This window comes from Limanda limanda, chromosome 5 (assembly GCF_963576545.1).
Source record: "Limanda limanda chromosome 5, fLimLim1.1, whole genome shotgun sequence".
Lineage (NCBI taxonomy): Eukaryota > Metazoa > Chordata > Actinopteri > Pleuronectiformes > Pleuronectidae > Limanda > Limanda limanda.
In genome coordinates, this window is record NC_083640.1 from 4,411,159 (window position 1) to 4,555,337 (window position 144,179).

At 39.3% G+C, this 144,179-nt stretch overlaps 6 protein-coding genes across 7 annotated transcripts; 1 reads left to right on the forward strand and 5 right to left on the reverse strand.

Moving 5' to 3' along the window:
• Positions 1–8,227: 8,227 nt before the first annotated feature.
• mxd1 (MAX dimerization protein 1) lies at positions 8,228–27,216 on the reverse strand. The gene is made up of 6 exons (XM_061072060.1): positions 26,373–27,216; positions 25,611–25,710; positions 17,495–17,524; positions 13,499–13,613; positions 13,187–13,343; positions 8,228–11,508 (listed from the first exon to the last, which is right to left on the reverse strand). The coding sequence occupies exons 1-6, from the start codon at positions 26,437–26,439 to the stop codon at positions 11,312–11,314; spliced, it is 666 nt and encodes a 221-aa protein (XP_060928043.1). The 5' UTR covers positions 26,440–27,216; the 3' UTR covers positions 8,228–11,311.
• A 2,076-nt stretch (positions 27,217–29,292) lies between these two features.
• snrnp27 (small nuclear ribonucleoprotein 27 (U4/U6.U5)) lies at positions 29,293–34,280 on the reverse strand. 2 transcript variants are annotated; one of them, XM_061071474.1, is made up of 6 exons: positions 34,101–34,280; positions 32,469–32,607; positions 32,022–32,119; positions 31,812–31,891; positions 29,963–30,027; positions 29,293–29,597 (listed from the first exon to the last, which is right to left on the reverse strand). In XM_061071474.1, exons 1-6 carry the CDS (start codon positions 34,135–34,137, stop codon positions 29,543–29,545), a joined length of 474 nt encoding a protein of 157 aa, XP_060927457.1. In that variant the 5' UTR covers positions 34,138–34,280; the 3' UTR covers positions 29,293–29,542. The 2 variants fall into 2 exon arrangements, with proteins under 2 accessions (XP_060927457.1, XP_060927456.1); XM_061071473.1 differs by having other exon boundaries at positions 32,022–32,122.
• A 1,834-nt stretch (positions 34,281–36,114) lies between these two features.
• Positions 36,115–50,200, reverse strand: add2 (adducin 2 (beta)). Its single transcript, XM_061071582.1, has 15 exons — positions 50,118–50,200; positions 47,472–47,669; positions 46,876–47,017; positions 45,137–45,288; positions 44,755–44,835; positions 43,766–43,915; positions 43,363–43,506; positions 43,035–43,133; positions 42,478–42,654; positions 41,101–41,349; positions 39,287–39,403; positions 39,109–39,195; positions 38,891–39,017; positions 38,007–38,090; positions 36,115–36,853 (listed from the first exon to the last, which is right to left on the reverse strand). The coding sequence occupies exons 2-15, from the start codon at positions 47,616–47,618 to the stop codon at positions 36,597–36,599; spliced, it is 2,013 nt and encodes a 670-aa protein (XP_060927565.1). The 5' UTR covers positions 47,619–47,669; positions 50,118–50,200; the 3' UTR covers positions 36,115–36,596.
• An 8,140-nt stretch (positions 50,201–58,340) lies between these two features.
• figla (folliculogenesis specific bHLH transcription factor) lies at positions 58,341–65,524 on the reverse strand. Its single transcript, XM_061072178.1, has 5 exons — positions 65,324–65,524; positions 62,768–62,914; positions 62,568–62,657; positions 60,163–60,315; positions 58,341–58,358 (listed from the first exon to the last, which is right to left on the reverse strand). Exons 1-5 carry the CDS (start codon positions 65,522–65,524, stop codon positions 58,341–58,343), a joined length of 609 nt encoding a protein of 202 aa, XP_060928161.1.
• A 5,502-nt stretch (positions 65,525–71,026) lies between these two features.
• Positions 71,027–100,212, forward strand: hk2 (hexokinase 2). Its single transcript, XM_061071239.1, has 18 exons — positions 71,027–71,287; positions 78,109–78,271; positions 78,669–78,814; positions 80,316–80,435; positions 82,715–82,810; positions 83,434–83,533; positions 85,831–86,014; positions 88,572–88,733; positions 90,019–90,252; positions 92,182–92,486; positions 92,592–92,740; positions 93,495–93,614; positions 93,994–94,089; positions 94,702–94,801; positions 95,562–95,745; positions 97,137–97,292; positions 98,310–98,546; positions 99,395–100,212. The coding sequence occupies exons 1-18, from the start codon at positions 71,225–71,227 to the stop codon at positions 99,537–99,539; spliced, it is 2,760 nt and encodes a 919-aa protein (XP_060927222.1). The 5' UTR covers positions 71,027–71,224; the 3' UTR covers positions 99,540–100,212.
• A 6,398-nt stretch (positions 100,213–106,610) lies between these two features.
• On the reverse strand, positions 106,611–110,907 carry npffr1l2 (neuropeptide FF receptor 1 like 2). Its single transcript, XM_061072035.1, has 3 exons — positions 110,565–110,907; positions 107,697–107,796; positions 106,611–107,613 (listed from the first exon to the last, which is right to left on the reverse strand). The coding sequence occupies exons 1-3, from the start codon at positions 110,905–110,907 to the stop codon at positions 106,611–106,613; spliced, it is 1,446 nt and encodes a 481-aa protein (XP_060928018.1).
• Positions 110,908–144,179: the final 33,272 nt, after the last annotated feature.

The window sequence follows — 144,179 nt, forward strand, 5'->3', positions numbered from 1 at the left end:
CATGATCAGGAAAGTACTAACCACACTGGAGGAGACCGGAGACTACATTGCTACAACTTACTTCAGCCTGAGGAGCATAACACAAAAACTGAGGAGTTTTTTCCCCCCCAGACCCCAGACTGTCATACTTCCTTGATCTTGATAAAATACTGTATGCAAGGCCGCAGTTTTCAGATGTTAATCATGTTCCCTTTTCTTTTCCTCCTTTAATTTTTTCCTATTTAATCTCAATTCTGTGCTACCATGTCTCTTTATTCCTATTTATACTTTCATTTTAACTTCTACTCCATTTCTTCACATTCTACAATGCATTCAGGATGTTTTCTAAATTTGATAATTTTTTAACAAACATACATATAATTTTTTTAGTGTTCTGTACGACATAGTGTGATTTGATTTGATTTGATATGCACACACCTTTGATCATTGGACAAAAACAACTGGTGATCCTCATTAAGCAAACACATCAGTCAGATATAAGATATGAAGAAATGTATGAAAAATGTTGTGCTTTTGTGTCTTTTGAGATATTACAAGAAACATCAAGTTCATATTCTTGATAACTTCATAACTAATATATGTTGTTATGTCTAGAAGCTCAGTTCCATGACATGTTAAAGTTATAATCATACCAATGAGCCACCGTGAAAGATATCAAAAGCTTTATCAAACACAATTCATGTATAATACATAGATATTTACCTCAGGTGGTACCCTGAGGTAAATAATGATCAAACTGAAACAAGTATTTCTAAGAAAAGAGTTTATCCGGTCATTATTAGACTGCACCCGATAGTAATACAATCGTCATGACTGTGGGTAGAGTCAGGGAGGGGGAGCGAGTCATTATTGGTAATTTGGTGACTATGAAGTGATCGAATGGTGGGCTCTTCGATGACTATGTAGCTTAAGTGCCTGCTTGCAAGTGTGTGTCTGTTTGTGGGTGTGTTTGTGTGTCACTGGTCAGGGAAGTCCTGGGCAGCGAAGGTCAAAGTAAACTGGGTGTTTGAGGGGCGCGGATAAGCTGCTGGATTTGACTAATCTGAGAAGCGATGATGTAGAGAGGTAGGTCAGTAGGTCTGTGACCCTGACACACACAGACACTAACAAACACACCTACTTTACAACTGTGTCAATAACAGTTGTACACACACACACAGCAGCAGGTAGGTTATGTCAATACACTCAGCTGGAGCATGTTATGCTTGGCTCACGATAAGCTGCACTGCAGTCGCTCTCCAGTTTCATGTGCAGATGAAATGTACTGTGGGTCTTTTTGTGCACGCTTTCATGCAAAGTGCTTTACAATAGGACGTGACTGGAAGATTATATTACACCAACAAGATAGACAGACAGACAGATGGGAGATAGACAGATGGATAGATATATGTATAGATAGATAGATAGATAGATAGATAGATAGATAGATAGATAGATAGATAGATAGATAGATAGATAGATAGATAGATAGATAGATAGATAGATAGATAGATAGATAGATAGATAGATAGATAGATAGATAGATAGATAGATAGATAGATAGATAGATAGATAGATAGATAGATAGATGTATAGATAGATGTATAGATAGATAGATAGATAGATAGATACTGGATCTTCTCGTTTTTTGAAGCATTTCATTTTAGAATATTCCTTATTTTTATATTTCCTAAGTGTAATTGTGATTGTTTTTTTCACTTAATGTGTAAGATGAGTCACTCTCTAGATTTTTCTTCTATTCAACAAATTGCAATGTGTTGTTGCTATATTTATATATAATAAAGTGTGTATTTCATAATTTTTTCATAAAAGCATATTTCATATAAATATCACAAAAAATGGAGTCATGACATGTAGATGTTACTGTAAAAATGATATTAAAGTTTTACTATTACAAGAGATAGATAGATAGATAGATAGATAGATAGATAGATAGATAGATAGATAGATAGATAGATAGATAGATAGATAGATAGATAGATAGATAGATAGATAGATAGATAGATAGATAGATAGAAAGACAGGTGGATAGATAGATAGATAGATAGATAGATAGATAGATAGATAGATAGATAGATAGATAGATAGATAGATAGATAGATAGATAGATAGATAGATAGATAGATAGATAGATAGATAGATAGATAGATAGATAGATAGATAGATAGATAGATAGATAGATAGATAGATAGATAGACAGACAGATAGATAGATAGACAGATATATAGATAGATGTATAGATAGATGTATAGATAGATAGATAGATAGATAGATAGATAGATAGATAGATAGATAGATAGATAGATAGATAGATAGATAGATAGATAGATAGATAGATAGATAGATAGATAGATAGATAGATAGATAGATAGATAGATAGATAGATAGATAGATAGAAAGATAGAGATAGATAGATAGATAGATAGATAGATAGATAGATAGATAGATAGATAGATAGATAGATAGATAGATAGATAGATAGATAGATAGATAGATAGATAGATAGATAGATAGATAGATAGATAGATAGATAGATAGATAGATAGATAGATAGATAGATAGATAGATAGATAGATGTATAGACATATAGATAGATAGATAGATAGATAGATAGATAGATAGATAGATAGATAGATAGATAGATAGATAGATAGATAGATAGATAGATAGATAGATAGATAGAGAGAGAGATAGATAGATAGATAGATAGATAGATAGATAGATAGATAGATAGATAGATAGATAGATAGATAGATAGATAGATAGATAGATAGATAGATAGATAGATAGATAGATAGATAGATAGATAGATAGATAGATAGATAGATAGATAGACAGACAGACAGACAGATGGGAGATAGACAGATAGATAGATGGATAGATGTATAGATAGATAGATAGATAGATAGATAGATAGATAGATAGATAGATAGATAGATAGATAGATAGATAGATAGATAGATAGATAGATAGATAGATAGATAGATAGATAGATAGATAGATAGATAGATAGATAGATAGATACATACATAGATACATAGACAGATAGATAGATAGATAGATAGATAGATAGATAGATAGATAGATAGATAGATAGATAGATAGATAGATAGATAGATAGATAGATAGATAGATAGATAGATAGTTAGATAGATAGATAGATAGATAGATAGATAGATAGATAGATAGATAGATAGATAGATAGATAGATAGATAGATAGATAGATAGATAGATAGATAGATAGATAGATAGATAGATAGATAGATAGATAGATAGATAGATAGATAGATAGATAGATAGATAGATAGATAGATAGATAGATAGATAGATAGATAGATAGATAGATAGATAGATACATTTCCAGATACTGTCATGACCACTCCATTTTGCTGAAGCTCCCTCAAGCCTTTCCTTGACAGCAATGACCCCACTGCCCCTCCCCCACCACACACTGACCTCATTCTCATGACCTCAACAGTCTACATGCTAGCACCAGGACACACATGATCGTCATCATTCGGTGGTACGCTCAACTGCCACGAGGTCCTGGTACTGATTCGGAGCATCTTAATGGCATCCAACATGGCACTCTACTAAAATGCTGGTCGGTAATTTTGTAAAAATGTATATATTACGCAAAAGTATCACAATTTTAGACTGTGTGCTAACTTGTTGGTCAGTCTGACTAAATAATTCACACTCCATGTGTCCATATAAAAACGCTTCTACTTCATTAACACCTGAATTAGCAAGTATACACAGGTTCTGTTTTTTTCCTCATGCGTAGGGTTGCGAAATTCCGGGAATATTCAAAGTTGGAAACTTTCCATGGGAATTAACGGGAATATACGGGAATATACGGGAATTAACGGGAATAAACTGGAAATTTTGTGGGTAATTTATACTAACTGTATTTACCTTGTCAAATACAGACATAAATATAAACCTTTTGTTGTGTCATAGGCTGATTTGAGCCCTGAGGAAACTTTGGGCACTTGACTATATGCTTCTGCATCGTTGTGTCATTCTTAACATAGGTCTTTGCACAGTATTTGCAAATGAACACAGCCTTTCCTTCTACATTGGATGGGGTGAAATGTCTCCACACATGAGATAGTGCACGTGGCATTGTTCTGTAGAATAAGATGAGAAAAAAGTTTGTAAAAAAACACTAATGCAATGCCAGAGATATAAATAGTTAGCCAAACAATTGGAATCGTCTGTGAAAATATTTTACAATTGATGGATAAATGAATGGAAATAGGCTAAATTAACAGATGAACAATCCTCAATCAGCATGCTAATATATTTTCCCCAGTAATATCATGGAAACTTACCTGACTAGTCCTGCACACTACAGCAGGCCTCAATAGCCCTGCTGTAGAGTGAAGGATGCTGGGAGTTATCTGTGCATGTGATGGAAGAATGCACAGTGGAGGGTTGAAATTCAACGTGCAGCGTGTGCTGCATTCCATACATCTTTAAAATAGTGTTTTGAATGATGTTTTTATTGCTCAGCGTTTAATTTGCGTATTTTTTTTTTTTTCAAAATTCCCAAAATTCCCGAGCTTAACTTCCCATGGAAAGTTTCCGGAAATTTACCGGAAACTTTCTGCCCCTTTGCAACCCTACTCATGCGTAATGCTCAGTGTCACCAACATGCTGGAAACCTAGGCGCTCTCTCACCTTGCTGTCTTCAATATTAGCGCGATCGCCTAAGTGTCTCGAAGTAGGCCTACACAAATCACAAAACTATACCACCACCGTTTCCATCAATGCCGAAGCCGATTACAACCTGTGTTGACTGCAGTCATTTGATCCAGAACAGGAGTGAATGTCGATTGTATCCATTCCCATTGCAAACAAAATCCAGATGTAATCAGGTGTTAGTGGGTTTACATGACCTGCTATACAAACAACAAGCAGTTAAACTGTAATGTAGCAAATTGCTGCCCTCTGTGAATTTTTTAATAGACATGATGTGTTCTGAAGAGCTCACTAGCTAAAACATATAGAGTTGTAATTGTGCAACCTCATTTAGTGAAATACTTCTAATATTATATATTTGCTATAACACAGTTGTGAGGGCAGTAATATTAACCAACTAACTTTTAAAAAATTTAAGTTATCAAAAATAATTCTTTGATATCAAAGCGTAAAACTCAGTTTGGGTTTCCCTAGCTGATTTTTCAGGCCATTGATTTCCTAGCAGGCTTCAGAATGAACCAGTCGATTGTAAATGTCAGTTCTCTTAAAGCGTGTTCCTTTATCCGTTAAGAGAAGATGAGCCGAACTCGGTTTGCTCAATCAAAGTAATTTAGGAGACAATGAACAGGTTATGGATCATCAAAGCAATGGGCTTCCAGTACATTAGTTGTATCAGAGCGCCCCGAACATCCGGCATCTGTCCATTTTATACAGTAGATCTTCGTTCCTCCTCCTCAGAAGTGCGCAGGTGTAATCCATCCTCCTGGCTTTTGGTATACGGAAGTGAACAGGAAGACACTCCCAATGACGCTATAGTTGCTAGGCAACCTGTTTACTTCATGAAAGGCCTTGATTCAGCAGATGCCATGACGGGCCAAAGGTGTTTACAATTGGAGAAAAGATTATTATGTTTACTGCTTCATCAAAACAATCCTGACCGTTCGCAACAACTGAACCCAAACAATGTCATACTGACTTTGCCCCAGAAGGAACAGTTCCATGAACTCCATCTGATGTTGAATGCAGCTAAGGAAATCATGCTTTAATATCAAAAGTTAAGTATGAGAACAAGTAAAAGATTCTTTATTGGCACTTAGGGTTGCAAAGGGGCGGAAAGTTTCCGGTAAATTTCCGGAAACTTTCCATGGGAAGTTTAGCTCGGGAATTTTGGGAATTTTGAAAAAAAAAAAAAAACTACGCAAATTAATAGCTGAGCAATAAAAACCTCATTCAAAACTCTATTTTAAAGATGTATGGAATGCAGCACAGGCTGCACGTTGAATTTCAACCCTCCACTGTGCATTCTTCCATCACATGCACAGATAACTCCCAGCATCCTTCACTCTACAGCAGGGCTACTGAGGCCTGCTGTAGTGTGCAGGACTAGTCAGGTAAGTTTCCATGATAATACTGGGGAAAATATATTAGCATGCTGATTGAGGATTGTTCATCTGTTCATCTAGCCTATTTCCATTCATTTATCCATCAATTGTAAAATATGTTTACAGACGATTCCAATTGTTTGGCTAACTATTTATATCTCTGGCATTGCATTAGTGTTTTTTTACAAACTTTTTTCTCATCTTATTCTACAGAACAATGCCACGTGCACTATCTCATGTGTGGAGACATTTCACCCCATCCAATGTAGAAGGAAAGGCTGTGTACATTTGCAAATACTGTGCAAAGACCTATGTTAAGAATGACACAACGATGCAGAAGCATATAGTCAAGTGCCCAAAGTTTCCTCAGGACTCAAATCAGCCTGACAGCATGACATACAAAATGTTTATATTTATGTCTGTATATGACAAGGTAAACACAGTTAGTATAAATTACCCACAACATTTCCAGTTTAGTTCTGTTAATTCCCGTTAATTCCCGTATATTCCAGTTTATTCCCATTAATTCCCGTATATTCCCGTTAATTCCCATGGAAAGTTTCCAACTTTGAATATTCCCGGAATTTTGCAACCCTATTGGCACTAAACAGCAACGGTTATTAAAAACATTTGTATGAAGGCCTAATATCTAGCTAAAACTACCTCTAACTTTATTGTTTAAGAATTCTGTCAGCCCAAACTATAGTTAAAAATTTGAAATCCTAACACAACCATATAACATAAATATTGAAACAATTCTACAGCTGACAAGGAGCTGCAGAGCTCTCCGTGGCAGAGGGAAACATTTTTGTATCTTGCTCCCTTCCCCCTCAGCAGTCAGACAGCTCCAGAAGGGATGTGGGATGCTTTTCAAGGTGCCCATCCCCCTCATTCTCCTCTTTCTCTAGCTTTGTGTGTGTTTGTTATTGAGCTGTAGTCAGATGGCTGTGATTATAAAAAACCTGGGATTTGGCCAGCAGACTAAACTGGGTGGTTGGTGAGAATCAAGTCCCCGTGGAGGCTTTCTTTCATCTGCGGCACAAGACCTCCTCATTACAGTCCATTAACACCAAGATTATTCATTCTATGAAAAAGTAGTTGGCTGGATTCCTTTGTAAAAAAGCCTTCATTTGTTCTCGGTGTATAATTACAGTGCAGGCAAGTTTGTCCGGAAAGACAAATAAAGACAATGACAAGTTGGTAGGTAGGTAAACAAGGGTTTCAAATGTTTTATTCCTTTAATATCACTGACAAATATAAATTGCTGCTCTACAGTTGGTTTTCAAAGGGTTTTTTTCTGCCCCACATTTAATCAAGTGAGTGTCCAAATTCTCAAATTCTTAAAAAGTAGGTGCACAAAACGTCCACTGTTAAGTAATTGCTCAACATACAGACATTTGGCCTTTCCAAGACGAAAGGTGGCAGGCGACGACAGCGATGTTCATGGAGCTATGATGATGTGTTGTCTTGTGTGTTTGTGCGTGAAGTTGTGTAATGCATGAGAGCACCACGCCTGAGACCATCACAATGAAAAGGAATGACCTTTGTGATACATGTCAATATATCATAAACACTCGTACATATCGTATAACTCTGTTGGGTCGTACATTTGTGTCTGTTTTAAGGCATTATCAGCCGCTTTGTATGAAGGGACAAAAAACTTGCTAAAAACCAAAGATATCCATGAGCGTGATTTTCCCCTGATGCTGAAACCTGTAGCTTAAACAACTGGTCTGACTGTAGTCTTGTTCTTTGAGAGCGATTCCACACCTGCTTCTTAAAAGGCAGATGCTGGGAGCACCAGGGCTTCTGACCAGGGGATCACGCACCCACACACACACACACACCTCACCTGCACCATGGAGGCCAACACAGCATGTGGAGGAGGGAGTCATGCTCACAGGAAATGCTGACACACACATTCAAACATGTTGATTGGCGGAAGACAGGCAACATGCCATGGATGGAAAAAAAGGGAGAAAACTTGAGACGACCATAGACAGAGATTAATGCTTAGGTTAATACATAAAGTCTTCCTCAAGTAGACTTTTTTTGCATTTTACTAGTAAACAAATTAACAGAAAAAGCAGAACAGAAACATTTTTTTTGAAACACCCACCCACTACCCCCCCCCCCATAATATTTCTCTCTGAAGACAGTGACGAAATAAACACACACACGCACAACCACACACACTTTATACACATGCACACACTGACAGATGGCGTCCAGGCGAACACATCTGCCCAGTCACACCTACTGTATCGATACATTTCCCCTTCATCGCGCAGCTACACGTTTTCCGATTCAAAAGAATCGTTTCACAAAAAGATTCAAAAGATAAAGCAGCATTCCACAATAAATCTTACAATTAACAATACGTATTTTTCAAATTTCCTTTTTTCATTTTTTTGGTCTACCATCGTCATGCTTTAACTGAGGTTCACAAGTGGCAGGTGCAGGAGCCGGAGAGGTTCCTTTGGCACCGTGCTGCACGGGTTGAGGACGTCTGCATATAGAGAAAAGCTGCGATCCTCTTCCCGCCCGCGATGATTCTGAACCAAACAAGGGACTAGGATCTCACAGTGAGAGCAGCCATTTTGTTTGAGGCTTCTTGGCGTGAAAATGGACGAAACCGGCAACATATTTTTGCCAGAGGAGTCGTCACCGCCCTCAACCTGGCCACCAGTACCTCTCGCACAATCGTAGAAGTTATACCGATTTTTTGTCCTATTATCCCTCCTTAAAGGGCAAGATGGCTTTGAAAACAGCTACAAATTTGAATCATCACATTTAACTTTTCAAGGAGCACTGTGCCGAAATCTGAACAGACACAAAAGCCTTGAAGCACAGGAGACCTCTCTAAATATTCTATAGATTGACTATGCTTTGCAAAAAAAACTACACATAGGAAACTCTCAATAAACCTCACAAGAAGAACATAGGCTATGACTAAATATATGTATATATATTAATCTATATATATTTAGTATATCTAATAAATACATTTGTTGATAGACATAAAGATCTTTCTGTAAACTATTTACATTAAAATGTGTACTTTTTTTGCAGAAACAATAAATAGCTATCAAGGCAAGGCGGAGGAAAGAAAACCTGGGGTTTTTACATTTTGGTGCTCATCCGATGCGAACAAAAAGAAAGAGGTAAACTTTCTCAGGCGACATCCATACTACTACGTTTACGTTTGAAACGATTTTTGTCCACACACACGCCTAGGATAACACGCCATATAACATGAACACTAGGCAAGCGCATGACGATTTAAACAGGAAGGCATGGCTGTCCTGCTGGACGCAGGAATTGTTGCAGTTCACTCAACTAACAGCTGGTTTTCTCGCATGTAAACAGTTGTACCATTGTAAAATGCAGGATTTTACTGCAAAACAGCAGTTAGCAAAGACAACAGGGTCAGCAACACTTGTAAATGATTATACATGTTGCGTTCTACACTGTTAGCTGAAGCTAATGCTGGTTGTATTCTTATGGAAGGGGTTCAGGCGAAAGGAGCCTGACGAGTCAGTGAAGGCAACATCGTGACTGAAACAACCAATCAGCAACTGTTCGTGAGTGTCTACGTCATCATTTCCAAACATTTCTGTTTCTGCCTTTCCAGATTAAAACGCTGTGCCCGAGTTTTCAAACTAAAACCGTTATTTTTCTAAAACTTCAGAGTAGTGTGGATGCCAGGTGTATTTGTAGCAAAGTTGGTGCATTTTAAACATTTAAAACGTAGTAGTGTGGATGTGGCCACAGCATGTTCCCACTGAAGAGTCAAAGCCGGTCATTTTGTTGGGTGACTACCATCGTCTCATACCTAACTCTACCCATCCTAAGACATTGGCAAGAACATTCGCCCCATAAAAATAATTCTACCTCATTACCTCATCAATAATTCTATCTCATTCTACCCTGCCTGTCCTTTCTACATAGTGGAATGTGCTCCAGTCTCTTGACTGGTCTCAGTAGGTGGGTTCTTCGCTTCTTTTAGGTGAACAGGGCAGTGAAGAAGAACAAGTGTACAAACATGTTCCAGAACTTGCCAAAAATATCCCAGCATTCCACCTGGTGGTGGCTGGTGTTTTTGTCTTTTAAGTTTCTTAAATCTGCCAGTGACTCCTGTCGTTGCCAGGCTCGAACGTGAGAAACACACATATGATAAAAGGATGCTTTAAAAACGCCACCATCATCAGAGAGAGGCAGAGAACATTGAAACCCACCCCATAAACCCTCCCAAATACCCCAGCCCTTAACAATCTCATGCTGCACAAGTTTTTTTGTTTGTTTTTGTGTAACTTTCCCTTCTGAACTGCAGGCGTGGACATAAAATTAAAGGATAGTTACCCGATTGCCAGCGAAAAACCTGGGTACAAGGGACGTATTGCTGTCGGCCCCGACAATTTAATTTAGTGTCCACAAAGTCTGCTGCACCACACAGCACGGGCAGCCAACTGACATGTCTCAAACACTCACTTATGATAACAGCTGCAGTGAGGGGGCCTTTACGTTTTTAAGAGACAACAGTGTTTGAAAAAGATGACACAGTTTTACAAAAAGCTATTTTAAGTGCAAATCACCACGCACCGATGGTTGACTGGTAAGCAGGGTGTTGAAAAAAAGCCCCATCCCATGTCAGTGTCACACCTTGGGAGGGACTCTGTCTCAATGGACAACAAGGAGCGATGGAGGGGTGTATGTTTGGGTATGTGTTTGTGTGTGTTATGTATGCGTGTGTGTGTGTTTGTGTGTGTGTGTGAAGTATGAGTGAAATCTCATTAAGTTCTTCCTATGGCTCTTGAGGCATAGAAAAAGAGGCAGTGGGATATTGTGTGGTAACATTCTCTGGCTGAAAGTTGTGGTTCTGACAAATGGGGGGGGACGGATGGAGGTGGAGTGTCTTTAAAATCCCACTCATTTGATTGGTGTAGAGCAGAGTGAGTGACCGCTGATGACGGCTAAATATGGGCGGGTGTCTTAGGGAGAAGTTGCAGCCCAAATAGAAGCCTCCGTGGGGACAGGAAGACCCGGAGGCCTGAGTGGAGGAGAGGCCTCGGACGTGGGTCAGTCCTGGAGGAGAGGGAGGCAGGGAGGAAAGAAAGGAAGGAGGGGTGAGGTCTGAGCAGGTCAAGGAAGTCGAGAGAGCATCTGGGGACGGGATTGGCTGAGGGGAGGAGGTGGGTGATGGGTCAGTGACCAGTGCTGTTTATAGGCTGCAGCCCAGCTGCTTGGCCGTCTCCTGAGTGTCCTGCAGGCGCAGCAGGCTGGCGCTGGAGTAGCCCTCATCGCTACAGCTGCTGCGGAGGCTTCCTCCCTCGTCTCCCGAGTCGCTCACGCTGCTGGTGCTCCACTCCAGGTCACCCAGCAGGTAGTCTGTCCCCTCCACATCCACGTCCAGGTCCTCTGTTGAGGTACAAGGGGGGAAAACAACAGAATGTGTCAGAATGAGAGGAGATTCTGAACACACGCTATGTGGTCAGACGCTAATTTGTTGTTCTTTTGTTTGTTAGCAAGATTATGGAAAGTTATTGGAGACAGATCACAAAACTTGGTAGAAGGATGACATATGGATCAGGGGGCACTTTAATTAACATTGTGAGATATGTTTTGTGGATTTTTTTTTAGATGTTTACCAAAGTCCAAGGGAATAATACATTAATCTCAAATCAAATCAGACACATTGAGTGGTCTGATATCTAAGAGTGTGTGAAATTTGTTGCACCTTGATTGAATTTAAGGGGACTGTTGGGCCTTGGAGGAGGTACACACTATATTTATTTTCCATTCTAGTTTTACACTTGCTTTACATTTCAGCAGAAGCTGGTAGTATTACAACAAGAAATACTGAATGTATACAATGCTGAGGTAAATGCTTCTTAATGTGACTTAATGTCAAGCTTATTTTGAAGAGTAATTGCATGTTGCTGTATCTTGGGTTGCATCTATCTAAAATCCAATTTTTTAAATCTTCAAACGCTTTGACAATGATTTCCTTGATTGACCATTTATTCAAAGAAAATGTGTTATATATTAAAATATGTTAAAAATGCTACGTTCGTGGATCTTATTTCCTCACTTTGGACAAGCTGCAACTAGGTGATGTATTAGCTCCACTTCTCCACTTTTAGGGAAACAATAGTTCTAACAAAACATGAACTAAAATCCCACAGGGAGAGCAGCCATTTTGTTTGAGATTTGTATGCATGGGGATAGACAGATGGGCAACACAGTTTTTCCAGAGAAGACACCATTGCCCTCAACCTGGTCACCAGCGGCCTACACCTTTAAGTTAGTGATGATAGTTAGAACCAAACAGGAACACAGACCTATGAGATAAAAAGCTCAGAGCCTGGCTCATTCTGAATGATGTCTAAATCTCTCGTAATAATACACAGTCTGTGTTTTCTGTTTTTTATGCAACGTTAACTTTAAAGCATTTATAAAGAACTCTTGCTCTTTAAATACGATGACTGTGTAGAAATGGAGTGTAGTCTTAATATTTACCAGGAAACACATCTATCCGTTACAATTGGACTGATTTGTTACTTATAAATGTTTTTATTTTTATTATTTAAGTCCATACTAGAAAGGTTTTCAATGGTTAAATAACCTTTTGTTGTCATCAATACAAACTTAGAGGACATCAAATGTATTGCACTTGTCTCTGCCTGACTCCAGAGGGCTATAATAAATCCTTCTAGTTTTAAATTTCCTGCAAACATCCCCAATATCACCATAAGCCTTTTCGTGTAACTTTCCCATTATCACTCCAGGCAAACTCCTTTGAGTTTCTCACCACACTGTAATATCATGCACAATCTGTGAGTAATTACATCAATACAAACTTTTCATGAATATCTAATCCACTGCAAAGACACAGATGACCACAGTAACATGTTCAGGGTTCCTACAGGTTTTATCAAGATAAATTTAAGACATTTTAAGACCCCGCGGGAACCCTGATGTTATTCTTTATGAGCTGTGGAGTAGAATAGTTTTAGTTTGTGAATACGCCGGCTCCATCAACTATTTTATGGAGAGACACGAGTATATTAAGTCTGTGTGTCTGTGTCAGGCTCACCCTGGTCAGAGTCGTACTTGTCGGACACAGTGGAGCCGGTGCTGTCCATCCGGGTCCTCTCCACCCCCAGGTGTTCCAGGCGCCTCCTCAGGTGTCTCTGCTCCCGCTGTAGCTGCTCTACGGTGTGCTGAGCTTTCCTGTCGCTCTCCTCCAACCTCTGCCGGGAGCAAAGAGGGGGAAAAAACACTTTAGGAGAAGCTGTCTGAAATCTAAGACATTTCAGTCACTCCAGCACACAATACTAATGCATTTATCCACCACAGCGGCTAACACGTTGCACTGATTATTAGGTGAATACACACACACACGCACCTTGATGTGATCTTTGGCCTTCATCAGCAGGCTGAGGGTAGTGTGCCTGTTAGCATCTTGTCCCAAGGGAACCAGGGATTTCAGTCGCTCTAGACACAGCCGTAGATTTGCCCGTCTGGAAAGGAAGGAGGAAACGGAGGGAAAAATCTGTCAAAACATATTTACTTATTTCTTTGTCAAAGATACATCTAAAGATACAAACATGTATGGAAGTTTATTCTTTAACATTGTCAGTACAATTAAAAACGAATGCACATACACGAAGATATGTGCAGATATGCGTTTCCAGGCGTGTTAGTATGAATGAGGATTAAATATGAAATGCAAATGCTCCTAGTATCAGATTTCACACAAAAAATGACCAAGAGTTCCCATTAATGCCACTCCGGGATCAAGAGGTACAAAAGAAAATAGTACTGTCACCCAACAATGTAAAAGTAAGATGGCCATGTGAGGTTATTTATCTGAGACCCTCTCGTGTAGTTTACTCCCCGGAATGCTGGCATTGTACCATTATTACATCATGTTGCTACATAGGATGTTTCGAGCAGCAACGTTCAAATCTTCCCTTCACAGGAAGAAACACAGAGACGTGGTGAATCTGTGACAAATGTCCACATCTGAACTTCCATGTTCCATACACACACATCCCCTTTTGAATTTCTCGTGTCTACTCCATCTCCTCCTGTATCACTCTCAGCCTGCAGCCTTGGCAGCTGGTAAGCTGGTCTGGTGGGTGTTTCTGACCACTTGACCCCGCTGTTACACAACACACACCTCCAGCTCCAGCCTAGGCATAGTGTGTACGTGTCTGTATGCCTGTGTGTGTGTGTGTGTGGCTGAGCGAGTGGGTGTGTGTACGTCAGCCTCTTTCTGAGAGTGAATGTAAAAATGTAATTTCGGCAGCTGAGGGCTGGCTGGATGAGCTGTTCATTTATTATATGCTGCTGCTACAGGTAATCCTGATGAACGCATCACTACCAGAGAGAGTTTATTTCAAATTGGGAATACCAAGAGAAGAGACTGTTTTGAATGTGGCCACAGGACATACAAAAATATATTCTTAGCCCATGGCCTTTTAAAAAACACACACCCACACAAAGCACTGCTCAGTAGCTGAAACCAAGTGCTTGTTCCTCAGCTGACCCAGTGCAAAGGGCACACCGACTGTAGTTACATAACTTGGAAATGCTCTGGCTTGTGTTACTGTGACATAATAAGGGATCAGCAGGGCTAGATAATGTTAGTTCAACAACATTGAAGAGCAGCGAACTCATGAAACAGATCGGGTCAAATGGCGTCTGAGTGAGAGGAAACGCTGCGGGCGTGGCAGTAGCACACAGTGCTATTTCAGCAACAGGTTATTCTGGTTCAGTGTGACTTCAGTGCAGTGTGTCAATGGGTGAATATGTATGTAAAGCTGCAGGTTTGTCTGCTTATCAGCCCAAGGCCATGGTCTATATTTCTCTGATCTGTTTTCACACTTGTGGCCTCTTTACGTGCGTCAGACCGGTCTCACCTGTTTGCCTTAAAATAATATCCGACTTTTTATGCAGAAGACAGTAGCAGCTGAGTCTTTCCACAGTTTCTCAAGAGGATGTATATGTGTGAATGCATCTGAGTGGAGAATCTGCCGCTACATGTGTTTAGTAATAAGGGTCAACGTCATGTCTATGTGCTGCCAACAAAAACAACTGACCTCACTGATTCCCAATGAACTTATAGGTTATGTCCTGCCTGAATGCTCTACCCAGGCACCTCACCTGGATTTTCCAGACACTTTCCTGTTGTTGTGAATGCCTCTAAGCGGAGATTCCCATTCTGCATTCCTTATATGTGAAAGAAAAACTCCAGTCCAGTCATTTTCTGGCGCTGCCTCACATCTGAAAATAGCTATAAAGAGCCATCATGTGTTTATGCTCTGAAAAATGTCTGGAAATTAGGTTCGGAGATTGTGTCTGAAAAAGGCTTGATGAAAAACTACAACCAGGTCAGCAAGATGCCTGTTGTGCCTGTCTAGCAGGAAATCAGTCCTCTGACACTCAGCAGTAACTGCCCATGAGTGGTTTGAAGGAACTTAAATATTAGAAAAGGGTGTGGTAGTGGCTGGAGTTGTTCTTTGTGGACACAATTATGTACAAACGCATACCAAGTCTGTGTTTTATGATATGAATTCTACAAAATAGGACAAAATAAAGTAGGATGGAGGTGCTGTGTCTGGCTTGCTCTAAAATAAGGCAAATGTGCGAGTCCATTTTTTTTTGTGCAGAAAACAGTTGCACCTGGGACATTTCTTGCAACTCAGAGTGGTTTCTCTTAAAGTAACAGGTCACCTAAAAATGAAAAGGTTAGCACGATGCGCTTTGACTTGACGACAGTAAATCACCTGCCCTCTCAACCTCTGACCTCTAGGAGTAACTGCGGGGGACTAGCTGGGAGAAAGGTCCTTTCTCCCAGGTCATGTTATGTGGACGTTATATATATATATTATATATGACTAATACACGCACTCTCTGTGGTTTTAGATCAGCCAAAGTGGAACAGGATAAAGATATGGAGGGGTGGGGTGTGGAGAGGTGGTGCAGAGTGTTGCAGTCCTCTGGCTTTGCTCGCACTGGGTCACCATGAGTCATTTATTATCTGCCTGTGATGGGTTTCCATCATCAAGTGAGAAACTGGCTAAAGGCTATGATTATTCTCAAGTTTAATACAACAAGCTGTGGTCATAATTTTCAACTCGCTCACACACAAGCATGCAAAGGGCTAAATCCCAGGCACAGGCCTCAGTTGCCATATATTATTCAGGCTGACCACTAAGCTGCTGCTCCGGATCAACTAGCAGAGGCAGGATGGAGCTGAGAGCGATGCAGGCTCAGACAGGCCCACACAAAATAAGATAAATTCTTTATTTTTTATTCATATTCAGCTTCGGACTGTTGGACTTGAATTCATTTTTTTCACATCTTTCCCAGTTTTTCAATTTTCTAAGTTTTAGGTTTTTTCACAGATTATAATGAGCGTGTATTTTAAAGAATGTTAAGCCTCATTTTGCGTGAGCATCCCTCTAAACTTCAGCTGTTCGTCTTAACACTGAAATCGCACACTCTAACTCATAAATTGTACATCAAATTAGAAGTGTGTGTTTTTCAAGGCTATATGACTATTAAAGCAGAGTGATTTACAGAATTTGAAATAAAAGCCTCTGAGTGACGCGAGCATCATCCAACTGAAATACAAACGAGGAACTGGATTTTTACAATCCATTTTCCACATTTTACTACACCAGGGACACACAACTGCACAAATGCGAGAGGGCACATTTTGCTTTCTTAACTTTGGTGATCACAGTTTGTGATCTGAATCTATCGACAGTGTCTCACTCCGAGAGAAAGAATTTTTCACCATCACTATGGCAACCTTAACTACAGCTGCCTATACGCAGATGATGGATATTTAGTTTAGTTGACAGCTTCACTCAAAGAAACACACACACAAGACCTGTTTTCCTGTTAAGATATTGAAATTGAATTTCTGCTGGCGTTGTATAATTTGTTTAATATTTTTACAATGTCTCATTGTATCTCATTGTTTTTACTTTTCAATAACACATTAAAACCAGAGCTTTTGCATTTAGATATTTAAATGTAAGCATTTGCATGTCACTTCCATTGTTTATTTAATTTGCCTTGTTAAAATGCTTAGTTATTATTCATTACGGAGTTATTTTTGTTTACTTTTTCTTTTAATCATTTTACTAATCCTGAATATGAAAAACTAGAGTGAATAATAATATTGTCCCACAATGAACATATTTTCTTTTGATATGAGTAATGTACGAACAGTTGAACAATCTAATATGACGAGATACTTTCCTTTGACAACCCATGAGTTAAACACTTCCATGGCAACAGTGGGGGAGGGCTTTTCTGCTGGTTATGAACTGTGGAACAGCACTAACACACAATTACATACACAAACAAGGACATTTTAACATACCTGTTCTTTTCCATTTCGTTGTGTGTAGACCTGTGGAGATCAAACAAAACACAGATCAGAAAATGACAGCACACATAATAACATGGTGACTGATTGAAGAGGGTACGATTTCCCCCCTGTGTGTGTGTGTGTGTGTGTGTGTGTGTGTGTGTGTGTGTGTGTGTGTGTGTGTGTGTGTGTGTGTGTGTGTGTGTGTGTGCCTGTGTTACTGCAGGGGAGTTGGAGAGCAGGAGAAAAGGTTGTGTGGGAGTTCATGAGCATTCAGAACAGTTGACAAAAAAAGATTCTCGGAAAAAAAGGAAAAGACTGGATAATCTGATGCCCGAGGCTTACACTACGCATTTGGTAGGACCACACTACCAAATGCATGATGAGGAGACCAGGAGTAAACACAGTAATAGTAACCAGAAGCAATAGACAGGAGCCGAAGTGCTTAGGGCCATGCCCCTTCATATTGACCTTACATGTAGCACTGAGTGGGCTGGGGGAAGACACAGTGCTGAAGGTAAACACAGAGAGATCGAGACAGAGAGAGAGGGAGAGAGTGAGAGAGAGCGAGAGCGAGAGGGGCAGAAAGCAGAGAGGATCCCCTCTGCATTCCTGAACTCTCCACCACCTAAACCTACTGATCCTCCCACCCTGGGTCCTAAAATAGACTATGCACCTTCAGCTCTGCAAGACCCTGGGCTGTCACCGCACCATGGCCAAGATCCTCACAGGAGTCTCTAGCGCACACTCGCAGACATACACACACACTCACAGACATACACACACACTCACAGACATACACACACACTCGCAGACATACACACACACGCCCATGACATCACTTGACATAATATATTCCGTAGCCCGTAACTAACTGTCGAACCCTAACTCAAAGATTAGGAATAGTGTTCTAATCTAAACCCTTAACCCTTAAACAAACCCTTGAAGTTGTGAGGACTGGACAATATGACCTCCGTCAGGGTACGAGAACACACACAGATACACAACTTCATTCACACCCACGATAGGTAACTAACTGTCCAGACTAAACTCCACTATCCTCAGTCAAACATCATTAAAAAGTCACGGATCAAACAGTATAAGATTTCGTCTGTGCCACCACTGAACAGCAGTGTGTGTGTGTGTGTGTGTGTGTGCGTGTGCGTGTGTGTGTGTGTTTTCGGCACTGTGGGGGTATCGTCTTGTTGCAGCTTGTCTCTTTGGGTGCTCTCTATCTCATTTGAACCAATGCAGCCAGTGTACATTCCAGTGCAGGGCAGACTGCCGCTGGTGACATAACAGCACTAGAAGGGAAATGATCCTATCTCGTCTGACCCCCCACTACGACCTCAAACACCCACAATGCATCAATATAAACTGATATTAAATATTACTGAATAGTGATGAAATACTTAATTATGAGTAATGTGGAATAATGGATGGGTGTCTCTAATCCCATATCAGTACATTGAATTACAATCCTGGTCTATCAATTAGACAAGAGGATAATGCAATTACACTAAATCACCATACTATTATAATATTACATTTGCTGCGGATTTTTCTCTGCACAGTTGCAAAGTGTTTGCTCGTTGTGGGAACTGTTGGGTTTTTCTTAAATATTGTGAGGTCTCAACCTTACTATGTAAAGTGCCATGAAATAATGAATGTTGCGATTTGGCGTTATACAAATACATTTGAATTGAATTGAATTAAAGTATTAACGTATTAAGTCTAATGCGGAGATCTGGTGATTTTGTTTACAGCACCCTGACATTGTCGTCAGCTTTTATAACCTCAAACTATCTTGAAATCTTTGTCTGTGTCTTCTTAATTTGCTTTTGCACCTCCTCCGGAGAAAATACGGAGGAACTGCAGAGTCTGAATTTGTGTTGAATTTGTGATTGAAAATCATTTGAACAATAAGTGGATTTATCAAGAAATCATTCATCAAGAAAAAAAAATGACAATACTATCACAGGACTTTGGACTGTTGATGATCAGAATAAACAAGATATGTGAACTGTCACTTTGGACCGAGGGTGGATTTAATTCACTGTACTCTGACAAACTGTGTAGACCAAAGATTAACTGAAACAATAATGAACTGATGGGTGATGAAAAATAATTTTGCAGATGTGAATGGTATAAATCGAGTGTGCAAATATGAATCTATATAAAATAGAAATGTGTAAAACATTCTTGTAACTTTAGACCTGAGGACAAAATAGCTGGATATCTTTGGGTTCTGTGGGGTGACACGCCTTTAAACCAAACTACTTATGTGACCATTTCCATACTTCACCTCATGTGCTCTATACATTGGATACTGAACCTGGCATCAAGCCATTTTCAGCTCAGGGAACGACGCAGACCGACTAGTGTGTACGTGCACTTGTTTGACATGTTTATGGCTCTTCTCAAGGGCCAACGCTCCAAGACAAGCCTATCATGACAAGAGAGTTGGAGGATGTGATATTAGCTCAAATGGGGATAATCGATCAGGTGATGGCAGGTAGCTGAATTAAAGCTCCATCTAATAATGTAACTTGAATCATCTGATTCCCACTATGATTTATTTATTTATGAGTTCTGAGGCCAACTCTAGTTTTTGTAGTTAAAGTTTATATTAATCAGTGTTTCCACTACCATTATATTAGGGGGGGGCGCCCCATCCCCCTAACGGCAAACCCCCGCCCCCGCCCCCCCTGGAAGGTCAAGTTAATTTTTTTTTTTTTATATAGTGCCAGATCTCAACATGAGTCATTCAAGGTTACCTTTCCTATAAAACAGGTCTATAGCTTGCTCCTTTATTAAACAAACTAAATGGCCTTATGTTATTTATCTTATTTACACAAAGACATGTCATTTCTGTCTCTACATGGTCACGCGTTTAGATTTCCCCTCTACTCTCTGTATCGCACACGGCGGAGTTCCATCCCGATGCGCACACACACAGACAAGTGCGTGCACACACAGGTGAGCACACTCTCTTTAGACAACAATATATTCCAATACCAAGATATTAGCACCGAGCTACGATCAGCCTAAACTATTCAGCCTGACTGATCAGCCTGCTGGTATGTTGGCCAGATAAAATTAGGATGTGCAAACCATTTTGTTTGGAGGTGAATCTGAAAGACAGAAGTGTTGCTAAAAAACAACGGAAATTAAAGGAGAACAAAGTTGAACTGTGTACTTGTTCTAAAAGCTCTAATAATTCTACAATTCACTCATTACTTCTCTTCCTTATTAAGCTGATTTCAGACATGAACATAAAAATGTCAGACACAATTTTCTGTAGTTGGAGTTTATCTTTCTCATATGAAGAACGCAGCAGGAGATTGTCCAGGTGAATGTGTTCAAAACAACAACAGTGAAATATCTGTAACTTCCAGGCAAGGGGTGGTGTCTGAGTAGATAAAACATGAGGCAGGACATTCCCCTTGTGGAAATCACATGGTTTTGTTCATGGTCCCTCAGCATACTTATTGTCAAATGCTCTTGAATCTGGTTGTCTTTCCAAATTGACAACTTCTTCCTTGTATGGCATATTTTTGTTCATCCTGGGGTATTTGTATTCAGTTTTGCGTGCAGCACATGTTCAAAATTTCATCAACACGACCACTTTTCTACCGTGAACTTTCTGGATATTTTCCTGCTGGACTCTTACATGGGCTCACGCTGACATTTTATTTGGGATTTGGCTGGAAAAGTTCTGGAAAAATGTCATTTGTGTTCTAAAAGCCAGGCCCTGATATGCCCTAAAGACGATGTTTTCATGCATGTACTGCAACTCAAAACTTACCTAGACATTATGAGGAGGAGGCAAATGTCTGAATTAGTTGGGTTGGACATTTACCACACAGCAGCTCTCTCGAACACCGTCTCTCTGTAATGTCCTACTGAGCCCATGTGTGAATGGAGCCGGTCATTGTGCAGAGAATTCACGGTGAGAGAGTGGGCGTGGTGATGGCGTTTCTATCACGAAACCAAAAGATTACAAATATCACAGTACAAAATCCCTTATAATTTTCGCCTGATGTAAAGACGCCATTTGCCTGGGGTGGAGGGGTGTGTGTGTTGGGGGGGGGTTATGAGTCTCTATCTTTGAGTGGAGGAGCTGGTGCTCTCCACTGACTGCCAAGAGTAGGACAGACTCATGGGGGGGAGAGGAGGTGAGGAGAGAGAGAGCGCAAGAAGGAGAGAGAGATGAGGGGGAGGGGGGAGTCACTACAACTGACTCACTACATATACACACCAGCAAACGCACGGTGACGACCCTCCCCCACTACTCACACATCCATAGCACGAGGAAACAGCAGAAATTGGAGGGGCTTGTATATACTGGGTCGAATGACTTCAGATACACAGAACGCTGCCTGGCCTACATTTCAATTTTAAACACCAACAACAGAAAAACATTTCTCAAATTACAGATCCATTCGTCTTGTGGCAGAGAAATCGAATTCACTCAGTCGCTGTGTCAACATCAAATCATCAAGACTCGTCAAACTCCTCTGGTTCTGCTGCCCTTAAACACTGATGAGTTATAGCTGATAAGGTCTTCACAGTTGAGTGGGGGGAGTTAACCTAACCTTGTAGTTAAACAATGGTTGAGTCAATGTTGTCCAGCTTAACGGTTTTCAAGCTGCAAACAAGGACGAACCTGCAGCAGCTCGACTTTAAATAGAAAGCCAGGCCCACATTTTCTTCACTGAGCACGTCTAAAAATGTAGCTCCAAGTAAGCGTGAGAAGACATGAAGCTGGAGGCAGTGTATGTTCCTGCAGTGTACTTGCTCGTTTGTCACTGAGTGTATGTTGATGATGGAAGAACACTACAAATGTGTCACACTGTAGTCAAGCCTAAAAGCCTCTTTCCTGACCAAACCAAATATTTAAAGCCGTTTTCAGACATGACCTTCGGGTAAAATCTGGAGAATTGGCTACGGCGTATATACCCAGAGTTTGCCTTTCACACATGAACAACACAGCGAGAGGTTCTCTGCACAGACGCGTTCACAACAGCAACATATCGCCTGCATTATTCAGGTGAGAGGTGGAGCAGCCGGGTGCAGCAGACAGAGGCAGGAAGTGACGTTTTAAGTCGAATGCGGAGATCCAGTGATTTTGTTTACAGCACCCTGACACTGTCGTCAGCTTTTATAACCTCAAACTATCTTTAAATCTTTGTCTGTGTCGTGAACGTATTGCAAAATGTGTCAAATAGTGTTCGAGGTGGTATCTTTAAATGTCTTCTTTGACAAACAGTCTTAATCCCAAGAATATTTACAATGATATAACAAAGACAGAAGTAAAACAGAAGGAGAAAACTGAAGATGAATATTTTTCTGGAATTTGTGCTTGAAAATCACTTGAACAATTAGTGGATTTATCAAGAAGTAATTTATCAAAACAAAAAGAAAAAGAATTACATTACTATAACAGGATTGTGGACTGTTGATGATCAGAATAAACAAGATATGTGAACTGTCACTTTGGACCGAGGGTGGATTTAATTCACTGTACTCTGACAAACTGTGTAGACCAAAATTTAACTGAAACAATAATGAACTGATGGGTGATGAAAATAATTGTGCAGATGTAAATAGTATAAATCGAGTGTGCAAATATGAATATTTAGAATAGAAATGTGTAAAACAGTCTTGTAACTTTAGACCTGAGGACAAAATAGCTGGATATACATTGGGTTATGTGGGGTGACACGCCTTTAAATCAAACTACTTATGTGACCATTTCCATACTTCACCTCATGTGCTCTATACATTGGATACTGAACTTGGCATCAAGCCATTTTCAGCTCAGACCAACTAGTGTGTACGTGCACTTTTTTGACATGTTTATGGCTCCTCTCAAGGGCCAACGCTCCAAGACAAGCCTATCATGACAAGAGAGTTGGAGGATGTGATATCAGCTCAAATGGGGATAATTGATCAGGTGATGGCAGGTAGCTGTAAAGATCTATTTTGTCTGATCAAATTCAGGACAAATCACAACGCTGGAGACAGAATGTCGACGGTGCAAAATGGTTCAATATTTAGGTGCAACAAACATGTTGCACCTAAACTGCCCGTGTTAAGCTGTCCTGTAACAGGTGTGTGCTGCATACACGCTGGGTAAGCTAAGGTAAAGAGGCTAAATATAAACCTGTTTATAATCTATACTGTATGTTCCCGACAGGAACATTTCCATACATGAGATCGCCAGAGATAGGTATTCACTCCACTGGAGGGTGGATGATGACAGTGCAGCCGACATTCCTGACGTGGGTTCAAGCAAGTATACAGTTCATCTGAATGGGTTACTGTGCATTATCTGACTGGCTGCCACTCTACTACTTGTGTTATTCTGGTGCACTGAGGCATTTCATGCTGCTGCCACCGAATATGACATTTACGCTATGATATCAATTATCTGACTCAGTCTACCCACACTGGGCTGCGTTTTTGGCCATCCCCCTTTTTCCAGCACTTTTGGTTGCAGCAAAATACCGGTGCTGTACCTACTGAAGAAGCAGGTCTTCTAATGGCAATTTTTTTCCACCTCAGACATGCATTAATCATTTTTTTAGGTTATATAGAATATAGATTCACCAGCACAGCCTTTGATTACAGAGCTGCCCTAACCAATCACTGAAATAATCGCATCACCTAATTGACCAGATAAGACCATGGTCTCATTTTCTGTCTCCATCCTGACTAAAACTCTGCAGACTGTTGGGTGTGAAATCTCAGGAGATGAGCAGTTTCAGAAAAACCAGCCTGCACCAATAATCATGGCATGGTCAACGTCATATATCTGTCCTTGTATTATTGATGTACGGAATTCAGGTTACAGCCTCTGTGTGTGTGCAGCAGTGTCCACTGAGGCGACTTGAGCTGCCGAGAGCTGCAACCTGAAATGTTTTCTGCAGTCACCTTGACTGACCCAGTCTGCCTGACACCAGACTGATGTTTGGTGCTGTCAGTCAAGCTTCAAAGAAGACAACAGCGAGTCCAAATGTCACCTCACACCAACAAACTCACACATACACATGCAGCCATGGCTCTAAAAGCAAAATCACTTTTTTTCTGCAGAACTATGAATAAGGTGAGGAGAATTAGGTGAGGGGTGTTAACAGACAGGTGGCAAACTACCTTTTTGTTTTTAAAACCAAGGCTTCGAACATCACATTGTTTTGTACAAAACTGGTGGGCATATTTTATTTTGCAGTCTGTCACACAGCCAGTTATAGATTGTCCTCAACATACGTTAAGTGGGACATGCATACAGTGCATACAGTATGTACAGTATGTTGCCTAAATAAGGGTCAGGGGTCGTATGCTTTATTACCTAGAATATGTGTAGAGAACCTCTAAAAGCTGATGGTCATCAGCGTATGTGTATTTCCTCTAAAACAAATGGCTGAGGCTGGAACAGTTTGAGAATGTTTCTAGGAATAACATAACTCGTGCTTAATTTCGAATGGCTTTTTAGCTACAACTTCATTTTTTATTTTTACACGGGTAATTTAAGTAACCTTTGATGTGGGACATGAGTTTCATTTTGTATTCCCATTCCCATTATGGAAACTGTTACTCTACAATATTGGCTCAATACAAAACAGAAGGAGAATTAGTATCGATGACTATATGATATGATATAACATATTAACTTTTGGAAATGTTGTTGCTCCCTACAGGCTGAATTACTGAAGAAGCCAAGAGTTAGCATCCAAACCACTCAGCCAATGAATTATGAGCATTTAAGTGAAATTGACCTCAAGATATAATTATACAGAAAATGGACTTAATGTATGTGCTGGTGGATACACATTTCTCATGTGTGAAACTTTGAAAAAATGTAATCAAGTTTAAAACATTTGAAAACTCAAAGGTTTGACCATGATCCCATTTTAGATGGCGTCCATTCAAAATGTCACCAAACTATACACAGAATGACAGATAAAGAAATGTGCTTTTACTAATTAAAATTAATAATATTCAGATGAAACCTAAGCATCAAACTGGGAACAATGGAATAACCTTCTGCGTGTGGGGGCAAACTGGAAGTGGGAGAATGATTTGGGGCTTTTTGAAAAAAAAGTGTGTAAGGAACCGCTTTTACCTGCTACTTGTGTTTTTCTTGCTTTTGCTTTTCCTTTTCAAGCTTTCCCTCTCTCCACCGCTGATGAAGGGTGGCATGGAGGCATAGCAGTGTTCTGCTCCTGCAAGGAAATAAACAACACAGTGGTCACATGTCCTGATATCTGGCAATGCACAATGTGGTGTTACAGCAGCAAGGTGATAAGGAGCCAAACCGGGAATAGAAAGATGATAAAATGAACCACATTTGATCTTGATCCTTTAGGCATTCTGTGGCAGTGTGGAGAAGCCATGCAATGAATGGATGTCGTGCAGAATATGTCTCCTGTATTTTCTCCCCTCAGCCTGCACAATGATGTCATCTTGAACTGGAATAAACCCCACTACTGGACCACAACACAAGGAAAGGAGGGGCCTCCATAAAAACAATGTCTCCCTGCACATTTCACTGCATTTTGCCACATATGCATTCATTCTTTCACTATCAGAATTGAAAATGCAATGTTTGCACATATGCATATAATATGAATATTGATTAGCACCTATTGGGGGGGTAGACGATGGATTCGGATGCATTGTGCGAAAATCCTGTCACATTAATGTTTTAAATGTGCAGCCTGACTATTGATATGAAAGATAAAAGGTTTTTTTTAAAGCATGTTTCAAAATTGACAGGTGCATAAATAGAAGGAGATGGTGGGGGTGGGGGTGGGGGTGGTCGCTGCAGGTTGTTCTTTTCCACATATGAAACAGACATTAATAAACAACATTAAAAACACTTTACCTCTCTCCCTGCGCTCCAGGTACTCGGCTGCTTCGATCAACATCTGCACCATTCCGATCGCCGCCATTTTCAGCAATAACACCGATAATAATGTGACAGTGCGATGAGGGATCCCTGCTCCCCCCCACCGGGCTCTGACGCTCCGCTGGCCGCTCGCTGGTGCTCGGATCCCCGCTTCCTGGAGGCGAGAGGTGCCGGTGAGGAGTCCGCTCCTGCAGCGGGTCGGACCGGGCTGATTCAAAGTGAAATGCACCGGTGGAAGCTGGAGAGGCAAACCGGGTTGTGTGATGTCCTCAGCGATGGCCCGATGAATGGATTCGGTGTTAGCTGGTTGCTAGCTGGAGGTTGGTGGTGCTAACACTTATGACAGCTTTGGAAAAACAAGAGTTAGCTTAATATTGTTTTGGCTAGCTCTCCAAGAAAACGCAACCAAATAAGCCTTGTTTTTATAGTTGAAAAAATAAAAAACAAGTCGAGGGTTCACTGAGGATGTGTACTATTCTGTTTGAGGGATCAAATAAGTTAAGGCTAATGTTTGCGCTGGTGACAGACTGTCGGAACCTTCTGGACACTTCTTCCTGGCTCGGTTTTGGAGAGTGACGCTGTCTTGTTGACTCGCCTGGAGGTGAAACGTCAGAGAGAAAAACACAAGCCCGCTGTCATTAAAGTTACACCGACGCTGTCCTCTCCACCGTCTTGTTTGTTGGTTTCAGTGCTGGTTTCACCGCAGTTTCAAGAGTGACACGTCTGGCTGGAAGGAAGCGCAGAGAGCGACTGACTTCAGCGACAGAAAACAGGCTGTTTGTCAAACTGCGTCCAAAACACAGGCTTGTTGATCTGTGGAGAGAGCTGCTGTGCTCCCACCACAAAGCTCCGGTGTGCCGCGCTGCCATTGGCTGCCGGATTTGACAACTTGAGCTGCTATTGGCTGCTGGAGCCGTCAGTCATCAGGAGGGGTGGTCTGCGTCGACTGCCACTGTCAGCCACTGTGGGTTCAACTCAGCCATTTTGGTTCCAATCCCCATCCGGGAAGAGGGCACCATAGACACTAGATGTCTCGTCTGCGTTGCCGGCCAACGGAGCCGGACGTCACCACATGGCGGCCATCTTGCTAGGGGGCAGCTCGCTCACCCATAACATTGTGTTGGTAGTGGTAAATAACCATAACTTACTCAATTTTCAACCGATTTTGAAACGGTCTTTTTTTTTATAAACGTCAGAGATGAAGTTATGACACTGCATACATTTTTTCATTTTTTTAGAAAATAACATAATTACTCATCAGTATGCAGTGTCATATTTACATATATCTACATCTTGTGTCGCTGAGGGGTAGAGTGGTCGGCCTCCAACCTGAAGGTCGGCGGTTCGATCCCCAGTCTGAACCATCTGCATGCCGAAGTGTCCTTAGGCTAGATGCTGAACCCTCAATAGCCCCCCATAGAATTACAAAATGTTGCAAGTAGATGCACTGTATGAATGTGTGTGTGAATGGGTGAATGTGAAACTGTACTGTAAAGCGCTTTGAGTGGTCTTCATCAGACTAGAAAAGCGCTATATAAATACAAATCCATTTACCATTTATAACAAACCAGACCGTTTCAAAATCGGTTGAAAATTGAGCAAGTTATGGTTATTTACCACTACCAACACAATGTTATTGTGGTGAGCCAGCTGCTCCGTAGCAAGATGGCCTCCATGTGGTGACGCCCGGCTCCGTCGAACGAGACATCTAGTCTATGGAGGGCACCAGCAGAGCCGCAATGGCGACGGTTTCCGCGTTAAGACACCGCTGCGTCGTGATTGGCTGCTGTTCTAATCATCTTGTTTCTCATTGGCCGCAGCGCCCACGACCTGGAGCAGCAACGCCCCCTGCCTACAGAGCGCACACCCCTCGGCCATGCTGCTTCCCGGTGTATGGCAGCGATTGGCTCCCGTAGTGTTGTTTGTCTTATTGTTTCACAGGGGATTGGTCAGATTCACATGCTCGCTTTCTATTGGTCCCGTTTATTGTCCTTTCACAAAGCGTCTCCCCCCGCGCATGCGCACTGGCCCAAAGCTTTCAGAAACATGATGGCAGCGGAGAGCTGTGGTGAAAACCTTTTCAAAATGACACGGATGTCCAGTTCAAACCGGGACGTAAACGAACATAGGACGAATATGGAATAATTTACATTGGACTACATTAGTATATTATATTATCTATTGTATAGTCAAATACTTATATTTATACCTCTACTATATATCATATATTATATCATACTCTCTGTATATTCTTTGTATATATGTCTTTATACACATATTTATACATGTGTACACGTTATAATTATTATATTATTATTATATATACTGTTGCTGCCATTATTACTATATACTGCTTTTATATTGGTATATTACTATCATATATAAATATATATTATGTTATATTATATACTATATATACTGTACTATTTTTATATACTGTCTAACAATAACATTACCATCATATCATCAGTACTATTACCATCATCTTGCCACTGAACCTTATCTACCTATTTATCTTGTGTTTCTGTTTTTATTCTTTCTACCTCAATATTTTTTATTTTATTCTATTTTATTGTATTCAAATATACCAGCTGCTATGACGACTTAATTTCCCTTTGGGGATGAATAAAGTAATCTATCCATCTATCCATCTATCTATCTATTTATCTATCTATCTATCTATCTATCTATCTATCTATCTATCTATCTATCTATCTATCTATCTATTTTAGAGTGGATTTGAGACGGGCTTATTGAGCACAATTGTACAAAACACCAAACTTGAATAACTCATGCAGCACAAAAACACACACACAACCAACTTTTGAGTATGGGATACGTTACACTTTGTGTACGTGTTGAATTTGCATGTCATATACACACAAACACGCACACATTTTATAGTCAACACCTTAAAATGCCTTTATTTCAAGTTAAACAACACTTTCAACAACATAAAGCTCCACACATTTTGTCCTCTGGTTACTCAGCTCAGCACTATTATTTACATACGTGTTTACTGGTATAGAATTGTTGCACCGCGCAGAACACGTGACGACCAACAGGTAACAGCACAATCTCAGCCTCTGTGAGGGCAGGACAGAGGAAAGCTTCTTCCTGGGTGTCGCACTGAGCGTCTGATCCTTTCAAGCAATGAAGTCCAGTGGTCTGTTGAATCCACCTTTTCTGTTCATGTACTGCCTATAAAAACATAAAAAAAATATGCAAAGAAAACATTACATCACTGTTACCCTCGCAACACTTGGAGATTACATCATCGAGCACCAATGGGAGAGCCGGGATCTCTGCATGGAAACACCTGCTGAGGCGATTGGCTACAGTAATGGTGGATGATGCCGAGAGTGGTCGCTGTGAGGGGCTGAAAAGTTGACGTTTTAATTCAGCCACCTGACAACAACCAGGCTGCAGAAAATAACTTACAAAATATCACTATATTGTAAAACAGAGGCTTATGAAATCTGTCCAAACTGTGTATATGCTTATGAATAATACAGCTACAAACAGCTCTGTACTGTTAAAGCTGTTTTTTTTGGTTGTTAACGCACCTGTATTTTCTCTTCATGGACACATTGATGGCGTATGCATTCACTGATCCATCCGTTTTCTTCCCCTGTTGAAAAAAAACAAAAGTGCTGCTCACAATTCACATAAAACAAAACTCACATCACAGCTGGTTATAAAATTACATTATTTACAAGATTCTGTTTCTGCTCTACTTCTGTTGCTTTGTTAAACAATATGTTTATTAACCTCATATATTAGGAAAGTTTAAAAGAGCCTCACAAAAATGGAAAAAACATACAAAAGGGAACACAAGACTACAAATTAGAGCTGAATTAGATACAATAAGGGTTGCAAAATTCCTGGAATATTCAAAGTTGGAAACTTTCCATGGGAATTAACGAGAATATGCGGGAATAAACGGGAATATACGGGAATTAACGGGAATAAACTGGAAATGTTGTGGGTAATTTATACTAACTGTATTTACCTTTTCATATACAGACATAAATATAAACATTTTATTTTGTCATAGGCTGATTTGAGCCCTGAGGAAACTTTGGGCACTTGACTATATGCTTTTGCATCGTTGTGTCATTCTTAACATAGGTCTTTGCACAGTATTTGCAAATGTACACAGCCTTTCCTTCTACATTGGATGGGGTGAAATGTCTCCACACATGAGATAGTGCACGTGGCATTGTTCTGTAGAATAAGATGAGAAAAAAGTTTGTAAAAAAACACTAATGCAATGCCAGAGATATAAATAGTTAGCCAAACAATTGGAATCGGCTGTAAACATATTTTACGATTGATGGATAAATGAATGGAAATAGGCTAGATGAACAGATGAACAATCCTCAATCAGCATGCTAATATATTTTCCCCAGTAATATCATGGAAACTTACCTGACTAGTCCTGCACTCTACAGCAGGCCTCAATAGCCCTGCTGTAGAGTGAAGGATGCTGGGAATTATCTGTGCATGTGATGGAAGAATGCACAGTGGAGGGTTGAAACTCAACGTGCAGCATGTGCTGCATTCCATACATCTTTAAAATAGAGTTTTGAATGATGTTTTTATTGCTTAGCGTTAAATTTGCGTATTTATTTTTTTTCAAAATTCCCCAGATTCCCGAGCTAAACTTCCCATGGAAAGTCGCGCCCCTTTGCAACCCTAGATACAATGCAATGAATGTTTGATTTGCTCATTCGAATTTAAGATGATAGTATTTAATAAACATAATAAATAGAATATAAGAATATTCCAAATGTCCAACATGAATTTGTAATACTTATGAGTAGCCACTGAACAAAACCCCTACTTCGATTTGTCTAGGAACAAATGTCTTAGTCCTCAATGGCTAAACTCAGTATTATCCTCAGATTCATATACCTGCAGCTGCTTCACCCTGACACCTTTCCAGTTTCTGTGATTCAGCAGCAGTGAGGATTTCACGGTGAAGGAGTTGCAAGCAAGTGACTTTATTGATTAGTGTTATATCAGCCCAAGAGATCTGGCTTGTTGTCCAGTAGATGCGGTTCTAAATAAGCAATATTACAATTTGAAATCCCTTCTATATTTCAACAGAGGATGTACAGTCAACAGCCTCCAAAACAAACAGAAATTGATTTGAAATCCATGAGTTATCTGTCAGATAAAAAAATAATCCTTCACCAAATGTCATTACAGAATTAAGCAAAGGCTGCTGGTTATCAACTGTAGCTGATGTTCACGCTGTGTTTGTGGAAACTTATATATCACAGTGGATGAACTGTTACATTGAACAGACTCACAGAAAACATACACATTTGTATCTCAGCTGAAGAATGCAATGAACTTGCACTGCACCTCCTTGTGGCTGTTTAACACAGGACACCTCTGTATTCTCACCTTAGTTGTATCGAAGGAACCAAATCCCATCTGTTTCATCATCTCAATTTCTTCCTCTGTTTTCCCCTCCATGTCTTCCTCTGTTTAAAAAAAAAAAAAGGCATTGAATTTTTTCTAAAAACATAAATGTTGAAGTTGAAAATGTGCAGAAAGCCAAATTCCAAGCTTAGATTGTGTGAAAATGGTATGTCATAATAACATTGATTATACCTGAAATCTGAATGGGCTTCCCTGCCTTTTCCTTGGCATCTTTGTCTTTTTGGCTCCCAGGAGAGAGGGAGGCGGAGTGATGACGTCGAGAAGGAGACCTGCTGTGAGGGAGCACACAGATGGCTGCTGGACGAGTTATCACAACTACTGAGGGCAGACGTGTCTGCAGCTGAAGCGATTCATGGTTTGGTTGAATCATTTCAGGCTGCAGATAAACGTGCTTGTCCACAAATGGTAAAAAGAAACTTAAAAATGTCGAACACAATTTGAAAGACTGATTCAGCAGAGAATACAAAAATATAAAATTTGTATCAAAGATGGCAAACACCATAATTTGTTTTTTTAATGACATTTGTAAATAATCAATTGCAATTACTTATGCCATAAACCTAACAGGAAAGCCCACATAAAACAAATAAAACCTATTTGAAACTTGAAAAAACTCACCTGGAACGCCTGGAACGGTGAGGAGAGCGTGAACGACTTCTGCGCCTCTCTCTGTCCCGATCTCGAGAACGAGAGCGTTCCCTCTCCCTTCGCCTTCGCTCACGGTCCCGTGACGTGGAGCGGGAACGTCTTCTCTCTGCTGGAAAGTTGAAATAAGATCATGATTTAAATGATGCCACAGCTTCCATATTAGCTGTAATCATGGCATATTGTCAGCCACAATCTGGAACAATTATTTCTCTAAATAAAGGATTTTAAAATAATTTTCTTTTTAAGTTTTGAATTAACCATATAACTTAACTACTTCACTGGCAGCACGTGAATCCTATGTTAGTGCGGTATGAACATTTTCCTACATCAGTCATATAATTCAAATGTCTATCACAAGGCATTGGGATTACAGCTAGATGACCGACTGAATCTGGAAAGAACATTTTTGAAAGCTAGCAATACATTGTTCAGATGTAATTCTTATCGACGATAATACACATACAGCTAGGCCTCACACATTAACATGTGGTTTCTGTGATGTGATTACAAGTGGACAGTTAAAAGGGCCTGCGTTAACGCCTGGCATTAAAATGTGGCCCTGTTTGTGTCATATCAGATCTCACCTCCCTGCTCTATACGATAAAATGTTTCTGTTCATGAATACCAAGTAATGTAGTATTTTACTTAATCTGAGTACACAGGTTTGTATAGTGTCACTCAGTGTGTGTGTATATGCCTGTGTTTCTGTGTACGCACCAGCAAGAGAATGAGAGGTAGAGAGACGGGTCACGTGAGTCTGAATAAATATTCCCCAAAAAGGATTCAAGAGTTTTCAGCGTTATATCTGTTGTTATAAATATGAAAAAAAGTATAAAATACTGATAGATTTAACTCAAAGTTTGAATCTTGAACCTTTATCGGACATATTGATATTGTTTTGTTTTCTGTTGTGTTATTTTTCTGTTATTTTACAGAACTAACGTTGCAGGGGAAAAAAATAGTGTTTGCTTTGAATTAACAGTTAATAATTTTATAGTTAACTTTAAAATAGCAAGGCAAATAATCACACATCGGTTGGCTCTCCTCAAACCACTGCTAAGAGTCTTTGATGCCAGAATAACCCTAAGGCAAAATTATAATAGTTAGTATATTAGTAGTAAAATAAGATTTATTTACAATAATCTTTGATGTTATCCTAGATTCTGGCCCTAAAAGAGTCATGGAATAACATTTGCAGGGGCCAAAGAGCTCTTCAAAGTTCCAAAACTAAACAAATACTTGTGAATATCATACAGTATTTCCTTAATACGTGTTGGTTTACACGTCATACATAATGGCCTTTGCCAGTTTCCTTTATAAAGACATATATATATATATTAATATACGTGTATGTTTCCGCTGGTTTAGCAGCTAATTTCCCATAAGGCCTACACTGTAATAGGGACATGTTATTTTAACTAACGTCTTTAGATACCATACATTTGTCAAGTTGATGGTGTAAAGACTGTGTAAAGAAATTATATTAGTTAATTGACAAATTCTCAGATACGCATTGGCTTTGTTCCTGTGTAAAAAACGTCAGAGCTAGCTCCTCATACGTCGGTGTAACGTTAGCTACATTAGCTACTTGTAGTTCCTTACCTCGTCTTGCTGGACTGCGGCTCCGGCTCCTGCCCATTTTACAAACAGCTCAAATGTGTCCTTTCGATAAAGAGAAGGCACCGAAGACAAACCGTTTGGTTAGAAATATTTCAACTGTGGTCCGTTTGGATTTTGTTAACACTAATGGCCCCTGCTCAACGAGTGCGTCTCTGATGTTTGGAGACGAGTTTCCGGTGACGTTTGTGCGTCACAGCGCCCCTAGCGAGCTGGAGGCGATACTTCCACTCTACAGCATCACCAGCCATGGGTCTGGTCAGTTAGTTAGTTAGTTAGTTAGTTAGTTAGTTAGTTAGTTAGTTAGATAGATAGATAGATAGATAGATAGATAGATAGATAGATAGATAGATAGATAGATAGATAGATAGATAGATAGATAGATAGATAGATAGATAGATAGATAGATAGATAGATAGATAGATAGATAGATAGATAGATAGATAGATAGATAGATAGATAACTTTATTCATCCCCGAAGGGAAATTAAGTCATCATAGCAGCCGGTATATTTGAATGCAATAAAATACAATACAATAGAATAAAATGAAAAATATTGAGGTAGAAAGAATAAAAACAGAAACACAAGATAAATAGATAGATAAGGTGCAGTGGCAAGATGATGGTAATAGTACTGATGATATGATGGTAATGTTATTGTTACACAGTATATAAAAATAGTGCAGTATAAATAGTATATAATATAACATAATATATATTTATATATGATAGTAATTATACCAATATAATAGCAGTATATAGTAATAATGGCAGCAAAAGTATATTTAATAATAATAATAATAACATGTACACATGTATAAATATGTGTATATAGACTTATATATACAAAGAACTGTTCAGATTTCAGGCGGATAACGATCCATTATTATTATTTTATATGACAAAACAACCTGCTCATGTTGTACACGCCATATATATTTTCTGCAAGTACTGCTCTTAAATTAATACACATACTACTACCATACTATTACTATGTCCTTTGTGTAGTCATTCATTTGTGTCACTGACAGACCTTAAAGGTTGCTTTAATTTAATCATTATGGCAGAAACAACAGTGAAGGAAAAACAAGACATTCAAGTATAGAAAGATGAGAACATAAACTACACGTCCAGTTGGTTTCAAATCAAACTTGATCTTTAATGACTGATACATGGTAACCTTGCAACACTCACCTATACATTCTAATATTAAATAAGTTAAAACCATGGGCAAACATCACACATCAGCATTTTGATAACAGCTACTGGTTGAGACAGAAAATAATTACTGATAAGAAGTTTTTTGCACACATACGTTTAAAAGAAATCCAGGAAAGAAAGTGGAATGTTTAGTACCTTCAGTATCTTCCATAACTGGCTTTCAAACTGCATTGACAAGCAACAGATTATTTAAGCTTAATCCTTTTTTTTGGTAATAGCGGCATTTATAGCTGCTTGTGTTTTGTTGCGAGCCAGTATATTTTCCCTTGCGTTCTTTTGTCATGTTAAACCCTGCTGCAACAAAGTCAATAGGCCGAGCGTTTTACACAGACCAGCATTCAGAGGAGCACAATCAGTAGCTATCAGTATATTTCTACATGTAATGCACCTGTGCTCACATCGTATACCTGCAACATCTATCTGATAACTAGAACCAAAGTATGACTAGAAGATAATGAACAAATGCAACATACTAGCATGTCACTATACATGTGTCAAGTGCCTATACATGGATAAGGGGTGCATAATTCAAACCTAAGCTTCCACCGTGTCTTCCAAAGGTGTGGAGAAGAAAAGAAAAAAATTGCTGTAAGTGCACAGGACCACAGTCTGATCCCAGAGTGAAAAACAACAAACATGTCTGAATTCACATACAATGAAGTTAAGTCATGGTTCGATAGCACAGCAGGTGAAAATAGGAGTAATACACAGACTCTGTGTGTGTGTGTGTGTGTGTGTGTGTGTGTGTGTGTGTGTGTGTGTGTGTGTGTGTGTGTGTGTGTGTGTGAGGTGTACTTGTACTTTTATCCTTCTGAGGACCATTTTAAGCATAGACCTTATGTGAGTGAGGACATTTGGGACATTTGGTTAGGAATAGGGATAGGCATTTAGTCTTTATGTGTAATGTTAGGGTAAGAGGTAAGGGAACCTATCATGCTGATGAGTGTCCTCACTAAGATAGGAGTACAAAAATGTGTTTGTGTGTGTGTGTCAAGTAATAGTGTGTCAAAATGTTGCCTTGTATCCAACCTTGGTCAAATAGTCTTGTGAAAGTAATCATCAGTTCTTAACCTGTTTAAGATGAATAACCACATCGATCAAATTAGTAACAGTTTACAGAAAAGCATGTGAGGGTTAGTTTAGTACACTGTGTCTGTGGGAACAGATCTGATGTGGTTGACTCCATCTGCTACTCCTATGCCTCACGCTAAGAAACATTTCACAGTAGTATTTCACCGAGGTCTGGCGTGTGTAAATTCCTCAGGTCTCTGCTTTCTCCTTCTGCTTCTTGCTCTTTTTCAGGAAGGACGGTGGCTTGAACTTCTTCTTCTTCTTGGAAGGGGACTTGCAGGGAGAACCCTCAGGAGTGCCACCTTGTGGTTTGGCCGGTGGAGCAGCGGGGGTGGTGGAGGTGTCGTTGGTCGAGAGGGCCTTCATGCCTTTCTCCAGCTCTTCTGTCGTCTGCTTCTCCTCCTCCCCTCCGTTCTGTATGGCTGGAGAGTCGGTCTTCACCTCCTCTGCTCAAAGTATTGTAGAAAGAATTAAGACAAAAGGGTTATTTTTAAGATTTCGGAAAGAAAGCTTCGAGAGGGGGGGAGCTGCGAAGCCACATGCTTGACATGTTGCGGCAGATGAACATGCTTGCGTAAAGAGAAGTGGGTTTTCATATGGTCACTAGTGAGACAAGACACAAGCACCAGAAGTGTTTACCTAAGAATCAGTGTGGAGTAACACAGAAAAGGACAGACAGACACAGAGGAGGAGAGTAAAACCGATACAGTAAGTACACAGACAGATGGAATTTATAATAGAGGGCTGAGATGTGGAAAATCTAAATCAAACAGTAACAGCCACAAAAACAGACTCGTACCAGACATTTTGACTCACAGAGATGTAATTAAATTAACATTAGAAATGGCTGGATTACATTTGCATGAGTCTGTGTTTCAATTCAGGGGCTCCATCCTTCGGAGGTTGCATTTTAGACCAATTGCATCGTAGCAGCACCTAGACTGTCCCATTTCGAAGGCTCCTTTAAATATGTCCTTTCATTCATGAGAAATGAAACAAGTGGATCATTCACGATAAAGGCGGAGCATCCATGTCTTATTTCGGTTCGGCGTTCAAGCTCTACATGGCCTTCGTGGGACCTCTTCCTCCGAAGGATGCAGCCTCCTAAATTGAGGCACAGCTCAGGTGTTGGTCTTCACCTGTGTTATTTTTATGTCCATCATGAGAAAAATCTATCACACATACCAACTAATCCTGACAATCCATGATATTCCAGATAATATCCTATATATATGTCACTAGGTCCATCTGATGTGAGTCACAATTTTTTAAGTAATAACTAAATGTGTTATTTTTACTTTGTTGCTTTTTAAATAAAAATGCTGCAAAATTGGAAAGACAAATAAAGCAGCCTTTCTTTATCTACAAGGGAACTTTGAACAGTCTGTGTGACTATACAAAGAAAAACAACATATTGTTGCCCAGTTGTCCTCAAATTAACAGAGAAAACCGAACAGACAGTATTAACTGATGAAGAGGAGTAACAAGGTGGTCAGTGAGTGTGTAAAGCATGACAGGCAGAAACTCAGGCTGCTGGTGAGACAGCCGGTAAGCAAGGCGAGCAGGGCAGACGGTTATCAGAGCTCTGCCGAGCCTCACCTGAGAGAGGAGGGGGGCTGGGCGGTTGGCCCTTTGTGGGGGAGGTAGCAGGGGAAGACTCCTTGTCATTTGCCACCTCCTCCCCTACTTGCACAAATACACACACAGACACAGTGAGGGACAGTGAGGGTTCAGCTGTGCACAAAGTTAAATTTGTTAGGCAAAAGAGAAGTGAAGACTTTTTACACACAAGAATCACAGGTGAAATAGAGGTTGCTTAAAGGAGCTCTGTGTGGGGCTTTTACTTCAAACATTATTACAGATTTAACACATTAAATCATTAGGATGAGCAAAAAACATTTCCTTGCACTGCTTTATGACACAAAATAGAAAGGGGTAAGAGATGGCACAAATTACTATTTATATTAATTTCACATTCTAATTTATCAGATAATTATAAGAAGTCTGGACATTTTATTGAAATTAATATATTTGTTTTTGTAGAAGTTACACAAAGCCCCTTTAATGTGGTTAGAAGACAGTACACACTGCTTTACTGGTCAAAGTGAGGGAAGGCTTATAAAAATGTTTGTCTTGGCTATATAACCGAAAGTACGTTTCCTGTTTTAAAACTGGGTAACACATTGAGCACCAGCTTATTCAAAACACGTCTCAAGAGGAAAAAGATTTTCAACTATCACGTATAATGTTCAAGTGTCCAAATGCTATGGCCCTATAGAGTTTAAGAAATGTGACTTCAAAGTTTAAACCAAATCTATTAACTATTCTGACACTAAAGTAAGAATAAATCTAGTTCACAACATAGGAATAAACAGATACCTACAGTCTATACCAGGGTTATTATTGTACTGTTTATGCTGATTGATTAATACAGAGTGAGTTAGTCATTTCAGCAGCTGTAAGTCGAGTTGAATTGACTTTACCATCAGTCCCTCCGTCCTGTTTCCTCTGCACTTCCTTGCGGTACTCGTCCAGTACCTGGTCCGTCAGCTGGTTGAAGGGGTTGGGAGGTTCTGGCTCTGGTGGGACTTTGATGGGGCTGACCGGAGACTAAAAGACAAGCAGCAACACAAAAGCATTTAACTTTGCAATTCAAGAGTGGGAAAAGAGACGAGGCGAGCAGGGAGAAATGGCAGTTTACCGGAGGACCGTCCTCTGTTATGACACTGGCGAGGACTTGAGACTGTGGCCCTGCTGTCTTCATGTCCTGACGGTTCTGCTGTCGGATCTAAGGAGGCAACATTTAATGCAACGTTGTGGATTTGTATGAGATAATGTACTAAGCAAAGATAAGATTTGTGTGAGCAGGGGACAGTTACCTTGTTTCGTGTCTCTATCACCTCCCGAGGGTTGGTGAACAGAGGCACAAACAGGTTGGGGTTCTCTATCTTGATGGAGGTGCTGCCAGCTTGTGTCACCTCTTCTGCCTTCAACCACTGAGGGAGAGAAGAACAGCGTTAAAACAAGATCTCAAAATCAACCTCAAATATGAATTAGCCTATGAGTCTATGATTAAGAACATCAGATATGTATAGGATCACGGCTGTGACAAGGGGGAAAAACGCTTCTATGCTTAAAGTATGTTTATGTGAAGCAGATTTATCCTATGGATTATATTTGGCCACCAGATGGCATGCTCCTCTCTGCAGTGGTCTTCTCGACACAGGGGCTTTTCCCTGCAATGCAGAGATGAGGAGAGAGAGAGAGGATGGTGGGAGGGACAGAGGAGAAGAGACAACAGAGAGGGAGAGCCAAACTCCTCCCACTGATGTAGCCCAATCAGACTCACATTGTCTTTCTCTCTGTAGGAGTCGTCACTGTTTTCTCTAAGTTGCCCGGAAATAAAACAAATGCTCCTTCATCTTCACCGACCCCCATTTGAATAGGAGGTTTAGTTTTTGATACAGAAATACGCTCAGTAGAATGCACATCAAAAATGACCAAATGTGTCTTCCTCCTCTGAGCAGCAGTCATCAGACCTCTCCAAGCTTCCAACCCTTTCTTGCTTTTCGCCCTGCAGCTTTTATTCATCCCATTCCTGGTTTTGACCCCACCCCTACCCGCTTCTTCATCTTTTTGTTAATTATATCGACATAAAGTCCACATATCCCTCGCCATTCAGCTGCTCTCAGACCTGGTCTGAACTCCCCACATTATTCTGAATTTATCCTGAGGAGCTGTATGTGATCAAATCAAATTGAGTTCAGTACATTTCCTAGCCAGCCCCCTAGTAAAATCTCCAAGTGAGCCCATGAGAATACAGCAGGAAAATGGCAAAGGGAATAAGTGGTGAGGTTTCCTACATGTGACAGACACAAAGCTGAAAAAATAGAAGGATACAAATATCTCAGGATCAAAGGTATTATACATTTAAAAGGCATGTCAATTTGGAAAGACAATGAGATTCGAGAGGTTTTGGTGATAAGGACCGATCAGTGTTGTATGTGCTGCAAACAAAAGCTGGATTTCCGATGCAGAAATGATACATCATGTCCTGCCTACTGCTTGTTCCACCCAGCGGCCACCTCTCGCCTGAATGTTCCTGTTGTTGTGAATGAATCTGACTCAGACAATCTCCTGTTGTGTTATGCATCCTGGTTGTTTTTAAACACTGACCATTTAAACACTACACAACTCTAAGGTCACGATGGCCACAATGAACAAAAGTCTACACAATGTTGGCTGACTCAATGTTGCGGATGTTGCAATGAACAATTACTTTTTGGACTCCATTTGGGAAAATCAAGATTATTTTTAACTAGGGCTGGGCAAGTTAACTTGTTTAATCGAGTTAACTCAAGTGATGAGTTAACTCGATTAATTATTTTATCTCGCATTAACTCAGGTTTGATTATTTATTGTTTTATTGTGAAAGTCAGGCTTTTATTTTGTGAAAGTCTGTTGCTGACTGCTGCAGAACAGGAAAAAATGACTGACTGCTGCAGAACAGGAAAAAATAAAATAAATAATAAACAATCGAGTTAACTCATCACTTGAGTTAACTCGATTAAAACGAGTTAACTTGCCCAGCCCTATTTTTAACATGTGTGTGCAATTTAATTTTAGACAATTATTAAACTCCTATAGTGTGGTCTACATAATCAATCACAGTTCATGACTCCAAGGGCCTCACAGTGGTGCGCTGGTGTCCAGGACTAGCTTGCTCTTGGTTGACTTTTTGGTAGGTGTTGGGAGTGTTGAGCCATCGGGTCCTCTCCTGCTGCTGGCGCTGGGTGAAAGGGTTCTGCCTCAGAGCCGGGTGGACTCCATCGTCATCAAACTGGTGATAGGCTGTGGCGGTCGCAGGCACCTCCACATCCCTCCGCATCCGCGATCGCTCCAACAGGACCGGGAAACGGTACGCGTAGCCGGTACGGTAGCCCTGGGAAAACAGACAGAGGTGTTGAGACACAGTAGAAAAAATCATCCATCTCTCTCTCTGATGGACAGAAAAAAGGCACTTTACTGAATCACATTGGTGCTGACATGCATATCCACACGCTGTGTATTGCACAATATATCTGTGGTATCTGCTACTGCTAAAGAAACAATATTTTCTTACTGAAGTCAGCTTCCACCAGCTTCTGAACACAGTACATAGTAAATCAAATGGCTGTGGTTTGCCCTTTCATTTCACAGAACAACTGCATCAAAGATAAATTTGCTGCTGAGTCACTGCTGATGCAATCTGAACATAATATGATGCCACTCCTTTACATAAGACGCTTTCCATCTGCAACCACAAGAAGGCTTTTATGCTTTTATTGTGAAACAGCTACAGGAAATGACTGCAATCACATGATATACAGTAGGATTGATGGTAGTGTGAGGGAAATGCCTTTTATAAGAATGTGCTGACAAATTTGGTCAAAGTTCTGTTTAACACACATTAGGTCAATTAAGTTGTTCTGAAATTAAATATACAGGAACTCATCATAAATGAGTAATAATAATAACAACAATGAATAAATAAAAAGTTGTATTATGTTTCAAAAATATGAAGTATGCAGTCAAAAATATCTAAGTTCTGAATCTCACACCTTCATTGGTAGACACATCTAAGAAAAAGAATCACAGCAATAAGTGCATCATTAATTTGAAATGTCAGATGTACACTGGATCAAGGCAGATATTGAAATTGAAGCTTGTGAAATATGTTATGCATTAGATTTTAAATCAATAGCTTTTGAATTTTAAAGTCAGATAGTTTGAAATGCAAAGACATTTACATAGTACAATAAAAAGTAAACAGAATTGCTGTAGCAGTGTGTGTGATCCTTTGTTAGTGGTTGAGAGACAGTAAAGGAACAGAAGTAATCTGAATCCAGCCATAACATTAAATACCGTACAAATACAGGTCAATCATGACTGGTTTCATGAAGCAACTACAATCTTTTGAACTTGTGACCAGAGGAACCTGTATCACCTCTCATGTTTCTGTTAAAAATTATAAAATGAGTGACACCTTACTAATGACTTAAAAAAGGATGTTAAGAAGACGGTTTCCTACCAGGTTATCCAGAGTTCTCATCAGGGCCTCAAACTCATGCTCCCCAACCCGGCTCTTGTGCAGGGGCCCAAAGGTGGAGCCAGCCCAGCCCACAGTGCCGGCTGAGTTGGGTTTATGAATGGTCCGATCCAGCATAATCAGGTTCTGTTCACCACCTGCACAACACAACGCTGACACCTAAAAAAAATAAATAAATAAAGATTTAGAACAAGTTGCATCTCTTCTCCTTTTTTCACTCAATGATGATAAGTGTACGGTCACATTTTGCCCTTCTACAGGCCACTGTTGGTCCTGTATAGTTACTGCAGTGTCTGTTTGGCACACAACACCCCTGTAGTGTAAAATACTGCAATGCAGAGCTGCTGGCTGTCTACAGTGAGAGGGAACCAAGAGAAGGACAACTGCCCAGGTGCAACACTGAAGCTTCAACATTACTCATTCTCCTACTCACACATACACACACCTACGGAAATGCAGTGGCAGCAGTTTGTCTCCTCTTTGATAGGCTGTGTGTGTGTGTGTGTGCATGTCTGTGTGTGTGTGTGCATGCGTTAGACCTGGATCTGGCATGCAGCCTGGATGTGGTAGATGGTGTAGAAGGCCTCCTCCATTGACTCCCCAAGAGCCACTATGCCGTGATTCCTCAGCACCAGAACCTGGGACACACAAAACATCACTGTTATTATGAGAATAAATGGTGAGCTGCATAACTGGCCTCAATAATTAATCTCGTCTGAGGAAACATCCCCTTATGTCTTGTGTCTAGACCTCTCAGTTCTTTGAGCTCAACCATCCCTTGTGGGAGGCACAGGGGCAGTAACTGCTGAATGAGGTGATGAAATACAAGTATCATATTACTGGTTCTGCTTCCAGTGCTCTGCTCACTTTACAGGTGGGTCCCAAACTCTTCTGGAGCTCCACTCTGTCCTGCTCCGCCTCCATGACTCCGTTGTAGTCATAGTAGGCCACGTCACCAACCAGCAGAGCCTCATGGGACAGGGGCAGGAGGCCGCACTTCATAGATGAAACCTGAAAATAATTAGTTGTCAGTTGTGGCTGCAAAGATCATGAAACAGACTCATATATAGTCTGATTGTTGAGGGTATGATCTATTTTACAAGCAAATCCACGATGGACGAAAAGTTATCAGACTGGAATCGTAAGAGCTTTCACACTGTAACAATGTTACGACTTTCTATGTTTAGGGTATAAATGACCAGTGTGATATGGCTTCAGAGCTGTGAACTAGTGGCAGCCTCTCTCTTGGTTTCAGCTCGGACTGACTCACCGCTGCTGTGGCCGGTGTGTGGATGTGAAGAAGACAGCGAACATCTGGCCGCGCTGAGTAGATGGCCTGGTGCAGGCTGAACTTCTCTGGGTCCACGCCCAGGTTGGTGCTGCCCTTCTCCACCACCTCGCCCAGGATATTCACCTTTACCTGTGAAAGCACATGACAATGACACCAAAATCTCCATGTTGGATTTTTGGGAAACAAAACATTATACGTTCTATAACGTGCTTAAGCCAGAGAAATGTTAAAACTGCACAGACCCAGTTAAGTGTCATATTTCTTGGATTTAATTTGACTGGTTTCAAATGAAAATTACTAGTTGATGAGCAAATTAATGAGGCAGTGGAACCAGTTTTTTTTGCAAAAAGATAAACTAGGGATGGAACTTCACCAGAGAAAATTTACCATATGCTCAAAGGCTTTTTATTAAAGAAATAATTTAAATATATGAAATTGAATGATTAACTTCAGGACAATGGTTCCCTCACTTGTCGTTCATTAGGAAAATTCTCTCCTAAACAACGCAATAATGAAACCAGTTAAACTAAGACAATACATATTCTAATAATTCTTTACAGTTAGACAGTTAAATATGTGTGAAGTGACAGTTTGACTATTTGATACTCCGTTACTCTGTCAAGTAATTTTATCAAGAGAAATGGCAAATATTCTCTGCTGTGATGTTGTCTCTGCAATATATTGTATGGTAGATATATATATATATAGAGAGAGAGAGAGATTTAAATGAAACAAAAAATGTCGATTATCAATAATGCAAGAAAACATAACACCAAAATAAAATTCAATTTAATTAGCAATTTATATATCAAAGAAAGAACATTAAATCTAACTAGACAATTGCAGTATTTCTAATTAATAATATCATGAAACAAGATTATACTATATGTGCATCATATCTATAACATTGAAGGGCTCAGTTCAGTTTTCGAATGTGTGTAACCTTAATCCTGACGATGGTCACTCACCAGACTGGATCCAGTCACCTCACTGTACGCCAAGCCGTCTGGAAGCACCAGGAAGTGTTCCTGTTCTTTACTGACACGGAGCTGCCAGGGAGGAAAACAACACAGGTAAAGACCGAAGATGGTGACACTGCAAAACATAATGCTACTGTGGGAAATCCATTCTGATATGTATGTAAAAAAACTGATTTCTATCATCTGCTCTCAGATAACAGACATCTTCCTATGCTGGTGCTGCACTTTAATCTGTATCTACTCTTCATATGTTCGGAGTTACATACTTTCTGACCATATACAAAGTAAATAATCTGTTTAGTAAATACTATGTGGTGAGGCAAAACAACATAATGTTTGAATTGTGATGTGAGAAGAAAGTAAGACTAACAGTGAGACAGGTGTAGCTGATCTGGGCCCAGCCGTAGAGGTCGAACAGGCGATGGGTGCTGGCCAGCTTGCAGCGCATCAGCCTCTCCCCCTTCACCATGCTGCCGGGCTCCCAGCCATGCAGGTCATTGATGGCTGTCACCATCATCATGTCTGTGTGGTGAGAGACGGATAGAAAACCAGACAGAGACAGAGAGAGAGTGGAGTGAGGATGATGGTCTGCAGACAACAATGGCAGGTAGGAGAGTGGTTGATTGATTCTTTGGAATGTGCACATTTCAACATACATGAATAATGTAAATCTATTCTGCCATTGTTTTTCTTGCTGCTCTGAGTTTACATGTTTTACATGTTACATGATGAGTTGATGTGTGAAGGGTTCAAGCCCAACTGATAGGGATTTTTGGGGGAATTAACATAAACACTGATACTAACATGTTTGTGAAAGCCTCATATCAGCCGATTTTTATTGGCCAACCGACAAAATCGCTTTTTAGTGCATGTATAAGTAAGTATTTATGAGTATCCATGACAAGGAACCTTTACCCCTACAATAAGTCATCCATGATCAGGATACCTCCATGAAAAGACAAGGCAACATCTTTACCATTATTATTAGTGGATGGTATTAAGTGACTTTATAAAACCTGAACTTCAGCCTGAGCTCAGGTCCAACTGTCTTCAGCAAACCCCTGTGTAGATCTGAAACAACAATAGACCAACTGCACAAATACATTTCCTGTTTTCCCTTAATCCTTTAAGTGTGGAACTAATTAACAATGACACTGAAATAGGGTAGAAACACTCAAAAAAGACACCACCAGTGTCTGCCCAGCCTGTGGGCCGATCAATCACACGTCAGTCCAACTATATTTTTACTGCAGTTTCCACAGTTGAAGTTTTATGAAGAATGTTGAAAAAAAGAATGGTTTAAATTGACATGTATCTGCAATAGTGCAGCTGATTTCAGATCTAATAGGTTAATTTCTTATATTTAAACTTGCCCCTTTGCACTGCCTGACCCAGGGGGATTCACTACTTCTCTTAGAAATGTTTCTAACCTTAAGTAAATACAACCAGGTCCTGATAAATAAATGAAACACAACCATTAGTTCAACCTGTGACAGGCAAGAGTAAAACACCACTGACCAATCAAACTAAATCAGTGACTGTGCCGATGAAAGCTTTTATATTATTGTCAGTAGATATAACATAAACAGACAAAGACTAACAGCAGATAACCAAATCATGGACAATCCAGTGTTAACAGTTAGAGGACGAGACCAGAAGCATCTGCAAGCATCAAACTCACAATAAATATGTCAATAAAACAATCCACAATAGCTGTAGAAAACAGCCACTGGGCGAACATATAGCTATTCAGGCAAACAATCAGTGCTACAATACAAACACCCGCTCGAGAACATAATGGAAACCCAGGACTAATAATGGGATTTTTAAACTACTGAGAGTGTATGAATAGGAAACTCTATCTTTCTCACATCAATGTCTTGAGAAGAGTTATTGAACGGGGCTGAAGACTGAAAACACATAATCAAAATGTAATTATTGCTTCTTTGAATCTTTTATGAAACTATTGATATTAGAGTTGCTATATGGGTAATGAAAACACCAGGGTTGACATGCTAGAAGAAAAGGGAACAATATGACAGCATCATTTTTGATCTTCTTGTAGTGAAGTACCGGGATAAATTGAGTTCAATCAAAGGTTTCACATACTGGAGGGGGAGACTGGCAGAGCAGCTGGAGAGCCATGTGAGGCCATGAAATCAGCGAGCTGTCTCAGTGCCCATAGGTTGGATGAGCTGCCACCCTTCTTCATCTGTTCCTGGATCAGCACATCCAACTCCTCCCTGAACGACTTCACCCACAAACACACAGACATTAATGTGTTAATACACACGCATGTGTACATACATCACACAACTTTCAATCAAAGCTTCTCTACGTATATTTGGAAAAGCCTCGATCGTCTCATTTTCTACGAACAAAACTCACATCATTAGAATAATTTGAAAGATGCTATTGTATAATCATGAAAATTCACAGGGCTTTGAACACATGCACTGATTCATAAACACTCCTACACTACAGAGAGTACACATATTTAATAGGGCCTTTCACTTCATGGTCTCCACAGCTTCAGAATCAGGCATTCAGAATAGAGTCCAGCACTGACTGCAGCCCGGGCTTGTCAAGTAGAATTTGAGAACAGATTTATTCTGATGGGAGATAATCACATCTCGAGAGGAGGAGGGGGAGGAGACAGAAACAGAAAAGTGTTAAAGAAATAGACAATAAATCAGCGATCGCACCGGACTCTGCAGGAGGTTGGAGATGCGTTTCTTATGCTGGGGTCCTGAGCCTGGTGTGGAATGCTGGGGCGACTGGAGACTCTCCGGGACCCCATCGCTGGGGCTGAGCTGCACCGGGGTGCCCTTGGGGCTGGGGGACTTACTCATCTTCTACGGTTATGCAGAAGCTGTGTTACAACCAGGTGTGGGCAGGGAGAACTGTGAAGAAGAGAGACAAATTATAAACTTAAAACAGCACTTCATTTGAGCAGTGATAACAATCTGCAGTGACAAACAAAATAGTCTGATAAACTACAGCTGACATTAAGGAAAATAGCTCCTTTCACTTTCTTTCCTTGAGTTAGATGAGAAGATCAATACCACTCTCATATCTGTCCATTATATATGAAGCTACAGCCAGGAAGTGGTTTGCTTAGCTCAGCAGAAAGACTAGAAACAAGGAGAAACATTGTGTTCAGAGGTAACAAAATCCCTCATGAGAACACTATATCCCTCCATTTGTCATTTGTTTAACTTGTAAAAAAGAAAAAATGTACTTTTACATTTCCAGGATCAGTAACTTCCTCCAATTGTTACCTGTCCACCAGAAGGAGCAGCTTCAGCCACAGACTAATTCAACCCCCCCGCTGCTCTAAGGAACGATACAGGAAATCGTTCCTCCCAACTGCAATAAGACTGTACAACTCCTCTACCTCTGTCAGAGCCACCATCACAGAACTGCACTAAATAAACCTGTCTCCTTGCACTGTGTACCCTGTACAACACTCCGCTCCATATACACTTACTTCACATCATATGTGATATGTGTTAATATAAACCATATTGATATTATATATCATTTTATACAATAATGTTGCACACTCTGTCTACATATTCTTACACTCAAAGTATATTATATTATCTATTGTATAGTCAAATACTTATAGTTATACCTCTACTATATATCATATATTATATCATACTCTCTGTATATTCTTTGTATATATAAGTCTATATACACTTATTTATACATGTGTACATGTTATTATTATTAATATTATATTTACTATCTACTAATATTATTATATATACTGTTGCTGCCATTATTACTATATACTGCTATTATATTGGTATAATTACTATCATATATAAATATATATTATGTTATATTATTATATACTATATATACTGTACTATTTTTATATACTGTCTAACAATAACATTACCATCATATCATCAGTACTATTACCATCATCTTGCCACTGCACCTTATCTACCTATTTATCTTGTGTTTCTGTTTTTATTCTTTCTACCTCAATATTTTTTATTTTATTCTATTGTATTGTATTTTATTGTATTCAAATATACCGGCTGCTATGACAACTTAATTTCCCTTCGGGGATGAATAAAGTAATCTATCTATCTATCTATCTATCTATCTATCTATCTATCTATCTATCTATCTATCTATCTATCTATCTATCTATCTATCTATCTATCTATCTATCTATCTATCTATCTATCTATCTATCTATCTATCTATCTATCTATCTATCTATCTATCTATCTATCTATCTATCTATCTATCTAATGATTTCTTTCCCCCCCCCCCAGAACTGCTGACAGTACCTTCATATGTGTCATACATAGATATCATACATAGTTTCCAGAAGATGGACATCGTGACCACTCCCCAAACGTTAAACCAAATCATCTTGATCTCCGCTTAGTGGCTGACTGCAGAACAGGTCATAAGCCCCGCCTCCTCCATACCAGTAGATTTTAATGGGTCAAACTTAACAGTCAAAATGCAAGTCAAATAAATATTTCTTAAAAATGGTTTCTCTGTATGTGATTTGAGGTAGTTTTAGTGATGTATGTCCAATTGTTGGATGTTCCAGCATCAGACCAGTATAGATCATTGAACATCCACATTTTCCATATCTGACCGACAAATCTGGTGTTTTTATTAAAGAAACAAGGCACGACTATAGGTATGCTTTCAAAACTCTCTACTTTTCATGACACGCTTCACGGCAGCATGGGACAACAGTGGATCCACTTCACCAGATAACCTCTCTAGAACAAGTATGGCAGGTGGTTGAACTGAAATTTCAAATCCTGCGAGTCTAGAACAGAGTAAAATCAGCTTGAGAAGAGTCTGGAAATCAACTCAAAGGGACATCACAACATTCTAAGACACATAAATTACACAATCTGATTCATAAGAATAACATAACGAATGAGAATAAAGGTTCTCAAGTTCACAACGAAATCTACTTATGATGCTAAAAACATAAAATAATGGGTTTAAAAATAGGATCACAAAAAACAAATCTATGACATTAAGATTGAAGAAGATGTAAGTGCATGTGCAAGTGAGAGACGAGAAGTAAGAAGGAGGACATTTTCCTGGATGAGGGAGTCATCACCCCAGAGGAAGTTTAAAACTCAAAGACGATCAGATATTAAAGAACAATTGTCAGTTCAATCAATATGCTCACTTGTGTAAAATTCAATCCCGAGCCAAGCCTTTTATATCATGCATTAACATGTAAACTGAGTTTCCTGTTGGCTAGTACAAAAATAAACAGTTATATTAGATAGCACATTATTCCTCGATTCCCTTGCATTTTCAAATGGCAACATTGAAATGAAAAACCATACCCTCACATTAAGGATGCTCGATCCCTCAGGGCACCGGCCGATGGAAAAGCAAAGCTGCAGAGGAAGCAGCATTAGCAGTGAAAGCTCACATGCACACAGCAGCATCAGAACCACCAACAGGAAGTAAGCTGGTGATACGACTCGGTAATTGGAGAAAGGGTTACCGTAAGGATCTTCGAAAGAGAGCAGGCCACTCCCCAAATGAAGCAGCACACACACACAAACACGCACAAATGCACACCCACACGCACACACACACACACACACACACACACACACACAGACGCACAAACACACAAACGATGCTGCAGGGAGCAGATAAGGTTCCAAACACACCACACCCTCCCTTCTGTGCCACATCTGACTAACTGACTCTATAATTTACTTACTGGCATCACTGTTAACACATAGAGTTGTGGATCCCTGATCACCTGCGTTCTCATTCCCATCCTCAAATCTCAGTATGTGTTTCTCAAGATGTTCACAGGATCCATGAGCTATTAATGGATTAAATAAGTAGTCTTCAGCCTTCCTGGACTCAGAAGCACTGAAACATTAAATCAGTTATCCAAAAACATCAGTGACGCTCTAAAGGATTAACTGAGCTCGGCAAACAAACACTCTCATACAGTATGAGCATTAAGTTGTTAGCAAGCCAAACAGCTCTCAGATAAAAACTGAGAGCTCTGTACAGCTACCTACTGAATCTGCATTACTTACTTTAAAATGGATGATATCTCTTTGAATTGTTTGACATGTATTCCTTTGTAATTGTTCTTCAAATGCATTCAGAAGGATGTATTTAAACACTTATTTTAGGCAGCAGTGAGTCTCCTCCTCCCTCTCACAATGGAGGCTGGTTCACATTATGACTCTCTCTCTCGCTTTCTTTCTCTCTCTCTGGGGGTTGGAGGGGGCCCAGCTGCTGACAGGCAGCAGACAGAAAGCCTTTCTCTCCAGGGAGACTCCTAATGACTGAGGGGAGACATGGAGATCTGGCTGTTGGCCCTCCATCCCTACTCCCTCTTAGCCTTGGTCACACTGGGATGGTCGACCATGCTCAATTTCTGACAGCCTTACCACTGAATTACTTTTGAAATCCACAGTAAAATCTGAATATCTTCGATACTTTAATACTTTAAAAAGCTTCATATAAAGCCATCTGTAAACATGACTCATTCACCTGGACACATGAGGGAATGTAGCTGATGTATTACTGCCATAGTTGAATCTTGAATGTTAAATATACATGTACATCAAGCTTCACTGTGAACTAAGCCATCAACTGTCAAAACACTTAGTAAATGCACAGAACCCTTTCAGACACCTTGAGTTGTATGATTCAAATAAATCCATATAATTGCCACTTTTGCTCATTATCTATCTTAATTATCCAAACTGACAAAATGAAAAGAGATTGGATAGCAATCTTCAAGTCTTCCAGGCAAAGTCTCTACATTTATACACCTGTATGTGAGCAGTTTGTTTGTTTTCCTGACAGAACGCCAGGCACTTTCAGACTGGAATGAATCTGACTGATCATCTTTCTGTCGTAGTCCTTCAAATGTCTGGCAAACTTAGCAGCCGGTCATTTGCCTGTTAGTCAAAGCGGCATTAGTTTTGCCACTTTAGCATAAACAACCGATTAATAGACTTTGGAGTTTAGAGTGATGGACAAAGAAAAAAGCAATTACGTCCATTTGAAATTAAACCTATAACACAATTAGGTGTGGAGAAAGTGAAGTGGGTCAGATTATTTCCTGAGGCCACTGAATGTTTGTATTGACTGCTGTAAATCTACCCACCTGCAGTGGTTTGAAGAGGACTGTGTCGGACATCTGGCATCAGAGACGCAGACACACTTGTAATTACTTAAGTAACTCCGGATTGATTTTCTTTGGCTTCGCTTTCAGTAGGTTTAAGTCATAACGGCCGGTCGGCAGATCCTGACCAGTTTTGGGACTCGTTTTTTTAACCAATCAAATCAGCACCTTTGCCCACAGTCCTTCAAAATAAGATTATGCAAACATTTGTCAGTAAAATCAATTTGTTAATGATATACACACTTTTTCTGATCTTTAATTGTTTTGTTTGATTGTATGAGCTGCAGGTAGCATGCGTTTCATTTATTTAATCACTGTAACTCATTGTGTTTCAGTTCATTTTATGGTAAAATACTCTTTAAACTTGAGTAGCTGTCAAATATAGTTAGCGTGAAGATAATTCAGTTCACGATGATCGTTTTTTCCGCCATTATTACTTCTCACTCAGTATACCTGAAACCCAACATCATTTATTGTAACACACAGCTCTCCAGCTAATATACCTGACCAGCAGTGACGAATGCCTGCAGCCCATCAGATGTATTTTCTGTTTGTCCTTTTGACGACTTCTGTGTAGCATGTGATGAATTTCCAAAAGGATCTCTCTGTCTATCTATCTATCTGCCCAATACAACAACAACACAACAAAAATACACACTAAACTTCATATTGAGTTAAAAGTATTATGGCCTCTGTATACCATAACATACAGGGCAACTTGGTTCCAGGCCCATAAAAACTCACATCAACTGTAAACAAAGATTGATACAGTGAGCTGCGGAAACATAAAATGAACATGCATTAATCCATGTTTAAAGAAGTGTAATAAACTGCAGCAGGACGTTTTCGTGAAGCTCAGAAAACCACGCTGAATGAATATAGAAAAAGAAGCATAAAATGGAGTTTTAGTGATGAGTCACTTGCAGTTAAGGGATTAAGGGATAACTACAGTACAAGATTGTATTAGTATCCATAATGTAACAGAGAGTGCAAAAATGAAACTTTTAAATCCAGATTGAAAACCTAATTATAAATTATATGTGTCTCTAACTAAACTATATTACATTTTTTTTTACACATTCTATATTTCATTTGTAGTAACTACTTCAACATATATTGTTTTAGGCAAAATGTATGTATATGGCTTTATCGTTTTTATTTATTTCACATAGTGCTGCCCATCTCTTTTGAATCTCATTTTGCTTGAAAATAGTTTGAAACTGGGTGATTTCTGCTGTTCAATGAATTTCTTCCAATTGTGTCTCAGTTGTTCTTATTGAATATAGCACAGCAACTTGACTCTACCTCTGTGTATAATATATAAATAAAGCTGTCTTGCCTTCTAGTAACACAGACTTTACCATCATCAGAAACCTCTTCATTACTATGGCTGAGATCATTCCAGGTTCAATGTTTCTGACATTGTGCTTTCAGAGATTAAAAATAAATAAATAAAAAACTCTCCATACGCCACTCCTGTGTCACATGCAGGAAGAGGAGAAGCGCTCTATTGATCAGATACAGTCATGAGAGCGGCACACAACAAGGCAGCATTTACAGGCTCATATTTCAACATGAATTCTGCGTTTAATTTATTTCGAAGTAGACCTACACTTGCCTGTGTATTTTCTTCTCCTCTTCATAAGCATTTGGTGTTTCCCTTTCCCATTTTATTTGGGGGAAGAGGGGGCAAAATAGCTCTTTTGATAGTAAAGGTTGCCGACCCCTGCTATAGACCTATAGGAGGGATATCTAATGGACAACCTAAGTACTGAAAGCAAGACTAGTACGCAGTTGCAGACACAACACAGGGGGTCCCTGGACCTGAGAAGGGAAGATAAGGAGTTTAATGTGGCTAATAAATGTGACTAAAACTAGACTAAAATGTAATTAGTTTTCGTCGACTAAAACTAGACCAAAACTAAGAAGGATAAAAATGACTGAATGTGACTAAAACTAATATGCATTTTCGTCTAAAGACTAAGACTAAATCAAAAATAGCTGCCAAAATTAACACTGGAATGCACAACATCGTTTTATGGGTTTTGCTTTTGCAGCATCCCTCCGTTCCCTCACCGGACAGAGGCCCGCACTAAGCATGGCTGCCTAGCAACACTCACATGAGCTGCAGCATCAGCACCATGATCCGCTAATGGCCACCCGCAAAAAGCGAAAGAGGCCAGCGGGGATGGCGCTGCACGACGCGCATTCACAACCCCCACGTTTCCAAATCAATCTATACGGCTCATAATAATATGATCACAATCTGACTACCACAAACAGACATCGATGGCGAGATAATGGGAACGGAGGAAGCACCGTGGAGCCGCTGAGGACACAAGCTGCACGGATGAGATCCAGCACCAGGCCTCCATCTGCACAGAACCGCTACATGCTCCAGGCTTTATGGAGTAAATCCTGTGCACATCAGCTAAACGTATCATCTTATTTTGACATTTACATGCGTGTACTAGTGTGTGTGTGTGTGTGTGTGTGTGTGTGTGTGTGTGTGTGTGTGTGTGTGTGTGTGTGTGTGTGTGTGTGTGTGTGTGTGTGTGTGTGTGTGTGGGTGGGTGGCTGCACCGTGAGCCCGACAACAACACGCTAAACAGCACTAAGCAAAAGCATCGTGTCACAATGGGGCCATCCTCGGTGAAATGCGCAGACACCGCTCATGCACGCGTCAGATAGGACCCCGCACTACGCCCAGTCATCTTATTACCGAGGCTCCCTGGTTCTCCGCGGCCGAACAGAGACGAGCAGACACGGTTTACTCACCTCAGAGCATCCTCCGGAGCACGTCCTTCATGTGTGGGGGTGCGGCTCACCCACAGCCCGGAGCCGTCCTCAGCACCAGCAGATGTGGTTAATCACCAGCGTGACAGATTTGGGCTTCGTCCTCCTTTGTCAGACTGGTTCAGGGCCTCAGCTGATTCCGAGTCACCGGAGCCTGATGTTGTTCATCATCACTCTCTCTGCGGCTGGACCAGCCCACTGCCACGCCTGTCCCCCAGTCTGACACCCCGAGGGTTCCCTGTCACACAGCCACGGTGGGCACCAGTGGTAGCGATGGGGTTGTGTTTGTAAAAAAAACCCTCCGTGGAGCTGTGGAGGGTTTCTGTGTGCTGTGCTGTGTCCTCAAACGTTGATTTGTGTGGTATAGGCCCAACAACACGGAGCAAAACAATCTCAAGTCAAAAAGGCGCCCCCATCTGTTGTAATGAGAAAGAGCCCGAACACAGGAGCAGGGATGTGCACAGACATGTAGAAGGGTCGCTCTGACCTGACAAAAAGGGCACCCCACCTCCTGCAAGTGTAAGGCAACTAGGGTTGCAAAATTCCGGGAATATTCAAAGTTGGATACTTTCCATGGGAATTAACAGGAATAAACTGGAAATGTTGTGGGTAATTTATACTAACTGTACTTACCTTGTCATATACAGACATAAATATAAACATTTTGTTGTGTCATAGGCTGATTTGAGCCCTGAGGAAACTTTGGGCACTTGACTATATGCTTCTGCATCGTTGTGTCATTCTTAACATAGGTCTTTGCACAGTATTTTCAAATGTACACAGCCTTTCCTTCTACATTGGATGGGGTGAAATGTCTCCACACATGAGATAGTGCACGTGGCATTGTTCTGTAGAATAAGATGAGAAAAAAGTTTGTAAAAAAACACTAATGCAATGACAGAGATATAAATCATTTTAAATATTTTACAATTGATTGATAAATGAATGGAAATAGGCTAGATGAACAGATGAACAATCCTCAATAAGCATGCTAAAATATTTTCCAGAGTAATATCATGGAAACTTACCTGACTAGTCCTGCACTCTACAGCAGGCCTCAATAGCCCTGCTGTAGAGTGAAGGATGCTGGGAGTTATCTGTGCATGTGATGGAAAAATTCCCGATCTTAATATTCCCGTGGAAAGTGTCCGGAAAGTTTCCGGAAATTTACCGGAAACTTTCCACCCCTTTGAAACCCTAAAGGCAACACATTAGTGCAAATAGGATACAGATTCCTCTAAACTTGAGCATAACACTGTCATCTATCCGATTGCAAACCATAATGTTCAAACTTTGAAAACAAACTCTTAATGAGTAGACATCATTTAAAGCAAAGGTTAAAAATTAAGATTTTGCAAATTCAGAACACCATTCACAATGTAAACGTCAGTTTGGCCAGAGTCATGTAATAAAGAGCATTGCCTCATTTCTTAAAAATGTGATAGGATGGGATGATGTAATAATTTGGTCAAACTTCAGTAATTGTTTGACTCCTCATATTCTTGCAGCCACAACAATAAAACTAGTTTTTCCTCCAGAGGGGCAGCTCATTGATGGAGGGCAAACAGGCAGTAGCCTAAGTGACTTTAGCCCCATACTTTGCACTTCTGGAGCATGGTGCTTTGAAATAAGATATTTCAATGAGATACAGGTTACAAAGCCATTTTATTAAAGTAGAAGATATTCATATTTACCAAACAGAAACTCGGTACAATGCAAATGTTGAGATTTATATCATATTTTAAACATATAGCAGAAAACATAAAACACTTCTAAATATAAATGAGAACAAAATGAAGCTTGTAAATGTTTCTAAAGGCTTCCAAGTATACAGTTTGTAAAATGAAAATAAAAACACATTTATACATATGTTTATATATATTTATGTATATATAGATACTCAAACAAAATCTTAAGTCTTAAGTCAACATAAATAAACAAATAAAATTGAATTTTCTTCTGGAAAAATCCTTTCTTCAAAGCAAAAGGCCCCTAAATAAAAAAGATTATAGTTAATTCATCTCTCACTTCTTTTGACACAATTTCTACATGCATAAAAATTACTTTATCTGAAGAGGGATGCTGGGTTCTAAGGCAAATATTGGAATCCCACTTATTACATAGCGCATCATCAGTCACCATTTTGTTTCCCAATTATGAGTGTGAAATATATGCACTAAATAATGCCCTCAAAAACAAACAAAAAAGTATTATACATACAGTTGTATGCAAAACTCCACAACAATTTTTTTTTCAAATGAACGGAGGTAACGACAGCCCCTGTAGCAAAAACACAAACAATGACTATACAACTTTTTTATATTGCTACTTTTTATTTAATGAATTAAATTTAAAATGAACAATCTTCATTAACTCATTGGGAATTACACGGCAGTTCACATTAGGATTTCTGCTGGTGATAACTCCAGATATTAAAATTAAGATACTACTAAGAATTAAACTGAGTTACGTACTGACTTTTGCACATGCCACAATTATTGTTTCAATTCTGTTATTAGTTCATAAGAAAAAAAAAATGTGGATGGAAATAAATACATTTTGTCTGTTTGTCTGTCGGCATGTTGTATCAACTTATTCACTTCAAACCAAAAAACATGTAATTTCCCTGGGTGAGCACAGACTGTGTGGTATGTGCACTACTGTGTCCTCCATATGATGACCTGATACTGGTGTGTTGCTGTGATATCAGTGGGAGTTCAGGTTGTAGGTGCAACACTACACGACTGATCACACCTGACAATGATGCCACAGACTTTCAACCAGAAGAGGGCGCTGTAACTATGCATTTCAATACAGTGGGACAAGCTACTCTGAAAGGATCTTTCCCATGGTGCTTCAGTGTTATTCAGTCATAATTCATGAAAAAGTAAAGGGGATGGTGAGCTCAGCAAATTCCAGGTAACAGCTAATGTGAACTTGAGCAGGATACTGATCAAACAGTATCTGTCAGTGTAGTGATGGTAGCAGGGAGAAACAAGAATTTTACACTAGCCAAATACAATTCAATCCTGAATCGGTTAATACAAATATAAACATGTATTCTAGTTTGAAATATGATTTAAATAGTCCCCACTGAAAGGTTAATCTGTTCATGACTATGACAATGAGGCAAGATGCACAATACCAGGACCATGTAACTGAAGCAGCTAAAAGGAATTCAGTATTGGATATTTTTTTACACATGCACCTCATCTGTTATGCAATGTAAAAAATTACTTATATATTAGTTGTTCTGTGGCTTTTTTTGTGCCAATTTTCACCTAAAATAAAGTCCACAAGGGGGCAACATAATAATACTCCTGGTCTAATGTTCATATTTATATCCAGTACAACTATTACAACTAAATTAAAAGTTACACACACTTCATTACCATGACAATTAAACAGAAATTCAAATTATAGTATTCATATTAAAACCCTGATGTTCACAGTGTCTCTACTGAAAAGAGGAGCTTTGTGCTCGAAATGTCACTTTGGCAGAAAGAAAAATCACCCCAACATCTAGTCTGTTAAATAAATAAATAAATAAAAATCACCTGGCATGTTCCCAGTATTAGTTCTGGCCATCTGCTCTTCGCATCACTCAGCAGTGTTGAGACATCTGTTGAATGAAAAAATAAGTTTATGTGCCAAAAAAAAGAAACACATTCCCAGTTTAAAGACAGAGAGGTTCTGAGTAATGAATTAATTTTTTCAAATTTTCAGCTTTATTTTTCAGGCAGATTTCCTCATTTGAAATTTACGCACACACTCACATACTTATAGCTTTGTTAAGGATGGAGATGAGGCACTGAATACAATCAACTGCTTTGTGTTGATTGCCTGTTGCATCTGTAGCATCTTCGTGCAAGATCATTTTAGCAATTATACATGTGTCTGATTTCCTATTGTGTGAATGGTGTGACTTTCTAGATGTGCAGATGAAGGCTGCAGGTCTCGTCTTCGAAAGGTTGATAGTAATTGTCCCAAGATCAGTCAGTGATATGCAACTGATACATTTCACATCCACTTCAGCAATTAACACAATAATTGATTTTCAATTACAAATTAAAACGCAATAAAATTACTGATATTCATTCACTGCACGTTTTCCAGTAGCTAAAATTGATTTGACATTTACAAAAAAAATATATTTAAAGTCATATTTAAATGTTCTATGGATTAGAAAAAAAGGTTTGATAAGCCATTGAAATTATGACATCCACTCAGTTTCATGAACTGGTAATTATAATGATGATGATAATTACAATTGATTTTATAAATTTCTCCAGCTCTAACCTATTGTGCATTACTCTTATATTGACAACAATACTGTAATTCAAAAGGTCTTATCTACCACTCAAAGCATTGTTGTGTATATTTCTAATTACTTGCTCTAGTTTTTCTGTTTGTATCCCAAGTAAAGTGCCTTTGAGCATTGTTAAAAATGGTGAGTATAAATACATATAATGAATAATCCTTATTTTTATTAATATTATTACTACTATCATTGTCCCGCTTTAAATATCCTACATTTCTCAAGTTATTTTCCCTCAATTTTCAATCCTGTTGATCATTTAAATATTGAAAAGGAGTACTGTTGATTTGATATGCTCTTTGAGCATGAAATATATGAACAAGACAATGACTAACACTTTCTACTTCTGCATTCGTAGTTATCTGAGTAATTTGTTATGTTTCAAATGTTGTGTGCTGCTTGGAAAAAAAAACCTGTAATTGTAAATATCATAATATGATATTCCAGACATGTGAGAGGTAATGAGGGGAAGAGAGTTGGGGAATTGTAAGCCATATAGATCCCTGGTTCACATTTAATGTCATGTAAACAACCTTTTTACAAGCCACAGTATATGCAGTAGAGAAGAGAAGCTGGCTGCAATGAGCGGCTGTCTTAGTTCTCTGGGATTACAGTGGATAAAGGATGTCTGCTTCATTTAGTGTTTAATGTCTTATTGAAAGCAGCGGCAAAACATCATTCTTTATATTCTACAGCAGGAGAACAAGTCTGTTTATGCCCACGGCTTTATTTTATGTGTGCGTTATTCGAGGAAGCAGAGTAATCTCAATGATTATATGAATGAAGAAAATGGAACCCTGAATGTTAACTTTTTGGTAACACCTTATGTCAGACTCGAGTACATTGCTGTGTAAAAACTCAGTCATGACAGGTTCTCTCTCTTTAGTTTATTTCAGACATGCACTGTGTCCAAGTGACAGTCTGTAGAATTTCTGCAGACTTTGTTCGCCTGGCCTCCTAGTATAAAGTCCGGTGAGGTCTATGTGAGGAACAAGGGAGCCCAAGCTGGATTCACCGTGATTCAACACAAAATTGACTAAAAAATTCAAAAAACAACAACAAAAACAAACAAAATGAGGCATAATGTTCGAAAAGTTAAATGAGTTACCGAAGTCTGGTCAGGTGCTACTTGGATGATGAACTGGTATGCAGGCAGCGCACAATGTTGCAACACCATTCTGGTCATATCTCCGTCCTCTGTTACTTGTTCTGGAGGCAGAGTGAATCCATCTTCCAAACACTCGTCTGACATGTTGAACACCTGTAAGGAAGACACATGTCAGTAAAAATGTATATCTGAACTTTTTTTTATCTACTGTCAAGATACACACCCGCCTCATTAAGAAACTCTGATCCATATTCCAAACATTAAATTTCATTTGAAATAAATACTTAAACAAGGTAAAAAACAATCATCTGTTTAAATTAACGTTTTAGAACATAAAAAACAGATTGTAAATTTTCAAACAGTTCATTACGGAAATGTCTGACAAAGGAATTTCATTTCTGGGGTTTAAGCTGAGTATCTCATCTAAACCACCAAAAATATCAATCAATCAAAAATTATTTTTAAGCAATTATAGATAGAAAAATCTTCTCTGTGCCATCATATTTTTAGGAACAATTAGGAATCATTTATGTACAGGGGTCAAGTTCAAATACAAAAGACCAGGTGCCAGTGTAACCACAGCAGGAAATGAAGAGCTCACTGTTCAAATCAGGGACTCAAGAAGTTAGTGATGCTAGTTCTGTCTGTGATATATGACAGGAGAATTTAGGATCATCCAGTTTAGCCAATCAGATTGCAATGACAGCTACGCTACCATTACAAGCGAGACACTCCATTTGAACCAGTAATCTGGTTTAATATAAAATAAAAGCACCTGAAGTGACAGATAAACGAGAAAGTAACGATAAAAAAGAAAGTAATTGAATCAATCTGATGATTTTTATGAAACCAACTGCCACTTTGGTGTCGGGAGGAAGACACCATCTCTATATTTAAGGTTAGAGTTTAAATGTCCCTCTTAGATAAAGCGGATCTCTCTCTCCCTTTCACTCTCTCTCTCTCTCTCTCTCCCTCTTTCCAAAGCCTTTGATGCTGATATTCAATGATGACATCTCTATCTATGCAGTTTTAATGTACATTTAGTTGAACATTTGTCTGACTTGATTGGCAGTGTTCTGGTTTACTAAGCTGTAAAGCTAGCTGTCATAACTGCACAGTACAGTGCATCCAGAAAGTATTCACAGCGCTTCACTTTTTCCACATTTTGATATGTTAGAGCCTTATTCCAAAATGGATTAAATTCATTTTTTCCCTCAAAATTCTACACACAAAACCCCATTATGTTAACATGAAAAAGGTATTTTTTAAATGTTTGCCATGGCACTCAAAATCAAGCTCAGGTGTATCCTGTATCCACTGATCGAGATTGAGATGTTCAACTTGATTGGAGTCCACCTGTGGTAAATTCAGTTGATGGACATGATTTGGAAAGGCACACACCTGTCTATATAAGGTCCCACAGCTGACAGTGCATGTCAGAGCACAGACCAAGCCATGAGGTCCAAGGAATTGTCTGTAGACCTCAGAGACAGGATTGTATCGAAGCACAGACCTGGGTAAGGGTACCGACAAATTTCTGCAGCATTTAAGGTCCCATTGAGCACAATGGCCGTAAATGGAAGAAGTTTGGAACCACCAGGACTCTTCCTACCCTCTTGAACTCATTGGCATGAATGTCAGGCGTCATGTCTGGAGGAATCCAGGCACCGCATATCACCAGGCCAATACCATCCCTACAGTGAAGCATGGTGGTGGCAGCATCATGCTGTGGGGATGTTTTTCAGCGGCAGGAACTGGTAGACTAGTCGGGATTCGAGGGAAAGATGAATGCAGCAATGTACAGAGACATCCTTGATGATAACCTGCTCCAGAGCACTCTGGACCTCAGACTGGGGCGAAGGTTCATCTTCCAACAGGACTACAACCCTAAGCACACAGCCAAGATAACAAAGGAGTGGCTTCGGGACAACTCTGTGAATGTCCTTGAGTGGCCCAGCCAGAGCCCAGACTTGAACCCGATTGAACGTCTCTGGAGAGATCTGAAAATGGCTGTGCACCGACACTCCCCATCCAACCTGATGGAGCTTGGGAGGTCCTGCAAGGAAGGATGGGAGAAACTGCCGAAAAAATAGGTGTGCCAAGCCTCTAGCGTCATACTCTATAGAATACTTGAGGCTGTAATTGCTGCCAAAGGTGCTTCAAAAATTATTATTGAGCAAAGGCCGTGAATACTTATGTACATGTTATATTTTCGTCCTTTATTTTTTATAATTTGCAAAAAATGTAAACAAACTTTTTTCACTTTGTCATGCTGGGGTATTGTTTGTATAATTTTTAGGGGAAAACATGAATTGAATCCATTTTGGAATAAGGCTGTAACATAACAGAATGTGGAAAATGTCAAGCACTGTGAATACTTTCCGCACTGTAGAAAAGACACTTACATCATCCATTCTCCATAGGTCATTGCTCAAACCTTCAGTCTGACCATAAGTGATTGCATTCTTTAGAAAATCAGTCCCACTGCCATCATGCTGAAAAACAGAAAATAACTCTAATCAACATTTCACAATAGTGTTGTCCTTGGAAAAAAAAAAAACAGGACACTTGTCTTTAATAGAGTCCTGATGAGGGAAGCACTCACACTGTCAGTGTCTTGCAAAACTCCAACAAGCAATCGAATGTACTCTGTTGCAGCTTTAAGTGTGTCCACTTTACTGGGTTTCCGGTCTGGTCGCATAAGTGGCACCATGCGCTTTAGGCGGGAGAACATGGTGTTCAAGTTCCGAATCTGAACAGAAAAGAAGATTGAAATAAATAGTGAAGCATCGTGAGATACTTTCTAATGCAGTGGTTCTTAACCTGGGTTCGATCGAACCCCAGGGGTTCGGTGAGTCACTCTCTGGGGTTCGGCAGGGGTCAAGACACACACAGTATAGCAACACACAATTTTTCTTTGCCGTGTCAGATAACAAATATTTTGTTGCTTAGTAAAAATTAGTTACACAAAAGAAATTCAGCCCACTCGTATTATTCGTGAAGTCCCCCTCCGCTTGGCCGTCATTGGCTGCAGCTGATCACGCCACAATGCTTAGCTTTGATATCTGTGCTGCAGGGAACTTGGTGCGCTCAGTAGTCGACTTGTGGCTGTTGTGATTGTACGTCATTCAGCAGAGCCAGCTTCAACAGCAACTCTTCAGAACAACAACGCTCTCAACGTTTTGGTGACCCTTGAGATACTCACACCGTTTGTTACAACTTATTTTTGCGAGCAATACTTTTCGAGGATGGTAGACATGAAAATTAAGAAAAGGAACAGACTTGTGTTGTGAAAATGATATGAGAGTGGCACTTGCCAAGGTGAAGCCGCGCATTTCTGAAGCTGTATCTGAAAGGCAACAGCAAAAGTCACATTGATTTGCAATAAATATTATTTATTTTATTAGATATGTTTTTGTGTGAAATTCCTGTTTATTGGTTTTGTCCTTTGAACACAGTGATTTTGTGTGCACCTGATGCATGGTTAATTTTGTGCACTAACAAAATATATACCTATGTTTTGAAGAAATAATATTTTATTTGTCCAATTACGAAGGGTTCGGTGAATGCACTGATGAAGCTTGCAGGGTTCAGTACCTCCAATAAGGTTAAGAACCACTGTTCTAATGCTTTCGAACCATTGCAGTATCATTGCATTTCCGCAGGGCTTCAAGAAGTGACATTTCTCAAGATGTATTTATTCACTGAGAGCAAACTAAGCAGTAGTTGTGTTGGTAAAATCCAGCACATAATGCTTAAGGATTGAAAAGGAGTACTGTTGATTTGATGAAACAACATATGGAACACAAGAATTGTTATATACTAAGCTGATTTCCAAGTGTTACTTACTTTATGAAAATCTAGTGCGCTTTTTCCTGCTTTATGCCAAACTGGCAACAAATACAGAAAAAAATAAGTAAATATGCAACTTATCCTCACATGATGACAGAAGAATGTATGATATTCAGTCATACTGATGGTTATTAAAATATGGAAATAAACCACAACTTGTTAGCATATTAAACACCAAAGAATGTAATACAAATTAAATAATAATAATTAAGGGGATTCTAATGACTGACGCATCGATAAAGATTAGAAGTTTTCGTTTTCACCTTCATTTATATCAAGGATTTATAGCACAACGCACACTCTTTTATGAAGACTGAAAAGAATCACCCAAAATAAGTAAAATGTTGAACAGCAAATCACAATTTGTATCCTCTATTCTAAATGTGACATTATTTCTGGTGAAGTGAGAGAGAGATGAGAGTTTAGGTTACAGCCAATAGTACATATCACACTGGCTTTCTTCATCAAAGTTATTTTGATCAGAGTTGAATCTTTGTATGAGGAGCTCTCTTGAAAGGGAATATATAATCACATATATTTGAAATTAAGCCCTTTTGCTCTCCAAGGTTAAGATAATTTGTACATTATTTCTTTAGAATAGACTTTCAAAACATATGAAGCAGAATCTCAGCTCAATTGCTTTTGATATAAACTACAGAACACTTCACTGGAAAAACGATGTCATGCAATTATCAGTAAAAGTGGATGAGATGGGTTTTAGAGCAGGGGAGATGCTTTGAATTAAATACAGCCACTTCAACTTATTTCATAAAGATGAATCATTTTTCTTTCTTCAACCTCTTAAATTATACTCTTTAAAACTCTCATCGTGAAAATTGTATGCTGTGCTTTCTGGGTTAAGGTTCTTCAACTTAGTCTTTGTGTTGTTTTTTTTTTATTTGCCTGCACAGTTCCTGGAATCTGCCTTTCTGTATGAAATATGCTTCATAAATAAAACGGCCTTGCTTACATTATTATAATGATAAAAGTTGGAAATAAAGTTTCATACAACTCCCCCACAGATTAGATAATAACCAAAACATAACCGGACAATATGAAGAAATGCTTGCCCCAGTAGGTGTGTAAGTTGGTTAAGTTTGTGTGGTGTGTGTACAAGGTTACTAATAACTGTGTTTGTGTCCTGTGAGGTCTTTGGAAACATAACGGCAGGTACAGTTAGTTAGCTTTTCAGGCTCCAGCTACGCTAACTAAACTCAGGGACCTGGCGTCTGTCTGTCCAACACATCTCTAAACTGTCATTAAACATGATCTCTCTGTTCTCGCATCGTCCTCCATTGTGAAAACTCACTCTCAGTCGCTCCTTAGCGTTGACCAGCTCCCTCCTCTTCACCGTTTCGTTGAAGTCCTCACCGACAAAGTACAGGCCGTCTTTAGCTCGTCTGAACTTCTCTATGTTGCTGTACACAGGCAGCGCGGACTCGCCCGTCAGACGCTTCAATATGTCGCTCATGAGTTCCTCCGTGGGCACCTTCATCTTGGGCAGGAACATGTATGAACCCTGAGGAAGAACCCTGAGGAAGAACGAGGATGAGCTGCCTCTCACAGACTGTCCCTGTCCCTGTCTCTGTCTCTGTCTCTGTCTCTGTCCCTGTCTCTGTCTCTGTCCACACGGTTCACATGTAAACAGCAGGGACATGGGGCTGTGCACACCTGCGGCAGGTGCTTCATCAGGAGCCCGCTGCCTGCACTCTGTGAGCTCATGCTATTAAAAGCTACATTTGACGAGCCTTAATAAACATTACACTGATCTGCTACCTCATTTAGACTAGTTGTTTTTACTTTGTGGCTAGTCTGTGACTTACTTATTTGTGTTTAAAATATCTGTGACTTCCTTAAGACTAGTAAGAATTTATTTGTATTTAAAATATCTGTGACTTCCTTAAGACTAGTAAGAGTTTGATTTAACATGTCTGTGACTTCCTTAAGACTAGTAAGAGTTTGATTTAACATGTCTTTGACTTCATTGTGACTAGTAAGAGTTTGATTTAACATGTCTGTGACTTCCTTAAGACTAGTAAGAGTTTGATTTAACATGTCGGTGACTTCCTTATGACTAGTAAGAATTTGATTTAACATATCTGTGACTTCCTTAAGACTAGTAAGAATTTATTTGTATTTAACATATCTTTGACTTCCTCAAGACTAGTATGAGTTTGATTTAACATGTCGGTGACTTCATTGTGACTAGTAAGAGTTTGATTTAATATATCTTTGACTTCATTGTAACTAGTAAGAGTTTGATTTAACATATCTGTGACTTCCTTATGACTAGTAAGAATTTGATTTAATATGTCTGTGACTTCATTGTGACTATTAAGAGTTTAATTTACCATGTCTGTGACTTCCTTATGACTAGTAAGAATTTATTTGTATTTAACATATCTTTGACTTCCTTATGACTAGAAAGAGTTTGATTTAACATATCTGTGACTTCCTTAAGACTAGTAAGAGTTTGATTTAACATGTCGGTGACTTCTTTATGACTAGTAAGAGTTTGATTTAACATATCTGTGACTTCCTTAAGACTGGTAAGAGTTTGATTTAACATATCTGGGACTTCCTTATGACTAGTAAGAGTTTGATTTAACATATCTGTGACTTCCTTAAGACTAGTAAGAATTTGATTTAATATGTCTTTGACTTCATTATGACTAGTAAGAATTTGATTTAACATATCTGGGACTTCCTTATGACTAGTAAGAGTTTGATTAAACATGTCGGCGACTTCATTCTGACTAGTTAGAATTTGATTTAACATGTCTGTGACTTCCTTATGACTAGTAAGAGTTTAATTAAACATGTCCTTGACTTCATTGTGACTAATAAGAGTTTGATTTAATATGTCTTTGACTTCATTATGACTAGTAAGAATTTGATTTAACATATCTGGGACTTCCTTATGACTAGTAAGAGTTTGATTTAACATGTCGGCGACTTCATTGTGACTAAGAGTTTGATTTAATATGTCTGTGACTTCATTGGGACAAGTAATATTTTTTATTTAATATATCTATGATGACTTAATTGGGACTAGTACGAATTTTTATTGTACACAACTGTACAGCTTTTGCCATCAATATATATGCGTTTCTTCATTATAGATATCCACAGTTCCTGTAGGTGATGTCTGCAACAGAAATTTAGATTTCTTTTATTCCAGATTTCTGCTATGTCAATCTGAGTATTTCAAAATTAATTCAAGATACCTCAAAAGAACAATGTATATGTCTTGAATTGTACTCGATGGAACATTAGACAGAAATTGTATACTGAGATTAGAGGTATTTGAGGATAAAATATGAAATTTGGAAATCCGCAAATTAATTGTAGATAACTATAATGACAAACTCCATGCACATGAATGGCAAAAGTGGTTTGAATCTTACTTGTCAAAATCTAATTACAGATATCTTAGACTTGTATTCTCCCAAGTGAATATATAAATACAGGTATCTTGAAAAAGTGCTTTGATCAGACAAAATTATGTTGCAGACATCATTATCCAGTCCGGCTATAAAATTATAAAATGACTTTTACCATCTGAGTTCACACTTGGGAGGCTGCTGGAATCCAAACTACTTTAACCGAAAACAATATTTCCACTCTGCTCATCAGAATGTTTTCTTAAAGCTGTTTTCTCTGTGCTTGAAAATACAATACCAACCCCTGAAAGCTAGTTTAAGAAAATGAAGTAAAGTTGGATGAAACAACATTTCAGTACCCTCAAGGTGACCCTCAGATGGAGAGAAGGAAATAAGGATAGTTCAGGGAAATTAGAAAGAAAAGGAATAAAGAAAGAATAATGAAAAGTTGTGGAATGAAAAAGACAAAATGAATAGACCATACTACAAGTTAAATTATTTGTATTTTTAGTCCTGTTTGAGTGCAGAACCATTGACAGTGCTTTGGTTTTCTAAACAAAGACTCAAGATGCTTTGATGAAAAAGTTTCATTTTTAAAAACTCTGTATCTAAACCAATTATTTTTCTTCCGTTCAAGGACCTTGATGTAACCCACAGTCATAATCTAATCTAACACAGTTATGATGTTTGCAAGCTTTTCTCTCTTTTGCTCTTTAAAACTTTCTCTAGTTGTTGCAGAGCTTTTATATTCTAAGGAGTTTAAACTTTTCACACAACAGCTAGTTCCTCATAAATTCACTATATATTGTAATTTGTAGTGATAGATAAATAATATGATGATGGGATGCACATTTATGTTAATCCCATCATCCCATTTATGTTCGCATTTTATTGGATACTTTAACCTCAATCACATTGCGTCCTACGTTGTGTCCCTAAGAGTTAGAGCCTAATTGTTTGGCACATTTTACTTCTCTGAGCGTAAACATTACATTTTATAACATAATATTATAACTTTATTTGTATAGCACTTATCTAATCAAGGTAACAATGTGATTCACACACAAAAAAGCAATGGCAAAAAGATGAATCAAGTAAAATAAAAGGCATTCAATTCAGTTTAAATATAACAAGTGCCAAATCATAAAAATAAATTGTATAGAGAATTACAGCTACTTTGCCCTTTATCAATAACCTGGCTTTGGTATTGCTTGGAGAGAGAGGGGAGAATGTGTGGATGAGACGAGCTCTGTTCTCCGTAAAAAGCAAATGTGTGAGGATAGCCAAAATTCCTTCACATTTATTAAGATAATAGCAACACGTGTGCTAATGACAGGTCTTTTGTCAGATAATGGAAAACATGTGAGAAGAAAAAAGATTGTCAGATTTGATTGTTGGGTATTTTTTCTGTGCCTTAAGGTACTGGTACACTATGCGTAGGTTTTTGAAAGATTAAATATCCATCAGCAATGTCCTCTTCCCAGAAATGTTGTGTTTCTAATATGCCACATGCTGTGTCCCTAACAGCTTTGCAAAGGTCCTTGGAAAAGTCTATAACTGGTGTTTCCATCCAGGTTGTGGTAAAAAGTAATGCCTGCGAAAAGGTCAAGAGATTTTTTTTAATGTAAGTACTCAACTGACGAGCTAACGGTAGGTGACACATATTCAGAAATACGTGTTCAACATTTTTTATCAACATTTTCATCAGTAGATTTGTTGCTAGGTCACGGCTGAAACAGCAAAAAGCTGGTGACGCAAAATGTTGACAACACTGCCTCATTTTGGTTCGGCATTCAATGCGGCTGCGTAGACCGGGTCCTTAGTAGCATGCCAAAAAGCCAAAAAGTAAAAGCGTGACAAAATAAATTCGTTAGTAAAAAAAGGAATAAATTAAATAATAAATACATGCAGTAATAATATAATAAGAATATAAATAAGACAAATAATAAAATACGTAAATATAATACAAGCATTTTCATTTACTTAAGCACTTAACGGAAACACTTTAAAATCAGATATTGCATACCAGTACATTTTGTTTTAAATATTGAACTGAAGTAGGAGTAGCAATACAACAAATACTGTACCAAACATTTTCCAAAAAAGTTGCTGAGAAAAGCCACTTTCTTGGAAACAAATTTATATTTATCTTTGTAAAATTACGCTTACAAATGAATTTAGACATAAGCAGTGAGATGGAGCAAACCTTAATCAGAATCAGAATCAGAAAGGATTTATTGCCAAGTAGGTTTACACCTACATGGAATTTTCTTTTGTAAAAAGGTGCATACATTTAACATAAAGCATAAAAACACAATAAGTACTTCACATAAGAAAGAAATAACTGTATATAAAACAAATATATATAAATGACATAAAAGTTAAAGAGTAAAATGCAAAACAGATATATACAAGATATAAAAAGTTAAATAAAAAGTAAAATGCAAAGCAGGAGAGAAATGGGGATGTGCAATATGCAATATACTGTTATGTTATGTGTGTTAATGTAACACAGAATTGAGACGTGGGTGCGGGATAAGAGTCCAAGTCAATCATAACTACAATCTACTGTTAACGTTGGGTGGTAACAAATAGTAGCATATATTTATGGATCATATATATTGTGTCCAACATCATAGTCTGCGAAGTAACTACATCAATAAAAGCAGCAAGAGAAAATTGAAAATTAGTTGAAAAGAGAAGGGTAAATAAGTATCATATCTTAGCAGCTAAATATGGTACCACTGCTTCAAAGCTGTACTTGAGTACAGTACTGGAATTTATGCAAGTTAAACCAATAGTTTCTTAACAAACTGTCAAATAAATACAAGATAGTTCCGGTGGTGGGAAGTAACAAAGTACAAATACTTCGTTCCTGTACTTAAGTAGATTTTTCACATATCTGTACTTTACTTGAGTATTTATTTTCCTGAGTACTTTTTACTTTTACTCGTTACATTTGAACACCAATTTCGGTACTTTCTACTTCTTACATTCTCAAAACTGTCTCGTTACTTGAGCAGCGGATGTTAGCGCTACACGGGCTTTACGCACTCGTCCATTACTATTTGAGATATATAATATATGTATATATTATATAAATAGTATTTATTTTTTTATCATTTTTTTCATTTTTTTCCCTCAAAGAACAGTACAACAACAGTTCCGTTTAAAGACATTATGAAGGAAGTCGCCAATCTTAGATATTACACGTTCAATCACGTTCAATCATATCAACTTTTAAATGACGTCTTAGACCTACGATAAAAAGCACTCTGCATTTTTAATTCTGGTACTTGTACTTTTACTTTTGATACTAAATGTCAACACCAGATACTTTTGATACTTAAGTACATTTAATATGAGCTACTTTAAGACTTTTACTCAAGTCATTTTCTGACGGGAGACTTTTACTTTTACCGAAGTCACTTTCAGGAAAGATATCTGTTCTTTTACTCAAGTATGTCTTTCAAGTACTTTAAACACCACTGGATGGTTCGCAGAGGAGGAAATTCATATTTTGTTTTCTAAGGTCATTCAGTGCAGCCTCCTCCAAATCCACACCGCGCCTTCCCTGCAGCCAATCAGGGCCCAGAAGTTGTGGCGACGTCATGCAGCGACCAAGTTAAGGAAGCTGGAAGTTTCTCAACAGGGCGACAGTTGCTCACTAGGAACCTACGAGTTGTGGAGAAGAACCCGAGCGGAGGCGGACTGTATTAATTGTTTTAGTGTTTATTATTGTCAAGAGGAAGTCGTCTTTGTTCTCTTCAGGTCGTAAAAGCAGAAGAACGAGCAGGGCGAAAAGTCGTCCCAGATCAGTTTCTACCATGCTAGCCTCCAGCCTGCTGGCTAACTACCGCACCGAGCTCCACGACGACCAGGCGCTAAAGGTGAGTCCTGGTGTCGAACCCTGGGCTGGGTGGTCCGGATGTGTTGGGTGACAGCAGGGTCCCACTGGCTTCCTGTCCGCTGCCAGGGACACACTTAAAGCCTGGCTTCCTTCTTTTTAATCATGTTCCACTTTCCTCTCTGACTCAGTCCACACATCCGCCCTCATTTACACATCACCTGTAACCGCAGCACTGTAATATCACATGATCATGACATGGTTCACTACTGTGTGTGTGTGGGTGTGTGTGTTTGTGTGTGTGTGTGTGTGTGCGTGTTAACATTTAGAAGGCCTTACACAGGACGTCATGAGAGTCAGTCAACATGATGTTTTCACACTAAACATTTTGACCTTTAGGTTTGATCCCTGTCACGTTGACTTGATGTTTATTACATTGTAATACATATTATTAGATATTACAATGTTAACCTTTTACTAGTCTCTAGTTTTAATAGTCTCATTAAGACACTGACATTTTTGGATGACTCAAATCGAAATGAGGTCATACTCAGAATAAGCAATAATCGACTTAAGACTTAATGTGGAGTATTATAACCGTAAGCAGTGAAATGGAGCAAACCTTAACTACAATCTACTGTTAACGTTGGGTGGTAACAAATAGTAGCATATATTTATGGATGATATATATATGAGAGTCAGAGACAACATGATGTTTTCACACTAAACATTTTGACCTGTATGTTTGATCCCTGTCACGTTGACTTGATGTTTATTACATTGTATTACATATTATTAGATATTACAATATAGATAGATAGATAGATAGATAGATAGAGTACTTTATTCATCCCCGAAGGGAAATTAAGTTGTCACAGCAGCCGGTATATTTGAATACAATAAAATACAATACAATAGAATAAAATAAAAAGTATTGAGGTAGAAAGAATAAAAACAGAAACACAAGATAAATAGGTAGATAAGGTGCAGTGGCAAGATGATGGTAATAGTACTGATGATATGATGGTAATGTTATTGTTAGACAGAAATAGTACAGTATATATAGTATATAATATAACATAATATATATTTATATATGATAGTAATTATACCAATATAATAACAGTATATAGTAATAATGGCATCAACAGTATATATTATAATAATAAAATAATAATAATTATAATATATATCATGTGTACATGTATAAATATGTGTATATATACAAAGAATATACAGAGAGTATGATATAATATATGATATATAGTGGAGGTATAAATATAAGTATTTGACTATACAATAGATAATATAATATACTATGAGTGTAAGAATATGTAGACATAGTGTGCAAAAGACAATATTATTGTATAGTCTCTAGTTTTAATAGTCTCATTAAGACACTGACATTTTTGGATGACTCAAATCGAAATGAGGTCATACTCAGAATAAGCAATAATCGACTTACGACTTAATGTGGAGTATTATAACCGTAGTCACATTATGGAGACATATTGTAGGCCTACGTGTTAATCGCATTACAATTTCCAATATGGGTTTAAACGCAGTTTGGCAACTACAATATACATCGGGATGGGTATCCTTTGGGTTTTTTACCGATACCAGTGATACCGATACCGGCAATTTGGAAATTGAAATTATGCTATTTACACTAAATACCAGTTCTGAGCTTACTACAGCAAAAATACTGTAGCTCTAAACTTGTCATTAGTTGATACTTACATAGCCAGCTGATGTGCTTGACATGGGGTCACACAAGCAGTCAAGCACAGTAGCATCTGGAGTATCCATGCGTTGGTCGTCAGGTCCTTAATTAATTGTTCTCAAACATTGACTGTTTGTCCCTGTGTCTAGATTCCTTTCACATTAAATACAGTCACACTTTTGACCATTTAGCTTTAGGCATTTTGTTGTTGTGACTATTCGAGTTTGAGCTTCTAGATGAGAGAGTGTGTTACCACCAGAGGTAAGTGTTAAGTTAATTAGAAAGGTGGAGTGTTGTTTAAGTTGATTGTAAGCAGGGCCACTATTTCAGTGCAGGGCTCAGGCACTGAAATGAGGACTGAAATCTGCGTGATCTACTCCGGTAGGTACGGGCCATGTAGGAACCGTTCCTAGACATCAAGCATCAAGTTACCAATTGCTTGATTCAATTAGCCTGTGCACAGAATGGCTTGCACTATGAAGAAGTCAAATTTTTCGGTGTGAGGGAGAACCCAGAGTCCTGATACGTGCTATAAGGGAAATTTAATTTATGTGTGTTTGGATGGGCCCACATATTGCAATGGCAATATTCTCATTCTCAAGGTTTCTGGATAATGTCTTATTCTGAGCAAGGTCAGTAGACAAATATTGGTGTCCATGTGAACATAGTCACACAAAGTCACACATAGCTCTATTCTATTCAGAGTGTCCTTGTCCGTCTGAACATCTGTGATTTTACTGGTATTGTCTGAAATTGTATGCTGTGAAAAAGCAGTGTGCGTAATACACATTCTGTCAGCTTCTTGTGTTTTATATACTTTGATTAAATTAAGTATATTTTCATGTGCACCTAATTCACATTTGATGGACACCATAATTGGAAATAATATGCCATTTCATAGCAGACATTATGACTCGTCTCAGCAGGAACAGTAGAATTCAAGTGTAATTAATTACGAACTTATAACCACTGTTTGTAGCACATACGTCCCTTAAACATCCCCTTTGTGGCCTGCGTCTAGCTATACCATACATGGATTGATTTTTTTATACAGTTAAAATATATTTTGTATAGTGTGTCTGCTGTATTTAATTATATTCTGTTTTGGGTGCCGTTTGCGGCTTGTGTGCGACAGTTGAGAATGACGTAATGCAGTTCAGTGCACATGCGTGTTGTTGTTATTGACCGCATGAAAATCCCGGTGAGTGTGCGAAGTCTGAGGAGTGGATCGCAATAAGTTTTGGACCGCGAAAATACATCGTGAAAATAAATCGTGAAAGGACGGCATCGCCAATTGGGTAAAGCATAGTTATAAGGTGTGTCTGTAAATTGTGCTGGAACTGGAAAATAAACCCTTTCAAGATTTACCTGCCTCCTGGAAGTGTGACAACATTGCGTTTTCACAACAAGGCAAAGTATACAGCGGGTAAAAATAAGTATTGAACACGTCACCATTTTTCTCAGTAAATATATTTCTAAAAGTGCTATTGACAGGAAATGTTCACGAGATGTCGGTAACAACCCAAGTAATCCATACAAAGAAAACTAAACAAATACGTTCAGGAATTAGGTTAAGAACAATGTATGACAGGGGAAAAGTGTTGAACACATGAAGAAAGGGAGGTGCAAAAAGGCATGGAAAGCCAATGGACAGCCACCTGCTGTAATCTATCAGTAATTAGAAAAAAATCCTGCCCCTTGTCAGTGCAAATTAATAATATGTCCCAACTGATGATGACCTATAAAAAGGTGTCTCATTACCGAGGTGACACACAAGAAACGTCTCATGATGGGTAAAAGCAAAGAGCTCTCTCAAGACCATCGCAACCTTATAGTTGCAAACCATACTTATGGCATTGGTTACAGAAGGATTTCTAAACTCATACGTATGCACGCTCACACCACACAAGACTCCATTGCTGAAGAAAAAGCATGTTGAAGCTTGTTTAAAGTTTGCTGCACCGCATTTAGAGAATCCTTTGAAATACTGGGAGAATATAATCTGGTCAGATGACACCAAAATTGAACTCTTTGGATGCAATAATACACACTATGTTTGCAGGTCAAATGGCACTGCACATCACCCATAAAAGGGGAGTTTGGAGGTGGGAACATTATGGTGTGGGGCTGTTTTTCAGCATACGGCACTGGCAAACTTCATATAATTGAAGGGAAGGATGAATGGAAAAATGTACCGAGACATTCTTGATAAAAAAATCTACTGCCATCTAGAAACGAGGGTGGACATTTCAGTAAGACAATGATCCCAAACACACAGCCAAGGAAAGTCTCAATTGGTTTCAGAGAAAGACAATAATGCTGCTAGAATGGCCCAGCCAATCACCTGACTTGAATCCAATAGAAAATCTATGGAAAGAACTAAAGATCAGAGTTCAGGAGGCGTCTTGAAGCTGTCATTACCAACAACCAACAAAGGCTTTCGTACGAAGTATTAAATAAATTTCAGTAAGCGTGTTCAATACTTTTCCCCTCTGTCATTCCAATTTATTACGCATAACTAAATTTCTGAACTTATTTGTTTGGTGGCGCAAAAATTAGCAGTAAATTACTAACAGAGTCACTAAACGTTTTTGTGGTCCTAACATGTATGACAAGATCAAAATTTAATACTGCAAGCAGACTTAGTGGAGCTGTGAATGGCTCCCTGGGTGTCTAACCCGGACTTGGTGGTGCTTTGGTGGGGCTGTGCGCCTTCTCACTCGGGTGGTGGAGCTGTCCATGGTCCCTGTGTCTGTAGCCATGTGGTGTTTTTCTCTCGAATAAAGACATGTTTTCGGGATGCAAATAATGCTTTTCTTTTTTTGAGCTTCTGCAAAGACCACTTACTGATTGCGGTCTATGTTAGCAGTGAAACCAAAGCAGAAAGACTTTAACACAGTTAAGCATTTGTTTATTTATAGCAAGTAATATTGTCATCTTCATATTCAACAACAAGTGATGTTGGAGTGGGACGTCTGATGAATGCGCAAACTGCTCCAAAGAAAGATTAAACTCATTAAGAAATGTATTGATCAGTTATCGGGAAAAGCCCGTCAACTATCTGAAAATATTTTATTCATTATCTAGAGCAGCAGGTCTCCATCTGATAGGACAAATATATTGACATGCAGAGCTTGAATGCATAGCATATGGAATACCATTTAACACAGTTCAAGTATGGGTAGGCGATATATTGAATATACTCGATGTATCGTGGCTTATACCTCGTGCAATGTATAGAATGACTATATTGCGACCATCGAGTATAAATTAGTACATGAAAGTTTTAAGCTGTCAGTGTGACCCTCTCTGACTTAGCTTTTCTTTCTCTCTTGCTCTTCTCATACCTCTTTCTATCACAGCAGACTGTTCCCTCCCCACCCATCCAGATAACCTTCCTGCGCGCATGCTTTTTTTTTTAAATCAGGAGAGGAGGTAAAGACTCAGAGAGCATTGAAAGAAAGAAAGTGAAGAGCCCCAGCGAGTTTACGAGTGTTCAGAGACAGTTATTGACAGTGTTGTTCGTATTCTTTGTGAATGCTGAACCGAGCAAATCATTTTACAAATGATAAACTTAAGTGTCCTTCACTCCAGCGAGAGTGTACGCTTGTGTACGCGTACCGTGAACGTGAAACAGTACAGTTTCACATTCACCCTTTCACACATACATTCATACAGTGCATCTACTTGCAGCACTTTGTTATTCTATAGCAGGCCATTCAGGGTTCAGCATCTTGCCCAAGGACACTTCGGCATGCAGATGGTTCAGACTGGGGATCGAACCGCCGAACTTCAGGTTGGAGGACGACCACTCTACCCCTCAGCCACAGCCACCCATTTACACCTTGTTATAAGCCTAAATGTCCACCGATATCTTCTGACAAGGTACATTCAGTGTGAAAGTGCCCTAAATTCCATTTACATTCAGTAATTGTTACAGAACTAAGCACAATTCTACCCTCCTTCCCTTCGGATTTGTTTTCTTTTTTTAAACATTTTTTTCAGCCTACAATGGGCTCATGACTGGTGTTTAGTCCCGCCTCTTTTTAACTTCTTGCAACTAAATATCTACGGAGAGCTGCAGCTTCGAGGATACTCTAATCAACACACTCAGGTGGCATTGAAACGTATCATTTAGCTTTTATGTGAGACTGTAACTGCAATGCATAACTATCTAATCCCCATCAACTTCTGGCACTTTTATTTACCTTCACTGAGCTTCAAGCTTGTTTTCAAAAAGATGCTGAGTTTGGAATAAGCAGTTTGTGAGCTCATTAAGCTTTTCTTGTCATTCAGCTCCCCCTGTTCTATTTTATTTCTGCATCTTTTCTTTTTAATCTACTCTTCCTCACTTTCATCCTCTCACATCTGGGTGTACAGTCTATGGTTATAATCCAAACTATGCAATGACGTGGAACATCATCACACCACAGAGATCAGGGGTGATGCAGAGTTAGTCATGGATAAGTTAGCTTACTTCTCAAAGCTAATGTGTGATCATCTATTTATAAAGGTCTTGTATTTAGTGACGCTGTCACTGGCCCTTGTAGCCTTACAACTGGCGGGTGCCCTCTGTGAATCTTGCTAATTATTCCTGGTCTGGACAGCATGCACAGAACCAGGGTACAGAAATGATAACAATTGATTTGATGATGTCATTAACTACTAATGAACAGTGTTATTAAGAATTAAACCTGCCACACGACACAATACGTAACGTGACATGCACAATCAGAACATCAGGGTTAAAGGGAGCGGAATGATCCGGAGTCATGATCCAACACCATTGGTCATTTCCAAATACATGTGATTATCAGTTTGGACGCAACTCAGTGTTTTAACTTCATTGTTAGAGAATGAAGCAATAAATATTAATTCAGCAGATTTTTTTAGAAAGATCAGTTCTACGTGTGAGGTTGAGTTTTGTGTTTATGCTGCACATTAACACCCGATTTACCATATTTGAAACTTGATACTAAACACAACTGCATGCACTTAAAATATAGCCCTTTAATTCAAAATCTTCTAAAGTTGAATGTAATTTATAAAATGAAGCGACAATACATTCACTGTTTGAATTATTTACTCAGTAGTCAAATGTATTATTAATATAATGGGTTCTCTTTTCAAAAATGGTCTAGGTGGATAAATACCTGCATCATCTTCAGCTGTCAGATGAGACTTTGATGGATTTGTCAATACGATTTCGACGAGAGATGGACAAAGGCTTGTGTAGAGACACCAACCCCACAGCTGCTGTCAAGATGCTGCCCACATTTGTGCGCTCAACCCCTGATGGAACAGGTAATTGCCCTCTCATAACAGAGACTAGTTTAATGAATTGGACACCTTCAACCTGAGTTAATTAATTCACCCATTCAGGCAGCTCACTGTAGTGAAACCTCTAAAGGTATTGACCTCTATAGAAAGTGTTATACAAGGGTTTTTTTTTTCACCTTATTGATGAAGGCCAGCCGAGTTGTCTACTGAAACGGCAATTAGAGTTTTGGTCAAAGTGCAACATGTTTGAATAAAGAGTCTACCTCGCACAACAGATTAAGAGTAGTTCTGAGAAGCAAAATAATCAAGAAATATGGCTAATTGCTCTTTAATGTTTTTCAGTGAGTGAGTTGTGGCTAGATGACATTTTATAGCTTGAAAATGTAAGTATTAATGCATTGATCCTTTTGTTTCATTAAAGAACAAGGTGAATTCCTGTCCCTTGACCTTGGTGGATCCAACTTCCGAGTGCTCTTGGTCAATGTCATGGCTGATGAACAAAAGGTGGAGATGGAAAATCAAATTTATGCCATCCCTGAACACCTCATGAGAGGCAACGGGTCTGAGGTAAGAGTCATGACAGCCCTCTTTCTAATGATCAAATATAAATAAAACACACATAAATATTATAATACTTATTAAATACCTCTAGAACTCTTCCAGTTCGTACAGACATGCAGTAGATGTCAAAGTATACAGCTTGGACATACAAAGGGAAAACGTTATAGATATAGGTTGGAGGGGCATGCGTCTCTACCGGTTGGGTTGAGAGAAGAGAAAGCTTTATCAAAAGAGACATTTTGTAGAGAGGGTGTCTGCCTCCCCAGCCCAAACTGGGAGCTGGTTCCATAGGATAGGAGCATGGTAGCTGAAGGCTCTACCTCCCATCCCTCTGTTACTGACTCTAAAGAGCCAAGTGATCTATCTTGATAATGCCTGTGAGGGATTGATCATTGAAAGCTTTGTTGTAAGAAGCAGGATTTTCACCTCTGCTAGGAATTTATAGGAGTAAATGCAGGGAAGGTAAAACTGAAGTAATATGATCCATTCGTCTACTTCCAGTCAGAACTTTTGTTTCAGCATTTTGGATAAACTAGAGGCTTTTCATAGACTTACTGGGATATTATGATAATAAAGAATTTTCAGCATCCTTTTAAGACAAGGGTAGACAAAGAACAGCTAATTTATTGATCAGGTTTTAATTTAGGTATGTCCAAGTATAGGCTCCTAGAACATTACCAGTGGAAATAAAATAACCATTAATAAATTATTAAAATATAAGTTATACAAATGCTACTGAAACCTACAACTAGAAAATCCATCTGCTGAATACAAATGCCCCGTGATTACCAAAAAGCAGAAATGATTTGCCATGCGTCTGAACTCACCGACTTAATCTTGCTCAGGTTAATTTGAATAATACTTTCCTCCCTCTGCACTCTCCTGTTGACCTGCGCACACTTTACACATTGACAATAAACACCAACACTATCAGAAGTTATTATGACACGTTAGGTATTTGAAATTGTATTTGTGTTTGTTTTGTTCTAGTTTCAGTTTACCTGCCACACACAACACCATGTAACGTGACATGGACAGTCAGGGTTAAAGTGAGCAGAACGATCCAGATTCATGATCCAACACCTTTGATTAATAACTAACTAAATAAATTTGATTGTCAGATTGTGTTAAGAGTGACAGTGACGGGCTGACACACACACACACACACACACACACACACACACACACACACACACACACGCACGTTGCAGAAGAAGCGACGCCGTTTATCAATCAACATGAATAAGAATTCAGCAGGTTATTATAAAGATCAGCTCTTCGTATATAATATGTGGACAATGTTTAAAAAAACAAACATAAAATAATTGTTAATTAATCGTAATCGAGGTTAAAGTAAAAGTATCGCCCAGCCCTAGTAAAAATGCATTTCTCCGCTGAAAATCATGGAAACCAAAGTGTTAAAGTAACACACACAATGAAATAGATAATAATTACTTACTGCTATATTGATGTTAATAACAAAAGTGACGTTTTCTCTCTTCTGCAGTTATTTGATCACATAGCTGAATGTCTGTCTAATTTCATGGAAAAGATGGGCATAAAGGATAAAAAGCTTCCTCTGGGCTTCACCTTCTCTTTTCCCTGTCAGCAGACCAAGTTGGATGAGGTAAGTGATGGAGAAGGTATTCTCTTTAATTCAAGTAATATTTGAAGCACAAGAACAACTTTCATTATCATTTAAACTTAAAATCTGTGAAAACACTGGTGAGAGTAATCTGACATAGTGTCAACAAAAATAATCCAAACCCTGTCTGAATTAATCCGTCAGAAAATGTGATCTGATCATTATCTACATAAATATGTAGATAATAAAATGTACATAAGAAAATAATAAGCAATTCTGTGTCTTTATTGAATAGATCCCTCAAACATTAACACTGTCCGTGGAAAAAGTAAGTTTAATCTTAGATTGAGTATCTGCTCAAAACCTCTTTTGGAAGCAAAAACATCACACAAGTTGCGTCCGTAGCCGTAGATTTGATCTAAACAACATCCAGGGCAGAGTTTGTACAGCTTTGCTTCAGTTCATTTCATTACTCTGAGGATGTCTGGTGGGAATGGTTCTCTGAGGTCAGTCCGCAAACACATCTCACTTTTGACAACTGTTGCTTCACTCCACTCAACGAGGAGAGAGACAGGCCGAGCAGCGGTGGTCGAGACATAAAGGCTGAATGAAAAGAGGGAGCATGATAGTAGAAAAGCAGTGAAACAAAAATACAGAGCTTTTGAGAAAGGCATCATAAAATAGAGTGCATAATTTTAGAAATAAAAAAATGAGTTTGAGTTTCCCCCTTCTTCTTTTTTCTTAATTACATTTCACACATGAACAATCTCAACAAGTATTAACAATTAAAGTGCTTTAACACTCCTTTTCTCCTTGTTCCCACTTTCTCTTGGTCAGTGAGAAAAGTAAACTCTAGCATGTGCTGCCAGAATTTACTACTTTATAACTGGTATGGGTCCGTAAGGAATTGAGTCTGAGGCTGTTTCCAGACCAAAGTCCACCTATTATTAACCTATGCTTCAGGTGGTCGTGGGCTATTTTTTTTGCTTCTGCTTTTTCTTAGGGTGAATCAGTGCTTAATTAGGTGCAGCCACCTTCCGTATGACGTGTCGGGCCAGCCCTACAGGAAACCACTCTATACCGCGAATGTTGTATTCAATGTGGATTGGAAGGATACAATGATTTGTGTGTTGTTAGTTGAAATACGTTTTTTTCCCCTTTCATTAATATAACTTAAATGAAGATCTGACCATATTTCAAGACTAATTGCACTGTGAGAATCACATTCTTTGATTCTTCCAATGCGTTCAACAACATCCAGGCAGTGCTTATGAGGTAGACACATCCACCATCTGCTGGATTAGTGACTGTCTGACTACCGACTCTTCACATTGTACACCTCTGACCTTCATTACAACTCCAAGTCATGCCACTTGCAAAAGTTCTCTGATGACTCAGCAGTGGTTGGGTCCACATCGACAACAGTCTGTTTTTGAAAACCAATGCTGACGCTGTTTACAAGAAAGGGATGAGCAGACTCTATTTCCTGATGAGGCGGAGATCTTCCCACGTGTGCAGCAAGATTTTGGAAATCTTGAAAAATCAGTCTGTTGTAGCCAGTGCACTATACTTTGCTTTGGTCTACAAGGGGAGCAACATAACTGAAAAAGAAGGCTGGCTCTGTCATTGGCTGCAAACTGGACTCTTTTGAAGTGGTGGTGGCGAGGTTGCTTGTGATTGTTCTTTGCCCTCCTCTCCACCACCTAGTGGACAGACAGTGAAGTACTTCCTCCAGCAGATTGGTTCAGCTTCGCTGCCGCAAGGACAGATACAGGAAGTCTCTCCTGCCCATTGCAATAAGACTTAAATTTAAGATAAAGAACAAACTCATTCTCATTCATCCCATGCTAAATATTACAGTATTGACTTGTTAATGCTGTCTGATGCTCCATTACCTCTAATAGAAGTCGAGGCAAACTCCAGGTGTCAGGTTTTCGCCATTCCAGCTCAAATTTAATTTAAGGTGTCTTGAATTTAGGTCAATTTAAGACGTCCCTGACCTTGGATTATGACTTAAATTGTGGATATCGTAATCTGGAGTCAAATTTCCATCCCTTCATAGTTTGTCCTTTGCAGAAATAACTTGAATATGTGTCCCATACTGCTGGCGGAGAGAAATTAGTCAATTGCTTTTTTCAGGGAGTTTTCACCTTAAAATTTACATTTCGCAGGAAACAGGAAATAGCTTGGAAGTGGATTCACACAAAAACATTTTCCCGCAATTAAATACTAGTGTGTTACTAATCAATTATTATGACACCACATGATTAGGTTCAAATGAAATATGATGATTTTGGTTGTCTTTATTTTCATATTTGCAGAGTGTTTTGATGTCTTGGACCAAAGGCTTCAAGTCCAGTGGAGTGGAGGGAAAAGATGTGGTCAGCCTTCTGAGGAAATCCATCAAAAAACGAGGGGTAATTGTACAAATGATAGTTTCAAATATGTTCCCATCTTTGTACATTTTAAAATGTGAACAAAATGAGAGAACAGATGTTTTTGGGTACACAGGACTGCAAAGTCACTGGAAAGATTAGATAAATTGCAAATTTGCCAGGAAGGTTTGAATTGAGGCAAAAACACACCTGAGTGAGTTAAAAAAGTTTAACCATATCAAAAAAGTTGGGTTGACTTCGGAGCAGAGCTCAAAAAGAAAAGGACGCATAAACACGATGACTCACTGTATACTTGATAAGAAAACATCCTAAAAACATTACATTTAAAACAAAGTCAGATTTCTCCTTGTGCTGTATCTAGTCCACTACAGGTTATCTGCTTGAATCAAAGTAAAATTGAAAGAAAACGTGGTATATTGCGTTAATAATTTGCCATTATTTTTATCTTTTAAATCAGGAGTTCTTTGTATTTTATTAACTTATAAAGTATGTGCTGCTGATAACGGTGACTATTTGGGTACTTTTGTCTTTATGTTAAAGCTGTAGTTTAGATACTTAAATTAAACATGGGCAGAGGTGTATGATGTCCAGATGTTTGAATTATATGTGCCTTACATCTGTGCTGATTTCACATGTCACGGCAGGACTTTGACATTGACATCGTGGCTGTGGTTAATGACACAGTGGGAACCATGATGACCTGTGGCTACGAGGACCATCACTGTGAAATTGGCCTCATTGTAGGTGAGTTTAGTCTGCGAATATGAATCATATCATGATGGGGACTAGGACTGCACTATACTTATCGCAAAAGACTGCTTGAACTACAATAAATGGTGCTCCATGTACCATGCATTCAAGCTCTGCATGTCAATATATCTGTCCAATAAGTTGGAGCCTTGCTGCCCTATATAGTAAATTCAAGATATTCAGATCATGGCAGGTTTAGAAGAGAATAGAAAGAGAACAGAGAGTTGCGAGGCGGCACTGTCGAATCTCGCTCCGCCTCCTCCCGACTAAATTCTACTATGGTAAATTTTAGTAATCACGTTTGTCCCGTGTCAAAATGATCACTTTGAGCTTTTGCTTATATGAAATAATTGCGTAGCTTATTTATGAACCTGAGGTAAAAGTAACGACACTCAGCTGACGTCTCTGACTCGCTACAGTTTAAAAGTAGATTTTTTGGAAATTACTCCAAATTATCAACACATAATGATCTATACTTTTCTTAATTAGTTCAATAATTTTTGTATTAAAAGAAAATGTATCGCAAGTCAAATTGTCATCGCAATCTTCAACAAAGATATCACATTTTCCTAATATCATGTCGTCCTTATAGTGACTGGTGAAGTTTAGTAAATGTGAGCAACATTTGTCTGTGTATCACTGCCCCTGTGTGGGGACAGTGCAACTGGGCGAAACAGTGCGATTATCTAATTATTATTATTATTTTTTTTTTAAATCATCTTCGTATAGGCGAGAAAGTTGTGTGTGTACTCCCAGACTGCTCACACTGGGAGCGAGGTGGAGTTAATACATACACACAGGCCCCAGAGCCCAGGCCTCACTCACTCACACAGAGCGACACATACAGTGAGGCAGAGATAACAGGATTAGAGCTTGTAATTGTGAACCTGCCGATAAGTCCACTTAATACAAACAGAATACAGTGTTTCCATGACAGACCGCCGCTCGAGAGTTTATGAGGCTGTATTAAACATAATGAAAAAACATGTTTATTATAATATTAAAATGCCAGACTGAATATTCTTAAGAATTAAAAGTTCATTCCTCTTTGGAATGCTCCACAGGATTATGCTCTAATATTATTGTCTGAGCCAGGAATAAGTCTAAGAAGAATATTATTATTTTGGGTATGATACACTGTGTAATGAGCTGTTATTCATGGGTATTATTATTTATTGTTTATTTGTGAGCGTTTGGCAAGAAGAAGGTCACATAGGTTATGAGCCGGGGTTATAGTTTATATGAGCACCTATTCCCCTTTGTGTAGGTTGGAGAGAGGGTGAGTGGGGATGCTGTATTTTTGGTTGATCTGCCACGTTATGTTCTGCTTGATCACTGTTTTCTTTAAAAAGTTGAAACACATTTTTGTGATTTAAGTGATTGGCTCGTCATTCAATCTATTAGGCATCAGCCTCTCAGTAACTTGTTTGCCTTCTGATAATGACAATAGTATATATATAATAATAAACAATAGTTTCTGGGACTAAATGTATCCAACAGCATTGTTATTATAACAGGCCTACCTTCATTTTTTTAATGGTTGTACATGTATCAGAACCAAACATTTCTGATACAAGCCATTCGTTTGGGTATGCAATGCAGCGAGCCCACGTGTGGAACTAATTTGTGTGCGTATTGGTCTCAAATTTCGAGGGACAACATTAGCGAAGGACCAGTGCTGTAGTGTGTCTTCATAGCAACCACAGAAAAAAACAGAAGACCCTCCCTCATCATTTAAGTCCCCTGTATTGGAACACTTCAGTGTCTCAGTCAACTATAATGACTACAGACAAGACAAGTGGATTGAACAAGAGCCGACATTGTGCAGCTGCTATCAGGTATGATAGCCCATCAAACATACAGACTCGTTTGAAATGGCATGACCATAGTGATGTTCCACTGACATTAGGAATAACATTAACAAGCGAGACAAGGAAAGAACGTGTTTTGTTCAAACCCTGCTTCCCACAGCGTTTAAGCTGCCTCTTGCAAATAATCAGATCCTGTCAAAGCAATAACGAGCAACATGGGTGTTTTTTTATAGCAGCTGATATGCAACCGTCCCTGTTGTTGAAAACACAGGGTTCAGAGTAACACACACTGAAATTAATTAAGCCCCGTTACCAGGTTCCCTCTCATCTGCATTTCAGCCAGAAAGTTAAGCAGTGACTCTTTTAATTGAGTTTGCTTGGAGAGGGTAACAGTGACACTGGATTTAGACACTGAATTAATATGTTTTGTCATCCCTGAGAACTTAATTATTGTTGTTGTTGTGGTATCATCCTCAACAGGAACGGGGACCAATGCCTGCTACATGGAACAGATGAGGAACCTTGATGTGCTGGATGGTGATGAGGGGCGGATGTGTGTTAATACAGAGTGGGGTGCTTTTGGAGATGATGGTTCCTTGGAGGACCTGCGCACTGACATTGACCGAGAAATCGATGCAGGCTCTCTGAACCCTGGGAAACAGCTGTGAGTGTCATCTAACTTGGTTAAACATATAATACCTCACAGAGTGGTTATGGCTTCAGTAACTCCTCGACAGACAGACTTCTATTAGAGAGCTCTTTATTTTTCAACCAAAACACCGATTTTTTGTTTTCACATTATGCTAGACCTATACAATTTAAAAGAAAAACATTTACCAAGGCTGACAAGAGCCCTACAAAATTACTTACAATATGAATATATTTTTTATTTTCTAAAGTATTGTTTTTTTATTGGATCATATAGTCTAATCTTAACTATACCTTTTTAACAGCTTTCAAAGTATTTTAAAGATTTACAAACACTTTTTCATGTTAGGAGACAGATTACATTTTCACATATGACCAACAATTCCTCAAAAATAGTGAATATATTTCTGAAATATCATCAAATATTAATGACGGAGGTAACATTAACCCATTTTATCTGACGGTGGTGACAAACTTAAACGTGTAGTCATTTTAGCTCTCAAATACATTGAATCAATCAATTACAGAATTAAAACAAACAAACAATACAATGAATATCTTGTTTTATTTACATTTGAGTTTGGATTCCTTTGGCCATAGGTTTTTGTATTTGAGACCAAATTGCCTGCTTTTGTTCAGAAGCCAGTATTGACTATGCTTCTGATTCTTTTTCCTTTTCATCTGTTCTCTTTCAGGCAAATCTTCTGTTTGCATTATACTCCTTCCCTAACTCTCTGTCTCCATCTTTGTTTCTCTTGTCTTTGAAATTCTTCTTTTAATTATGGCTGTGTACTGATTTTCTCTCTCCGTTTTTTTGATAATTTCTGTTCCTCTTTCTACGTTTCTCCAGTGACAAGTTCTCGAGCCCTGCTGGACTAAAACATACAAAAAGAACACTCAATATTATTTATCATATTTTCCTGTACTCAAGAGGGAGTGTGTCTACAGTATGTACCTTCACCATTATGTGTGTGTAATTACCATGTTCCCTAAACCCCTGACAGAGTTTATGGCTATCAATTCACAAAAGCAATAAAAAAGCAGAAGATGCTGATGCCACATATTGAGTATTTATATATTATTAGACAAACTAATTATCTATTTCTACTAGAGTGACTCAAGAACACAAGATAATGACTGTTTCTCATTTTGTTTACAAGTCAAATGGAGATTTTGTAGCAACAATTTTCTTTTCAGCTTGATACTAGATGCTTTTTCTCAAGAATAAGTGTTATTTATGTATTTAATCATTTATCCTGTGTTTATTTATTTAATTCTACTTATGTAATTTTCTGTCAGATACATACACACCGGGTATTAACATCCGTCTTGAGAGATCTAATCACAAGTGGCCAGCATTAAGTACTTGTGTTCACATTTTCCATTAAAAATCAACCTCAATGTGTCTACTGTGACCACTTGTGATCGGTTCCCACTTCCCTGCTCTACTTGCTAATTAACACGTACGTCATTTGTACAAGTTAAGACCAAATAATCACACAGAAAATCTGAAGGAGTTGACATAATAGGATTCAAAAATCAAAAATCAGATGGAGGTTTTTTAGCAATCAGTGGGACAGCTTGTGAATCAGTGGGACTGACCACAGCCAATTCAGTCAATTGAAAATCATAGTAAGTTGTTTGGCCACCTGTGCTTCATGTCATCCTACAATCGTCTGGAACTCTACTGGATCAATGTTACACCTATTTTCCCAAATACTTTATATTCCCCCACTTAGTGATTTGATGATGGTAGTGTTTCTTACCCAAACAATGATTTGGGCCTTCTCATAGTTTATGTGTCAAAGATGAGATTGTGGTGAATGCTGACTGCTGTATGTTGGCCATATGATAGGCTGGTGACCTTTCCAGGTTGTTCCCAAGCTCTTGCACAATGTCAGCTGCGATTAGCTCCAGCTCCCCTGCGAACCTCAAATGATAAGCGGTGCGCCAATGACAACCTGCATTGATACTCTCAGTGACCAAAGAAAGAGTCACTGTTCTGTTTTCTCCTTCTGAAGCATGAGCGTCACGGTCATCAAATGAAAATCCCAATTGTGCTTGCTGGACGACAGGGCATGATTTTTAAAAGAGTCAATACACGGTTGCTGTGTTGAGTAATGAAACAGACTGGAGATGTTCTCTCCACCGACACTCGTCAGTGTTAGAAAATACTGACTGTCACAAAAAAAGTGACTTATTTATGCCAGGATATGAGTGAGTCAGCCATACAAATAATAAATGGCATTTAATCTAAATATTCTGATTGAAATTGTTTACATACTTAGTGTATAACTGTTATGTCAGACAGAGTGAAATGTGACAGGGAAATGTTTGAAAAACAAAAACTAAAGTAGCTCAGCTTTTAGATATAAAAACAAAATCTAAAAAAAACTAAGTACACCACTGTTTAATGTTTAGATAATTTCACATATTTTGGAACTTGCTGAAACATCAGTCACATGTGTTTTGGTATAGGTCAGCTTAGGTGTGAATGAAATTGTATGATGTGTTTTGTAAATATGAATGCATTTTTATATAGTTTTCTTTCACTTTTTTGTGTCCGTTTGCAGGTTTGAGAAGATGATCAGTGGCATGTACATGGGAGAACTGGTCCGTCTCATCATGGTGAGGATGGCCAAAGAGAAGCTGCTGTTCCAGGGCAAGACTTCAAAAGAGCTCCTCACCACCGGAAGCTTCAACACCAGATACATCTATACCATTGACACCGACAAGTTAGTTTTTATGTTTGTTTACTGGAAAAACTCTTTGTTACCATGTTACTAAAGCAGATTAGTTGTGCCCACTTAATACTTAAATGTACTGAAATTGTTTGTTATTGTTAATCACATTTGGGTTAAGTGCCTCTCCCTGCAAATTCAAAAGGGAGGGGGAGCTAAGAGACGCCCTCCACATACGACATGAAATAGCTTAGCAAACTAAGTTGTCTAGCCATGAGTGAGTACTCCAGTTGTGTGCTTTTGTGCGTGCGTGTGCATTTGAGAGAGAGAGAGGAGAGAGAAAAACAGCCGAGGGGCAGGAGAGGATGGGGAACTTTTCTCACTGGTAGACAAAGTGGTGGTTTAGGGGTTTAGTTTCAGCAAAGATTCAAAAATAATTGCTTTCCAGGGTCACTGGTAGCAGGGGACTGTACATCTTTGATTAGATGGTGTTAAATATAAATTTTTTCAAAATATACATAATTGTCATGACCAGACGTCCTCAAGTAATCACTGGTCCTGAAAGGTGTAAGATGGATTACAACAGTGGGTGAAGATATATGCCATGTTCAATCTAGAAATGTAAATTATTTATAAATATGTAATACATCAAAACCAGCATTGATGTATTTCATCAAAGGACATAAGATCAAACTCAACAGAAAGTACAAGCTTGTTTTATTCAAACGATCACTCACCGACCAATGTTCATTCTCAAAGAGCATGCTCACCAAAAGGCTGTATAGATGAGAATCTATAATATGTGACATTGAATAGGCTTCATCTTTCTTTTTAGATTGTGAATTATAGCAGTCGATGCACTCGGGTCATATTATTCATTTGAATGGCACTTAGCAATCATTTTATGGGCTCACTCCGCATAGACTGTACTGAGATTATGTTTGCAACCTTCCCTTAAAATGCTTCCTTTGGCTCTGTTTTATGATTATCTTCTCACGGGTAAAGTAAGGCTACACATAAGGTTGTTGTTATCAGAAGTTGTCATTGTTTCCATTTTTCAATAGTGTTTTGTTATCATAAAAACAGTAGTGATTGTCACCCCAAAGCTACTCATCAGCTCTTGGTTGCTTACATTGTAAAGGTTTACATTTCTTTGCAAAATTTGCAGTGTGCATTAATCTTGTACCATGAATGAGCAGAGCTGTTTTCAGATCTTAGTACTACAAACACATCTGTATCCTGTATATCGTTTGTCAGAAATCCAGTAATTCATTTTCTGAACCACATAACGTGTTTTGGATCCCACCGAGGTGTAGTGATTATTTGTTTTCTCCTGCAGAGATGAGGAAGGCCTGACAAGTGCTGAGGAGGTGCTTCGGAGCATGGGACTGGACCCATCGGTCGAGGACTGCATCGCCACTCAGAGGGTGTGTCAGATAGTGTCGACACGGGCCGCACACTTGTGTGCTGCCTCGCTAGCAGCACTGCTGCGGCAAATCCGGGATAACAAAGCGGCTGAGAAGCTGCGTACTACTATTGGAGCAGATGGCTCTGTTTACAAGAACCATCAAGAGTAAGTGATCCTGAACACCCTCACATGTGCTTTGGTGTATGTTACAAATGCATGTATACAGTTCATTTCAGCAGTGGGGCTCAGTATTTTTCAGTCCGTGTGTATAGTGGCTGCAGAACAGAATGCATGGCAGTGGAATAGAGCTGAGTGGAATACAAACAACAGCTGTAATTGTGTGATTTCATACAATTCAGTGTATACACGTGCATTTATTATTTGTTCTGTGTATGTTTGGACTTAGGAATTCAAGGAATGTCACAAATCCTTATTTAATCTTTTTTGATTTAGTTATTAAAAAAAACATAGAAATCGTTTGTAGAGGAATAAATTTAGAGGCCCTTTAGGTTGAAGCGAAATTGACGTTAGATACATTACATTACAGTCACAGTTCGACACATTCATTCATTTGCATTTCCTGTTCCGCACTGAGAACTGATAGTAGTACGGAGACGATCATCTGTAGTTGTGGCATCAATGCAGTAATTTCTGTAACCTGAGAACTTATCTTTCACTCTTTAGTCTGCGTACCTGTCACTCTGAATTTGTTACGCATCTGAGTGGCCTCCTTGTGTGTGTACCTGCAACCGCGCTACTGCCATAGAATAATAATTGTGTGGGAAACACTGATTCAATTCATGGCTTAATTTACTGTTTAACATTCCCAAGTGAGAAAAGGACTCATCCCTCATTTGATTCTACCCATTAGTGACTATGTTAATATAATTTATCAAACCACCTACGACAATCATCTGAAGTCCCTTCATGTTTTGTACAACTCTTAATGTGGATTTGTCCTGAGGTGTCTATCTACATAGAACTCACCACCATTTTAGGTCTGCACAATATATAGAAAATGTATCACCATTGTGATATCAACATGCGTGATATACGTACTGCAAAAGACAGCTTGAACTGCGATAAATGGTGTTTTATTCGCTATGCATTTACACTCTGAATGTCAAAATATTTGGCCAATCAGATGGAGCCCTCTCACACAGACTCAGCTGATGGCTCTGACTGATTTTGATTTGTTTGAAATGAAACCGCAATATCAACACTGATCATCACATAATGACCGATACCGTTCTTAATGAGTTAAATCATTCTTCAGAGCAGCGTGCACATTAATCAGCCGTCCCTCTTGCTCGATTTCTCCTCTCTCTTATTTATTGCATGTCACATCATTGCAAAATTCAACAAGGTTATCACGTATCTCAAGTTTTCCTAATATTGTATAGTCCTAGTATGAATCACTTAATTGTTTTCAGCTTAAATCTAGAAGTCAATATGGATTCTGTTCATTTTCATGTACCTTAGGTCTTGGGACCTGATGATACGATGCCCACTCACACGACTGCAACATTCCTTTTTCTTTGACACAGATAATTCAAATACGAAGCTTTCTCTGATTGAAACAATCATCCCTTTTTTTTTTTTACATCCATTACCTTTTTCTGTTGCTCCAGGTGATCTTTATTTTCTCATTTCAAAACAACCTTTGCATTTAATTTACTTTGAATTAACTTTTTCCGTGATTGTTTTTTTTTGCTGAGGTCTGTGGGTGAGTTAGCGTTCTGTATTTGTGTATTTGTAGTGTGCACATTGCTGATTTACATATGTATGTATTTTCTTAAATTTGTATTTGTGTTTGAAAGACCCTCCATAAAAAATTAGACGTAACATCTCCAGACTACTTTAAATTCATTCTGTTCACTGATGTCACTGTAGTCATCAGTTTTTGTCTGTTGGAAACAGACAATGAAACATATGGGAATCACATACTGTTGTGTTGTATATTCCTCTGGAGGATTGAATGTGAAATAACATGGTATAAATAACACCTTCGTTGTGTTTTCCTGTGCAGGTGAAAAAGGAAAACAGTGATAACTAAACATCACAGGTTTAAATAAACGTTTTTTTTTCCTCCAGGTTTTCCAGGAGGCTCAACAAGATGGTGCGAAGACTTGTGCCAGACTGTGATGTGCGTTTTTTGCAGTCACAGGATGGCAGTGGGAAGGGTGCTGCCATGGTAACAGCAGTAGCTTACCGTCTTGCTGCTCAACATGCGGAGCGTCAGCGGGTCCTCGACACCTTACGTTTGAGCCGTGAACAGTTGCTGGAGGTGAAGAAACGCATGAGTGAGGAGATGGTGCGAGGCCTGTCGAAACAAAACCATGAGCAGGGAAGCGTCAAGATGCTTCCCACATATGTCAGATCAACACCAGATGGAACCGGTAACTTTGAGAGATAAATGAACTTTCCGGTTGCTATTTAAATTTCTCATGTGTATAATTCTTTGTGTGTGCTTTCTTAAATCTTCTCTCTATTGTTCTCACCAGAGCATGGAGACTTCTTGGCTTTGGACCTCGGAGGTTCAAGCTTTCGGGTGCTGCTGGTGCGAATGCAAAGTGGAAAGAGACACAATGTGGACATGCACCACAAGATCTACAGTATCCCACAGGAGACCATGCAAGGCACAGGGGAAGAGGTAAAACTTCAGCAGGGGTTGAACTAATTTAGTATGAAATGCAATAAGTGGTCAGTGAATCTGAAAGAAGAAACTGAAGAACCTCTGTCATGAGAGGTTGAATCATCTCACTCAATGTCAGACACTGATTCATACATACTAGAAAGTAGAGATATATTAATAAAATATATTCAGTTCAAGCTTTCATTATGTCCTCAAAGGTTTGTTTATTTATGAAAGAAGGATTTCACAAAAAATACTTTACTGAGTGCCACTAAGCGTTCTGCGGTATGGATCAGTATCAGTGGGAGGATTCAGGGATTTTCCTTCATCTTCTTAACCATTGTGGGATAACAATAATAATAAAGGCATAATCTTGTCAATTTCCAGGAAAAAAATGGCACTCAGAGAGCACACATCTCCGCCAATGCTCAAGAGTCCCCTTATGAACATTTAAATTCACTAGATCTGGCTATTGATGCGGATCAGCAGCAAATCTTATAAACTCATATATATCATTATCCTAAACATACCTGTATATTTTCATAAAGATCCATGTCATCAAGACGTTCTCTGAGAAATCAATGAAAATGTTGTAGAATACCCTATCTTGCAATGCTTTACTCAGCTCACAGGACTATTGAGTCAATTGTTTAAGCAAGATTTTCTCTCTGCTACACAATGAGAATGGCTGAATACTTTGTCTCAGAGATGGTACAATGTAGCCTTCCAATGTTTCTATGAGTGTTTGTACATTCTTTCTTTTGTTCGTCAGCTTTTCAGCCACATTGTGAAGTGCATCGCTGACTTTCTTGAGTACATGGGCATGAGAGGAGCATCCCTACCTCTGGGATTTACATTCTCTTTCCCTTGCAATCAAAGCAAACTGGATGAGGTAGGGTTGGATTCAATAGTCATTGAGTGTACAACTTGCAATCATATGTATGTATGGATATGCACATGAATGTCATTAAGAAACTGTAACCTTCTGCATACAGTCCCCCATACAATTATTATGTATTATTCATTTGTTAGTACTATTTCTTTCACTATTTGATTCTTTATTTGTCTTCTTAATCAGACTTGCTACATTTTAATTATTGTTTTATTATATTTTTCAAGGCTTGTTTATCTTTACTTATAACTATTAACCAATAACTAAATACAAAATGACAACCCCTGTTGCAGAGACATCCACATGTCTCCAGTGTGGTTGGATGCAGTTATTCTTTGTGTGCACACACACCCATCAATCCATGCTGTAATTTGTTCAGGGCATTCTTTTGAGGTGGACAAAGGGCTTCAAAGCCAGTGGCTGTGTGGGACAAGATGTTGTTATGTTACTTAAAGACGCTGTCCGCAGACAACAGGTAATTACAGTCATAACACAAATACATTCTCTGAGCGTTTATGATAAATGTGGGCTGTAAAGATTGACAGTTGAGAATATAATAAAAAAGTATGCACACAATGACAAGTAACAAACAACCTTAACATAATAGAGAAATTGCAGCGAGATTGCTGGTTCATAATGTGAGTCTTGCTGTTCAGTGTTTGTACCCTCATGGTTGAAAAGCGTCAGCTAAATGATTTTTATTGTAAAGAGAGAGAGAGTGTCCATATATAGTATATATATACAGTACTGTGCAAACGTTTTAGGCAGGTGAGAAAAAATGCTGTAAACTAAGAATGCTTTCAAAAAAGTGTTCACAGTTTATTTTCATCAATTAACAAAACTGTAAACACTTGAAAACTTGAAAGCATTCTTAGTTTACAGCATTTTTTCTCACCTGCCTTAAACTTTTGCACAGTACTGTATATAAAAAATCTCTCTTGCGTTTTCCTCGAACCAGGTCCTCTGCTAGATGTGAACAGACACCATTAACTACAATACACCTGCCCACAACCATATTGCTCTGGTATTGTTAATTTGTTTGAAACAGAACTGAGGGTTGTAAATTATTTGTTGTCACTCCCTCCAGGAATTTGACTTGAACTTTGTGGCGGTTGTTAATGACACAGTGGGAACCATGATGACCTGTGGCTATGAAGACCCCAAATGTGAGGTTGGACTCATCGTAGGTAAGTCTTCTATACACCTTGAGGGAATCCTTTCACATTTGGCCCAAAAAGTAACTTGAACATGGATGTCATTTTGGTAGACAAAGTTCAAACGTAAAGTTCACAGTAGCCTCACTAAGTATGATGTGTTTATCTTGAACATGATATCTTAAGATCAGCTTGAAGGGATGACTTTAAATTTGGATCAAACGTTCACTTGGACTGATTGGATTTTGGGGGCCTGGAGATCAGAGATCTAGGTCACAGTGATCTCATGTTCCTGTTAATTTTGTATAATAGGACTGCCCATTGGGAAATTTATTACATCGGGCAATTTCACCTTGATTTATGGATGACATGATTAGTATTTAGTGGTCATAGGTCAGGGTCACTTGACCTCTCAAAAACATCTCAGGAACATCTCAAGGGAATTTCTTCAAATTTGGCACACATGTTCAATTGGACTCATGGATAAACTGAATAGATTTCGATGGAAAAAGGGCAAACACACGGTGGCCCCAAAAACCATGTTTTTGGCCTCTTCAATGTGGTATCTCAACATTGACTTGAGGGAATTTCTTGAACATTTGATCAGTTGTCTCTTGGACTCAAAGTTTAAGGGATTACATTTGAGTGGTCAAAGGTAAAGTTCCCAGTGACTTTTTTGTAATTTAAGACACTCAGGGGTCTTTTATCTTTTAAGTACACATGTTTTCTCTCTGGAAGAAAGCTCTTTCTGTTTTTCGTTGCATGACAGTTCTTGTAATATATGTCCATATAGGAACAGGCACCAACACCTGCTACATGGAGGAAATGCACAACATTGAATTGGTGGATGGTGATGTAGGTCGTATGTGTGTCAACGTGGAGTGGGGAGCATTTGGTGACAATGGTGAACTTGATGACTTCTGCACCCAGTTTGATCATATTGTCGACGAGTGCTCCAACATCCCGGGTACACAGAGGTAAGGGACGGGTTATTTCTGATAAAGGAAATCTATCGTAATATGTTTCTATAAAATGCAGTTTCAACACTTTGAAAATATAAAGCAGCACAAACATGAAGACACAAAGGCAGTCTGAACTAAATAAGAGTCGGTGTCAATGCCAGACTGAGAGGGAGAGAGGGCCACAAGGAGTCTGGAGACCGAGAACACTTGGGACAGCTTTTTTACCCCTTCTGGTAACAAACCCAGATGTATGTGTAGCATGGATAGGAACTTGAAAGCTGTAAGATGTTCTTGATATGACAACTGTCTTGGAAAATATCACAATTAATACTTTTATCACAGTGCTAACAATAAAATAGTGATGAAATATTTGTATCAGCTGATCTTAGAATGGAAACAGCATATATATAAGGTTAAACATTTTAATTTACATGTGAGCAGTGGTGAGCTTGTAAGCAGTATCTTAACATTTTATTACGAAGATGTGCCCTGTATTATGAAGTTGGTTGAGGTGTAGCTCTTTTGAACAATTTGGTATCTTAACTACAAATAATGATTACTTTAACACTCACTGACTTTATGTCTGAGAAACTGAGAAACGTTGTGTTTCTCTATGGGGTCAGATCGGGGTCAGCGTATGTCTGAGTATAAGTTAGAGACCATTGACCGAACAGACATGCCTCTATCTGAGATGTGGAAAATTATTTCAGTAACTCATTGTGTGGTTGACGTTTAAACGTCTACATTTAAGTATTTATATTTTGTCTTTTGTTGACTTGGCACATTATATTTTTCTTTTTGTAAGCATCTTGTCTAGATTGTCTGTTGTCCCTATCACATGTTGGGGAATACATTGATGAGAGGGGCTGATACCATCTGGTATTAGTGATTCCAGCCCCCGTCCCACATCCTGATAATTTACTCAAGTTAAACCCACTTTTCAACAACTTTGCTGCGTGTAAAGATTTCTTTTGATTTTGAGTCATGTTAGGGCTGGTCGATATGGCCGAAAATTACCTTAAGATAAACCTTTTCAGATCAGTCAATATTGATAATTTAAAAAAAAAAAAAATTCACATAATCGTTTTTTTTTTAAGACAGACTTTTGCTCAGAGGGAAGGCTGTTGTGTAAAACTCCCCTAATGAGCCGAGAAAGACAAGTACTTGATTAACAGCAAAACATTTAGGTAGATCAACTATGTGTTATACCTCACCTCACTTTGATTAAACATTGCATTAGCAATATATTGATGTAGGACTTTTGTTATATTGCTGTTAATGACATTTATATATATAATGATTATTGATAATTTTTTATCAGCAAGACCTTAATTCTGTCATTTTTTCCCTCCTATTAGTGTGTGGCTGTGGAAAGTTTTGAGTTTTTGATTGTTTTCCTCTGGCAGGTATGAGAAGATGATCAGTGGCATGTACCTGGGGGAGATAGTGAGAAACGTGTTGATGGATTTTACTGAGAAGGGTCTGTTGTTCAGAGGCCAACTGTCTGAGCGACTCAAGACCCGGGGCATCTTCGAGACAAAGTTCCTGTCACAGATTGAAAGGTGTGTGTTACAGACTCTTCTACCTTCACAGTCTCTCCTCCCTTTTTTTCTGTTTGAAGAATCGATCCCCAGTTACTTTAATTGTATTGGATTTGGCTGCAACAGTGTTTACCCTTTTAACTTTAAAAGTGTTTTGTGGACTCAAAAATGCACCTATGTGCCATCCATCACCTTATCGTTGGTATTTGAAAAGCATTGGACTAGAGAATCTTCTTTTCTAACCAGGCCAAGACCCTGCCTTTTGTTCACGGTACACTGTTTACAGTCTGATTACTTTGTTCTATCACAAGAGTCTAAGGTTTCCCCCCACTGAACACAAACAATATTGGTGTTCTAGGTCAATCATAAGGACACCTTATTCACCATCAGCGTCAGTCTGACTGTACTGTTGTCCACACAGTAACGGCTCCAATTTTAAGGGATTGTGTAGTGTTTGTCTTAAGTTGTTATGTGTGTGCTGACTTTTGGGAGACAGTCACTTTTCAACATTAGATCAGACACAACCCAGTAATGTTTTATGTGAAGTAGCAACTCAGCTCAGCTCAGTTCAGTTCTACACCCATGGTACGTATTTGCGTATGGATGAAGTGCTGAGTGCCAGTTTTCTCTGCAATGAGCAAGTGAAACTCTGGCTTTCTCAAATTCGGGCTAGTGTTTTTGATGAGTGTTTATCTCGGTTGGGTTGAGTTGGGGTATGCAACTGTTTTGAGCACCCACTGGCAGATACATATATCGGTGCATATGGTAGGAGATGAGATATTCTTTGGGCAATCTGTGAGAATTCTGCAACTAATATCCAAATGCTTCCTACGTACTCTGGCACGTGATATGCATTTTCAGGTGTGCTAGTATGAAGGGGGATACGGAACCACTCACAGTTTGCACAGAGATCATCGTTCAATCATTTTCATTCCAAAAGTTCATAGAATGGATGTAGTCCCTGTCATGTTAGCTGGTGCTGGAAGTAGCACATCTATTTCACATGTATAACACCTGTTATTTTCTCTGACCCCAAAGAGACCGTCTGGCAATGCGACAGGTCCGGTCAATTCTGCAGCACCTGGGTCTCACCAGCTCCACGTGTGACGACAGCGTTGTGGTGAAGGAGGTGTGTAGTGTGGTGGCGCGGCGTGCGGCTCAACTCTGCGGTGCTGGTTTAGCCGCTGTGGTCGACAAGATACGACAGAACCGCAACTTGAATCAGCTCGACATCACCGTGGGAGTGGATGGCACCCTTTATAAGACACACCCTCAGTAAGTAGCAATTATGGTCCAACAAACTATATACACATTTAATGGGGCCATATTTTGCAAAAATACACCTTTTTAATGGTTTTTAAATGTAAAAAAAACGGTCTCCCCCAAACACTCTCTCTCTCTCTCTTTTGCCGGCTCCACCTTTCTGAAAAAAACGTGTGCTCAAATGATCCATTTAGATTTTGAGCACCATAGGGGGCTCCAGGTTGATTGACACTCCTGGAGCTAGGTTTCAGGCCTACCCAGTATCCACTGATTGGTATTCACACTATCTGGGGTCCAGCCCTTGGTTGATCATACATGACAACTCCTCTTCCAACTCCTGAAGTCGTCTTTTAACCTACCATGAGTAGCAAAAGGTAAAAAGCCATGGTATCTGACTGTAACATGCAATTAAACACAATGTTGCACAGTTTCCACAGAAGCACATATCCAAAAACCAGATAGTGTTGATGTGGATAAGCAGTAACCGCTGCAAAGTTTCAAATGTAATGGAAATGTATAACAGCTACCATGTTATGATTAGATGTAGAGCACCATAGAAACACAGAAAACTGGCTGAATACAATGAAGCTGACACATTTAAGTTCAACAAAAGAATATAATATATGATATTACAGTATAAAGTTACAGTCAAATAAAGAATATGGTCACAAAAAGGAAGCTGATTTTTAAGGCATTCCCTCTGCACTCTCGGCCTATAGCAGCATAACTCAAGTGTTTCAGGACTTGGAACAGCTATGTCATAATTATCTAGTGTTAAATAAAAATCAACATCTGAGCACTGAGGGAGATTTTCATGTAACTCTTGTTTCTTCTCTTTTTCGCTCTCATTTCTCCTGAAGTTTCTCCAGTGTCATGCAAGAAACGTTGCAGGATTTGGCGCCGCAGTGTCAGGTGACTTTCCACAAGTCAGAGGACGGAAGCGGGAAGGGAGCAGCGCTGATCACAGCTGTGGCCTGCAGGGTCAACAATGAAGGTCACCATTAAATCACCAAGACGTTAGTGGTCTGGTGGAATTGTACTGCGACGGTTTTCTGTGCTGAATAGTTACATTCATACAAAACTAGAGTTTTCTTCTGTTGTTCCTTAATGTTTCCTTTGAATGTATTTGATTGATTGTGTGTGGGGGTTCACATGCATCTGTGAGAAAATGCTTGAACATATTTATTGTGTGGAGGTCAGCTGATGTTAGACAAATGGCACCTTCTATTAAACATGTCTGTTACAGTCTGATCTTTCCTCTTCTTGTTTCTGACCTCTGTGACCTGTGTTGACGCACTTGTAATAAACATTACAAGTGCTTCTTTATGAAAAGAAAAAGAACAGAAAATACAAAAAAGCTCTGCTGCTGCAGTGACAACAGAAAAACTTTTCAGAGGAGACTGTCTTTTTCCTCTTGACACAGGTTCAGGGACAATCACTGTGGAACAACTTTCACTAACACACTAGTGCGAGCATATGGAACAGAGAGACCTTATCAGAAGTCCTGCAGGCTTAATCTGAGAGAAAGATGTTTATGTAGTGTGATTTCTTTTTAATTAAATTTTTCTGTATTTAAAATATAACTTATGCATCTTTGTACTGAGCTGAGAAATGTGGACATGTGATGCATCCATTGTATCCAGTAGAGAGAAACATTAAACAAACATTAAGTCACTGAGGTAAGCTTCTTCAGAATTTGTAGAGTTTGTGTTATTCTCAAAACTACATCAGAACCTTGGCCATTGTTACCGTGGCTACAGTGGTGTTAACAGCTGATCAGGAAGCCTCTGGTTTAGGTGTCTGACATTTCAGACACAGGAGTGGCTCACCAGCTACAGAGCCTACCTGTCGTTTAAATGTAAATAGAAGTGTGGCGTCTGTAACAAGGTAAATGTGTAAACTATCTATCCCTTTATTGCAAATAAAAATTCAATTTCATAGTTAAACCTACTTAAAGGGAAGAATAAAAGTCAAGACTGAACTACTCTTCCTTCCAGGGAAAGACTCTCCCACCCACGACCTGACTATTAACTTTGAGAACTCAGTGTTAACCCCCACTCAGACTGCTAGGAACCTGGGTGTGACACTCGACAGCCAACTCTGCCTGACTGCCAACATCACTGCAACAACACGTTCCTGTAGATTCATGCTGTACAACATCCGGAGAATACGCCCCCTTCTCACTCAGAAGGCGGTGCAGGTTCTGGTCCAGGCCCTGGTCATCTCACGCCTAGACTACTGTAACTCCCTCCTGGCAGGTCTACCTGCTACTGCCATCCGACCTTTGCAGCTCATCCAGAATGCAGCAGCTCGACTGGTTTTTAACCAACCTAAATTCACTCGCACTACTCCGCTCCTCCGCTCCCTTCACTGGCTACCAGTGGCTGCCCGCATCCGCTTCAAAACATTGGTACTTGCGCACCGTGCTGTGAAAGGATCCGGTCCAGTCTACATCCAGGACATGGTCAAACTTTGCACCCCAGCCCGTTCACTCCGCTCTGCTTCAGCCAATCGGCTCGTTGCTCCTTCACTGCTAAACACAAATCAAAATCAGGATTGTTTGCTGTTCTGGCTCCTAAATGGTGGAATGAGCTCCCAATCAACATCCGGACATCAGAAAGTTTACACATCTTCCGCCGCAAACTAAAAACACACCTTCAGACTATACCTTGAATAAATAAAAAACACTAACAATCTTTGAAACTAACAATTTAGTAGCACTTAAATGGCACTTATAGCATTTTGTAGTTTTGCTTTATTTTTGAAGAACTTGTACTTTCTTGATTCTTGTTGTTCTTGGTATGTACCCTCGGGGTTGAATGCACTTGTTGTAAGTCGCTTTGGATAAAAGCGTCAGCTAAATGAAATGTAATGTAAAAGTATTGTCTAAGTCTGGTAATCCCGCTGCTAACACACCAAGTACTTCAATATTAGTAACTCCCAAAAGTAAAGAGCTTTTAAACAGGTTGATCTATTATCTCCAATTTAAGCTGCTCCGGACCAGGTTAGCCGTTCAGCATAAATTACCATGGTGATATACCCTGTTATGAAGTAAACAAGCTTCACAGGTCTTGAAACTTAACCTGACAAGGACAAATCCTGCTTCGTACTACAGGCCCTTCCACTGCCTCAGTATATTAAAATTACACAGAAACACATGGGCCTGTAGGTGAAACATTTATTGGTAACATCCCACAACAAAAAGAAAACATACACATTACATATGAAAACATGTTACAGATCACTTCATCCTTGGCAAAACACACACATATATATATATAGATGTATTGCTAGTGCATTGTTTAACCACATAATTGATTTTAATGATTTGCCGCTCATTCTTTTACTATGAAGAAGAGTTTAAAAGCAAAACCTTCCCTCAGGAACAAAAATCACTTGAAATTCTAAATTTCTCATCTTTTGTGATAGGTAGATTTGAATCTTCATAACAGATTTGGCTATATCACCCACCGCTAATGCAGCTAAGAAAGAATACAGTTTGATTATCTGTTCATTGTAAGTGACAGGTATGGGCGACACACATCTGTCACTTATACCTGAAGTAAAATCACACATAATTTGAGCGAAGGATGACATAAAGCTGAAATACCTCCCCATCTACTGGATGGACTATCACAGATATCACAGCTCCAATAACATTGACCCAGCAAACTGCCACATGGAAATCTATGTGCCGCTCGTCATTTATTAAATCTATCAGCGTTAATAATTCACGTGATGGATTATCCACTTCAGCAGCATTTTCCACTAATGGCTACCCTGACTCGTGTATGCCAAGGAGCTGTTGGAGTCACAGTTTAAAAATCATCTTCCATCTTTCAAGTTTAAACAGGAAATCAATCTTGCTTTGAGGCTAAGGCTCGAGTTTTCTTTCTTCCGTGCAAATTTCTTACACTAGCATATTTCAATATAATAAAAGGTGAAGATGAGAAAATAAACGTCTTCAATTCAATAATATACTTATCTTTAACAGCTTATATAAGTCAAAACTAGTACATGAATAGAAACATAATCACTGGGTCAAAAGCTTAGGGGACAACAACATTCAGGACAATTTATCATTGCAAGCCACAAATATATGCATTAGCAACATGGTTCTCCTGAGGTATCACCACAGCATTCTTTACCTGGCAATAATGTGGAGCATCTGCTTGTGACATCAACACATTCAAGTGATTACAACAGCAAACAAGCATTGGGCTTTACTGAACAGGACAGAACTACACACTAGTGATAGTGATATCAAGGATAAGATTGACACGTTCAAGTTACACCACACCAGAGACTGCTTAGCAACAAAGATAGCACCAGAACACACCCCAACGATTCCCACTTTAACATACATGTGAAAGAAATCCTTCTGTTGTCACCTCCAGCTGTTTGGTTGGGGCCTTTGTTGATGTATCTGTACAAAGCAGATTCTGTGTGTTTGTGGATATATAACTCATAATTGTGTTTTAGGTCTTTTGAATGATAGCAACTTTTTTACACACATACAAACACTGCACTGTATTTACTTGTAAAATAGCTTTGTTCTAAGTATATTCTCATCAGTTTTGTATTAAAATACTTTTTTTTTTTACATCAGTCATAAATAAAACTCTTCTTACATATACAATACACAGTAGGCCATATTGACATGGCGGCCATTTTCCTCTGTTAGGGTGAGGAGCTTAAGTTTTTGTTTGACTTATAAACCTGAGCTTCTCAGTAGTGTGGTTCCAGAGGTAAATGGTTGCTGTGTCAACATGGTGTTTATCTCAAGACAACAAAAGATTTAGAGCAGACAGTTACTAACTCTTGAACAGAAAACAAGAAAACACTTATAATATTGTTAAGATGAAAAATAATAATTGATTTTCAATAAGTTAATTATGCTTTAGTTTCAATAACGTATGGCTTTTTAGAACACTTTATTTCAGCCAAGTGAAAACCTGTGTCCCTCCACAGTGTTTTTTTGAATGTGTAGTGAGTGTAGTGAATGTATTGAGAAAGTAAGTTCACCGCTTGTAAGCCAACCGGCACAGTACTGCAGAGATAACACCTGAGACTACATTACTACTGACATCATGATATTTCCAGGGGAACAGTCGCCATGCCAACCCCCCTATGTGATCTTTAGTCATAAACTATGCGGGTGTTTTATCAGGCACATTGAGTTCCCAAATGGTCCTCATGTCTTTCTTCCAATTCAAACACAATGTTCTTGAGTATTGTTCTTATCCTGAAAATATTATTACATATTCTAATATTAACAATCAAAAACATCCAAAAGTTGGCAAAAATGTTACTCACAAGTAAGAGGTATGTAAAAGACATTGTCAAAATCAAAGCATCAATGGCCTTGCCCTTAGAATTGTTTTTAATGCTGAAAGCTAATTGTTTTACCTACTGAAAAGTGCTACTTGATCTGTGAACTTTTCCAAAACCTGTGAGTTTTACTGTATTTCTACAGTGATTATTTTACAATCTTGAGAAAACCTTCAACACTATTCCCAATATTGAAGAGTCTATCTTATTTAGGCTGGAATGTCTCACCGTCTATTCTTATATAAACGGACAAACTTCTTTCATGAGTAGGCACAGTGAGAGTTCCATAACCAAATCAAACTTTCTGTTCAATTCAACATTTATACCAACCTAGTAGTTGGGTGAAGTAAGCAGCTTTTGAACACTTAATGCAACACAGTAAATGTCGTCCTGGAGACTTTCAAACCAGGGCTGGGGATCCTCCAGCCAGTGATTCTATTCATTAACGCAAATAGATTCTGGTGACATAGATTAGATTGATGTGTCCTTTGTAGTGATCCCTTCTGGCTGTATGTCTGTCAGGTCACAGTCAGGGCAGGTTAAAGAAAAGCAACACGTGGCTGTTACATGTGAAAGTGTAATTGCTGACAACCCTCACTGGCGGCTGTCATGACATTTTTTCTTTGAAGAAAATTATACTTGCTTGATTCTTGTTGTTGTGGGTTTGTACCCTCATGTTGAATGCAACTATTGTAAGTCGCTTTCGATAAAAGCGTCAGCTAAATGAAAATGTAATGAAAGCTCATCACTTTGGGATTGATAAATGAAGTTTTGCTTTGTCTTACTTACGCACCGGCTAACTTGAATACTTAAGTGTCTGTGATTTTGATAAATCAGTCATCAAGGCGGAGGGTATTGATTGTGTAGACTGCTGATTACTGAGGTTTGTGACCATTTGTTCTGTGGTTGTCCATTTGTAATGTTGTGGAGGTACGTGTTATTGTTTGAAGGCACAGTTTTTCAGTAAAAGCTTGACGTATAATATTACAGTTTTTATCATACTATTTTGCTATATAAGGATTAACTATATAGTATGATTGTTCCATTACCAATCTACCTGTACAATAGTAACGGAGGTAGATAGTTGTAATATAGCTGCAAGAGTGGTAAAGCAAGCATGCTGGAAATAATTACAATGTTAATGTTTATGAAATGGTATCATTTAAAAACTTCAGGTCAATTAACCTTTTGTTATGAAAAGAAAGGCTGAATAAGGTGAGATCATGTATATACAAAGACGTTTGTAGACGTATGTTTTGGTTGCACTCATAATGAGGTCACCATTCATAGACTCTATAGAAGCTATTTTTACTTCATAGGGTTCAAACTTAGCCAACTGCTTACATTCATTTCTATACCTCAAATAAAAGCAATACACAGAGGTAAGGAGGCGTGCCACCACTGAATTCACCCAATCTGATCTGGGGCTTTTGTAGCTCCTTCCAAATCTCTGGGCAATAAATCTTGTTGTGTGAACTGGCAAATCCGTGTTACAGAATGAACACACACCATGTTTAGTAGTATGCTGAACAAATTGCAGGAAATTGTAAATTATCCTCCAAAGATCATCCAGGGTCCATTCATCTTGTGGTGCAGTAAAATGTGATGCAAATAAAACATAATAAATAAATTAAAACAGCGTGAAAGATACCATGTACATTTATGTTGTAGTAGTCAGACTGAATACAGGCTGGATTATTGTAGAACACTTGTTAAACTCAACAATGGTTTGACCTTCAAAAGGTTCCTTTGGCCTGTTCACTCATTTTGCTAACGGGTAGAAGAGAGCAGTAATGAGGGCCTTCATTTATGTTAATCATATAAGTTGCAGAAAGATTTGTAGCTTTCTCAAACTAAACTTGGCACTTAACATACTCACGTGTAAAATCAAGTGTTGGATTTTTGGAGTTTCACGAGGCTTGTATTTCAGTGCCTTCTTTGGACTTAGAGCCAACAGTGATAAGGGTGAATAATATGTAAAGATTAAGATACATTTATTTGTCCCAAACACATGCACAGACATGCACAAGCGCACTCATGCAAGGAGGGAAATGTAACCTCTGCTTTTAACCCATCTGGTGCAGGACACACAGAGCAGTGGGAGCAGATGTTGGGGGTGTAAGGTGCCTTGCTCAGGGGCACTAGACAGGGTAGGGAGAATCCTCTTGGATTTTTGGACAGATCAATCCAGGTTTGTCTTTTTTTTGTTTCTCCGTGGAGTCGAACCAGAGACGAACCAGAGACGAACCAGAGACCTTTTCTACCCATAGTCTAAGTTTCTGCCACTAGTCCACCGCCTCTCTATGTTGTGTTAACCTTGAGAAATATTGGCGAGACGACCATAACTTTAACGGACGGTGTTATGGGGTGCCGTTTGTCAAGCAGCTCACGCTGAAAATAACAGCAACATTTTGTCACATTTAGCTTCAAACCATGTTTAAAAACTGGTGTGAATTTTTGAGAGTCACTTTTTTGCACATTTACAACAATATTTGTCAACTTAGAGATATTTTAAATATTTAAATCCAAATGTTAAATGTTACACTTAAATGTTAAATCTAAATGCTAAATCTAAATCTAAATGTTAAATTTAAGTATAAATGTTAAATTTAAATCTAAATGTTAAATCTTAATTTAAATGTTAAATTTAAATTTAAATCTTTTAAATTCACTTAATATATAGTTGCCTCTACAATGCAACATTGTTTTGTTAATTTTTATTTTTTTTTGTTTAAAGGTGTGACTTTAGTTTTCCCACGCGTGATACACTGTCACTGCCAGTGAACTGACCCTCTCGGACTCTTCATTACTGCCTGTCTTGGGTAAAGGTACCATTTCTAATCCTTGATTTGAAAGACTTCTCTCTGACTGGACCATCTCACACTGCCCTCTTGCACTCCTGTTCACCTCTGCTGTGTCATTCACCTTGTTGTCATTATGGACTCGATTTCTCGGCCCCAACGCGAGTTGGTTGCGATTGCCATTGGCATCTCTGAAGTCCGTGCCCCCACAGGGTGCCAGCCCAGACCTTCCTTTCCTGTCCAACCTGGAGACCCTCCTCCCCATCTTGCACTCTATGAAGCAACAGAAGGGCCTGGACTTGCACACTGCCTGGAAGCCTCTCCTAAAGTTTTCATTGTAGTAGCCATAGATGATGGGGTTGATGCTGGAGTTGGAGAAAGCCAGCCAGTGAGCGAAGGGGAAAATGTAGCTGGTCAGAAGGTCAAGCTGGTCCCTGTTCAAGCCTGCATAGTCCGTCATCATCATCAGGGTCCAGAGGGGCAACCAGGACAGCATGAACAGCAGCGCCACCAGGGTGAGCATCTTTATCGCCTTGATCTTTTTCTGTGATATCATTGGCTGGCCACCCCTTCTACCTCCCACCTGGACTGCATTGTCAAGCTGTGGCTCTCTGTTTGCAACCATGGAGGACCACAGTTTGACTCCGATGCTTGCGTACATCAGGGTGATGACGGTGAGGGGCACCAGGTAGATGTTAGCGAACAGAACTGCCGTGTAGACCTTTCTCATCCTTGGGTTGTCAAAGTCTTCATAGCAGCTGTACACAGGGAGCATGTGGTTGAAGTCGTCATTGTACACCAAGTAGTGGAAAGGAAACTTCTCCACGGTCAGTGCCATAGCAGCTGGACACATGATCCCCACTGCCAATACCCAGATGAAGACGATGGCTGCCTTGGCTACAAGTACAGTTGGCTTGGGTTGTAGAGGGTACACTATACAGCGAAACCTGTCGTGGATGAGAAAAGCATTGCCTTTCACCTTAGCAACAATTCTAACTGATGTCAAGTATCAGACTGAGAACTCAATTACCTTTCCACAGCAATGGCCACCAGGGTAAAAACTGATGCAGACACAGACACGCCCTGCACAAAGCCGCTCATCTTGCACATGGTGTTGGAAAAGGGCCAGCCTGTTGAAAAAAAGTGACAAATGCTGAATAGAGCAGTACTCTGTAGTGCTAATGCAGTGAAATTACAGTCACTATAAGCATTTTTTTCTTAGGCCAATTCTGTGTTGTTTTGATTGACTATCACATCTCTCATAGGGGAGCATTTAGCTGATATTTCCCTCAAGAGTTGGCAGAGGGGAAATAACTACAAATAACCTACAATTACCAAAAAATTGTAAATATTGAACGTGGAGGTTAGAAAAAAAAATGACACATAAATAAACAAGCCACTGCCTCATAACAGGTATGCTTTATGATGTGTAAGAAAGACGAGAAGCCCCTACTTGATAGAAAATATTCCAGGACTGTTTAAGTCTCAACTGTGCAAGATTCACTTTGCTATATTCCTCTGTCAGTGCAATATCAACTGTTCATGTGCAATCCATTCACTGAACATATTCTCACACATAATATATTTCTTCCTGTCCTTACACTGTACTAGTTTAATTAGATTAATATTTCTTTATATTTGTTATATTCGTAACCCTTAAGTATTGCACGTTACTTATTACTTGCTGATGTCTTTTTGACTCTTGCTGCAGTAATACTGCAAATTTCCCCATTGCAGGACTTCTTATCTTATCTTGTTGTGAACCTGCCTGTGTGGAATGGGTTTTTGGCGTGTGATGTTAATGTCAGGGTAGTATGGATTTCTCGTACCTAGCTGTATAAATGTTTTTAATACTCAATAGTTATGTTAAATCAGTTCTAATATTATAGCAATAATAGCAGTTGCCAGTCAGATTTGCCTCAGTGTACCCTCAGGTTTGGCTTTTTTACATTATTGCGATTAAAAGGCTGAAACACCTGATGATGCCAAAGTACAATTGAAGATTATTATTATCATTTTTCATTCGAACAACCAGTCTGACATTTGAATTTCTCAACAAAAATCAAAATTGGTACAACACAACTCTAAAAAATTGAGCAAAGGGACTGTGGTTTTCCCCTTTTCCCAAAAGGTAGGAAATACACAAACACACAAGAGCTATTTAGAAGCTATTTTGTGTTGTAAGGGGTTTGTGGGTTTTAGCAGTCAGCTGTTGTCCCCTCTATCTTCTAGTGCTGTGTTTTGGCACTAAAGCATTCAATGGTACGGAGAAGTGGACGATACCGGCTTACTTTCATACTATACAGTAACACAGAGGTTTTTTAAGGCCAGAATGTTGTCATTGGCATCCTTGATGTTTTTACCGTGACCAATCAACCTCTTAAAGAGTATTTATATTTATATATATCACTGTATGATGATTTTCTTTGGTTGATGGCAGCACTATATTCCACTGACTCCAAAACATACACAGCAACAATGTATCCAATGATTATTTAATATAATACACAACGATAATAGAACAGACACAAACAACATATATTTTTAGACACATTGTTGGTTTCTTGATTGTATGCTGTGTATTCCAATATAACAACCATAATTATATGGTAATAGAAGGCCATTTGTTTGAGTGTTTATGTCATCTCTGTCCTTATGTTACTCACAACGTCTGGGGGGAAAAAAATTAATGGAGACAAACTGAAAGGCTTCATTCAATCCCATCCAATTATCCTTCTGTAAACAATGTCCTTCTGAAAGATCCTGTGGTCTCGTTAGTAGCTAGATATAATAACTGCTTGCCCAACATGTCTGAAGCACAAACAATCTCCAAATGTCATAGAAATGTAGTTTCATGACAAAATAAACGTCTTAATAACTTCGAGCCGTGGGTTTTTAATAGCTGTAGTGGAATGAGGATGGCTGCGGCTACAAAAGCAATACTTGTAAGTAGGATCAACTCAGTTGTGTTTGTGAATTTAATTGGGATTTGCTGAAAGTCAGAAAATGTTTCAGCATCAACAGATTTATCCTTAAACTGGGTTTATGGTTATTGGTATTATAGTATAGCCACATAGACTGCCCACTGAACCACTACAGCTATATAAGATGTTCACTGCCTATAATATATGTATACAGCAGTTCCACACTGAGAACACCAAGCTGTAATTTGTCAGCTTTGGCTGTACTGTCACCTACATTTTTCCAATTCTAGGAAAATGTTATTCGTGAATCCTTCGACCGAGGTAGCTGACATTAAGTGCTGCTAGAGCCATGTAAAGAATGTGTTGCCATCAGGGTTGAGTGCAATGTTAACTTGACACACTGATATTAAGGTTGATCTACTTTGTGATTTAGTCCAGCTAATACACAGCCAGTACTGTATATTGGCCAAGCCTATGTAAAACGTGGGTTAATAACAGTAAAGAGCACTTATTTAGAATTGTATTGTAAGAAAAGTATTTTCATCACATTTTGTATTTTCAGTTATTCAATACAGTTTGGATGTTTTAAAATAACGGCAGGTAATCCCAATAGAAGCAATACACGTGTTTATTTTCTATACACGTACTGTACAAACACAGAAGCAGAGAAGCAAGTCAGCTGAGTAACTAGACACAGTATAGTATTGGTGTCAAACAGGTCAACACAATTACTGTAGGCAGCAGAAAACTACTCAACAATAAACTGCTATCACTGGATGAGAGGAGGTGTAAGTGTTTTGACACAGGGGTCAGGAACATTTCTATTTCCAGGTGAATGCAGTGAGCCAAGGGGCTTTACTGTCACGAAATTCTCCATTCTGTAACCAGGCTGACTGCAAAGCCATAGGCTCATATTCAATAATGAGCCTGTATGGTGGTATGGAAGAGATAATGACCTACGGCAGGGTATTCACCTGTGAGGAGATTGTCGACCAGTGTTGTAGGAATGCAGAAGATGCCCACCAGCAGGTCACTGATAGCCAGGTTGAGGATGAAGAGGTTCGTAACCGTGCGCATATGACGGTTTTCCAGTACAATCAGACACACCAGGATGTTCCCAACCATGCAGAGCAGGAAGATGAAGAAGTACGCCAAAATGTAGCTGGCAGCCACATAGAGAGAGTGCTGATAATAGGGGGAAAATGTAATGTTGGTGACATTGGTGAAAGCTTCTATGCTGGTGTTTGTAAGGGCTTCTGTGGTGACTGATTCCTCCAACTCCACTCCTTCCTCGCCCAGGTTGCCCAGTATCTCCATCGTTTATGTGACACAACACTGTGAAACAGAAAGAGAAGAGATTATTTCAGCGTAGTGGTTAGAACCGTCCCCTCAAAACAAGATGATTCTTCAAAGTCACCGTTCACAGTGGTCTGATCACACGTAGTCAGCGCTTAGTTCAGGTCTGAACGAACACAAATAGGTGTATTTAAAGCAAAATTTTTCAAAAAACAGTTCAGCAGCCCGCTTTGCGTTTATTAATGTGAAACCTGTGTACACATTACCTGCGGGAGACTTCAGCTTGGTTGTACTCTAGTGTTTGGGATTTTCGACAGCACCTTAAAGGGATAGTTCACCGAAAAATGAAAATTCTATAATTATTTACTCACCACTATGACGATGGTTGGGCTAGGGTAAAGTTTTTGAGTGCAAAAAACAACAACAACAACAAAATACCTAAAGCCAAACGGTTAAAGGATTCAGCCACTTGGTCGAGCAGCAAATGTTTGAAAACAATTCAGTATAAAGTGATGACGAGTTGGGAGCTGGAGCATTTTTGCTGTATTTCCAGACTGTAGAGTGGATCTGCACTTATTCATATTTGTATATGTAAGTTAAGTATACTTTAAACTGTTCACAGTTTATATGTAAAATTTCAACCTCATATTGGCTTGAGTAATACAAAAAAACTGTTCTTATTGTTCGCTGTCGTGAATAACCCTAACCCCCCCTATTAGATCTGATCAGTCCTTTATATCTGCTGCTAGCTAGAGGATTTTCAAATTTTAACTGGTTGTGAAAATGTGGGAGACCTTCGTTCTAACAAACTTCACTAGCTTCTTCTGACCATGATCTTCTAAGCCATTTTGAGCCTTCTCAGTACCTAGTGATAAGAGAAAATACGTCTCTGTGCTGCTGAATTTTAATTAGCATTTGGGTCGCTATGCTCGTCATCCCTGGCTCCATACTGAAGCTGACAGGGTTTCGGAAAAATGAAAGCTATGTTCTAGTCTGTAAAAGATGAACTGATTCCTGGCTAATGAGACAGTAATGACCTGTGTGTCTCTGCAAACTGTCTAAGCTTTGCTTTGTAGCTTTTTAATGTAATGATGTAATAAGTCATACTGCTGGTGAGCTGAGAGAGGGACGTCGTTCAACTGCAGCAGTGTACTTTCTATGGTCACGGACCAAGACAATATTAGCCTGGTTGCTGCCCTAAAGGGATAGTTCACCGAAAAATTTAAATTCACTCATTATCTACTCAGCACTATGCAAATGGAGGTGTGGGTGAAGTGTTTGCATCCACGAAACACTTTTGGAGTCACAGGGGTAAGGAGCATTGCAGCTAGGGTTGCCAGCCGTCCCTTGAAAAACGGAATTGTCCCGTATTAAGAAACAAAAGCACCCGTCCCGTATTTAGCTGAAAAGGGACGCACTTTGTCCCGTATTACTGTGAGATTTAAAAAATGGTCAGTAAAATGCCAATGGAAAATGTATAACAGGGCGCTTTATATGAAAATTTACGGTAAACTTGTTCCAAGGCAATGTCCTGCTCTCGGATCAATGAGCTGACGGCACATTCACACACGAGTACGATGATACAGAATACCCTCATCCCATTGGTCGAGGAGGTACTCTTGCTCGCGGAGAAGATAGACGAAGATAAGCAAGTATTAGGAGAAGATAGTGGAAGACAACAAAGCAGCATGGGTGACAGTGACCCAGACGCCGACACTGCTTTACAGGGCGGTACAGCTTCGAGCAGCAATACGACTCGTACTCCTCCGAGAAAAAAGCAGAAAAGGATGCAAAAATACCGGGAGGAATGGGAAAAAGGAAACACCTGGGTGGAAAATGTGCCCGAAAATATCTATAAAGCGCACTGCACGGTGTGCGCAAGACAGGTTTCTGTTTAAGAAAGATTCTTATTTTATTCAGTTAATTTTGTTTAATATTAAAGTGAATTGCTGGATAATAATTTGTTTTCCATGTGTTCATGTCACTCAAAAATATGCATCTAATTCAATTCAGGGTCAAATAGTTAAAAAATCGTTTAACTCATAAAAAAAGGGGCTAAAAAATGTCACCACGCCAGGAAGGGTGAAGGCAATCGGGTCGGCCGGCCTTGCCAATGAGGTGTCCCTTATTTATTTTTCAGGCAGATGGCAACCCTAATTGCAGCCGACTTCAATACATTTGAAGTAAATTGCGCCCTCTTCTTCAGACGTAGAAAACAGAAAATGCTACCATACTGCCGGTGTGGTCTGATCTCTGATAGCGTCCTCGTCGTGCATTAACGTACCGTTGGGCACATCATCATTTGGCTACGTCCGCTAATATTGCCAGCTCCAGTAGTGGACATTACAGTTTTTCTCGGTTGCTTTGGCTCATTTCACTAAACAGAAATGACATTCTCAGAGCGCTAAGTGCTATTGGCAAAACAGCCTATATGGTTCAGCACAACTACATGGATCACCTTCAAAAGGTCATATCTCACCCAAAACAGTTAACTCAGGCCTCAAAACCAAATCATTTTCTCATATAAATAGTCAGTGCCCCCAAAATGAAAAGTTCGTTCTCGATTGCTGTGGCTCATCTCTCGGGGGAAAAAGGACATTCTCCAAGGTTTAAATACATTTGCCAAAATAACCTGGATGGTTCAGCAAAACTCCATGGAACACCTGCAAAAGGTCATATCTCTCCCAAAACAGACAACTCATCAGTCAAAACTAAATTCTTTTCTCATACAAATAGTCAGTGCCTCCAAAATGAAAAGTCCCTTTGGCATTGTTTAAACCCTACAGGTCAAAATGTTTAGGTGTTTTGTCAGTATGGCAGTGGACCATAGAAATATCCCTCATGTGCAACTTTCAATCTTGGCTCAGTCCTTTGACACTGAATGGTTACAGTAGATGTTTTCTTTCCAGAATACGATGTGTAAACAGAAAAAAGATTATTCAATGTTTCACATAAAATACTTTATTGCAGTCATACAGCCATGGCAATTGTTACAGTAATTGCCATACATCGTGGTTACAGTAACAGAAAATGTGTAGAGCACAATATACTGTGGGACAATAAGCACATCAAAACTAAAATTAGGTATAGCCTACACTAACAACACATACAGTAAGAAACTAAAGTAAAGCTGGAGTTTCACTAGTTTTCATCCTCACTCTCCTGCTCATCCTCGCGCTCATGTCTGTCTGGCTACAGATTTTCATCAACATCACATCGGATGTTCTCCCTTGCTATGCAACGGGTGAAGAATCTGCGTGCATGCTGCAACCATCCCTGACACTGCTCTGCTGTGACATCACCACAAGCAGCATCCATTGCCTGGAGAAGGGACCTCTTGTTTTGAGCCCGATGCTCATAGACCCTCCGCCTCCATGCAGATAAAAACTCCTCGATAGGATTGAGGAATGGGGAGTAAGGTGATAAGAGCACCATCAGCATTCTTGGATGGGCAGTGAACCACGCCCTGATGAGCGGGCCACGGTGGAAGCTCACATTGTCCCACACAATGAAAAATGTGTCGGAATAGACACTATTACCATTTGTATTTAGTTGTTTACTTTGACTAGTTCAATAAATTTGACTATTACAGTTAACTCTACCATCAATAATTCCATAGTTGACTGACCACATACCTGTTTTCCCTGCAGAATGTTTGGATGATAGAGGACACTGTAGAGCGTGGCACATTAGGCTGAACTCGACGACCTGCCTCTGCCATTGTGAGGCCTCGGTTGACCACATGGTCCACAAGTTTAGCCCGAATTTCATCTGGCACAAATTGTTGTCTTCGTCCTCCTCGGCCTCTTCCCCCTTCTCCACCACCACACACCCTTGCTCCTCTTCCTCTTCCTCCTCTTTCTCAAGCAGGCAGTTGCCCTTGGTTGTTTCCCTGGCCAGGTGCTTCCATGTTCATGAATTGTACTGAACTTGGTCAAGCTCTAGATATTTGATGGAAGCATTTATGCTCCTGGATAGCACATGTCAGCTAACTAAACTTACTGTGTGATTTGTGATCGGATGTGTGAAACTCGCCCTTGATTAGTAAAGTTCTAGTTGCACCTGAAAATTAAGCCGATGATCCAAGAGATCCATATTACAGTATATACCATGATGTTTTTCATGGTATTATGTGCCTGGAAGATTTTGACAGTGGAGTGAACTATTGTGCAGGTGATGATGTAAACAAGGAAATTATGCCAACATGTTCTGCAGAGAACAACCACTTGACTGAGAAGCAACATTCAGTTTAGACCAGCAAGATATGTTCAGTTGGTAATTGGGCTAACTGAAGGCAATTGTACCGAGTTTTTTTGTACCTAGCTGTTTGCAAGGTGTCCTAAATCATATGAAAATTGTGCTTGTTATGTGCAACTGTTGTGAACAAGTGCCCAGTGGTTTGGAGGTTTGCACGTGTTGTTTTGAGAATGTCATTTCTGTTTCGTGAAATGAGCCAAACCAATTGAGAAAAACTGTAAGTCTTACATAACAGTGTAAATGACATCGTTGCGACTTGAATATGCAAATTAAATTCAGCAGCACAGAGACGTATTTTCTCTTATCACTACTGAGAAGGCTAAATATGGCTCAGAAGATCATGGGTAGAAGAAGTTAGTGAACAAACTACACTATCCTCTGAATGGTGAGATGTAAAGACGGTATTAATGATGCACCCGATGATGGATGTAATCAGTTCATCAGGAGTCTGAATAATTAGAATCACTTAAGCTTTGATAATCCTCTAGCTAGCAGCAGGCATAAAGGACTGATCAGATCTAATACAAAGATACAAAAACAGCCGTATAGCTAAGGTTGAGTATCGTTATGGCACAAAACAGTCAACAATAAGAATAGTTTTTTTGTATTTCTAAAGCCAATATGAGGTTGAAATTTAACATTAACTGTGAACAGTTTGAAGTATACTTAATATATACAAATATGAATAATTGTAGATCCACTCTACAGTCTGGAAATTCAGCTAAATACTCCAGCTCCCAACTCGTCATCACTTTGTTGTGTTCATCACTTTATATTAAATTGTGTTCAAACATTTGCTGCTCGACTAGGTGGCTGAACCCTTTGACTGTTTAGCTTTAGGTATTTTGATGTTGTTTCGGCTTTGAGGTAGCTGACATTAAGTGCTGCTAGAGCCATGTAAAGAATGTGTTGCCATCAGAGATCAGTGTTATGTTAACTTGACACACTCTGTGATATTTATGTTGATCTGCTTTGTGATTTAGTCCAGCTCATACACAGCTAGTACTGTGTAATAGCCAAGCCTATGTAAAACGTGGATTAAAAACAGTAAACAGCACTTCCTTAGAATTGTATTGTAAGAAAAGCATTTTCATCACATTTTGTATTTTCAGTTATTCAATGCAGATTTGCTGTTTTAAAATAACGGCAGGTAATCCCAATAGAAGCAATAAACGTGTTTTATTTTCTACACACATACTGTACAAACACAGAAGCAGCGAAGCAAGTCAGCTGAGTAACTAGACCTCAGCATAGTATTGGTGTCAAACAGGTCAACACAATTACTGTAGGCAGCAGAAAACTACTCAACAATAAACTGCTATTCCTGGAGGAGAGGAGGAGAGGAGAAGTGAAGAGGAGCACATCTTCCATCAGAAACACTAATGTTGTGTTGCTTCAACAAAAGGGGAGTGTAACACAATTTATACCTCCTAACACTTGTTCTCTATCATTTAAAAAGGTGTCGCGGTGGTGCAGATGCCTGATGTTGTGTGTGTGTTGACACAGGCGTCAGGAAAATCTCTATTTTCAGGTGAATGCAGTGAGCCAAGGGGCTGCATTTATCTGGTGCATTGTTTGATCTGGGATAACAGGGACGCAGCATCTAGGGGGTCTGCGAGAGATTAGACAACCCTCACGGGTACGCGAGGGAATTATCAAGAAATGTCAGCCCGTGTGGAGAGCAAATGCTTCCGGCATCATTCACATTTACCATCTCTTCCTCCAACTGCCCCCCACCCCCTAATCTCCCCTCTTCTTTTTCTTCTGTGCAATGCACGAGCATGAACGCTCTGGTGTTGTGGGGCCTGATCGGCGCCACCTTTTCAGGGCCAGAGCTGTTTGACAATCCTCAATTTATTATCAACACACACGCATGAAGTATTTACTAGTAGAAGAATTTGCATGAAGCATAGTAAACACATCCGTGAAGCCATGCAGACTTATGTCCTTTCCCTTAACATTCCCAAGATTCAAACACCACTCTTTCACCACCTCTTAAGAAAAAAGAAATTGTCTATTTCAGCGAAGGTCAAAGAACTTCATTATCCAGTGTCTCCCTTTAACTACACAGGAAGACAAGACATCGGGAGAACAACATATGGTCAAATTAAAACACACCTGTCTTTAACTGCTGTTCCAGCATGAACACATTTTCAACAGCAGGAGAGGAGAGGAGAGGAGAGGAGAGGAGAGGACAACAGTGGCTGAAAAACTGCTCTGCTGACGTTAAGTTCAGTGAACTCGTTACCACCCCTCTGTTAGAAATGTACTATGTCCCAGCCTGGACTGACCCTTTTCTCCACACACTGACCTCAATGTTACTGAATAGTGCTAAAGATTAATAATAGCCCATCATCCCCAGCAATCGCAGGAATAACCTTCCTGAAAAAAGCAGAGACATAAAAGAAAACAGCTTCTCAGACAGGCTCACTTCCTCAGGCAATTCATTCCAGACCCTTGGGGCCCTGATGGCAAACGCTCTGTCCCCCCTATAGTTTTCAGCCTAGATTCAGGAAGTGACAGAAGACCCTTATCCAAAGAACGCAAGCTGCACTGAGGTAAATAGGGAATGATAGGATCATGGATATAGCCTGGCCATGATTATCTTAATAATGAATTATTGAATTGTTTTCATTAATCCCAATCAATGAGGGAGGTGATGTGAGAATAATAAAAAAGGGGTGATGTGATTAGGGTTGCAAAATTCCGGGAATATTCAAAGTTGGAAACTTTCCATGGGAATTAACGGGAATATACGGGAATATACGGGAATTAACGGGAATAAACGGGAATAAACGGGAATTAACGGGAATAAACTGGAATAATAATAAATGTTGTGGGTAATTTATACTAACTGTATTTACCTTGTCATATACAGACATAAATATAAACATTTTGTTTTTTCATAGGCTGATTTGAGCCCTGAGGAAACTTTGGGCACGTGACTATACGCTTCTGCATCGTTGTGTCATTCTTAACATAGGTCTTTGCACAGTATTTGCAAATGTACACAGCCTTTCCTTCTACATTGGATGGGGTTAAATGTCTCCACACATGAGAGAGTGCACGTGGCATTGTTCTGTAGAATAAGATGAGAAAAAAGTTTGTAAAAAAACGCTAATGCAATGCCAGAGATATAAATAGTTATCCAAACAATTGGAATCGTCTGTAAACAATAACATATTTTACAATTTATGGATAAATGAATGGAAATAGGCTAGATGAACAGATGAACAATCCTCAATCAGCATGATAATATATTTTCCCCAGTAATATCATGGAAACTTACCTGACTAGTCCTGCACACTACAGCAGGCCTCAATAGCCCTGCTGTAGAGTGAAGGATGCTGGGAGTTATCTGTGCATGTGATGGAAGAATGCACAGTGGAGGGTTGAAACTCAACGTGCAGCGTGTGCTGCATTCCATACATCTTTAAAATAGAGTTTTGAATTATGTTTTTATTGCTCACAGTTTAATTTCCATATATTATTTTTTTTTCAAAATTCCCAAAATTCCCGAGCTAAACTTCCCGTGGAAAGTTTCCGGAAAGTTTCCGGAAATTTACCGGAAACTTTCCGCCCCTTTGCAACCCTAGATGTGATCATATGCATGTATCCGTCTAGAAACATCTCTTACAACAGAACTAACTTGAATTGTCTATCTGCATAAAATCAACAAAAGCCGATGAGTCACCACAAGAAACATTCTCTCAAAGTTTTATTTTTCCTTCCTCAGTTACAACAGAAAGCGTTTAATGAGAGGAAGTCATTCCATGCTACTGTGCCTTGGTGGCATATTTGAATGTCAATCTGGAGGCTGTTCACGCAACATGAAGTCAAGGAGAAAAATGCACAGTACTTTGTTGTTTACTGTTTCACATGTGTGAATTGCCTTCCTCTGAGCAGCTGCTGAGGTAATGATAAAAATAGATTGTTGTCCAGATAGTATCACCACCTCCTGGTTCACCATGTTGAGGTGCTCTCCTCTTTAACCGTCGGATAAACGTCTCATCCTCACAATTCTCTACTCATACATCCAAACTAATTCAGTGCTATAATCAATAAGAAAAATAAGAATTGAGAAACGGCGCCGTGATTAAAGCTCATTTAGAGCCAGTTGTATGAACAGTGCCAGTGTCCTGGTCTTTCTTCTTTGCTGTGTACTCAGCCACTTGATTACTGTTCCTTGTAGATGGCTCACGATGTAAAGCTTGGTGCCGGACATGGAAGGACAAAATAATGACTGATGCAAAGAGGGAGCAGAGAGAAATCTTTACTCTCAGGGTACTGCATGCTCAGACAATAGACTAATCATCCAATCAGCTCAATGTGGTGGCTTTCCATTAGAGCAGGGGTGCCCACACTTTATAGGCTTGTGAGCTACTCTCGAAATGACCAGCTCAACAAGATCTACCCCCCCACCCCGCGCACTTACCCCCTCTTTTTTCGCGCCAGGAAACACACTGAAAAATGATATTTAACGATATAGATAACATATTTTATATTTTATATGATATAAATGATTAAATATGCATCCCATAGTTTGTATTCCCCTTCTGTTGTCCTGGAGATTTAATTTTACCAATCACATTATTAAATGTCCCCCTCTGCACACAAGCAGTCATATAGATAAAAAGAGAGAGAGAGGGGGGAGCTACGTATTCTCCACATAGGTTTGAGTGGAGAATACGTAATTTACCCTCCACACCCGACATAGCAAAAAGTGGAGAAGTTCTTGAAGATGGATGACATTAATAATTTAAGTGGAGAAGTACAGTGAGCTGTATGTTCCTCCAGAGGTGGGACCAAGTCATTTTCTGGCAAGTCCCAAGTAAGTCTCAAGTCTTTGCCCTCAAGTCCCAGGTCAAGTCCCAAGTCAAGACAGGCAAGTCCCGAGTCAAGTCCAAAGTCAAAACTGACAAGTCTCAAGTCAAGTCCAAGTCCTGCAGTTTGAGTTTCGAGTCCTTTCAAGTCCTTTTGATCACAGAGTAATGATATATTTACACAGATCATGTATGCTTTTAAAATATGTATTTATTTATTAAAACAAGTGCAATTGAAATTGCACTTGCCGGGGCCGCTCCTATGCAGTGCAAAAAAGGACAACGGCTCATAAATCCAATCCAAAAACTGTTATTTTTAATTAAAGGAGATCTTTACAAATTTAAGTGCAATGACATTAAACATGTCAAACATTAACCACATGAACCACATGACAGCTAAAATAAAAAGTTTAAATGCCGCTGTCCCACTGTATATTTAAACTTTTGGTTAAACTTTGGTCCACCTTTAGAGCACTAGTCTACAAACTTCTTGTTGAGTAGAGCTCATTCGGGTTCACTTTGCAGTGAACAGCAATCCAGCACAGCTGAAGAGTCACCTGCAGGCCGCCGAGGCAGGTAGGCCAGTCGGCTATTGAGTTTCAGGCAGTGTTGTCCATGAACGAGTTAAAAAGAACGCGTTCATTTTTATGAGAAAGTTGAACTAAACGCAACTTAATGACAAATAATGAATTTGAACGGTAAACACGTTCATATTATCTGAGGTCAAGCTGAAACGTTACGTAATGTTTTCCTTCTCCTGAGGAGAGACTCTGTCTAAAACGAATGCTTGCACCATGTCGTTGTGATCGTTGTTGTGTTTATTTGAAATGAAATGCAGTCTTACAGGGCAAAATACCGTCTGAAAGTTGCAATTCCGTTTTTCAACTTTTTTTTGTTGAGGGGGGGGGGGGGCTCTTGCATATAGCACCAAATGTGCTAGGGCCGCCCCTGTGTAGCGCAGTGATTCTCCCACCGGTGCGGCGCGGAGGCATAACAGGCGCGCGACCGGGAGGAGAGAATGCGAGGCGGATCTAATAATATAGCTAATGTTTTGACGTCCGCATCTCTTTAACGGCGGAGCAGTAAACAAATCGCTCTTTCGCCGTCATCCACTCTATGCAGCTCTAGGGATTAGCGCTGCGCGGCGCTTCGGCGGCGCTTCCGCGTCCGGTTTGAACCCGGCGTGACGAGCAGTCCGCCCCGGTTGACGTTCGCAACATCGTCCAGGGTGGGGGGCGTGGCAGTGGCGGCGGCGGCAGGGGCGGTGGCGGCAAAAAAAAAAAAAGTGGGTACGTGCGCCGGAGCGTCCACGTGACTGCCTCTCGTCCAGTTGTGCGATCGACCCACACTGCCTTGGCTATCGACCGGTCGATCGCGATCGACGTATTGGGCACCCCTGCATTAGAGACTCTTTGATGCTATATCTGTAAGAAGAAAAACAAGCTATATATAAAAACAACATACTTGAAGAAAACTGGTTTCCAATGATCAGACTGGATTTTTCTTGATGATTGACCATCGAAAATAAAGGCACTAAAAGCATTTCTATGAATAACAAGTGCTTTTTCAAAAAAGAAAAAGAGAATATAATTCATCTCACAATGTGTCCCATGTGGACATGGCCAGCCTTAATTAAATTACATGTCACAGGATAAATGTCATGCGATTGTATCACATTTCAGTCTATAGGAGCCATTGTTGTATGTCTTTAGCCACAACAGCTTAAAGACGTTTTTCAGTGTGTGCTGTGCTTGTTATTATCCACAATGGTAGCGCCTGAAGGCATGATGCTTAGACAGACTAATTCCAGCTCTCCCTCAGGAACCTAGAAATGTCAAATGTGGCAATAAAACCCCCAAGCATGTCATTACAAGAGAACTGACAGGCGAAATGTCTATACTGCTAAGAGAGACAATTTAAAAATTAGACAATTAAAACACTGCAAGAGAAGATAAAGTTGGCAATGTGGTCATTTAGTTTAACATTTGTACTCAACAGTAAAAATTGGGTACAATTAAATTAAATAGTAAAAATAAATCAATGCAATATGAAGAGACCTACAGAAGAATGCGGTCTCTTTTCTCAGAATTAATATGCACAGCTTCTGTTCCCTCAAGAGCAACAATCTATTAACCTGAAAATATGTGTTGTCTAATTAAATCTGTTTTCAGAACTGCTGCGAAAAGGTCAGTGCAAAGTACAATAGACTGATCAAAACGCCTCGTCGGATCCAGACCAGAGACAATGAGAGAGAAGGCTGTTAACTTGGAGAGTGAAGACAACATTACAGTTTCAAGATCCCTTGAACAATTACATGATTATGGTGAAAACAAATTAGACGAGGTGAACAAATTCAGATTGGACTGAATATCACTTGGCTGCTTAAAACTCTGCATGACTTTCGCTGGTGTGACTTAATTAAATATGCAGCTGAAAGCGGAGATAGTGATCAAATAACTTGCTGTACAAATGCCATTTAAATAATTTGTTTGTTTTGTTTCCTCACTTGTCTCCTCCTGTCCCACCACAGTGTCCTGACTGTCTTGTCTCCTTGTCTCTGTCTCATTCTGGTTCTCAGCTACATCAGCAGCTCCCTTGTTAGAGACATGGTGCGCTGCTTACTTTGAGATGTCCCTCTTTACCACAGCCAAAACATTTCATGGTGTCTGATGATGCAAATATCCCATTATCAAACTCATTCAATCTTAGCTTGAACACTAAGTAGAGCTCCACACCAACCCAAAATGTGTCTGTAAAAATGAAGAAAATCTTCTTCAGCTATACTTTTGTATAGCCTTTACTTTAGTACACTTTTAAAAGATTGTTACCTTCTATTCTGAAGCAAGGAACAACACAGACTTGAAGGAAATCGCCTCTTTTGTGGTTGAGGAAATGTTTGGTAGAGATCAGTTGTATAGTCATGGTTACATCTGCCTAATATAAATTGTGGCTCCATAGTTTTGAAATTAGATTTGTCTAATATTTTGGATCCAGAAGTGGATGGAGCCTCTCCAGCCCTCAGCCTTTTATTCATTGGTTTTTACAAATGTAATGTATGTAATGCTTTTAGTAAATGTCATGTTTGTCTGACAGATTGTATTGTATAGAAAATTGTGGATGTGATAGATTGAATTACATCGAAATGCCTGGAGATGCAACAGAATCCTTGACTGCTGAATGGTTATCGAATCGTGAGCCTAGAGAAGATGCACAACTCTACCAATGTGTTTGTGAGCATTGTGGTTCCTCTCAGGAATTCAGATGTTATGAAAGTTAACCCGTAAATGACCAACACTTCAAGGTTGCTTGTTGAGGAGATAATGGCATCCAATCTGAATGATGAATACTTCCAAGCATGCAAGACTGGACCTGCCTTGAATGGTAAATGGTCTGTATCCATAAATTGCCTTTCTAACTCTTTTCAGCACTTTTTTTTTCCATTCACCCGGTGCTGTGGCCTTCAGCTTACGATGCAAAAGGTCATCTCCTGAACCATGTGTGGTTTGTCTGTTCTGGGCTACATGGCGGTAAAACATGACGTAATTGGAAGAGGTGCCCTTCCCTTTGTAGATTTAAATGGGGGTCATTCTGAGGGGTAACAATGTTAGTTAATTAGATGGAGGGATGGATGGATGGATACCAGAAAAAAAAAAAAAAAAAGCATCATGCTGCTTCAAGAGTTCAGAGGCCTTGTATCATTGCACAGAAGAGCAAGAACTCAATACCTTATCATATTTTCTTGACAAAGTGAGTTAATTTGTTTGTCTGCTTTAAAAAGGCTGGCCATAGATATCTGTGGCCATACTCAAACCATGTCCTGTTCAGACCTGGTATTAACATTTATCCTGAGATCTCTAGTGGACAGCGTTATTTTCATCTGTGCACACTTGGTATTAAAATTAATCCTGACTCTCTCCTATGACCACTTAGGATCAGATCCACTTCCTCGCTCCATATGCAAATATAATTTACATAATTTCTGTATTTGAAAAACTAATTGTGTTGTTTTTGCTAGTCTGAGTTTACAGATGTGTCTGACAATGAAAATGTGTGTGTGTGTGTGTCTGTGGTCTGGCACGGGGTGTGTGAGTGAGAGCAGTAGAGAGAGATGAATCATGACCTTCGTGCAGCTCTGCTATGAAGACGGATTTTACCAATAGAAGTAAAAAATCAATCCTTACATCTGTGAAGATTCTGTGTGATCCTAGGTGCACAAGATTTTTTTCTTTTTAAAGCTGATGGCAGAAATGACTCGCCCGGCCATTGCGCACAGTACTGCAGCTACACAACTATGCAAAATGACACCGAGGAGATTAAGTAAATGGTTTGGTCAAGTCTGTGGAGAAGCCTACCACTGAGATCAAGTTAGTGGAGATCAGTTTACAGACTTAATGTACAATTAACATTTGTGAATATATCGATCTAAAAAAAGACTGCTCGATGCTGTCGTAGACATTTTGACTTGCTAGGGCCACCGTAGCTCTTCTTCTCTCAAGGGAGGGGGAGCTGTGGATTCTTATTACATACTTAGCCTTGAACAAATGCTGGCCACCAAGATGTTCCTGTGAATGTGAGGCAGATGCAAGACATAGCACTCACTTTTCAGAGAGGTAGAAACTATCAGGGTCTGTATATCACCTTCCACAACCTTTATTGACATTGATTCCCCACATCGTGAAACAATTAGCCACTTTAAGATTAAGATAAGATACATTTATTTGTCCCAAACACAAGCACAGACATGCACAAGCACACTCATGCAAGTAGGGACAGATCAATCCAGGTTCGTCTTTTTGCTGTTTCTCCGTGGAGTCGAACCAGAGACGAACCAGAGACCTTTTCTGCCCATAGTCCAAGTTTCTGCCACTAGTCCACCGCCTGTCCTTTAGCCCCATTTCTCTAATTGATGTTAAAACAGTATCACACATGAGGGTGTCGTCCTGTCCTATGGATATTATCCATACTAGGCTTTTATTCGACGTAACTTAAACAATTGGGCCCTGGTTACAATACATTTGTAACAGTTAACCATCACTAGGCTATTTTCCCGATTACAGCTCGTGTCCAGCCAATTCTAAAAACGACCAATCTTAAAACCACTTCTAATCTCTAAAAGATTGTGGCTAAGCAACTTCTTACCACTGTGGAAGGAAATAACATATTTAACACCTTCCAATCTGGCTTCCGTCAGCACCACAGCACAGAGACTGACCTTCTCAAAGTCACCAATTACCTTTAAATGAACGATGCTGCTGGCATGGGTTCTCTCCTCGTATTGCTCAATAATTTAAGTGCAGCTTTTGATATGAGTGACCACTGCATCTTATTTGATAGACAAAGGAAATGGGTAGATGTAAGAACACACAGTAGTTGCAACCCGCCAATGAACCGGAACAAAGAAGAAAAATTATTATTATTACTCGCGGCGAGCAGGAAAAATAGAACAGATACCAAAACCATGGCTGCAGATTGTGAGCCGGCCGGGGCCAAGGGCTGCCAGTGTGCACGGCCCAATTGATAAACATGGGTGCTGAAAAGCGGACAGTATTTCGTGGCGCTTTGCGGAGCTCCTGCCTCCGGTGTGTCCGGGCGCAACACAGGCTTGGCAAGCAGGATGCAGTCATGTAAATGCAGTCTTTTGATTTACATGTTTAATTTTTAAAACTGCTGGAACTGATACAGCATGGACTGTTACTGGAGTAAGAGATATGAAACATTTATCTGAGAAAATAAAGACACATCATGAGATTACAGAGGGGCACACATGGAAAATACAATGAAGCTATAGACGTGCTAGGCACAACTGACATCGCTGCGCCGCTGGATGGAGGCCACGGGATTGGGGTGAGAAAACACGATGAAAAGTTGGATAAGTTAAATGTGTCAAATTCTGCGGCGCATTACAAATGGCTTTGCTCGGCCACACAGAGACAGATTCCTCTGACAACCCGTGCGTTTTCTGGGGTTTGGTCAACTTTCGGGTTTCATCGGAAACTGTCTTGGAGGAGCATCTCAAGACTGCTACCGTATTTAAAGGCACATCAAAGACAGTCAGTTCTAAAAGATTGCATTCTGTATGAAGTACACAATGCCGATTATCTCGCTATGCAGATGAAAAGACTGATGTCTTCACCCACTGCCAGTGGGTGCTTGGTACATCAACATGTTTTTTCGAGTTTATCCCGCTTCAGGAAGCAAACACTGACTCAACTGCCACAGCGCTGTTGGAGAGGCTGCACACTGTCCTCGCTGAGTGACAAGAGAGCAGGCTGATCGCCCAGGCCTGTGACAGGGCTGTTGAGATGGGGGGGGGGGCAACAGGTGGAGTACAGCGTCAGGTACTGGATGTTTGCAGAGATGCACACTACGTCCACTCTTATGCGCACAAGTTGAACCTCATCATGCAGCAGGCAACAACACACAAGATATCCAGCAGTATATGACGCCTCCTTTCATTTTGTCTTAATAGTGTTTTTTAATAGTACTATATATGTTTCAGGAATGTGTACTTAGTAATCACAAGTAACCAGACTCAGCCTGTAGTCTATTGATGCATACTCTACTTACTATCTGAGCACAAGGGCGACAATTAATAATAATATACAATATTTATAAATTGGCTGAATTATTATTTTGTATATATTATTTTGATTTAGTTTTTTAAGTTTAGTTTTTTAAGTTAATTTGTCCAGTATGCAGTTTACTGTTAGCTGTTTTTGTGTAAAAATTACCTACTAATTCACAAAGAACTGGTATCCTGCAATTTTTGATAAATCGTAGTGGGATGGTTACTGAAAACTGAGAATGGCACAGCAAAGCCCCAACAAGAATATTTTTCACCAGCCGCCACTGTCGTCACCTATGTTACACCATGGCACCTCAAAAATTATTTCTGCAGCCACCTCCATAAGTTGACTTTTACCATTGTATGTGTGAACACGCAGGCTGACAAGATCTCTGGTCATGTACAGGCGCTTTCACACTAGAAGCAACAGGCAAACGTGGCAAAGTATAATCACAATTGACGGAAAGGTGTCAGCCCCAAAAATCCTTACAGCCAAATCAATGCCTACAATAAAGTGAACCGCACTCCAAAAGCTACCTCATTTTATGTAAGAGAATAGACAAAATTGTGAGTCCAATCCCACCAATAAATAAACAGTCATTGCTATCAGACTGTGCTGATAAAGGCAGAATAGAGACTGGTATTTAAGAGTCATAGTCTGCTCTATCCCTCAGGATTTTTGAAGAAAATTTTGCTTCACTTCTTATCAGTGACACAAAACCAGCTCTAAAGAAAGGAGCATATTCATCCAAAACTGCAGGAATCCCATCAGAGACACAGTCTGTACCGACAGGCGCAGCAGACCTCGTGTCAGATTTTATTCCTTTATTTCTAATTAGCAACACCAGTCAGTCCACCTTCCAATGGCCTTTCCTATAACAGTAGTTAGTGATTTTATTCTTGACAAAATTGCAACTTTCCCCACAGGACACTGAGTCAAATTATGTCAAGTGTTACCTCTGCATCCGAGGCATCGCCCACAGCAGTGCTCTCTGCAGCTGGCCTGATCAAGTAGAACATATTTGTCTGCTGACAAAGCGGAATTAGAGGCTCTTGTGAGCTTTCTTTCTTTATTGAACATTACAATTCAACCTAGCAGCACATTTTTACACTATTCCAACAGAAGTGTTGACTTCAACTGCAGCTAACTGTAGTTAAGTATGTCTAGTCAGAGCCTTAACACATTCCACATATGTTTGGCCATTTCTCCTCTCCAAGACCTGAATCACTGGCGATGATGTGACAGTACTCATCAGCCAGACTGTGGCATTGCGCAACCAGATCCTTCCCAGACCCCTTGTCATCTTTACCCACATACAATATTCATCCAGCTCCAACTTAGCTTTTTCTGCTCTCTCTGACTCAATTTGGAACTTAACCTACCATTCATGTTTGGATTTGACATGCACCATTTGGAGCAGGAGGAACTCTTAGGTACGGTAGAGACAACTGGAGTAAACTCACTACACTTCATACGCCTTCTGTAGACAGTTGGTGTTTATGCACTCAAGCCCCATGGATCAGAGCCATGCAAAAAACTAAGCCATAGATCCTTCAACAGTTTATAACTGGAGGAAGAAATCATTAAATACTCGCACACAGTCTTTAGATGCATGTGACAATTTATGATATTGCTGTCACAGTTATGTTTACTCTTGCAAGCTTGCAGAACACTGCAGTCTTGTCCACTCATTCAGGCTCACAGCTTTGATTATATTACTCCCTTTATCTGTGGTCATGCTCTTGTCGAGGTTCTGACAAGTTCCATGACATGAGAGCATCTTGCGGCCATTGTGCAATGAGCTCTACTGTATGATCATCAGGAAAAAAGCTTGTTTGGAGGCACGAACTTTTCAACTCCAAGTTGTCAATATAATGTACTGTTAAATTGAGATTAGGCTCACATTTTCTGCTGGAGCACTGATCCTTTTCTCTGATTGAAATGTTCAACTCTGGTAGAACATTCTCTGCAAAAGATGTGCAACCTGGAAAATCCTAATTGGGTTAAGTGACTTAACTCAATTATGATTGAATCCTGGCTATTCCACAACGCTAAATGGGACAATGTCTTGAATAGTGATGTATTTTTTTACTGCTACCAGGATCTCTTTCCATTTGCTGCATGGGATTGATTTGGCAAACAAAGAAGCCAGAGTCATCTGGGGCTGGTTCCTTTGACGTTTTATTTGGGGTGGGTGGAGATGTGGACATGCAGAGTTTGAGGCATTATTCATTTTGTAGTGGATGGCATTTGAGGTGATGAAACAAATTTGTTGTCCTGCTGCCTTTTGTGTCAATGGCTTTGTGGCTGGGGAGTGTGCTGTCTGCTGTGAGAGGGGAATTAGGAGAGAGTGAGAGGAGTGAAAATCCAAAGAGAATTTCCTGCTGACGGCTTAAAACATTTGCATGACAATATGTACTCAATGGTCGCGATATATTAATTTGATACATCTCACGTGGAACAAGGCAATTTATCGAGTATATTTGATATATTGCCCACCGGGGACATGCACAGACATTTTGGGAGACGGGGCTTGATTGAAAAAAAGTGCCCTTCTCATAAATATTTATAAAATAGGTTTTTTTTTTTAAGTTAGCACAACTGACCAATTTGACTTTTGAATACCCTCACACACTAAGCATTTTCAAATACTCAAAAGTCCATCCAGATAAAATGATCTTCTTTAGTATTCACTAGGTTAATCACAAGAGCAGATAACAACAGAAGAATCTTTTGCACAATGTCCATGTTTTCTATGCACATAGTTTCTAGTAAATAATCACTGATGCACCAGGGAGAGGAACGTAGTGAACTTAGATACACTTTTGGTGGTATCTAAATAAATAACACTTAGAAATAGCTTCAATCACTTGTAGTCACTTCAAACTACAATGTAGGTGTTTAGTTGCAATAATGAGGCTTATGCTCTCCTCTCCTACTCATTTTGTTAATTCTACTGGAAAAAATACACAATCATAACATATATATTGTGAAACTTGTGTTAATAAAAAAGTTCGAGCACTTTTTTCTCTCACTATTTTGAAGTTAATTTGAAAAGCGAAAAAAACCGTCGAGCCGAGGTGAGACGCCGGTGTGTGACTGACTGTGCGCAGATGTGGAACAAACATGACAAAATGTCGAAATGAAAAAGTGACTGACCTCCGTGGTTCCAGATGCTCCAACACCTGCAGCCCAGTGTGCACTGCCGAGGAACCCGAGCAACCCGAGCAGCACATGGACGAGCTGCCTGCTGCGTCCTCCTCCTTCTCCCGCTGGGGACTTCTTCTCACCCTGATGGGGACGAGAGGAGACCGACAGAGCACTGACACGGAACAATGTGTCATGTGACTGAATCATTTTTCTTACCCTGGGCAAATAGCACCTCCTTCTTTTTATGCATTCATTTGTTTTGCTTGTTTTATGTGTACAAATTGTTGCACTTTATATTTTACTTCATGGGGATTCTTTAGTAGAGGAGATTTAAAAAAAAAAAAAATGTCACAGCAGGTTGCACCAGGTCACAGCATGCATTATCTCACCTCGACAAGTGGAAACATGAGGTGAAGAGATGAGAGGAAACGTGATGCAACTGTGGTGTACAATATAAGGATTAATATACATTTATACTGTGATCCCATTGAACACACAACAAAATTCGTGCAATTTGTGCAATATAATTATTTAATTGTAGTGTTTAGTTTTTCTACTACTTACTATTTATTAGCTTATTTACTGTTTACTTTTCTTTTTGCTCATTGTTGTTTTTGTTTCTTACTATGTTGTTTTGCTCTTTCATTTGCTCTTGTTGCGCTGCTGCTGTAAAACCCTCAAATTTCCCCACTGTGGGACTATTAAAGAATTCTGATTCTGATTATTTGTCCCAAACACATGCAATTGTAGAGAAATTTAACCTCTGCTTTTAACCCATCTGGTGCAGGACACAGAGCAGTGAGCAGCCATGTACGGCGCCCGGGCAGCAGATGTTGTGGGAGTAAGGTGCCTTGCTCAGGGGCACTAGACAGGGTAGGGAGAATCCTCTTGGATTTTTGGACAGATCAATCCAGGTTCGTCTTTTTGTTGTTTCTCCGTGGAGTCGAACCAGAGACGAACCGGAGACCTTTTCTGCCAATAGTCCAAGTTTCTGCCACTAGTCCACCACCTCTCTCCAAGAACTCTCTGTCAGACTGGCTGCTATATGTGGACTATAGGAGCTGGTTGTTAATCAATCAAATTTAATTTGTATAGCCCATATCCACGAAATTGAAATTGTTAATAAAATTAGATGCACTTTCAACAACATTTGTTTATTTTAATGATGAACACACACACACACACACACACACACACACACACACACACACATATATATATATATATATACACACACAAACACATGTATAGTCACTGCACTCCAGAGTCAAATGTCAGATACTTTAAATTGATGGTAGCATACAGTTGAAGTGTGCAGCATGGTGAATAAGAGGACTCTCTTCCAGGATTAGGTTGGTCAGGTTAATTACAGCCTTATTTTAGAGCATAATAGGAAAATAAAAGAGCTGTAAATCCTACATATAATTATGTTTAAGCATAAAAATCAATGATGTGGACACTTTAATTCAGGCAAAATCCACAAACCGAAAAAAGCAAAGAATAACTAGAGGCAGGGCTGACAAAATCCTCCAACAGAAAAAACAATGGGAAACAAGAAAAAAGGCTCAAAATGGATAGACTGTAAAAAAGTATATTAAAAAACAACAGGGAAACAAAGAAGTCACGATGAAGGACAGAGGTGGGTGACGAACGGACAAAGGGAAACACAGAGACTTCGGTGCACAGGGGAGGCAGGGGGAGTTGGACACAGGTGAAACACATCTGGGACCGGTGCAGGCAATCACAAGGGTGGGAAACAGGACAAAGACAGGGAGTCAAGGTGGAAACACACAAAGAACACAAACAACAAAATAGAAAATGAAACACAGAACTCAGAGAGAGACCTAAATCCAAACACAAGGAAAACAAGGTTACAGGCAAAAACCAACAAACTGGCGTACACCCCAGTTGTCTTCCTCAAAGTCTTGTGGGTATCTTATTTACTAGTTTACTGTTAAGCTCAGATCTGAGTGTGTGAACAACATGGGTATGTTGTTGCCTGTGCACATTTAACCCAGGATGATACTGAATAGTAGTTGCTCCCCATTTATCAGCATTAAACCATTTGTTAACTTTTGGACCCAAGTCTTTCCATCTCATCTTGTTTCATGCTATATTACACCTGGATAAGGATGAATCAGAATGCAAATCATTATCAGGACAATATGGTGACTCCTTCTTCATCCCAAACTCATTGTAGGTCAGTTGTTTCAGGATAGAGGAGTGGAGTACGATTAGATGGTGGTGGTATTGAAGCTCCTGTCTGTGGATCATCCATCGGAAGTTGGCGCTGGTCTCCAGGCTGATCATACTGTTCCACAACCTGTCGATTCTGTCGTTGTCTTCTTGGCGGAGCAGAGTCGAGTTCGGAATCCTACATCTTGACGCACTGGGACACAGATGAGATCTTATCTGTCCCTGTCTGTGTTTTTCTGTCACTCCTTTATACTTTTTCCATCCATAAGCTAAAAGCATTCCAGTCTACTGTAAACTTGCTCTTGTGACTCTTGTGTTTGTCTCTTTCTCTTTCTCCTCTAATGTCTCTCGCAACTGTTTCAGTTGTCTGACATTGAGACTGCCTCCCTTCCGGAAACCACATTCTGTAACTCAAATATTAACTTGTTTTATTGATGAGTCTCCATAATTCACTCTCATATCATTTATATTTGGTGCAGAAAAATCCACAACATCATCTTCATTTTTAGCAAATGTTTTACTGTTACAAGTTCATTTTGAAATATGTTGTATAAGCTTTCCAATTAATTCCTCTCATTGTAATCTCCACAAAACACCTTTTAGAAATATCAGAAAACAAATTAATGTTAGAATACCAAAAACTCCAGGGGTTACAGTGTAATCACAAATTAATAGAATGATTACTAAAGAAATAAAGCTCCTTATCCAGATAAGAACCACTAAAGTTATTGCACAAAGCCTACCGTTGAAAATAACTTTTATAAATGTTATTCCTAAAATCTTGTCTCAGCTCCGAATTTGTGAACATGGACATGTCTTTCCAAAACCACAAAAGGAGTCAGATCACAGCCATGATAGTCAGATAGACTCAGGGTTTCTTGATAATCATAACGTTCACCATCACAGTTTCATAAATCTTAATTGAGTGTTGAAGCAAGGGATTACTAATCCACAAATGTTGATTTGGCTTCAGTGCTGATTACAGGTTTTGCCTTTTGATCTGATCGCAAATCAAAGCCCTTTGCAAAGGGGTCAATACAGAAACTTAGTCACCGAGAGTCTGCCAGAGATCGACAAAGTTGTTATGCTCTTGATGTGATCTGGTGGGCAGAAAATGAAAACCAGATGTCCTGCCACTCAAACAATGATTTAATGAATGCTTGTACAGAGCGTTAACAAAATTATGGCAGCACCTTGCAGTTTCTCACTCTTAAGTAAGCAGAAAGAGAATAGGACACCTTGAATTCCATTTCACTCCTTATCTTAAACATAAACATACATTTATCATTCAAATTTCAATTTTGTTATGTCTCTTAGACCTGCATAATGCTGTAAACAAAACATATCTAAAACACTATAGTGAAACGGTTTTAAAATCAAAAAACAGTCATACACAGTTCACTGTACATTGTACATTACAGTTATGTCTGTGGTACATAAAAGTGACAATAGTCTAAAATAATATTTTTGATAGTGGGATGGGGCATTATTGAAAAAGACCATAAACTCTATATTTGATTCAATAGTGCAAGGATTACTTGGCCATAGAGCCTCTAGCCGGTGTGCACGTTTGAACACAAGGGTCAAATAGCCATTTAACCATTTATTGGGTGAGGTCGATGAAAGGATGGAGGAATGATAGAGATGTATCATTTTATATTGATTAAGGTTAGGAAGACATCAGTCAAGCCTTCCCCTGGTCTGGTGTTGCAGCACGGTCTCAGACAAAGGGATTTAAAAGGAACACACCCAGCCCTTATAAAACCTCCTCTTCTCTAATCTTCTACCCTGTGCAATGACAGGTGAATCTCTCCGACCACTCCGGGTCTCATGCAATCGACTTCAGGCTTGTGATTGTTGGACAGCCGCCCCTTTAAATATGAATATTTGAATTAAAATGGAATCTTAAAATAATCGGATTAGGTATCTTCAGCTGACATGGTTTAACTAGGTGCAAGGGTTACTAATCGGGCCACAGGTCTAACATATCGATTACCATTAATGGCACATTTCACGGTTTGAATTCCGTCATGGGTTTAACTCAAATTAATTTTCCCACAGGCCACAAACCCCTTGGCAGTAGAGGGTCAATACTCATAACCACTGCGCCTTCCTCCGTTTTCTTTCTGCCATTCATGACGAATCTGAGGGTTGGGGAGCTGGTCCCTCTTAGGTTTTTTTGCTTGATGAAGGAGGAGCATCAGATTCTTTGGGAGACTGGAGCTTCGGGGGGAATCTTTTGTTTGTTGCAAGGGGGTTGCATAACGTACAATTACATCCACATTTACTCAAATGGTCCTTTTTTCAAAAAATTCCATCCATTCAAAGAAGGATTCCATTCTATCCTTCTTTGGTAATGTGATCAATTTCTCATTTCTATAGGAAAGGATATCTACCTGCCACAATTTTTTAAAAACAATAATTTCACGCTGTAGCTCAGTATAGGTGCTAGTTGTTGACGGGAATAGGCACTGTGATGTCACCTGTCAGCTAGGTAGAGACCTAGGCCCTTGGAGTGCCCATCCCAGTCTAGTGTTTACTGATGCAGTTGCTCTCGTAGGTCCAAGACGAAGAAGTCCGACAAGAGGTACTAGGTACCACATAGAAGCAGAAAACATTACCTAGGATGTGACATTAGGGAATGTAAGATGAAAGCACTTGTCTAAACAAGGTTAGGAAGTGCTTCACAAAAAAAATCCATGGCACAAAGAAGAATGAATTATAATAAAAGGAATTCACTTCAATTCAATTTGAAGGGCCAAATCATAACATAATAAGATCAACACCTTGATCTTTGTAGAGAAACCCAACAGTTCCCACAATGAGCAGCACTTTGGCCTCTGGTTGTTCTTGGTTTGTACCCTCATGGTGGAATACATTCATTGTAAGTTGCTTTGGATAAAAGCATCAGCTAAATGAAGTGGTTGTTGCAGTGAAGATAGTTTTGAAATGTACCTTGGCGTCATCAGAACCTAAGGGTACGCTTAGGCTAGGGGTAAATCTGATTGGCTACTGGTTTGTATGGCACTGCTGTGAAAGCCATGTATTGCTGGGCTTGGACTGCTTCTTGGTTTTCGCCTTGATGAACTTAAGACAGAAACACAGGGCAGATGATCAAAAAGAAATACTAGTGAAGAGCCCTTATAAACCTGCTTGTTTGAAATAGGTTGTTCTCCTGTCCTGTGTTCAGAATTATGCCTTGTCAATAGTAAGTCCTCCTCAAACTATTGTAAAATATACTCTCACTGATTATAAACACTCTATTGTGCAGAGTGAAGAGTCCCGGGGGTTCACCTCAATATTTTGAGCATCACATATGAAAACTCATTCACCTCCATTGCAAATAAATAACTCCCTGATGCAGCAATGATGGGTCAAGCAAAGGGACTGATGGGAAATTTTGTCACAAAGGATGTGTATTAGACAGGATTGTGGAGACTGAGATATTACATGATTGGAGTAGAAAGGCAGCTGCCGGAACTAGCTTGCAAGCTGCGCTCCATTTAAATTAAGTTCAAGTTGGATACAACAAAAAAGCTTTATTTCCCACTTTATTCGAGGATTACTCCCCTTCCTCCAAGGTCTCAGGTGGATGTACAGGGAGGCTTCACTGGTCGTGATCGGCTGCAGCTCACTGAGGATGTGATGTGAAACTCACATTTCTCAGCCTGTATGAACAGTGATTCTCAAAGAGGCGCTTCAGAGCGGTCTGGACGTGCTCCTCACAGGACTTTGAGGATGTCATCCAGATAAACAAAGACAAATTTGTATGGCCTGTTAAGCAGCGGGTGAGATTCGCCTAAAATGCCTGTCTGAGGAGTACCGAAAGTAAATTGAAAGCTGTTCTTGAACCATTTGGAGTACATGCATGATCTTGGTCTCTTTTGAAAGGTAACATTCGGAACTTTTCCCCCCCAACAGTCAGAATCATTTTAAGTGCTACTGACATTGAGTAATAGCAGTTGGAACACAGTGAAGTAGAAGGTTTTTATTTCCGCCTGAATATTTTTGTTAAACAGATGCCTGCAGATGACTCTAGCTGGGACGTATGAGCTGGAAAACACACCGGGACCCTAGCATGAAGCCTTGACTAGCCCAGGTTCAAATTTGATAACAATACCACAGGTTTTTTCCTAAGGGCATGTCTAGGCGTTTTCCACAAAGGCCATTTGGAGACCATGGTAACCAACTAGGCTAAAAAGGCTACTTTTACACTCAAAATCATACTTTTATATAAAGGAGGCAAAACCGGTCATATGGTTTAAAATTTATACAAATAAACATCTTTCATGTTGTTTACACCTAGATGCTGGCTGCGCTGAGATTACGCAACAGCAGACTGTGGCTATTCTTTGATGTAATAGTGTGTTTTGGACTGATTATGTTACTGGATTGGATCGTCTGGACCTTTGTACCAAGACTGTTTTCGTTGGAATGTTATTGATCTGTGGATTAATATGATGCTTCTTAGGTGAGTGACGTCGACTTTGTGATTGTTTTTTTGTGTTAGTGTCTTGACTGAGACATTAATTGTACCGGCTGTGGTGATCGGATCTTGAAATGGTTTACATCAGTCGAACTGGAAGAATCTTAGCTTTCTAATGATATGTGTCAGTACCTAGCCGTATGAGGCAGTTCTGTAGATAACAATGTTTGAGGCTTATTTGCCTCAAACGGCAGAACCGTGGGCGAGACGGTGCTGCTTAACAGCAGCAGCCTATGACTTCGTCATTAACTAGGGCCTAGGTGTTGGTGAGCCAAAGGGCATTACCAAGTACTCGTAATGACCAGTAGGAGTGTTGAAGGTGGTCTTCCACTCATTGCCCTCTCAGCTACAGACCAGGGGTCTTATTTATAACCCTGTATACACAAAACAGGGCCAGAAACGTACGTACGCCACTTCTCACGCAAACGTTTGGTTTTATAAACACAAACTTGATGGCAAATGTCCGTATTTCCACGAACCTTTTAAATAAAAAATATATAAAACAACTTACAGGTAATTTGTTCAGATTCCATTAAACAGCAGAGTTACAGAACCGAGTCGCTAACAGTTTTTATTAATATCTTCTAACAATGTATCATAAAATCACTGCAGTGACTGTGCCATCAGGAGCACATAGCGCACAGGAAATCAGCTACCAGAAATTAAGAAAAACTATTCACATTCCAAATAATATCCCAGAGTGGAGGTTAGTATCCACTGATGTGAGGTAATTGGTCTGATTGCTTTATATAAATAAATACTGCCGTGACACTGCTGGGTGAGTCTGCGTGATGGATGCACGCGAATGGAAGGATGAGGAGGAAACAAGGTTTCAGCGATGTCTGATCAGCTGATCGAGATTCTATAGATCTGTGCTGAAGTATCACACAGATCGACCGACGGAACCGAACCATCCCAGAATAAACAAGAGCATATAATAATAATTATTTTATGTTTTTTCATGTTTTTTGCCTCCACCTTTGACTTGGATCTTCTTTTTTTTAAGGCTCCGTTCTTTCTATCGTACTCACTCTCACTCACTGTGTTGCTTTCCCTTCACCTCTACCTCACTAACAAACAACTCAATGTCAGTTTTAGAGAGTTTCGCTTCCTCTTCTCATCGCTTGATACCGTGACTCTGTCATAACTCACCGGGGAAATCCATTGGTCATCAGGATGATTTAATATTCATGAGGTGCTTTGCATTGACCATATATGGTTGAAAGTAGGCGTGTGGAGGGTTGACTTGGAGGCAGATCCACGTACGAACGTTTCCAGGTGGACTGAGATTTATAAAGTGAACATTGCGCTCAGGTGTGCTGCGTTTGCAGGAGCCTTCTATATGCAACAGTCTACTCATACCACTGTCATGCAGTTGGATTTTCAATGCAGCCTCTCAAGATCAAGGGCCCTGAATTGAGAGAAAGTCCCTTTCTTCTTTAGTATCTCATTCCCCTATAGCTCATTTGACAATGAATTCATTCACCTGCTTCAGAATAGTTCGGTTTGAACAGTTCAAACATTACTCAAGAGCATCTCCATACAACCTTGACCATCTATTCTTTGGTCTCCTTTCATGCTCACCCAGCTCACAGCAGCACTACTCTCTTTTCCCCTGCTGAACTGAATATTGAAATCTACACTCTGTGTGACTGTGTTCTGCAAGTTGACCTCCCAAGCTTTGGTAGATCATAACAATTATCCAATGGTAACCAATATGTGAATAGAGATACACCAACATAGGGAATTGAGAACATTAAAATGAAACTGATATTCAAAATAATTATCACAGCCATTACACAGAAAGCAACAGTAATTATTCCAAGAAATGAAAATGAAACATAAAAAGAGAGTGCCATAAATGATTGGCATAGTAGAGCCATTAAAAGGAGAAACAAAAAGTCACTACACATATAACCTGTGCTATATATTATATACACTATATGATCAATAGTCGTATTGCTATTATCAATATTAGAACCAGGTTAATATTCATGTTAAATATTCAAGAATTGAATAGTCATTGTTGTGTTTTTTTATGGCCTCTGAGAAGAAGCCATTGCAAAATGTTCGAAATCTTTTTTATCTGTAAGTGGCCATTGTAAAACACGCTAATATTTATAGTTTTTTTTTTAAAGATCTCTCCTATCTTCCTCTGTCCCTTTCTTCTATCCCACAGTATTGCCTCTCAATAAGCACTGCTTGCATGGTGTACTGGAGCACACCCACTCAGATTGTTGCTTCAGTATAACTCTCACCTTTGATTACAGGCAGTTGCCTTAGTGACCTCACAAATCAAATCATTGAATTCAGAGCAGACGGGACCACAGCACCTCTCGTTTGGAGCCTCAATCAGGACCAGCTAAAGTCTTGAGACCCAGCATTGATTGGACTTGAAAACAAGGCAGCATCTACTCTCAAAAAGCCTCGGGATTAGCTGTATTACAAGGCAGGAAACTGGCTATTTTTCTGAGCTCATGAAAAGTTAAGTATACAGAAAGATGTCTCACAGCAGTAGGCTATATAAAGTAGTTCAAAAGAGCTCATTCTGAAACATCCACATCAGTAAAATCCAACATACACGTGAATACAACACTGATATTAAATTTGATCAGATATTAAATATATATCAGATCGAGTAGTAGAACAATTTGCTGCGCGATTAGGAACCTAGACTTTTAATTTTTTAAGACCATTTTCACATACTATTACTTCAGTAAGGTTTTGAATGTAGGACTATACTTGTAGTGGAGTATTTATAGTGGGAAATTAGCACGGTCTCCAACTTTTAAATCGCTGCACCATTAAGCCATACTTTGAAACGTCTTTCACACACCTTGACAATAACTTTAAATGAATATGTATGCACATTAGGATGATGATGATGCTGCTGCTGCTGCTGCTGCTGATGATGATGATGATGATGATGATGATGATGATGATGATGATGATGATGATGATGATGATGAACACCTGGACTCTTAAGTGTGAAGAGTAAAGACAGACGGTATTTTAAGGTGTTTAATGCTAAAACTTGCAAAAATGACGACACACAAAAGATAAGTTAAAAGGCAAACAAAAGAAAAAGAAAGCATATTATTTCCCCTCATACAAAGCTGTGCTCTTTTCAGGTTTATCATATAAGTATTGTAACACATGCTTTATGTGGCAATTACTTTAAAAATTTGCTCAATAGGATTTAAATTGTATATTGACAGAGCAATATTCAATCATAATATCATATACATAGATTGAAAACCTATACATTTTCCACAGTGGCATAAATGTAGTATTCACAGCTTCTCCGACATCTACAACAAGGATGGACTATGATCATAACAAGACCTTAGAGATGATCATCTTTCTTTTTTCATGTACAGCTGCTCACTGCCATGTGGTGTTCCATGGAATCAATCATACCCAACCACTTGCAGAAATAATAACAGCGTTCAGACCGTAGACTGAAGCTTAAGACATAAGAGCAAGGGCTTTGTGTCAAAGATGGAAAAAAAAATCCAGCAACAACTGAATCATTCTTTGTCACAGTATGGAACATATACAGTATCTTACAAAGTTGTGAACAGAATGTAGATTGGAGGAGAGTTTGGTATAATGTTCTACTCACATCATGAAGTTATTAACATCAGTTGTTAAATTATAATAATAGGTTTTATTTTTTTATTTTTCTCCTTGAAAGCATTTCTAACTTGGAGCATTGACTCCAAGCTCTGCATATTTAATATGTCCACAAAATCAAATTGTAACATATACACATATGTTGTTGGATTGTTCGGTGCTAATTTCTGGAAGCAGTTAACAAGAATCTTATAAGATGTAATGATTGTAGGTATACAATGCCTCCCAAATATTATTCTTTTGAATGATGACTCTCTTATATGACACTCTTGCTTTATCAAGCTATCAACAAAAAAAAAGCAGCAGCAAAAGGAATGATACTAATGAGAAGCATGATCGAATTATACATTGCGGGCTTCCAGCATTTCCCAATGCTCTTTCTTTAGAATCATCAATAGTACGAATATAGGGAATGAAAGCTGAGGAAATAGATCTGTCTAGTTATGGAAAAAGTGACATTTTTCATTTACATTTAGATACATTTTATTATCCCACACACATGCACAGACATGCACAGGCACACTCATGCAAGGGGAAATTTAACCTCTGCGTTTAACCCATCTGGTGTCAGACACATAGAGCAGTGAGCAGCCGTGTACGGTGCCCGGGGAGCAGATGTTGGGGGAGTAAGGTGCCTTGCTCAGGGGCACTAGACAGGGTAGGGAGAATCCTCTTGGATTTTAGGACAGATCAATCCAGATCAATCCAATCCTATTTTTTGTTAAACAGATGCCTGCAGATGACTCTAGCTGGGACTTATGAGCTGGAAAACACACTGGGACCCTAGCATGAAGCCTTGACTAGCCTTGGTTCAAATTTGATAACAATACCACAGAAAATAAATATTTCATAGATTTTTTTCCTAAGGGCATGTCTAGGCGTTTTCCACAAAGGCCATTTGGAACTATGGTAACCAACTAGGCTAAAAAGGCTACTTTTACACTCAAAATCATACTTTTATATAAAGGAGGCAAAACCGGTCATATGGATTAAAATTTATTCAAATAAACATCTTTCATGTTGTTTACACCTAGATGCTGGCTGCGCTGAGATTACGCAACAGCTGACTGTGGCTATTCTTTGATTTAATAGTGTGTTTTGGACTGATTATGTTACTGGATTGGATCGTCTGGACCTTTGGCAATGTACCAAGACTGTTTTTGTTGGAATGTTATTGATCTGTGGATTAATATGATGCTTCTTAGGTGAGTGACGTCGACTTTGTGATAGTTTTTTTTGTGTTAGTGTCTTGACTGAGACGTTAATTGTACCAGCTGTGGTACCGAAATGGTTTACATCAGTCGAATCAGAAGAAGCTTAGCTTTCTAACGATATGTTGCATCAGTACCTAGCGGTACGAGGCAGTTCTGTAAATAACAATGTTTGAGGCTTGTTGGTAAAACAGCTTTGGATGACAATGATTATAATTTTAAGCGTCAATTATTTATCTTTGTTGTGTTTTTGCAGCGGTTGTGTTAATTTTTATTAAGTTTTTATGTGGAATCTGCTCATTTTTTATTTAAATAATGTGCTCTTTTGCTCCTGTGATAATCACAACAGTACGCTGGCCCTGAGAGCTCAACTAAAAATAAAACGCTTCCATGAGAATATTTAATGTTGTGAAATACTTCATGAGTATATGCTGCTGACCTCACTCACAGTAACTAACATCACCAGGAGAGAATCTTTCAAATAGGACGCAACGGGTGGCTGTGGCTGAGGGGTAGAGTGGTCGTCCTCCAACCTGGAGGTCGGCAGTTCAATCCCCAGTCTGACCCATCTGCATGCTGAAGTGTCCTTGGGCAAGATGCACATTCATACAGTGCAAGATGCAGTGCACTGTATGAATGTGTGTGTGAATGGGTGAATGTGAAACTGTACTGTAAAGCTCTTTGAGTGGACATCAAGAATAGAAAAGAGCTGAACCTTCTGTCGAAGTCTATGCTTGTCATATGAAATGTAATTATTATTACAAAGGCCACAAGACACTTTTGTATTGCTTTCTTTTTCTGTCTTTCCCCAGAACTGAAGTCTGAGTCTTTCCATCAAGGCCGTAGTCATGAAGTGAACATTGGGGGGGAAATCTCACAACTCATTATTAACACACAAGATATAGTTGCATGTATTTTCTTATTTAAAACAATCTTTCGTACTGTATTTTAAGTCTAATGTGTGCATGGTAATATAAACTGTATATTCTTATTTAAACAAATGCAATTACATAAGTATATCAAATTATCTAAAATATACATAAATATCTTAAAAAATCAGCATGTATACATTAGACTTAGATCCTGCTTGCTGGCCAACTGGATAGTTCAGATTACACTGGTACGATGTCCTTATTCGGTTATAATCATCCCCATTGGTTCCTTGTCTCACTCATCTCCATGTCACCTGCTCTCCCTGCAGCAACAAAGTTATCTCCCTCTCCCTCTCTCTCTTTACTCTGAACGCACTAGAGTGAATATGAATGAAATATTATAATAATAACAATAATAACGAGGAGAAACCTAGGGGCTGCGTTCCAGGTGGCGCTGTTGAGCCATTTTGCCACGGCCATTTCCAAATACTCCAGAATACGTACATTTTCACCACTTTCTAGTTTATTCAAAATTTTTGAGAATGGTGATGCCCTCAAAAAGCCCCTTCTTTTGCTTGAAAAATTATAATAATCATTACAATTTCCATAGGGCCTCCCACGGTTGGTGCTCGGGCCCTAATAATAACTGGTATGTACTCATGCTCCCGCTTACGCACAACCAGATATGTGCTCTCTCACACACACACACGTAGAAAAACAATGGGTGGTATGATGAACAACTGTGGCCCTGCATGTTATCACCCTCAGGTAAAAACCCTGCACCATGGAGATAGCCTCTCCCCGCTGCATGGTGCTCAGTGGAACACACAATACCTGCTCATTATACAATCAGAAAAGCTGAAATTATACACAAGCACACCCATGAGCACAGAGATGAAAACATGAACATCGACGAAAACATACTAAAGTAACTGGAGGAAATCTAATCCTAAATGATTAATACATTTTTAAAGTAGTTGATGATACATTTTCTTTTGAGTGACACACTAATCTCTGCAGCTGTACCAGCAAGTATTGTGTAACCCAGGTCTCATGACTTTAAAATAATTAAAATAATTATTTTTCGAACCGGAAGTGCAACTACTTCCGGTTGCGGCCCTATATACATCCGGGTCGAGAGGTTCATTTCCTCTTTGCTGGCTGAGCAGTGCGAAGCATAGATATCATATATAAAGGCTAGATGTCTTGTTCAACGGAGCCGGACGTCCGCACATGGCGGCCATCTTGCTACGTCTCATTTCGCTCACCCATAACATTGTGTTGGTAGTGGTAAATAACCATAACTTGCTCAATTTTCAACGATCTGGTTTGTTATAAACGTCAGAGATGTAGTTATGACACTGCATAAATTGTTCATTTTTTTTAGAAAATAACATAATTATTCATAAGTATGCAGTGTCATATCTACATCTCTGACGTTTATAACAAACCAAACCGTTAAAAAATCGGTTGAAAATGGAGCAAGTTATGGTTATTTACCACTACCAACACAATGTTATGGGTGAGGGAGCTGCCCCCTAGCAAGATGGCCGCCATGTGCGGACGTTCGTCTCCGTTGGCCAGCAACGCAGACGAGACATCTAGTCTTTATATATGATATCTATGGTGCGAGTCGTGAAGCTACCGGTAAATCAGCGTGTGGAGCTACTGGTAAACTGATCAGCTCAGGTCAGGTTTTTACCCCCCACCTTTTTTTTTCTGACAATTGATGGCGAGCTATCCCTGTATGGACTCTTAAGAACCAAGCCTTTCCCTACGAGCCTCCTTGGCCTGCGAGCAGTAGGAGAGAACTCACCTTAAACCCTTTTTTTTTCTCCCCCTCCTTGTTCCAACATTCTTTGCACCAACAGACATTGATTAACTGCAATCATATAGCTGAATTGAAATAATGTGCATAAATGAAATGAATCTGTATGACCGAAAATCATGTTGATAACTTGACCTTGTATAGCTGCATGGAGTGAATTAATGTGCATAAATGAAATTAATCTGCATGACCGGAAATCATGTTGATAACTTGACCTTGTATAGCTGAAGTGAAATTAATTGAACTGAGATATTTATTTGTGTTAAAG

Bases quoted from the DNA above. Each gene is read 5' to 3' on its own strand.
- mxd1 (XM_061072060.1), bottom strand. From the start codon at position 26,439: ATGGCGGCGATCGGAATGGTGCAGATGTTGATCGAAGCAGCCGAGTAC. The intron at 25,711-26,372 runs GTAAAGTGTTTT...ATTTCCTTGCAG, and splicing joins CCTGGAGCGCAGGGAGAGAG to GAGCAGAACACTGCTATGCC. The intron at 17,525-25,610 runs GTAAAAGCGGTT...TGATCTCCACAG, and splicing joins AAGAAAAACACAAGTAGCAG to GTCTACACACAACGAAATGG.
- snrnp27 (XM_061071473.1), bottom strand. From the start codon at position 34,137: ATGGGCAGGAGCCGGAGCCGCAGTCCAGCAAGACGAG. The intron at 32,608-34,100 runs GTAAGGAACTAC...TCAACTTTCCAG, and splicing joins CCGCAGTCCAGCAAGACGAG to CAGAGAGAAGACGTTCCCGC. The intron at 31,892-32,021 runs GTATAATCAATG...TTTTTTAAACAG, and splicing joins GAAGCCCATTCAGATTTCAG to AGGAAGACATGGAGGGGAAA.
- add2 (XM_061071582.1), bottom strand. From the start codon at position 47,618: ATGAGTAAGTCCCCCAGCCCCAAGGGCACCCCGGTGCAGCTCAGCCCC. The intron at 47,018-47,471 runs GTGCGATCGCTG...TTGTGGGTGAAG, and splicing joins CCAACCTCCTGCAGAGTCCG to TCGTTCAGGGAGGAGTTGGA. The intron at 43,507-43,765 runs GTGAGTCAGTCC...AATTATTTTCAG, and splicing joins ACACACCGGCCACAGCAGCG to GTTTCATCTATGAAGTGCGG.
- figla (XM_061072178.1), bottom strand. From the start codon at position 65,524: ATGTTCCTGCCCAAGATGAAGGTGCCCACGGAGGAACTCATGAGCGAC. The intron at 62,658-62,767 runs GTGAGTGCTTCC...TCTGTTTTTCAG, and splicing joins TTTTGCAAGACACTGACAGT to CATGATGGCAGTGGGACTGA. The intron at 60,316-62,567 runs GTAAGTGTCTTT...TCTTCCTTACAG, and splicing joins ACCTATGGAGAATGGATGAT to GTGTTCAACATGTCAGACGA.
- hk2 (XM_061071239.1), top strand. From the start codon at position 71,225: ATGCTAGCCTCCAGCCTGCTGGCTAACTACCGCACCGAGCTCCACGAC. The intron at 78,272-78,668 runs GTAATTGCCCTC...GTTTCATTAAAG, and splicing joins CTCAACCCCTGATGGAACAG to AACAAGGTGAATTCCTGTCC. The intron at 78,815-80,315 runs GTAAGAGTCATG...TCTCTTCTGCAG, and splicing joins TGAGAGGCAACGGGTCTGAG to TTATTTGATCACATAGCTGA.
- npffr1l2 (XM_061072035.1), bottom strand. From the start codon at position 110,907: ATGGAGATACTGGGCAACCTGGGCGAGGAAGGAGTGGAGTTGGAGGAA. The intron at 107,797-110,564 runs GTGAATACCCTG...TTTTTTCAACAG, and splicing joins GGTCGACAATCTCCTCACAG to GCTGGCCCTTTTCCAACACC. The intron at 107,614-107,696 runs GTAATTGAGTTC...CATCCACGACAG, and splicing joins GTGGCCATTGCTGTGGAAAG to GTTTCGCTGTATAGTGTACC.